Source organism: Muscardinus avellanarius (genome assembly GCF_963383645.1).
Source record: "Muscardinus avellanarius genome assembly, chromosome: 13".
Classification (NCBI taxonomy): Eukaryota; Metazoa; Chordata; class Mammalia; order Rodentia; family Gliridae; genus Muscardinus; species Muscardinus avellanarius.
In genome coordinates, this window is record NC_137799.1 from 1495644 (window position 1) to 1632089 (window position 136446).

General features: G+C 60.8%; 7 protein-coding genes across 16 annotated transcripts; 5 read left to right on the plus strand and 2 right to left on the minus strand.

The window, feature by feature from the left end:
- Positions 1-518: 518 nt before the first annotated feature.
- INPP5E (inositol polyphosphate-5-phosphatase E) lies at positions 519-8818 on the plus strand (the record flags this gene model as incomplete). The annotated part of the gene is made up of 10 exons (XM_080708675.1): positions 519-1339; positions 5043-5166; positions 5526-5623; positions 6064-6188; positions 6296-6415; positions 6606-6713; positions 7150-7311; positions 7374-7489; positions 8175-8311; positions 8686-8818. 10 exons carry the CDS (start codon positions 519-521, stop codon positions 8816-8818), a joined length of 1944 nt encoding a protein of 647 aa, XP_080564801.1.
- Positions 8819-11891: 3073 nt separating this feature from the next.
- Positions 11892-22555, minus strand: PMPCA (peptidase, mitochondrial processing subunit alpha; the record flags this gene model as incomplete). 2 transcript variants are annotated; one of them, XM_080709224.1, is made up of 13 exons in its annotated part: positions 11892-12061; positions 12885-13029; positions 15223-15285; positions 15387-15477; positions 15601-15719; positions 15787-15879; positions 16215-16478; positions 16921-17021; positions 17467-17561; positions 19603-19685; positions 19982-20061; positions 20837-21039; positions 22488-22555. In XM_080709224.1, the coding sequence occupies 13 exons, from the start codon at positions 22553-22555 to the stop codon at positions 11892-11894; spliced, it is 1575 nt and encodes a 524-aa protein (XP_080565350.1). The 2 variants fall into 2 exon arrangements, with proteins under 2 accessions (XP_080565350.1, XP_080565351.1); XM_080709225.1 differs by lacking the exons at positions 20837-21039; positions 22488-22555 and having other exon boundaries at positions 17467-17559; positions 19982-20010.
- Positions 22556-22716: 161 nt separating this feature from the next.
- ENTR1 (endosome associated trafficking regulator 1) lies at positions 22717-28900 on the plus strand (the record flags this gene model as incomplete). 4 transcript variants are annotated; one of them, XM_080709344.1, is made up of 10 exons in its annotated part: positions 22717-22786; positions 22864-23013; positions 23573-23641; positions 24391-24506; positions 24745-25164; positions 25744-25817; positions 26201-26312; positions 26639-26701; positions 27533-27672; positions 28801-28900. In XM_080709344.1, 10 exons carry the CDS (start codon positions 22717-22719, stop codon positions 28898-28900), a joined length of 1314 nt encoding a protein of 437 aa, XP_080565470.1. The 4 variants fall into 4 exon arrangements, with proteins under 4 accessions (XP_080565470.1, XP_080565471.1, XP_080565472.1 ...); XM_080709345.1 differs by lacking the exon at positions 23573-23641; XM_080709346.1 differs by lacking the exon at positions 22864-23013.
- A 5203-nt stretch (positions 28901-34103) lies between these two features.
- On the plus strand, positions 34104-53056 carry SNAPC4 (small nuclear RNA activating complex polypeptide 4; the record flags this gene model as incomplete). Its single annotated transcript, XM_080709478.1, has 20 exons — positions 34104-34233; positions 34615-34661; positions 35419-35586; positions 35669-35794; positions 36201-36279; positions 36745-36826; positions 37942-38046; positions 38118-38190; positions 38493-38657; positions 38943-39090; positions 39354-39460; positions 39852-39946; positions 45310-45404; positions 46352-46431; positions 46738-47202; positions 48487-48709; positions 48927-48997; positions 49594-49704; positions 50624-52261; positions 52943-53056. The coding sequence occupies 20 exons, from the start codon at positions 34104-34106 to the stop codon at positions 53054-53056; spliced, it is 4122 nt and encodes a 1373-aa protein (XP_080565604.1).
- A 3619-nt stretch (positions 53057-56675) lies between these two features.
- Positions 56676-66728, plus strand: CARD9 (caspase recruitment domain family member 9; the record flags this gene model as incomplete). Its single annotated transcript, XM_080709479.1, has 12 exons — positions 56676-56859; positions 57210-57347; positions 59273-59577; positions 59643-59822; positions 59908-60051; positions 60393-60518; positions 63187-63378; positions 63779-63820; positions 64134-64182; positions 66042-66118; positions 66490-66560; positions 66629-66728. The coding sequence occupies 12 exons, from the start codon at positions 56676-56678 to the stop codon at positions 66726-66728; spliced, it is 1608 nt and encodes a 535-aa protein (XP_080565605.1).
- Positions 66729-66891: 163 nt separating this feature from the next.
- On the plus strand, positions 66892-68977 carry DNLZ (DNL-type zinc finger; the record flags this gene model as incomplete). The annotated part of the gene is made up of 3 exons (XM_080709480.1): positions 66892-67128; positions 67909-68048; positions 68717-68977. 3 exons carry the CDS (start codon positions 66892-66894, stop codon positions 68883-68885), a joined length of 546 nt encoding a protein of 181 aa, XP_080565606.1. The 3' UTR covers positions 68886-68977.
- A 3197-nt stretch (positions 68978-72174) lies between these two features.
- On the minus strand, positions 72175-97500 carry GPSM1 (G protein signaling modulator 1; the record flags this gene model as incomplete). Of its 6 annotated transcripts, none has more annotated exons than XM_080708557.1 (14): positions 72175-72381; positions 73521-73729; positions 74039-74195; positions 77876-78052; positions 78748-78818; positions 84744-84867; positions 85593-85701; positions 87593-87748; positions 88247-88362; positions 88560-88683; positions 88988-89130; positions 89779-89914; positions 90762-90983; positions 97433-97500. In XM_080708557.1, 14 exons carry the CDS (start codon positions 97498-97500, stop codon positions 72175-72177), a joined length of 2019 nt encoding a protein of 672 aa, XP_080564683.1. The 6 variants fall into 6 exon arrangements, with proteins under 6 accessions (XP_080564683.1, XP_080564682.1, XP_080564681.1 ...); XM_080708556.1 differs by having other exon boundaries at positions 73521-73768; XM_080708555.1 differs by having other exon boundaries at positions 77750-78052.
- Positions 97501-136446: the final 38946 nt, after the last annotated feature.

Sequence of the window (136446 nt, forward strand, 5' to 3'; positions counted from 1 at the left end):
AGATCCAGGGCCGGGCGGGCCGGCGCCGACCGCGCGGCCGGTCGTTGCCGCGGCCGACGTGGCCCCTCCGGCCCGCGCCCTGCCCCTCCCTCCGGCCCGCGCGGCCCAGCGCCCGAGGCCGGCGGGGCTCGGGTCGGCCTCGGGCGCCGGCGAGGTCTGCGGAGCGGTGGGCGCAGGTGAGCGGGGGCGGGGGGCCGTCGCCGCAGCGCCCAGGGGCGGGGCGGGCTTCCCAGCCGGACGAAGCCCAGGCCAGCACCTCGACTCGCCGTCCACCTGCACCGCGGACGCCCCCAGGGTCGCAGGATGGCGGCCGGGAGGACACGGGGACCCTAACAATCGTCCTGGGCTCTCCTCCAGGCGTCCTGGGACTCCTGCCGTGCAGTGACCGCCCTGCGCCGAGGACACCCCGGGCCCCGGGGGCCTCCGGGTCACCTTTGCTGCAGTGGCCTCTGCCGTGGACCCCTGACACCGAGGCTCCCGGCGCCTGGCCGCTGGTGAGGGCCGGCCAGACCCGGACCATGCCGTCCAAGGCCGCGTGCCTGCGTCCTGCAGAGGCGCCCGGGCAGCTGGAGGGCAGGATGCTCAAGGGGCGGCCCCCAAACACAGACAGAGACCTGGTGCCCGGCGCGGGGTGCCTGCCTCCTGCCGGTTGTCAGGATCCTGAGAAGAGCCCCGGGCCTGCCAGCCATGCAGCAGGAATGAAGAGTGACGCCCCACAAACTGGGGCGCGGCCTGACACCCCACAGACCCCCACCAGGCCCAGGCTGGAGCGGGCCCTGTCGCTAGACGACAGGGGCTGGAGGAGGCGGCGCTTCCCACGGAGCAACGAGGACCTGGCAGCCCGGGACGGGGCCAGCCCCTGCAGGGGTTCTGCGCAGGACATGCACCCCCAGACCCCTACCCAAGACCACCCCCCACCCTGCCTAAGCACGTCCTTGCAGGAGATCCCCAAGCCCCGCAGGGCTGCAGGCAGCGAGGGGGGCAGCCCATCCTCGTGGGGTAACTGTCTGTCTGGAATGATCAGCACCTCCCTGGACCTCCTGCACAGGGAGAGCGCCCCGGCCGGCGGCTCCCCGAGGCTGGGCAGCCCGCACCACCCACACCCAGCACCTGCCACCGGTGCAAAGGCGGCCTCCGACTCCCCCAGGACAGCCAGCAAGGTGGACTCGGAGCGAGCTGACCACAAGCACCGCGTGCACGCGAGGCTGGTGCGGGCCCACAGCAGCCTGGGCCCCAGCCGGCCCCGGAGTCCCCTGGCCTGCGACGACTCCTCCCTTCACTCCGCCAAATCCTCCTTCAGCCTCCTGGCGCCCATCCGCACCAAGGACCTGCGCAGCAGGTAGGCCTCCGGGAGGGCGGGGCTCTGTGGGACCCCTGACGCCGCTTGTCGGCCACGTCTGACAGGCCTCCTTCAGCCTCCCAGCTCCTCCCGGATACCAGGCCTTGCCGCTTCTCTGTCCTAGAATTTTCCCTGTTGGCTCAGCACCAGCATGGCATGGTGCACTTGTGTGTGTGACAGGGAGTGTCGGGGCAGGGAACTGGGAATTGAGCCCATGGGGCCCTGAGCTGCAGCCCTGGCCCTGTTTACTTCTTAGTTTGAAGTTGCCTAGGCTGGCCTTGAACTTGCGATCTTCCTGTCTTAGCCTCCTGAGTAGCTGGAATTACAGGTGTGCCCCCATGTCAGCAAGGCCTCTTTTTTTTTTTTTTTTGGTGGAACTGGGGATTGAACCCAGGGCATTCAACCTACAAGCTATACCCCCAGCCCTGTTTTTTTTTTAATATATATATATATATATATATATATATGCATATATATGTTTTGTTTTTTTTTTGTGGTACTAGGGATGGAACCCAGGGATATTCTACTTCTGAGCTACACCCCCTAGCCCTGTTTTTTATTCTTTATTTTGAAACAGGGTCTCACTGAATTGCAAAGGGCCTCGCTAAGTAGCTGAGGCTGTCCTCGAACTGAGATTCTCCTGTCTCAGCCTCCTGAATGCTGGAATTACAAGCGTGCTATAACTACCCCTGGTGACATGGCCTTTTTTTTTTTTGGTGGTACTGGGGGTGGAACCCAGAGGCTTTCTACCTCCTGGCTATACTCCCAGACCTATTTTCTATTTTATTTGGAAACAGGGTCTCACTAGGTTGCTGAGAGCCTCACTAAGTAGCTGAGGCTGGCTTCGAACCCTGATCCTCCTGTCTCCGCCTCCCCAGCGCGGGGATTACAGGCGTGCGCCACCACGCCCGGCCATCTGCGTTATTTTTAAAATACTTCTGTTGGTGCACTGTAATCGCACATCATCAAAGGACTTAAAGGATTATTGGGGTGTGTGTGTGTGTGTGTGTGGTGTGTGTCTAGGGCTTGAACTCCGGCACTCTGTCTCTGAGCTATATCCCTCAGCCTCTTTATTTTTCATTTTGAGACAGGGTCTCACTGAGTTGCTGAGGGTCAGCACAACGCCTGTCTTCCGTCTTTTAACTTACATGCGTTTAACTTGGACTTCCCTTTCATAGAAAGTGAAAGTCAGGTCAAAGTGGACATGTGCCGTCCCTGTTTCCGACAGCCGCGAGCAGTGGGGGAGGGGACACGCCAGCCCGTCTGCGGCCTGAAGCACCCCATCGCCATCTCAGACCCGCTAGATCGGGGTCCACTGGCTCCTTCTGTGAAGGGCAGATGGAATTTTCAGCTGTGTGGGCCCGAAGCCTGCACCTCTGGAATGGCAGCCATGGCCAGCAGAGGACAAAGCCAGCTGTGTTGGTTGATAAAGTTTCACTCAGGAATGCAATTTTGATTTTATGTTATTTTCATGGATCGTGGAACACTGTTCTTTTTTCTTTTTCAACTGTTAAAAGTGTGAAATCAGGCCGGGCGTGGTGGCGCATGCTTGTAATCCCCACGCTTGGGAGGCGGAGACAGGAGGATCGCACAGGTTCTAAGCCAGCCACTCTGGTTTGAGACCCTGTTTCAAAAAATATATATATAAGCCGGGCATGGTGGCGCATGCTTGTAATCCCCGCGCTGGGGAGGCTGAGACAGGATGATCATGCAGGTTCGAAGCCAGCCTCAGCTACTGAGTGAGGCTCTCAGCAACTTATTGAGACCCTGTTTCTAATAAAAGATAAATGGGTCTGGGAGTATAGCCCAGAGGTAGAAGGCCCCTGGGTTCCACCCCCAGTACCACCAAAAAAAAAAAAAAAAAAAAAAAAAAAATATATATATATATATATATATATATATATATATATATATATATATATATATATGGATGGATGTCTGGGAGTGTAGCCCAGAGGTAGAAGGGCTTCCAAGAACTCCAGTACCACCAAAAACAACAACAACAACAACAAAAGACAGTGTGAAATCATGCCGGGTGTGGTGGTGCACGCTTGTAATCCCACGCTTGGGAGGTGGAGACAGGAGGATCACGCAGGTTCGAAGCCAGCCTCGCTGGCTTAAGAGACCCTGTTTCCAAATAAAACATAAAATAGGTCTGGGAGTGCAGCCCAGAGGTAGAGGGTTCCATCCACAGTACCACCAAAAAAAAAAAAAAAAAAAAAAAAATTAAAAGGAATACAGGCTTGTAATCCCAGTACTTGGGAGGCTTGAGACAGGAGGATCATAGGTTCAAAGCCAACCTCAGCAACTTGGGGAGACCCTGTTTTCAAATAAGATATTAAAAATAGGTCTGGAGTCGGGTGTGATGGCACACACTTGTAATCCCAGCATTTGGGAGGCTGAGACTGGAGGATCATGGTTCACAGACAGCTTCAGCTACTTAGTGAGGCCCTCTGCAACTCAGTGATGGGCTCAGAGGTAGAATGCCTCTGGGTTCAATCCCCAGTAGCAAAAATAAAAAAGGTCTAGGGGTTTGAAAAGCATCCAGGTTTCCATTCACTGAAGTTGGACTGACTTTACACATGCCTGTCCCTTCTTGAGACCTTGGTAAAGGTCAGCAACATAGCTGGGCCTCGTCATGCACACCTGTAATTCCAGTACTTGGAAGGCTGATACAGATAGATTGCAGGTTCAAGCCCAGCCGCGGCAACTTAGCAAGACCCTATTTCAAAATAAAATAGAAGCTGGCATGATGGCGCATGCTTATAATCCCCACGCTTGGGAGGCTGATACAGGAGGATCGCACAGGTTCGAAGTCAGCCTCAGCTACTTAGTGAGGCTCTCAGCAACTTAGTGAGACCCTGTTTCCAAATAAAATATAAAATAGGGCTGGGAGTATAGCCCGAAGGTAGAAAAGCCCCTGGGTTCCACCCCCAGTACCACACACAAAAAAGTAAAAATAAAATATAAAAAGGGCTGGGAGTATATCTTGGAGGTAGAGCGCGCCTAGGGACTAGGGTTAATCCCTAGTACCCAAAGGGAGGGGCAGTAACGTCACAAGAGTAAGCAGGCAGGGCAGGCCCAGGGAGTGGAGGCCGCCGGGAGGGGCTGCTCCAGCGCCACCTGTGGGGCGGGCGGTCTGAGGGCTGACCCGTACCCATCAGTCCATCCCCAGGGAGAGCCCGCCCCAGCTGCCCTCCGTCCCAGCAGCAGAGCGTCACTGCACCCGTGGCACGTTCTCCAGCAGGACCAAGATGATGGCCTTAGAGGAGACAGATGCCCTGTCCTCTTTAGGGCAGCAAAAGCCCTGCTGTGCCCATGAGACAAAAACCATGCTCTGAAGAGTGCTCATTTACAGTTCCTAGAGGCCAGCGGCTCCGTGAGCACCAGGGCGCTGAGGCTGCAGAGGCAGTGAGCATGGCGTGTCCTGGGTAGACCCGGCCGGCACCTCTGAACCTGTTGTGTGTCCTGGCTTCTCTGGTGCCCGCCCGGAGGCGGGAAGAAGTCTGTGTGATCAGCACGCAGGAGATGAGGCCATGATTGGGGCAGAGGGACTCCTGTGGAGGCAGCTCTGACCCCTACAGGGTCTGTGTGGGCTCTGGCGGCCCTGCTCCTGGCCCGAGGCCCAGGGACTGCAGCCCCAGAGCATCCTGGGACTACCCTCCTGGGACGAGGGGGCTCATCCAGCCTCTTCCCTTGGCAGGAGCTACCTGGAAGGGAGTCTCCTGGCCAGCGGAGCCCTGCTGGGGGCAGAGGAGCTGGCCCGGTACTTCCCAGACCGGAGCATGGCGCTCTTCGTGGCCACCTGGAACATGCAGGGCCAGAAGGTGAGTGTGCAGGACAGGAGCACCTGCTGCCCCTGTCCTGGGCCAGAGGCCGGCTGCCAGCACAGTAGGGCGCCGAGATGGGCAGGAGGGTGCTTTTAGGACCCCCAGCACCCCATCTGCACCTCTGGCCACGAGCAAGCCCAGGCAGGGTGCTGAGGGCCCACGGAGGGGAACTGAGGCCTCTGGAGCGTGGATGTTCCACAGGAGACAGCAGTGTCGGCCACACCAGGTCACTTCTCAGTCACAGCTCCACAATGCCCTGCAGCCATCTCTGTGCGAGGAGCGGGCATGCTGGCCCTCCCCGGGCTCGAGGGGACGGTTGGGGCCGGAGATGATCAGCTTGAGGCTCTTCTCCACAGGAGCTCCCGCCCAACCTGGACGAGTTCCTGCTGCCCGCGGAAGCCGACTACACCCAGGACCTGTACGTCATCGGGGTCCAGGAGGGCTGCTCTGACAGGTAGGGTGTGGGCTCTGCCCTCACATAGCTGGGATCACAGGTGTGCAGCCACACACAGCAGCTGAGAGACCACTGGACCCTGCGGACTCTGCACTGACCCTGGAGGTGGTCACTGTGGTGCCCGTGGGGCCCTAGGGCCTCCGCCTGCATGAGGACAGTGGCAGGGGACACCCAGGCGCTGTGGGGGAGGCTCTGTCCCGGGCCCCTATGTCGTGGGCCCCATACTCACTGGCCTGTGCGCCCTGGCAGGAGGAAGGCTGTGCCCGGGAGGAGCGGGGTCCTGCGGGGGATCTGGGACAGGGTCGAGCTTTCAGAGTGAGGGCTTGGGCCAAAATGGCCTCCTCTTGCTTGCCCACTGTTCTTGGAGCAGGATGGCTCTCGGGGGCTCTCAGCTGCGGCCTGGGGACACAGCTGCAAGGCCCCTTCACCTCCCCCCACAGGCGAGAGTGGGAGGCGCGGCTGCAGGAGACACTGGGCCCCGGCTACGTGCTGCTGTCCTCCGCGGCCCACGGCGTGCTCTACGTGTCCCTGTTCATCCGCAGGGACCTCATCTGGTTCTGCTCAGGTAGGCTGCTGTTCCTGCCGGCCGGGCGTGGGGCCGGGCGTGGCGACTTTAGCCACACACACCCCCCCCCCCCGCCCGCCCCTGACTGCCCTCTGTCCCCCTAGCAGAGGTGGAGAGCGCCACTGTGACCACGCGCATCGTGTCGCAGATCAAGACCAAGGGGGCCCTGGGTGTCGGCTTCACCTTCTTTGGCACCTCCTTCCTCTTCCTCACGTCCCACTTCACCTGTACGTGCTTGGAGCCCGCCCGCACTGCCTTCCACCGACGGGCTCGAGGCCCCTTGGGCTGCAGGTCACAGCCCCTGGGACCGAGCCCTCCTCGCCGAGCTGTCCAAGCTTAGCAGTGGATGCCGGGGGTGGTCGGGCACAGCTGGGGCAGGAAGAAGCCCAAGAGCCCACCCCACTTCTGTCCTCACAGCTGGCGACGGGAAGGTGGCAGAGCGGCTGCTGGATTATAGCAGGACCATCCAGACCCTGGCTCTGCCAAGGAACGTGCCGGACACCAACCCCTACCGCTCCAGCGCAGGTGAGGGCCCGCAGCGCCACGCGCCTCCCCCCTTGTCTGGCGGCCTAGCAGAACCCGTTTAGGGGCATGGAAGACAAGGTCAGAAAAGTGCAGAAAGTCACTAGCCACCTGAAGTAGCTGGCAGCTGGGCGCCCGCGATGCCCGGTGGCCGCCTTGGGGCCTTCCTCGCTCATGCACTAGCTTGGGCATGAGTCCTCTCTGTCAGTCGCCACCCTCGCTGGGTGGGGAGCCGAGACCACAGTCAGCGCACTGTGCTGGGTCACTATTCGGGTGCCCTCCAGATGGCCTGCAGTTCTCCCATGTTGGAAACCCAGGAAGCTGTGCTGACCGCACCCAAGGCCCCTCCCCCGGGAACCGCTGCCCAGCTGAAGGAGCCCATCGCTGAGGCCTCAGCAGGCAGGGTGGCTGCTGCCAATGGCCTTTCCCCTGTGCCCAGCGGACGTCACCACCCGGTTCGACCAGGTGTTCTGGTTTGGAGACTTCAACTTCCGCCTGAGTGGGGGGCGCGCGGCCGTGGAGGCCATCCTGCGGCGGGGCCTGGAGGTGGACGTGTCCGCGCTGCTGCAGCATGACCAGCTCAGCCGGGAGATGCAGAAAGGTGAGCACCGTGGGGGCAGCTGGCCCGGGGCCTGAGCCCTGCTGACCACCCGTGCGTTTCAGGCTCCATCTTCAAGGGCTTCCAGGAGCCGGACATCCACTTCCTGCCGTCGTACAAGTTTGACATCGGGAAGGACACTTACGACAGCACCTCCAAGCAGAGGACACCCTCCTACACGGTGAGCCACACAGACCTCTGCACCGCAGCCTGAGGCCAGCACGCCAGGCCAGCCGCTGGCCATCAGCTCTATGGCCTGGGAGCTGGACGTTGCTGAGGCCAGAGCCGCCTCCAGGACACCAGCCCCTCAGAGGTGCCCTGAGAGCTGGCACAGCAACTTCCCTGCGCTCGCCAGGTCCCAGGCTCCCAGGCCTGGCTCCCCGCCAGCCCCATGCTCCAGCTCCCAGACGTCCTGCCTCTGGTGGGCACTGGGCCGGCTGCGGAGGCAAGGCGCCCTCCACTGCTCCTGGAGGGCTGGTGCAGACAGGCACCACCCACACAGGTTGCAGACACCTGCAGAAAGAGCTGGAGGGGCCGGGCGTGGTGGCGCCCACTTGTAATCCCCACGCTTGGGAGGTGGAGACAGGAGGACTGCGCAGGTTCGAAGCCAGCCGCACTGGCTTAAGAGACCCTGTTTCCAAATTTAAAAAAATATATAAAATAGGTCTGGGAGTGTAGCCCAGAGGTAGAGGGGCTTCCAGGAACCCCAGTGCCACAAAAAAAGAAAGGAAGGAAGGAAGGAAGGGCGAGCTGGAGGGGTGGGCTGGGCTGGGCTCCTAGGGTGCAGGAGCACAGCTGCCCAGGCTGCAGGGCCGTGCCAAGCAGAGCCGCCGCCATGGCTCGTGCTTCTGCCGTCTCTTCTGAAGGACCGGGTCTTGTACAGAAGCCGCCACAAGGGTGACATCTGCCCTGTGAAGTACTCCTCCTGCCCTGGCATCAGGACATCCGACCACCGACCCGTGTACGGCCTGTTCCGGGTGAGAGTGAGACCCGGGCGAGACAAGTGAGTGGCCCGCCGTGGCCCCCTCGGATGGGTGGGCTCGTGTGTGGATGAGGGAAGCGTGCGTCCCCCTCGCACAGCTCCAACGCCCCCCCCCCAGACAGGTGGGCGCCACAGCCCTCGGGCTCGGCGTGGCATGGGTGTCACGGAGCAGCCTGAGCATCCTCGAGGTTGCCGTCACCTGGGCCTGTCCTGCATCCCTGGGGCTTGCTCCCTGCGCCTTGGCCTCCTGGGCAGGCCTGGAGGGAGAGAGGCCGTGGCCTCGGGCAGCCTGCCGTCCTCGCTGGGGCTCGGCCCGCGTGTCTGTAGGGCCCTGCCTGCCCAGGTGCTGCCTGTGCGAGGGGGTCGGCGCTTCGTAACCTCCCCGCCCTCCACAGCATCCCGCTCGCCGCTGGCAAGTTTGACCGGGAACTATACTTAATAGGAATTAAAAGGCGGATTTCGAAAGAAATTCAGAAACAGCAGGCGATAAAGACTCAGAACTCCAGTGCTATCTGTACTGTTTCTTGACGTTGCTGAGAGGACTTGTCACTGCAGCGGGAGGACACCTGACCCCAAGTCACAGGAGACTGGAGAGCACACCCATTGGCCTCTCGTTCTTTCGGGGTCTGGATGGCCGCTGCTGGGGCTGTCCCTTCTCCCCAGGAAACCCGAGGACGCCGGCTGCACCCACACCCAGGGAGGAAGCTGCTTCCCCGCCCCGGTGAGCCTGTCCTTACTGTGACGTGTGCCCTCGGGCACCGAAGGGCTCTGCTCTCAGGAGGGCACCTGTGGACCGCACACAGCGCCATCGTACCCTGGCCACTCGCGTGCGGTGCTTACCCTGAGCAGGCAGCCTCTCTCCTGGCTTCCTTCATTCCTGTTTCTGCACCAGAGCCCAGGTTTCTAGGTCTGCATCCTAGCAGTCCCCCAGACCCACCAATCAGGTCCTTCTTGTGAGCCTCACACAGGTATCTGGGGAGAGGCTGGGCTGGAGTGGAGCATTCTCTGGGAATCGGACCCATTGGCCCACCCTGGAACCTGCGAGGCCAAGTTGGCATCGGAGGCCAAAGCCAGGCCCTTGTAGGAGGAGGTCGCTCTGCCAGGCTCAAGCCCCTTCTCTCTGCTCATTCTGGTCTCATGCCCGCAGCTCCCCTCTTCCAAGGGCGAGCCTGGCCTGGTGGAAACTCGTGGCTCCCATGACTTCTGACCATTTGCAGTGGCTCAGTGAAAGGTCTTCCACCCTGGCCCGGGCCGGGCAGTGCCCGTGGGCGCCTCCTCGCTGCGCTTGAATCCCGTCCTGTCTCTTGAGAACGTGGTCTTGAATGTAGAGAAATCTAGGGACATCCACTCTAGTCTTTTAAATTATTTATTTTTCCATATTTGTATTTTTAAATAAATGGATATATTGAATCCTAAACTCTTTCCGGCCAAAGATTGAATGTTGGGAAGGAGCAGTCTGTATGCACACCTGCTTCTTAGCACGTGTGCATTTTAAAGGGCTGGCAGTATGACCCAGCTCCAGCTGCTGAGCTTGCCCTCTGCTGAGCATCCTGCTCGTGGCCAGAGGCGTGTTAAGGGAAAGGGGCAGCGGCTACTTGAGACCCGAGTGACCCAGCTGAAGGGGTGAGCCACGCAGTCACATGTGAAACCATAGTGTCAGCTTTAACACCCCCAACCTACAAAATCTGGAGAAATCCTAGAGGCGCAGCCATTCCTGTCTTCAATAAACTACTTGATGGTCATCTGAGTGGATGTTTTGCTCAAATGAATGCGCCGGGAGTTTCACATCAATGAAATGGCAATCCAGTTACAAAGGTTCTTGTGGAAATGAGGCTTGAAGTGAGTATGGCTTTATGGGTTCTGAGTGTTTTCTGACCCAAACCATGGAAAAGGACTTTAATGCGTAGACACCGGAGTCTCAGTTTGAACTGAGATGGAGTGCTGGAGCTTGGAAGGTCAGAGCACAGTGATGTTCTTGGTACTAGCCATGGCATTAATAGAATCTCACTTGGAGAACAGTGCAAATAAAGGTGGCCAATCTCCATGGAAGACACATTCCACAAGAAACAAAACACAACCAGGCTCCCAGCTTACCCTTCATCTAGCAAGTACTCACGACTCCAGCCACCGGCAGCACTTGCAGCCACCAAGGCTACTGGAGTAAACAACCAACTGGGCCGCCTGCCTCACGAGGTGCCCCTGCTGGGACCGACCAGCGATGACAGTCTAAGCAGGGTCGGCACACACCTATAATCCTAGTTCCCAGGAGGCTGAGGCAGGACGATCACAGATTCAAGGTGCCTTCAACAATTTAATGAGACTCAGCAACTTAGCAAGACCCTGAGTCAAAATTTAAGAAAAGGGCTGCTCAGAGGTAAAAGCCCCTGGGTTCAGTCCCCAGTATCAAGAACAAATGACTGAAATACATACTAGTGCCAAAGAGAAAAAAGCAGAGGAGTATCTGGGGAAGGCCTGGAGGGGAGCAGGAAGCCCCCAGACACCAGAGAGAAAAAGGCGAGAGGCGCTCCTGGCCACGGGAGAGCAGGGCTGAGATGGCGGCGGGTCTGGCGTGGGCGTGGGGAACGAGAGGAAGCTTGTACTGGCATCTTCTGATGTGTGCTTAGCAGGCTTCTAGGATGCTCTGGGATCACTCAGCATGGAGGACTGTGGGTCAGACCATGTGGCTCTGACGGGGGCCGCCGGGAGCCTGCAGCGCAGGGGCCCAGGCTCACCGTGGAAGTCTGCAGCCCTGCTGGACTGGGCTCACCCGCCTCCCAGCGGCCAGCAATTCTGGCGTCCAAATATGAGGACTGGGTGGCAAAATAATGGGAAAGTTCTACTTCCTGACCACGGCAGGCTCCATGCATCTGCAGTGGGGCTGGTGGGGTGATAGTGCCACCGCAGATGCCCGCAGGTCAGTGCCGCTTCCCAGGCCACGCCCCTCCTCTCTCCCCAAACGGGCCCATCTCCCAGCTTCAGCACCCACACGCTCTGCTGCTTGGCTGCTGTTGCCCCATCAGTCACGCCCACCCAAGGGAAGGGCCCCTGCCCCTGCATGCAGACGCCCCAGGACCAGAGCGCGCACTCATGACTCAGGACAGGAGGCTCCGAGGTACTGGGCCTCTGCTACTGAGCAGAGTGGCCGGGGAGATGGCCTTTTCAACCCTCCCTAACCAGGCTGAGGGAGACAGTGCAGCAAGGGGCAGGCACCATTTTATTAGCAGGAGAGCCGGTATGCACACACACGCACACTTGGGTGTCAGCCGTAAGCCTGGGAGCCGTCAGGAACACCGTGCGCTGGGAGGGCCGGCGCACACAGAGCCAGTGCCTCCCACCCGGACACTGGCGGCCCAAGTCAAGGCGAGCGCCGCCTGCCGTGGTGCCCAGCTGCTGCTGGCCTGGCTTGCTTCTGTCCAGCGAGTGGCAAGCTGTTCTGAAGGGTGAAAGCCACGTGGAGCAGAGGCAACACCGGCTTGGCTCGTTCAAGTTTTCACAGTCACCGTTCAGTCTACAGAGCCAGGCATCTCACACCAGGCAGTCATCAAGGTAATGTACAAGGAAATGCCGTCCACAACCTCAGGTCTCCGAGCGCCGTGGTCCTCTACCGGAAGAGGCGGTATACCCTGGGCAGGCGCCCGTCTCTGCTGGACAGCGCGGCCTGGATGTGCTCGTAAGTGGGCAGGTCGGTCAGGTCGCCCAGGGCGGCCACGGCAGGCTTCCCGCGGAGCATCTTAGAAGCAACCCTCTTGATGTCTTCCGGCTTCACGTTGCCTAGTGCAGACAGCAAGAGGATGTCAGGCCAACAGGCCCCCAGCGGGAGGCGGCAGAGGCCCACTGTCCTTGGGGCTGCAGCCGAAGCTCAAGTGCGTGGCGCACGCCCACTGCCGGACATGTACAGGGAGCGGGTGCCCCTCCAGCACGCTCACCTCATGCTGGTCTCAAGAGGAGACCTTGCCCCAGGGTGGACCTCTGCAGCAGCCCGGCACAGGCCTGCAGGCCGGCCCCTGAGGAGCAAGGCCCGAAGCCAGGCCACTGCCAGGGACACATCCAGGCAGGCTTACTGCCTGTGGCAGCCAAGAGCTTGTCGAGGCAGGGCACCTTCTCAAGAGAGGCAGGGCACCTCCTCAAGACAGGCAGGGCAGGCGTCTGCCCAGCGGACTCCAACCCCAGGAGCCCAGGGCCCCAGTGGATAGACTCCGGAGCCACTTGCTCAACAAGCAGCTCTGCGCCAGGCTGACACCTGACCCCAGGAGAGCCGACGAATGACGTGCCTGCAACGGCCTGCTGCGTCACGGAGGCGGCGCACAAATCCCTGGGCTGCCACCCCACCACAGGCACTCCCAGCACCTTCGACCACTAGCCCTTCAGATGGCCCGTGGGGGGAGCGCCCCTACGGGGGGATGAAAGCTGTTGGCATGCTGAGGTGCCAGCCAGCACAGGGTGAGGCCGGGAAGGGAGTCTGTGCCAGCCCTCCATGCTCCGGCTGGGCTCATGGGCAGGGCGGTCATCCCTCTGGCGCTCCAGACGGTCCACCTGCAGCCAGCCTCAGTCCCGAGCCCAGCCCGTGCCGTGGAGGCTGCGAGTGTGTACTTACGGATAAGCGTGCACAGCTCGTGGGGCAGCTTTCTGCACTGGGTGGCCAGCACCTGCCTCCCCACGTCCTCAAAGATCACAGGCCGGGACTCCAGGTTCATCATGAGCATCGACATCAGCTGCGTCTTGGCACGCTCCAGCTCCACCTGAGGGCGACACGCCGCCACAGGTCACCCTGCCGCTCAGAGCCGGCACAAGCTGGCAGAGCACTGCCGGGACTGGGACTGCGTTCCAGCAAGGTGGCCTCCCACAGGCTCCAGGCTGCGCACGGGAGGGGTGGTGCCCGGCCACGGCTCGGCTGGGGGCCCTGGGCACAGCTGCCCTTGAGAGGCCTTCGCCGCCTCGAGGGCCCGGGGTTCCCCTCTACTGCCTGTCCAACTTGAAGGAGAACTGTGAAATGCTCGACACCCAAGTAGGGCCCCAAAGCTGGCCACAGAGCAAAAGGAGGGAATGATAAAAGCCAATCCTGGCGCTGGCGGCCTCCCAAGCGGGGGCTGTTGAGCACAGTCTCTGGAGGATTCTGAGCAGCAGCCTAAACCCAGCAGCTCTGCGCTCCGAGCCAGGCCAAGTGTGGATCCAAAATTGTGGCTCTAGAGAATCAGGCTCAGGAAAGGAAGGCCAGAGCGGCACGGGAAGTAACGAGCCACCACACCGAAAACAAACCCTGGGAACGGATCGGCCAGGGTCTACGGTAATTCTTCAACAGATCTTTTTTACTTTTGTGACTTCAAGCAAATATTTATTTATTTTGGTGGTACTGGGGTTCCTGAAAACCCTTCTACCTCCGGGCTACACTCCCAGACCTATTTTATATTTTTATTTGTTAACAGGGTCTCTTAAGCCAGAGAGGCTGGCTTAGAACCTGCGTGATCCTCTTGTCTCTGCCTCCCAAGCGCGGGGATTACAAGCGTGCGCCATCACCCCCAGCTGTCTTTTAATTTTTGAAACAGGGTCTCACTGAGTTGCAAAGAGCCTCACTAAGCAGCTGAGGCTGTCCGAGAACCTGGATCCTCCTGTCTCAGCCTCCTGAATGCTGGTGTTAAAAGCATGCCCACCACGCCCGGCTTATGAAGAAAATTTTGAATCATATTTTTGTTTCTTAAATACTGCTCCTTTTTCTGATTAAAAAAGAGGAATATGTGAACATTGCAGAAAACATGGACCGCGGGCTGAGACTGAGTGTAGCGCTCTTGCCTCACATGCACAAAGCCCTGAGTGAGAGCCCCAACACTACTTAAAAAAAAGGCTGGGCGTGGTGGCGCACGCTTGTGATCCCAGCACTTATGAGGCTGAGACAGGAGGATCGCACAGGTTCGAAGCCAGCCTCAGCTACTAAGTGAGGCTCTCAACAACTTAGTGAGACCCTGTATCCAAATAAAATATAAAATAGGTCTGGGAGTGTAGCCAGAGGTGGAAAGCCCCTCGGTTCCATCCCCAGAACCACAAAAAAACAAAACAAAAAAACAAAGAGGTCATGGACTATGCAGAAAAGATAGTGAAAGGCAAAGTATGCACTCCAGGATACTTCCAGCACGTGCCCATGCTGGCACACACCCACAAGCACACGTGGCACCTGTGTACGCTGTGCACGTGTGTGTGTGCCTCCATGTGCGAGGACATAAAACTTACTGACTGGCCGGGTGTGGTGGCGCACGCTTGTAATCCCAGCACTTGGGAGGCTGAGACAGGAGGATGGCACAAGTTCGAAGCCAGCCTCAGCTACTTAGTGAGACCCTGTTTCCAAATAAATTACAAAGTAGGGCTGGGGGTATAGCTCAGAGGTAGAAAGCCTCTGGGTTCCACCCCTAGTACCACAAGAAAAGCAAAAACAAATAAACAACAAGAAAAAAAAACCATATTGACCTATACCAGTTTTGATTCAAAAAGCAACAAACTTTCAAACATAAAGGTGAGGTATCCAAAGCTCAGCTAAAAATGAACCAAAAAGCTGGCCACAGTGGCATGTGCTTGTAGCCCCAACCAAAGGGAGGCTGAGGTAAGAGGATCACAAGTTCAGAGCCAGCCTTGGCAACTCAGTGGTGCCAGAGCATCCTAGGTTTTCCCAGTCACCACACCCCAAAAAAGTCAACCAAAAATTAGGTTCAAGCCTAAAACGGAGCCAGGAAGAGGGTTCCTGCCTTGCACAATGCTGCCTTAATCCACGATCATCCTGAGGGGCCCAGAGCGAAGCAGCACAGCCCAAGCCTTGCTGCCCTTGGCTCCACCCTGCACAAGACCGAGGCGCCGGGGCAAGAGGCACAGCGCCGCCACTCTTCCACATGGCTCCACCCTGTCCGGCTGCACCTGCGAGTCTGGAACTGGCTCCTGGCCTTACTCACCGAGTCCACAGTTCCAGCCATCAGGATAAATTCTTTTGTGATGATTTCTACCATTTCTCGAACCTATGAAGGAGAGCAGCAGATGAGGTTGTGACCTGCATCTCAGCCTGCCGACCCTCCACGGGCAGGACCTGGTCGGAGGAGCCTGCGCTGCGGGCCCTCACCTGTCTAGGGTCGGCACTGGCGTGGATGCACAGGAGACCCGTGTCCTCGTAGCTATGGTGATAGGAGGTCGCGTTATACATCCAGTGGTGCCTGTAAGGGGACGGGGATGGCGGGCCAGCCTCAGGCCACGGGAATGACAGGACCCTGGAAGGTGGCATCCGGTCCACACACTCGGCCGCCCGAGGACAGCCACATCAAGAGCTCGCCACCAACCTGTTGAGCACGTTGAGATAGAGGCGCGAGAACATGCCCTTGCCAGGGCCGCCGGCCGAGAAGGAGCCGCCGCCTCCCATCATCATGTTGAGCACGGCAAAGGGGATGAAGTCTTCCTCCTGCGGGGACGGCAGGGGGGTCGGCCCAGGAGCAGGCTTGCCGCGGCCCACCCACGCCCGGACTCACCAAGAACGAGCAGCTCTCCAGTCCCACCATGATGTGCGTGAGCTCGGGGATCGGGGTGGGGCCCAGGCTGACGTTGGACATATCTCTCTCCAGCTGTGACCAAGAGCAGATGAGCGTTATGCACAGACCTGGTGTGAGCAGAGCAAACTCCCTCCCTGGAGGAAGGCCCATGCTCAAACCAACTCGGTCTGTTTTAATCATTTTGTCTTCAGAGACCGCGGCCGTGCTGCCATGGGGCCGTATTACACGTTATAGGAGGCCAGAAATACAAACACGAAAAGCCAGGCCTGCTGGAGCAAGTTTGGAATCCCAGAGACTCAGACTGTCTCAGAAAAGGTGCGAGGGACGCAGCTCAAGGGTAGTGGCCCAGCCCATCCCAGGGAAACAGACGCACACCAGAAGCGGAAGACCTCGAGGCCCAAGGTTACCTTGACTATCCCCCCGGTGTACTGCGCCACTGATCTGTCAACGTCCACAGCCCCGGCGCCCCCCCAGGCTGGCTGGGCTCCCAGGAGGTACTTCCTCGCACATTCTACCAGGTGCTCATGCTCAACGCCGACTCCGGCCAGCACCATGCGGTCGGGTGTGTAGTAGTTCCTCAGGTAGGAATGGAGCACTTCCCGGTCAATCTTCGCGATGTTTTCTGTTGGGCAGAAACGGTGGAGGCCTACTGTGTTCCCCCTGTAAGCAGCCTGAGGAAGGAGGAGGGGAGACGCAGTGATGGAGAGACCGCCTTAGGCCCCACAGGAGCCGCCACCCGCCTCCCGCCACAGCTCAGAGATCACGGCGAGGACCTCAGCTGGGGCCTGGCATCAACAGCTCTCGGTTAGCCACGCAAGCGTAAGATCTCCCTCCAGAACGAAAGCTCACAGCAAAGTAGAACGGTCACTTATAGAAACCGCAAAGGTCAGTCTTGCTGCAGGTGAAACACGCGGCCACGGGGCGAGCGGCAGACGGGGAGGCTAAGGCAGCCCTGTATGGCCGGGAGACGGCTGGGTGGCGGGGCGCTGCCAGCACGCACGAAGCCCGAGGCAGACCCCAGCACCCCAAGACTGTCCTATGAACACGCACACCTGCCGGGACAGCAGGCACCTCCCCCGTCCCTGTGCGCAGCCTCCAACAGGCTCTTCTTACTTCGTGAATCATCTCGGTCAGAAGAGGCTCGGGGTCGGGCCGCATGTTCAGGTCTTCCAGCTCGAACTGGACAGCCATCCGCGTCATCTCAATCTCTTCATCTGCAAGAGACCCAAAAGCCAAGGCTGTGTGCTCTGGCGGCCCTATCCCTGGTGTGGGGCGGGCTCAGTCTCACTCTGGAAAGGGAACGCCCAGTTCTACTGTTCGCAGGAGGGAGGAGTGTACAGAGACCATGTGATGGAAGCTTCTGGCAACCTGCCGGGCAGGGTGTTCAAAGACAGCCTGAGGAGCATTTCTAGAGTCCCCCTGAAAACCTCAAGGAATGCAGGGCAGTGCCAAAGCACCACGCCCTCTGGGAGGTGCCAGAGACTCTTTCCTTAGGGCCTGGCGCGTGGCGTACACACTCTCCCACGAGTCCCCAGGCCTGCTGAGGCCTTTCCTGTCCACCAGCATTACCCCAAGGAAGCTGTGCCCCCCTGGGTGAGCCCAAAGCAGCAGTGGGACAGCGCGCTTCCCCCTGGCACCTGATGCCTCCTGGGTGCGTACCTGTCAGGCGCGGGTGCAAAGCCACCTCAGCCAGCAGGCCGACCACGGTGTCCAAGCCCTTGCTGTCAGCAGACACAGCGTACATGGTGGTGTCTCTGCAAGGAACAAGTGAACAGCACTGGGGCTGGGTCACACGCGCCAGGCAGCGCGGGGCCTCGCCCAGGCTCTGCAGCAGCGGGGATGCCGCCGGGCCAGGCCAAGCACCAGCACGCCCCTTTCCTTCCTTTTTTATTTTCTTTTTTGGCAGTGCTGGGGATGGAACCCAGGGCCTTGACAGCGCAGACGCCCTACCACTGAACTCATCCTAAAACTCTTAACCAAAAGATACTGTCGAGTCAAATGGAGCCAACCCTACCAAGCTTTTTATTTCTTGGTGGTTTTTGCTTAAAGCACAGGCAGTCTAGAAAGGGAAAGCGATTCATCTGGTGCTTTTGTTTTTTTTTTTGGGGGGTACTGGGGGTTGAACCCAGGGGCTTTTAACCTCTGAGCTACACCCCCTGCCCTTTTGATGTTTAAGCAGGGTCTAAGTTACTGAGGCCAGTGTTGAACCTGGGGTCCTCCTGGCTCAGCCTCCCAAATCCTGGGATTTGAGGTGTGCGTCACCAGCCTGGCTCATCTGTGCTTTCCAAGCCTTGCTGAAGGACAGGTCAGTATGGAAATGGGCTGGGGACTCGCTGCCCTCCCTCGGAGGCTGCGGTTCCCTGCACTGTCCCCAGCAGGGAACAAGCAGGAGGAGCGGCAGGCTCTGAGGTCCAGGGCAGTCGAGGCGGCGTGGGCACATGTCACTGCTTCTGCAGAGGGCAGGGTGGGGTCTCTCTGGGGCAAGGGCCTGAGCAGAAGGCTTCACCTGGGAGGAGGACTAAGAGGCTGGAGGCCAGGAGGCAGAGGCCTGAACACTGGGCTCCCCCCATGGAGGAAATTCTTAGCCTCGTGTCTTCTATGTTGTTTTCAACATTCAGATTTAAACAATTGATCTTTTTTGGGTAGGAATATTGAGAATTGAGCCCAGGGGCATTCTACCTCCGAGCCACACCCTGAGTCCAATTTTTTTTTTTTCCAGGTCTGGGGATGGAACCCAGGGGCATTTGACCTCCAAGCTACACCCCCTGCCCTATTTTTTATTCTTTATTTTGAAACCAGGTCTCACTGAGTTGCAGAGGGCCTCACTAAGTAGCTGAGGCTGTCTGCGAGCCGTGATCCTCTGTCTCAGCCTCCCGAGTGCTGGGATCACAAGCGTGCGCCACCACGCTCGACTTTGTTTTACTAAGTTTCTGAGGCTGGCCACGAACCTGCCATTTTCTTGCCTCGGTCTCCCTAAACTGTGATGACAGGCATGTGCCACCAGTTTTTTTTTTTTTTTTTTTTTTTTTTTTTGCTGTAGTGGGGATGGAACCCAGGGGCATTCTACCTGAGTGACACCCCCAGCCTTATTTTTTATTCCCTATTTTGAAACAGGGTCTCATTGAATTGAGAAGGGCCTCACTGAATAGCTGAGGCTGGCTTCAAACCTACACAATCCTCCTGTCTCAACCTTCCAAATGCTGGGATTACAAGTATGTGCCACCAGGCCCGGCTTACCAGATCATTTTCAACAACCGGATGGTGATCTGTGTTCACCATCTCACACAGCCCAGAGCTTCCTGAGCACGCTCTAACCCTGGCAGGCAGAGAGCAATCCTCAAATCCCTCCAACCCACCTGGGCTGCTGTCAGGAGTGGCCTGGCCTCTGGCGCGCCCTTTGGGAGCAGCGCAATGCCACGTTTCCTGTGATTCCTTTCCCTACTCCAGAACAAGCTCGGCGCTCATCCCCAGGCTCACACCGCGCGCGGCACCTGTGCCCCTGCCTACCCGTGTGCACTAGGAGCAGGGCCTGTCCTGTCCCGGGCCAACGCTCGCTGTGGGGGAGTCCTTCCGAGGACTGTTTCTCCAAGTTGGTGCTGCCACCTACGTGTCTGAGCCACTCCCCACCCCACCCTCTGCCCTGGCCATCTGCACAGCCTCCCAGAGCGGGGCCCAGCAGGCCACGGCCAGCCTCAAGGAGGGCAGCCTGCCAGGTACATGCGCACGCAAAGGCGGCGTACCTCCAGGCACGAGGAGGGCGGCCTGCCGGCATGTGTGCGCGGAAAGCTGGCGTACCTCGAGGCCTGGCAGTCACAGATCCCGCCGTGCTTTTCCAGGGTAAGCAGAATTTCATCTTTGCTGTCAAATCGAGCTGTAGACTAGTGAAAACAAATGCGAAAACGTAAGCAATCCAAACAACCCTGGAAATATAAAGCACCCCAAAACAAGTAATCTTTTAACTTAAACTCTTTTATTAGCATTAACTTAGCAGCTATGTTGTTTAAGTTATCATTCTAAAAGGGAAAAGCCGAAATACCCCTTCCAGAACAGTCTCAAAAATCTTGAACTCAGAGGCTAGGGTGTGACTCAGTGGTAGAGTGCTTGCCTAGCATACATGAGGCCCTGGATTCAGTCCCCAGAACCCCCCAATAAACCCCACAAATTGGACACTGACCGAAAATGCCAATTTTTCCAAAAAGTGAGCAATTCCGCTAAGATACTTTGCTTCGTATCGTGATCCTGAATTAATAAGAACTGGTAACAAAAAGAAAATCAGTAAGTTAAGTCAGATATTCAAAATAAACTTAAGACAAACCCTTCAAAATTGTGACTCTAACTTAACCAATACATGATTAATGGAGGCAATGGACACGCTCAGTGCCTTTACTGTGACGTTCCACAGGTACACATCACTGGCTGTAAAATTCTACAGTGGTGTGGAAACTTTTTATTTTTTACGGGTCTGGGGATGGAACCCAGAGGCATTTGACCTCCAAGCTACATCCCCTGCCCTATTTTTATCCTTTATTTTGAAACAGGGCCTCACTAAGTAGCTGAGGCTGGCCGCAAACTGCGATCCTCCCGTCTTAGCCTCCCAAATGCTGGGATTACACACGTGCGCCACCACACCAGGCCGGAAACAGCCAGGCACGGTGGTGCATGCTTGTAATCCCAGTACTTGGGAGGCTGAGATAGGAGGTTTGCAGGTTCACAGCCTTAGCTACTTAGTGAGGTCCTCTGAAATTTAGTGAGACCCTATTTCAAAATAAAATTAAAAAAAGAAAACTTGAAAAACAGGGGAAGAGGCCCATCTAAATGCTACCACCCCAAATGGCCACTGTGTATGTTCTGGCTGCCATGTCTGGGTTTTTCCATACTAAAGGTATCTATTCCAGATACAGTTCATATCTGGAATAGATACAGTTCAACTATGATACAGTTCATAACTGACATGCTCATTGCAACTCAACTCAACTAAAAGGTGTCATGGTAAAGCGCAAGAGACCACACAACACGCCACAGTACTTACTCCCTACTGTACAAAACTGCCCAAACTTATTTTGAGATGCCACTCGAAGCCCATTATCCAGTGTGGTAATTTTGGTTTCAAACTTTTCCTGTCCGTCGACTGTAGCAAAAACAGGCTTGGGTACTCCAGGTAAGGGAGAAGAGAGGGGGATGTTGGGGTAGGCACCTCCACTACTAAATTGTCTGTGTGCAGGGGACCCAAACCTGCAACAGAGAAACCAGCTGAATTACAACACAAGACAAGCGCATTAGTGAGGACAGATTCTGACGAGCGAGTTGTTACTAGCCGGGAGTAGTGGTACACACCCAGAACGCAACTCCCTGTGACGCTGAGGTGGGAGGGCTGAATCCCTGGTACCACCCCAAAATGAAATAAGCCGACATCTATCTATCTATCTATCTTTCTTTCTTTCTTTCTTTCTCTTTTTTAGTGGCACTGGTGATGGAACTCGGGGGCACTGTACCTCTGAGCTATACCCCAGCCCTATTTTTTTAGTCCTTTTACCTTTTTTTTTTTTTTTTTGGTGGTATTGGAGGTGGAGCCCGGAGGCTTTCTACCCCCGGGGCTATATTGCCAGACCTAGTTTATATATTTTTTTGGAAACAGGGTCTCACTAAGTTGCTGAGAGCCTCGCTAAGTAGCTGAGGCTGGCTTCGAACCTGTGTGACCCTCCTGTCTCAGCCTCCCAAGCACGGGGATTACAAGTGTGGCCACCACGCCCGGTCCTAGTCCTTTTATTTTTGAAACAGGGTCTCACTGCGTTGCGAAGCGCCTTGCTAGGTAGCTGAGGCTGTCTGTGAACTGCGATCCTCTTGTCTCTGCCTCAGCATCTTGCTTTCTGAAGGTTTACTTCTACACAAGGGACAACGTAAAGGAGGGATCAAGATCCTGGCCCAGACACGCGGCCCGAAGCAAGGTAGTTCCGTTCTTTGGGTCTCCGTTGCCATCTCTCAAAATACACTGGTGTCAGGCATGGCGGTGCACGTCTGTAATCTTGGGACACCGAGACAGGAGGATGGCACGTTCAAGGACAGCAACTTAGCCAAGCCCCCAGCAACTTGGTGTTGCTGTTCCAAAGTAAAAATACAATAGGGCCGGGTGTAGGTCACAGGTAGCAGGCCCTTAGGGTCAATCTCCACCCCACCCCAAAAAAGAAACTACATGAAAAAGAAAATCAACCAGGAGCTCACACTGAGAGCAGTTTGTACATAAAACAGCACTAAGACAGCTCTGCCCTTCCCAGACTCACTCTAACAGGAGCCCCCGCCTTCGCCTGGTCTGGCAGGCGCCGTACCGTCAGCCTCCCCTTTCAACCAGGCTCGGTCACAATGACAGTGGCCATTCCTGGTGGCCCTCGGCTCGTCACGCCCGAAGCTCTGGTTCTGCCCGGCGCCCGTCCCGCTCGCACGCGTCCCCCTCTCCCTCCTCTCGCTGGAGCGTCAGCGCCACGGGGCTTCCCCTCATCTCAGTGGCGGTGTCACGGAGCGCGAGGAGCCTGCTTCGAAGCGTCCCCCGAGCGCGGCCCGGCCCGGCCGCGGCGAGCGCCCGCTCCGCGAGGCCCCGGCGAGGGTCGGCCCCGCGCCTGCAGGCCCGGGCGCGCGGGGGCCCGCCGCGGCCGACGCCTCCGCGGGCGCGCACCCCGAGCGCTCACCTGGCCCGCCGGCCCCAGGCGCCCGCGCCGCGCAGCAGCCGCGCCGCCGCCAGCACCGCCGCCGCCATCGCGCCGCCGCGCTTCTGCGGTCACTTCCGCTTCCGGCGCGCGCCCCGCCCCCCGCCGCGGCGCTCGCGCTTCCGGCGCACGGGGCGGAAGCGGCGGCCGGAGGCTGGGAGCGGCGGCGGCGGCGGGGCCCTGGGGCCGCTGCGCGGCTAGCGCCGCGGCGATGTCGGGCTTCGCGCGCCGCCCGGGCGCGCCCCCGCTGTCCCGGGCCCGGAGCCTCGTCGTTCCCGACGGTGAGCGGCCGCCGCGGCGGGGCCGGGCGGGGCGGGCGGGCGGCGCGCGGTGAAGCCGCTCTCGTTGTCGCCTACAGCTCCCGCGTTCTCTGGGCGCCGGTCTTGCCTCCCCCAGCTAGACTGTGAGCGCCCCCATGGCGGGGCCCTGCGCCCCCACCTCTTCGGCATTCGGCCGACGTTTATGTGCTATGTGCCCAGCCCGGTGCTGGCTTCCGTGGGAGACACAGGTGAGAGTCGGGGCGCCGGCGCCTGTAGCCGTGGACCCAGCAGTGAGCCCCGAGCGCGCACTGCGTGCCCGGCAGCGGGAGTGCGCCCACCGAGCTCACAGTCTGGTTCGGGGCGCGCCCGCCCCCCACACAGACAGCCCCAGCGCAGGAAGGTCAGTGCCCGGAGCAGCCTGGAGCCGCCTCATCCCTCCCGGTGGGGGCGAGGGCAGGGGAGTTGGACACCAGCTGCAGCTGTCTCTCTTCGGCAGGGCCAGGTGTAGTTCATCCTCATTCCACCCAGACAGCCCTGAGGGCGGGAGTGCTGGTGTATGCAGGTGGTTACATCAGGGCCGCCCTCGGCGCTCACCCCAGCTGGGCATCAGAACCCACTGGGGGCATCTTCCTGGTCCCAGACACCCAGCAAGTCGGTGGGAGCCAGGTCACCTGCAAGGGAGAGCCCTGGCTCCTTCCTTTTGTTCCCCTGTGTGGGAAGTGCTGTGGAGAGACTTCCACGGCCCGCAAAGCACTGCCGGCATACAGCTTCCCGCGGTCAAGCCGGAGTGATGCTGTCTCTTTGCAGATTTTGGCTATGGAAAGGGGAACTATACTAAGCAATGCCTATCAGGAGCCCACGAGACACATTATGGAGGTAGAGTAGCTCAGTGATCCTCTCTTTTTCTTTCCGTCCACCCCACGGTGCCAGGCATGTGTCTGGCCGTTGGACTGTTGGTTTGACAGAATGTGAGGGGTGTCCCTGGAGCCCAAAAGAGCAGTGGGTTAGAATCCCAAGGATTCTTTCTTAATCCTGGAGGAAAGAGGGTGGGGGGGATAAGACTCAACACCCGGGAGGTGGAAAGTCCCACTCAGGGGCCCCAGGAGGCAGCGGGCAGGCCTATAGGACTCTGCTTTACAGAGTTGGCACCTGGGCCAGGCTCAGTGACGGCAGGTAGGCGTGGGAGAGCGGGGAACGGTGGCTCGTTAGTTCACTGGGTGCCAGCCTGGGAGAGGGGTCCAGGCGGGGTAGTTCTCAGTCCTTGCATGGAGGCAGCCTCACCACCTTAACGCTCCCCTGGGGGAGCCTAGCAGCGTGGCTCGTCGTACCGTGCTTGCATGGCGTATGTAAAGCCCTGGCTTTAGTTCCCCAGCACCGTACGCGCGCACACACACACACACACACGTTCCCCAAAAAGTCCCGTAGGAATCAAGGGGTAAGGAGCGGAGAGAGGTGTGGATGCAGAAGTAGGTCTCTCCTACTGCCTGACTTTCTGGTAGCTCTCTGGTCTCCTGTGTCCTCAGAGTCGCAGCAGAGGCAGGCTCTCCTGAGAAATGTGTTGTCTCTGACAAGAGGGGTAGAGTGGAAGATTCCCTCTGATCCTCTTGGGATGTCTGTTATTTCAGATGACAAACTTGAAGACCTTGAAGAGGCGAATCCGTTCTCCTTCAAAGAGTTTCTGAAAGCCAAGAACCTCAGTCTGTCAAAAGAGGATGTGACCAACTGTAGAATTTACCCAGAGGTATGCCTGGGGGGGCTCGGGGTCACTCTAGAGCACGTCTCTTCTAACTTGCAGTGTTTAGGAGACACGGGCGACTGTCCTGCAAAGAAGCAGCTGGTCCCACTCCAGGAGCAGCTTTGGAGGGGCCTGAGCAGCCATTTGGCTCCTTCTAGTAGCGAGATGGCCTTTCCTATGTTCTAGACTGAACGTAGAGACGAAAGGGCTCCTGGGCTACAGCATTGGGCTTTTCTGCATCTAGGAAGCCTCGAGGCACTCGCTGGGACTGGACCACAGCCCCCCCACCTCCCAGACCCTGGAGTATGGCCTGGACTATCAGCAGCCGTTCTTTGAAGACCCAACAGGGGCTGGTGACCTCCTGGATGAGGAGGACGAGGATGAGGATGACAGGTGGAATGGGGCCTACCTGCCGTCCGCCGTGGAGCAGACTCACTCATCCAGGATCCCGGCCAGCACGTCGCCCTGCGGCACGTACCTCTCCTTTTACTCCGCCCCGTCGGAACTGGCAGGACCCGAGTCCCTGCCCCCCTGGACGCTGAGTGACACAGACTCGCGCGTCTCACTGACGTCTCCAGCAGGAAGTCCCAGTGCAGACTTTGGGAGCCATGGGGAGTCTCTGGGCGACAGGCACCTACGGACACTGCAGATAAGTTACGAAGCAGTAAGTAAGGGCCATACCCAGGTATGGAGCACGGGTCGTAGCAGCGTTCCTCAGGAGGAAAGCCGTTCTGCTTCCTGGCTGGCCTGGGCTCCTGCTCCATAGTTTCCCCGCGGACCTCTCCCCTCGGGTCCCGGTTGGCTATGTAGTGAGTACAGCCGACTAGAGTGGATTGTGACCTGGGAGGTACGGTCCATTGTACATGTGTACAGGAGTAAAGGGCTACCTGGTCAGTAAAGGCCCACTGGGGCCACGGGCTCAGGGACTCTTGCTAAGTATTACTTTAAGCAGACTTTTTAAGTAATCATTTAAAGCCATCGCGAGTTATGGGAAGATCCGAGTCTGTGACTGCAGCCATCTGTCCTCTTTAGATGTGCTGTAGGTCGACTACTGACCTGGCTGCTTCTGTTAATAAAGAAGTTCCAGGGCTGGGGTGTGGCTCGGTGCCTGGCATGGGCAGGGCCTGAGGTTTAATCCCCAGCGTATCCCTGAGAAAAGAAATAGTAGAACCTGTTGCCGGAGTACATGCCCCTGTCGAGTGAGACATACTGGGATTCTAATAAGGATTTTCTTTTTCTACAGCTGAAAGATGAAAATTGTAAGCTAAGAAGAAAGCTGAATGAGGTTCAGAGCTTCTCTGAAACTCAAACAGAAATGTATGTAAGCTTCTAGTTAGGAGTCAACTCAAAACACCTACCACTCGAGGAAGCTGACTTCCAAGGGATGACAAAGTGCCCAGAGCTGTGTGTAAACCTCCACACCAGACACATTTCCTGTGCTCTGCGTAAAGTATTTCTCAGCATTAGGCCCAAGGCAACCAAATGTTGCTGGATTGGCAGTGCCTGAGAGCGCTTCCTGTGCCGCCCGCCGGGGCAGCGTGCAGTTGTGCTAGGAGGCCGTCGCCTCGCCCCTGGGCCTGAAGTCACGCTCTGCACACAGGCTCTGAGTGGCTTTTATCCACCTGGTCAGATGAATGCGGTTCAAAGCGATCTCAAAAGTAGTCGCATGAGCCTAACAACTGGGGGTTTTTCTTTAACAGGGTGAGGACACTGGAGCGGAAGTTAGAAGCAAAGATGATCAAGGAGGAGAGCGATTTCCACGACCTGGAGTCGGTGGTCCAGCAGGTGGAGCAGAACCTCGAGCTGATGACTGTACGGAAGGGCTGTTTCTGGGCAGGGTAGGACGGGAAAAGGAGAAGGGCAGCTGCTGCCAGCGCCAGCCCCACAGCTGGTCCCTGAAGCCGGCCACGCCGCCCTCCTGCTGGCACGAGCGCCTCCCGCGGAGGCCAGCATCTGGAGCGGTGCTCACGTGCTCCCTGAGCCTGCAGTGAGCAAGCAGAGCGCACGCTCTGTGGGCCAGGTCACGCGCTGCAGCGGGGCAGGGCAGGGCGGCTGGCGCCTGCTGCTCCGGAGTCAGGACATGTGTCCTTGCTGGTCTGCTGTCAGTGATGCTTTTGTGTCTATCTTTCGTTCAACAGAAACGGGCTGTAAAGGCAGAAAATCATGTCATGAAGCTGAAACAGGAAATAAGCTTGCTCCAGGTAATTAAAGAAAAAGGCTTAAGTGTTTCCCCCTTTCATTTGGGGGGTCACATTATGTGAATTCAAGGAAAAAGATTGTCCTGGCATGGTGGCGCATGCTTGTGATCCCAGCTACTTGAAGGCAGGGCAGGAGGATCACAAGTCCCAGGGCAGCTTGGGCAACTTAGCAAGACCTTGTATCAAAATAAAATAAAAAGAGCCAGGCATGTTGGTACCTTCAGTATTTGGGAGGCTGAGACGGGAGGATCGCAGGTTCAGAGCCGGCCTTGGCAATTTAGCAAGGCTCTCAGCAATCTAGTGAGACCTTGTTTTCAATTAAGAAATAAAATCTGACTAGGGATATAGCTTGGAAGAAGAATGCCTGTAGGCTCAATCCTAGTACCCGTGAATAAGTAAATAAAATGGATTGTGGGTGTAGCTCAGTAGTAGAACACTTGTGTGGTATGTACAAGGCCCTGGGTTCCACCCCCGATACCACAAAAAAAGAAAAAAATAGGAAGGACGCCTTGCTGGGTTCATCCCACTTTCCCAGCAGATGATCTTAAAATCAGAATGGAACCAGCTTCTCATTAGGGCCTGAAATAAACAGGCTGTGCTGTGTTCCTGGCCCTGTTTGTGGGGTGGGGTGTGTCCACATAAGAACTCCCATTTCCTAGAGTTAGGGGGAAGCCTCCTCTCCCTTAGGAAGCCCCAGCCAGACAAGAATCTGTCCGTACAAGAAGGCCAGGCCCCATGAACCCTCCTCTCCACCAGAGTGGCGTTTCTTGTTAGATTGCCTTGTAGGACTGCTCAGCCGTAAGATCCCCCAGCACACCTCCCCGGTCTCCGCAGGCACAGGTCTCCAACTTCAAGCGTGAGAACGAAGCCCTGCGGTCCGGCCAGGGCGCCAGCCTGACGGTGGTGAAGCAGAACACCGACGTGGCCTTACAGAACCTGCGCGTCGTCATGAACAGCGCACACGCGTCCATAAAGTGAGTGTCTGGGGGCCGGGAGCTTTGCAGCAAGCAAGGGAGACATAGGGCCCGGGGTGGCTGCTGGCTGTCCTTGGAGACTGGACCGGGGAGCATGCTAAGTGGTCCTGGTAGCCCTCAGCTCACGGTATGGGCAGCAGAGCAGGCTTTTAACCTGCTGTGGAGAAACGGTTACTGCCTGGGAGGCATGGGTGGCATCACACAGACTTGAGTTGGCTCCTTCAACCTCAAGACACCAAGGTTCTGAATAAAGGGAATAATAATAGCTTCCCTCCTGTGGTGAGAACCAAGTCAGTCCTAGAAGGTGCCTACCGCAGTCTTTGGCGTGGCAAGCACTCCTGGCAGTGCCAGAGCCTTCATTATTAAGAAGGGTGATCGCGGATGCTCTCGACGTGCAGCGAGGCCACATCCCAGTAAGCTCATCTTAAGTTGTCCAGTGCTGCAAGCTGAAAACATTACACGGAGAGTCTGCTGACCCCGCAGCTCAGCACCCAGCCCGCTGTGGCTTGGCTGTGTCCCTGTGGCCGCGTGGCTCAGGTTGGCTGCTGCTACCCAGCTTCACGTGGGTGGGCGCACCACCCCTCAGAAGCCTGGAAAGATGAAAACTCAAACTGCAGTTTCTGCTGAATATGGATGGCTTCCACCCATCAGGAAGGCAAGCCGTCATTAAGTTGGGAACCAGATAGACCGGTCTCCCACGGGGCGCACGCCACTGGGCAACAGTGGTGGCCACACCAGGAGCCCTCGGGTGGTGAGACCATTCTCCCGTTGAGATGTCAGGCAGGAACGTTTCCTCGGTAGATCTCAGGGGTTTTACTATGGAACTCCTTTGCTTTGGCCCATTATCACTGTTGAACGTTTGTGGGTTTTTTTAGGTTTTTTTTTGCGGGTCTGGGGATGGAACACAGGGGCATTTGACCTCCCGGCTACACCTCCTGTCCTATTTTTTATTCTTTATTTTGAAACCGGGTCTCACTGAGTTGCAGAGGGCCTCACTAAGTAGCTGAGGCTGGCCGAGAACCGCGATCCTGCGGTCTCAGCCTCCCGAGTGCCGGGCTTACAAGCGTGTGCACCACGCCCGGCGAACGTTTGTACTAACAGCCCCTACTGTCTGTATTCCCCTTTTAGGCAGCTGGTGTCTGGAGCTGAAACATTGAACCTTGTTGCTGAAATCCTTAAATCTATAGACCGAATTTCTGAAATTAAAGACGAGGAGGAGAACTCTTGAGACCCGCGCTGCCTCTGGCTTTGTAACCGGTTGCCGCTGCCTCCGCCGAATGTGCAGCTGTGCCCTAACTATGCAGTACTGCTCACCGGAGTAAAGTATTTATCACGAGACACTAGCTTCATGGCCTGAAACGGCATTGCTGCCACCTGCAGGAGGAGCGGCTCCTGTCCAGATCATACCTGTGCTTTCTATGCAGTCTTTCTTGGGAAATTTTGTTTTGTAGATTCAATCATCTATTGGTAAGGAAATTTTTGGAAAATCCAGTGAGTTCTAAAAATTACTTAATATGGAAATACTAGTTTTGTAATAGGTGTTCTCCATCATCAGCCCAGAGCATTAATTTTAGGGTGTGTTCTGTTAATCATTTCTGATTCTTAACACCAGGTGAGCCGTGTGGAAAAGCTTAGACAAGGACGGTGCCTTCTCGCTGCCACTCTGCCCTGCTGGCCGGCGGCTCCCCTCGTGGCCCATGGCCAGTGGCCAAGCGTGCAGGCCCCTAGTGGATGCTGCTGTCCTCCCACAGGGACACAAGGTCGCTGACAGTCTGCGTTGGGAAGCTGTCTGTACTTAAAGTTTTGCGTTTTCAGTTTGACACGCTATTTGGGCGGGTTCTGATACATTTCAAGTGGCATTTTGTACAATGAAGTGCAGAATTCAGGAGTTTAAAGTGTGCACAGGACCTCCCTAGGTTGGACGGAGTCTTTAGGCCGTTTGTAACTGTTTTCCTACACCGGGAGGACACGACAAGCACCCTGTGCCTTCTTAGCTGTTCCCCTGGAGATGTTATATTTTCTAATAAACTTTTCACCCCCTCCTCTTCACATCTACAGCTTTCTTAAGTCCTGATGTTCACACGGGCTCCTTTTCTTTCCAACGTGGTCGGTTCTTGAGGGAGAGCCCTGCTGAGCGTGCTTCTTCCCTGTCTGGCGTGCTGGCTCACCCAGCCTTCCAGCCCTTGCCCTCTGGGTCAGAGGTAGCCTCCGCTCCCCACCTCTAGACCAACACATTATAGACAAAGCATGCGAGCCACTATCTGCACATTTTGGGGTTGGGCAGGCCAGATTCTAGCACTAGATCATTCTTGGAGAGCGTGTGGCTAGATTCCCAGAGAAGGCGTGTGTGTGTGCGCACACGCGTGTGCATGGTACTAGGTGTACCAGTAGTGGGAACGGCCTAGGAAGATTTGGGAAAGCTCTGATTATTAATATATTTCAAAAGAAAATAATTAGTATATTTCAAAATAGTTGTGTCAAAATGGCGGCAGACATGGGTAAAGAAAGGACTTGGTTTCTGCCTAAAACAGGCAGCTATTCCAATGTAAATCAACCTAGCTCAAAGTAATTAACCAGTCCATAGGAGAGAACTAGGCCTTTATCTAAAGACAGATCCTAAGAGAGGAGAACTAGGCTTTTATCTAAAGACAGATCTACTTGATCTAGGGAGGATGGAGCAGGGTTTGACCTCGCCCTTCATGAAAGGAGACACCTTGCCACACCTTGCTGGGGGAGGTACCTTACAGGGTTAAGAGGCGGTACCTTACAGGTCGTGGGTATAAAAGGCCGAGTCCACGTGTAATTCCTTTGGTGTACTCATTCAAGTCACCCCTCCATGCCAGTCTGGTATGGAGCTGTATTTCTAGCTCCTGTGTTTCTATCTTTTCCTCTTTTTCTGTTTTTTTGTTTCTTTGGGGAGTTTTGGGGAAATTATTCCCAGGGGTCTAACAAAGATCCCTGGGGACAGTTCCCCAAATCCATAACACTAGGGACTGAAGCCAGGGGCATTCTACCAAGGCACACCAAATCCATAACACTAGGGACTGACCCCAGGGCATTCTACCAAGGCACACCAAATCCATAACACTAGGGACTGAAGCCAGGGCATTCTACCAAGGCACACCTCAGACCCTGTTTATTTCTTGGTTGGAAATTGGATCTCACTAGGCTACTGAGTCTTGCTGAATTGCTGAGGTTGTCCTAAGCTTTTGGTCCTCTGTCTAAGCCTCCCAAGTTCTGGAATTACAGGCGTGCACCATCATGCCCAGTTCAGAGAAGGCGTGTAAGCTGCTAGACTGACTACAGGGAAAGTCGGGACTCCAGGAAGCCACCGAGGAGTGCCCTGCAGCCTTTCCTCAAACCCTTGCTGTTGATAGAAGTGGGTCAGCAGAACAGACAGGGCAACATGGCAGGGGAGTACTAGCCCTGAGAGCTCCTGGGTGTGCCGGGTGGGGCTTCACCGGGGTGGGTGCCTTGGCACAGACTCACCCCTTGGCCCTATAGGAGAGGCACCATTTTATGGAGGAGGGGACATCCAGGCCATATTGGCAGGCTGGTGTCCTCTTCACCCTGCCCAAAGCAGGGTGGACAACCAGAACAGGCCTCAGATGTTCTTACGGAGCCCTGCAGACTCCAGCAGGTGGGGTTGGGGTGGGGGGTGGGCATGCAAGGCGTTTTGTACTATTGTCCCATTGTCTGGGTGTGTCTGATGTGTTCCAAAGTAGAAACAGAAGCAGGAGCCAGGCGTGGTGGCGCACACTTGTAATCCCAGCGCTTGGGAGGCTGAGACAGGAGGATTGCACAGGTTCGAAGCCAGCCTCAGCTACTTATGCTCTCGGCAACTTAGTGAGACCCTGTTTCCAAATAAAGTATAAAATAGGTCTGGGAGTGTAGCCCGGGGGTAGAAAAGTCCCTGGGTTCCAACCCCAGTACCACCACACACACACAGAAACAGAAGCACGACCCGGGGTGACACTTTGGCTTCCGCCCTTGGACTTAGAGCTCCTGAGGCAATGCAGAGAATGAAAAGGCCGGTACTCGGGGGACTCAAAGCTGCTGCGGCTGCTGGCCCTCCTGATGTTTCTTGCCAGTGCGAGCTCCCGCCCGGGCTCAGCTGGCTGCAGCTTTTGGCACGGATGGCCCGCCTGCCAGTGCCCGAGCACCGGGCCTGGGGAGCCCCTCGGCCGGCCCCCGCAGCCTCCGTGGCCTCCGGAGAGGCTGGCCAGCTCCGCCCGGGGTCGCCCGCTGCGGGCAGCCCGGGGGCTCGCCAGGCCCTAGGCGCGCTCGGCCGGCGACCAAACCCAGGCCGCCACCGCGGAAGCCGCGCCCCGCCCGCCGTCCCGGCGTGCCCCGCGCCGCGGGGGCGGGACTTCCGGCGCGCGGCTCTCTAGTTCCGCCGTCCCGGAAGCGCGGAGCCTGCGGTCGCCCGGGCGACGGCGCGGGCCCTCGGCAGGTAGGGCTTGGGGCTGGGCCGGGCTGGCCGGCCGGGCGGGCGACGGCGAGGCCGGGAGGGGCGGGACACGGAGGCCGCGCTGTGCCGGCGCGGGCTGGCGTGGAGAGCGCCCGCGGCGCCCCTCGCTCCCCGAGCCCAGCCGAGCTGCGAGGCGCCGGCCGGCCGGGTGGTCTCCACGCCAGGCCGCCCCGCCCCTGAGGACGCCCGGCCTCGGGGAGCTGCCGACCCTGCGGCCGCTGCACCGGGTGGCGCTGCCCACCGCGCCCCGGCGAGTTTGTAAGCCGGCCCGACGGAGAGGGGGCCGGACAGCAGGGCCGCCCGTCTGTCGGGAAGGCGGCGTGTGGCTTCCGACCCGGGGACTGGGCTGAGACTTTGACCTTCCGACTTCACCCGCGCTGTTGGGGGCTGCAGAGATGAGACGCTGGCTTAAAAACAAGCCGCTAGCCGGGCGTGGTGGCGCACGCTCTGAATCCCAGTACTTGGGAGACTGAGTCAGGAAGATGGCAGGTCCGCAGCCAGCCTCAGCTACTTAGTGAGGCCCTCTGCAGCTTAGACTCTGTTAAAAAAAAAAAAAAAATAGGGCTGAAAAGCCCGGCGTGGTGGCGCACGCTGGTAATCCCAGCATTTGTGAGGCTGAGACGGGAGGATCGCGGTTCGAGGACAGCCTCAGCTACTACTTAGGCCCTTTGGAACTCAGACCCCGTTTCAAAATAAAGAATTAAAAAAAAAATAGGGCTGGGGGTGTAGCTCGGAGGTAGAATGCCGCTGGGTTCCATCCCCAGTACTACGTGTGCACGCACACGCCTCCTTCCCCCCTCAAGGCCAGGTTGCTGCCAGTCCTGCAGCTCTGGCTGGCTTCTAGCTGAGTTTGATTCACAAACATTCCCAGTACAGAGGAGAGGTACCTTTGCCTTCCACAGTGGAAGGTCTCTCCCTGGTGGATGCTGCGTCTGTTCAGTGGGGCAGGACCCCCATTAGTCTCAGCAGGGGTAAAGGATGCCAAGAGCAGGGGAGGATGTTTCTCTGCGTTGGCCGTTTTTGACCCTGGCTGTGTGTATTTTCTGGAATATTCTCTGCCAGTGTTTTATTTTCCCACCCTTGTCTCTTCCCAGTTTTCTTCCTCCTTCAGATTTTACCTACTAATATTTACAAGAGAAAAAATAGCAACTATAGGCTTCAAACAAATACTAGTTCAGTATCAGACATATCCCCGCCAGATGCTGCTCTGAGGCTGGAGATGGGTCCCTGAAGCCTCTGGGAGCTTGCCCCCAGGGCTCTCGGTCTCAATAACTCGGTCCCTCTGTGTTCCAATGAACGTTTGTCACGGCGCCCAGCGTTCACCTCTGAGGAGCAAGATGTACCTGCATCTCTGGCCACAGGTTCGGATCTCACAGGACCTGAGGGCCTCGTCTTTGTACACTGGGTGACCAGCTGCCATGTGGTGGGGCCTGAGAGCAGAGAGACCAGGCAGGCGGACCTGTTGCTCTCAGCTCTTTTCCACCTGTGCTACTTGTAGCCCCAGAGATGGCAGAAGACAATCATGGGATGTAGGCCCCTGGCAAAGCAAAGAGCAGATGTTTTGGGGTGTGGAGGGTGCCAGGTTGCAGCCCCAGGGCTCCCTCAGGTTGGGCATGGACCTCAGTCCCTTTGAGAGGCTCCTGCCGTCCCTGGTAGGCTTGTATCTGAACAAGGATGGATCTGGGCACTCTCCTGTTTTTGTTTTTGTTTTGCTGTACTGGGGGGTGGAACCCCAGGGACATTCTATCTCCGAGATCCACCTCTTGCCCTATTTTTTATTCTTTATTTTGAAACAGGGTCTCACTGAGTTGCAGAGGGCCTCACTAAGTAGCTGAGGCTGGCTTCGAACCGCGATCCTCCGGTCTCAGCCTCCCAAGTGCTGGGATCACACGTGTGTACCACCACGCTCGGCTTCTCTCCTGGTTTTTAACATCGTATGTTGTAGTGGCAGGAAGAAATCATGGACGTGGATGCTGAAAGAGAGAAAATAACAAAAGAGATCAAGGAGTTGGAGAGGGTCTTGGACCCCAGCTCCTCTAGCCTCCACGTGGGGGTCTGGGAATCCAGTCTCGATTCAGATTCCGAAGCAGGTGAGCCCTGTGCCTGGCCTTTTGAGGTGTGGCTGGAACACTGCGCGCCCTCAGGTTCTGTTCAGCCACCTTGAACACATGCTGCTGTGTAGCAAGGAGCCGTACCTGCCCAGACCACCCTTACCCCAGCCAGAGTGGGTCCTAGCCCACAGTGCTAGCTAGCCCGTTGGCTGTGTGCGCATCCTCCTCCCCAGGGCCTGCTGGTGAGCGTGCCAGCCTGGGCGGAGGGCCCAAAGCTCGGCCCCTCGGCCTGGGCAGTCCCACCTGCACTCAAGGGCCGCCTCGGGCTGGCCCTGCCTCCCTGTGTGTGGAGCTCGCCGCTCTGCTGCTCCTGTCCCACTCCGTTGTTGGTCTTTAGCACTGCGTACTTGTTTCCAACAGATTCATTGCCTTGTGAAGATGTGGATGCCGCCGACCCCCCGCTCTTGGTAAAGCTGCTGCTCCCAGCTCGGCTGCTGGGTCATGCCTCACCACCTCCACAGTGGCTTGGGGGCGGGGGTGATTTAAGCCCTACTGGTTTTTCTCTATTATAAAAGTAGTGCACAGACATCTTGGAGTATTATCAAAGTTAAAATTGTCCCCAGAAACAACCACTGCCAACTTGGTGACCGTTTGCTGGCCTGCTCCCAGCTTACCCTCTGCCCTCAGCTTCCCAGGCTGGACACTGAGGCTGGCTCCAGCCAGTCAGCGAGAGCGGATAAACCGGGGCAGCGCCCGGCAGTGCGTGGTCATGCCCGTCATTACTTCTATATTTTATTTTGGGAAACTTACAACCTGCTTGTTTTAGAGAGTCTCCTAGTAGGGGTAAGGGCTGTGTAGTCCCTCTAATGGACAGAGTTCCCTGGTCTGGGAGCATATTGCCCCCAGTGGACGTGTTGGTATTCCAAGCTCTTGGATGTGATATTTCCACAGGGAGTTAAGTCCAGGATTTGCAGGAACGTTTCTTATAGTAATTGGAAACTGTTTCCACACACTGACCGGATCCAGGACACACTCCCTGCAGTTGGATTGCCTCTGGGACATTAGGACACTTGCACACTTGGGGATGCCGGGCCCCCAAACATCAGTGTTCCCTTGCCACCCGCCAGTCACCTCTGGGCTCCATGGAGGGGATGTGCCAGGGCCGTGGGGAGGGGAATGGCCCCATGTCCCATCTCCACACCGCTGCCTCTGGCTCCTCACCAGGAAGAAGAACGGTGGGGTGAAGCCAGCAACGACGAGGAGGACCTCAAGGACAAAGCCCTCCCCGAAGACCCGGAGACCTGCCTGCAGCTCAACATGGTCTACCAGGAGGTTATCCAAGAGAAGCTGGCCGAAGTCAGCCTGCTGCTGGCCCAGAACCGGGAGCAGCAGGTAGGGCGGCCCCAGCCTCCCAGGACGGGCTGGGCTTGTCATGCCCAGCTGCTGGTCCACAGATACCCTTGCTTCTACCCAGGAGGAGATCACCTTGGGTCTGCCTGGGCCCAGAGGCCCCAAGGTGAAGGATGGCAAGAGCCTGCCCTCAAACATGTACATAGGCCACTTCCTGAAGCCATACTTCAAGGACAGGGTCACCGGAGTGGTGAGTGGCCCGGGCCCTGCGTGGTCTTGAGTTCCCTGGGTCTGTTGGGATCACAGTTTGCCTGCCTCCTTAAAACCCTGCCTCGTGTCAGGGCCTCCCTTCCTGGATGGGCAGGTGGACTGCTGCCCTGTGAGCAAGCCACCTGGGGCCTGCAACTGGGAAGTCCTCGGGCAGGTCACGGTGCCGCCGATGGCAGGCCCGTGCTCCAGTCGCCCCCTGTGGAGTCGCGAGCCCACCTTGTGCTGGGTGGGTCATGCCCAGAGCCATTCGTGTGGGGCATAGGTCCGGTGTCTGGCCGCATGTGGGTGATTATGCAAGGCTGCTGAGGGAAGGGGCTCTCAGGCCCAGCCTGCCCTGTGGCGGGCGTGGCTTGTTCTGCCGTAGTGTAACACATGCACTCTGACAGGGGCCTCCTGCCAACGAAGACACTCGGGAGAAGGCAGCCCAGGGCATCAAGGCTTTCAAGGAGCTCCTGGTGACCAAGTGTAAGTGCCTAGGCCAGGCCCTCAGGCAACACGGGGGCTGCGGAGACCTTGCCCGTGGCCCTGCCTTGCCAGGGCTGCGCCGTGCTTCCCAGGTCTGTCTCCTGTGGCCTTGTGGGTTCCTTAGGCCTGGGCATGACTGGCCAGGTGACCCCTTGCCCTTCCCTTGCTGAGTGGGCTCCGTCTGGAAGTGCCAGCCACGGGTAGACGGGGCCACACGCACCCCCACTCTGGCCTCTCCCGCCCAGTTTTGGCATGCCCCACCCTGCAGCGCGGGGGCTTTGCTGGACAGAGGGGCTGGCTTCTGGGTTCCTGGCTCGCCACCCAGCTGGCATCAAGGGGCTTTAGTGCAGCTGCTGCTCCCTGAGTGTGGAAGCCGAGGTGGTGCCCAGGGTCGCAGAGAGGTTTCAGGGAAGCAGTGTGCATCCTGGGCACTGGGCCCCACCATGCCATGTCACTCCTCCTCAGGGAAACACTGGGAGAAAGCCCTGCTCCGCAAGTCCGTGGTGAGTGACCGCCTGCAGCGCCTGCTCCAGCCCAAGTTACTGAAGTAAGTCAGCTGCGCAGGCCGTGTGGCTTTCGCCGCAGGGGAGCCAAGGCGAGCCCACCACAGCTGCCTCGCTCTGCAGCCGCCCTTCCAGCCCAGAGCGACCTCAGCGCCCACGCCACACCCAGGCATGCTGGGGCTCAGCACGAGCCACATGCAGCTGTGGGGCTCAGGCAGTCTCTCTTCTCTGGGCCCCTTCCCCATGCACAAGGACCGTCATCTGGCCATGAATGGTCAAAGGCACCGCTGCCTTGATGGTTGTGGGTGGAGACATGGGTGCCTCGGAGCTTGGGCGCCGGCCGACTCAAGCAGTACCTCAAGAAACACAGTCTGGCCGGGTGAGGCTGTGCGCGCTTGTCATTCTCCCACTTGGGAGGCTGAGACAGGAGGATTGTACAGGTTCAAAGCCAGCCTCAGCTACTTAGGCTCTCAGCAACTTAGTGAGACCCTGTTTCCAAAAAAAAAGTATAAAATAGGTCTGGGAGTGTAGCCTAGGAGGTAGAAAAGCCCCTGGGTTCTACCCCCAGTACAAGAAAGAAAGGAAGGAAGGGAGGGAGGGAAGAAAAACAAAAAACAAAAGGCAGGCAGAGTCTGGCCTGTCCTATCCTCACTGCCTGCTGGAGGGTCTGGCCGTACGGTGCCTGGTGGCTGGGAGCGGGGCAGTGTGTTCAGGGTGAAGGAGCCGGAGCAGATGGCGTCTCAGTACCGAGAGGCCTGGAGCCTCCAAACCCCACCAGCTGCCTCACGGCCATGACAGCAGCCTCTCCTGGAGCTGAGAGAGGGCCAGGTCTTCTCTGGCCAGTTCTGGGAAGCAGCTATTTGCTGTAGCAGCAACTGCAGGCTAAGAGTCAGGGGCCCTGTAGTCGCCCGTGTCTTGTGCAGGTAGGTTTGGCAGAGGGACCAGGCGCTGAGATACGGGGCAGCAGATAGCTACTGCCTGCGTCTGCAGATAGAGTGCAGCTGTTGCCCTGAAAAGCACTGAGCCTCAGGACACCCAGAGGCGCTTCCGTGCTTCCTCTGCTCTGAGGCACAAGCAGGATGGGCCTGAGCACACACCCCACCGCCAGGCTGTGCTCTGTAACTGGCCTCCAGAGTCCTGCAGCGCCAATCTCCTGCAGGCTCGAGTACTTGTGCCAGAAGCAGAGCCGGGCCTCCAGCGAGCCCGAGAAGCAGGCGCTGGAGAAGCAGGTCAGGGAGGCAGAGGAGGAGATCCAGAACATCAAGTAAGCTGGGCCTCTGGGGCCTCGGGGAGGGCGGCCGCGGCTGCCACCCCAACACCCGCGCTTCCCTCCAGCCAGCTTCCAGAGGAGGCCCTGCTGGGGAGCAGACTGGACAGCCACGACTGGGAGAAGATCTCCAACGTCCATGTGAGGGGGGCCGTGCTCCCTGTGGGTGGGCTTCTCCCCAGCTGGGACCCTGCATTCTAGTCTAGCAGCTGGGAAGGCACGTGGCTTCGAGGTGCCTCATGTGAGGTCCACACTCTCCAAGCACCCAGCTTTGCGTTTGGAGCCAAGTCTGAACCTTGACCTGGGCCAGACCTGGTGAGCTGGCCAGAGGTTGCACTCACTTCTGCTCCCAGAAGCCACCAGCCCACAGCGATAGCTCAGCCCAGTTGTGTCTGGGAGTTCTGGAGCTCGCGGCCTCACGCGGCTGTGTCTTGCTAGCGCAGTTTGAAGGGATCCGCAGCGCAGAGGAGATCCAGAAGTTTTGGCAGAGCTTTGAGCACCCGAGCATCAACAAGCAAGAGTGGAGTGAGGAGGAGGTGGAGCGGCTGAGGGCCATCGCGGCCACACATGGCCACCTCATGTGGCACCTGGTTGCAGAGGAGCTGGGGGTGAGCACCAGGCACCGCCGGGAGGACACGGGCTCACCGTGTGCCTGATCCCTTCCCTGGGAGCCCAAGGCGTCTGGGCTTGAGACGGAAGGGTATGAGTTTCACTAGTAAGGAAGCTGCGCCCTGGCTGCAGGTGGGTGGTGTGGTCTGCCATGCGCTGGACCAAGCGTGTCCATGCACACAGCAGACAGGATCCAGATCCCAGAGGCAGCAGGCAGGGTTGTGCTGCAGGGCTGTGTGCGGAGAAGCCCCTGACTCCGTGTGCTCTTGTTTGGCCTTGGGAAGACCAGCCGCAGTGCCTTCCAGTGCCTGCAGAAGTTCCAGCAGCACAACAAAGCCCTGAAGCGCAAGGAGTGGACGGAGGAGGAGGACCGCATGCTCACCCAGCTGGTCCAGGAGATGCGCGTGGGGAGCCACATCCCGTACCGCAGAAGTGAGCATCCGCCATGCGAGCCCCGGGCCCTCAGCTGTCCCACCTACATGGAGCAGAGAGCTCAGCACTCCCTGCTGCGCAGCTCTCCCTGCTGCGCTCATGTGAGGAGGCCGGGAGAGAGGATGTGTCACCGTGGGGTCCGGGTGGTCAGAGTGGCCCTCCCGCGGGGTCCACCTGGATGGCCAGTCCCTGAGCCCTCCGCCCCGGCTGTCTACTACATGGGATGCGGGCATCTGAGCCCCACCCTTCCCTTCTGTTCCCAGTTGTCTACTACATGGAGGGGAGAGACTCCATGCAGCTCATCTACCGGTGGACCAAGAGCTTGGATCCAAGCCTGAAAAGGGGGTCCTGGACCCCAGAGGAAGATGCCGTAAGCTTGTGGGGTCTGCGGGGACCTGGCCCCTGGAAAGGCCCTGGGTGTCCTCCATGGCTGCTGTGCCCTGGTTCCCTCCTAAAGCTGGCAGACTTCAGACCAGGGGGTACTGCCCAGCCCACAAGGTGTCAGCTGTTTTCTTTTCTTTTTTTTTTTTTTTTTTTTGGTGGTACTGGGGTTCCTGGAAGCCATTCTACCTCCGGGATACACTCCCACGGGCTACACTCCCAGACCTATTTTTTTACCTTTTTATGTGGAAACAGGGTCTCTTAAGCCAGCAAGGCAGGCTCCGAACCAGCGCGATCCTCCTGTCTCCGCTTCCCAAGCGTGGGGATTACAAGCGTGCGCCACCACGCCTGGCCAGCTGTTTTCTTGATCTTCCCTGCAGAAGCTACTTCGAGCTGTTGCCAAATACGGGGAGCAGGGTTGGTTTAAAATCCGAGAAGAGGTGCCAGGTAGAAGCGATGCCCAGTGCCGAGACCGGTGAGTTGCGTGGCGCTGGGCGAGGGAAGGGCTTGCTTGCATTGCTCTCCTGAGGCCACGGGGCGGGCTGGGTGACAGGCTCTCACAGCAGGAGCTAGCCAGGGCGGACCAGCTGGGAAGCAAGAAAAGCTATTCTTTTTTGTAACCCAGACTTTTTTTGGGGGGAGGGGGCTGGTACTGGGGATGGAATCCAGGAGCATTCAAGCTCCGAGATATACTCCCAGCCCTATTTTTTTTTTTTTATTATTATTTTTAAATTTTTAAATTTATTTATTTTGCGGGTTTGGAGATGGAACTCAGGGGCCTTCGACCTCCGAGCTACACCCCCTGCCCTATTTTTTATTCTTTATTTTGAAACAGAGTCTCACTAAGTTGCAGAGGGCCTCACTAAGTAGCTGAGACTGTCCGCGAACCGTGATCCTCCTGTCTCAGCCTCCTGAATGCTGGTATTACAAGCATGCACCACCACGCTCAGCTTTTTATTTTTATTTTGAAGTAGGGTCTCGCTAGGTTGATGAGTCTCACTACTTGCTGAGGCTGTCCTTGAACCTGCGTTCCTCCTGTCTCAGCTTCCCAAGTACTGGGATTACGCGTGTCTGTCCCATGCCCGTCTAACCCCGGCTTTCATACTTGGTTTGTGTTGCTCGTCCACCAGGAGGACACCGCAGGCTCCACCTGGCAGCTCCTGGCCAGCATCCCCCCGAGCCACTGGGCAGAAGGCTGCAGCTCCGGCCTTTACCTGCTTGGCTAGAGCAGCTCGTTGTGCTGTGGTTCACATGCCTTATGGCTAAATCTGAGTGCGCAGCTCAGCGGGTTTAGTGCAGGCATTGAGCTGTGCAGCCATCACGGCCATGTTAAAACATTTTGATTGGCCAGGCATGGTGGCGCACACTTGGAACCCCCGCGCTTGGGAGATTGAGACAGGAGGATCACGCAGGTTCGAAGCCAGCCTCAGCTACTTAGTGAGGCTCTCAGCAACTTAGTGAGACCCTGTTTCAAAATAAAATATAAGATAGGCTGGGAGTATAGCCCGGAGGTAGAAAGCCCCTGGGTTTCACCCCTAATACCACCAAAAAATTTTTTTGATTGCCCCAGAAAGGAACCCCACTCAGCTGCGCCAAGGACTCAGCCCCAAAGTGGGCAAAGGTCTTGAGCAGGCTCTGCAGAGAGGACGCACAAAGGGCAGATGGACACCTGCACAGGCTGATCCACAAGCCAAAACCATGGCAGGGCGGCTTTTTATGTGTGTGTGGTACTGGGGGCTAACTCCTGGGCTCCCTGTCACCGCGTTATACCCCCCAACCCACTGTATGTTTTGAGACGAGTCTCGCTAAGTTGGCCGAGCTAACCTAGAGTTTACAGTCCTCCTGCCTCGGCCTCCTGAGCAGCTGGGATCACAGGTGTGTGCCACCATTAAAGATAGCTCTAGAGCCAAGCATGGTGACGAACACCTACAATCGCAGAAACTGGGAGGCCGAGACAGGATTGCAGGTCGTAACCAGCCTCAGCAAGTAGGAAGACTCAGCAGCCTGGCAAGACCCTGTTTCAAAACAAAACAGAGAAGGTGGGCTGGGGTGCGTCTTGGAGGTAGGTCGTCCCTGGGTTTAGTGCCACAGAAATAAGTGAGTGAATAATTCTACAGCTGAGTGTGAGCTGCGCGCCTTCAGTCCTCTGTAAGGCTGAGACAGGAGGTCCCAGGTCAAACCAGCCTCAGCAACCCAGCGAAACCCTGCTTCAAAGCAGAAAGACTTTAAGAAAAGGCTTGGGGAGCCAGGCAGGGTGGCGCACACTTGTAATCCCAGTATTTGGGAGGCTGAGACAGGAGGATCGAGGTTTGAGGGCAGCCTCAGCTACTTAGGCCCTTTGCAACTCAGACCCTATTTCAAAATAAAGAATAAAAAATAGGGCTGAGGTAGCTCAAAGGTAGAATGCCCGAGTTCCATCCCCAGTACTGCAAAGAATAAGGGGGAGCTTGGGGCTGTAGCTCAGGTAGAGTGACTCTTGTGTCGAACACCTAGTACTACAGCCAATCAATCAATCAATAAATCTGAGCCCCAAACACGGTGGCATATGCCTGTTATCCCAGTACTTGAGAGGCTGAGACAGGAGGATCACAGGTTCAAGGCCAGCCTCAGCATCTTAGCAAGACACTGTCTGAAAATAAATATAAAAGGAGCCAAGCATGGTGTTACACTCCTGTAATCGCAGGGCTTAGGATGCTGAGACAGAAAAATCGCAGGTTCAAACCCATCATCAGCACCTTAGCGAGACTGTTTCCAAATAAAATAAGTCTCGAAGTATAGTTCAGAGACAGGAAGCCCCTGTACTCCGTCCCGCGCACCTCAGAATAGATGTGAACCGAGGTTACAGCTCGGAGGTAGAACGCTCTTGGATCCAACCCCCAGCACCAAAAAGAGCTGCTGGACACAGAGCCCGGCGTGGCGATGGGGGACGGTGATCCTAGCACTCGGGAGGCGAGGCTAACCTCAGCCACGTAGCGAGACCCTGTTGGAAAGGAAATAAAACAGGGCTGGCTGAGAGTGTAGCTCTAAGACACAATGCCTCTGGACTTAATCCCCAGTACCCCCCCCCTCCCGTCGTGTACTCGAAACAACTGGTAGGCGAACCCCAAGAGAATTTAGAGCAGGGGCTCAAAGCAGATACTTGTAGGACAGTGTTCATGGGAGCGTTGCTCACGATGTGCGCAAAGAAGATGGGTGCAGCCGGGCGTGGGCGCACTTGTCATCCCCGCCTCGGGAGGTGGAGACAGGAGGATCGCACAGGTTCAAAGCCAGCCTCAGCTACTGAGTGAGGCTCTCGGCAACTTAGTGAGACCCTCGGCAACTTAGTGAGACCCTGTTTCCAAATAAAATAGAAAATAGGTCTGGGAGTATAACCAGGAGGCAGAAGGCCCCTGAGTTCTCCACCCCCAGTACCACAAAAAAAAAGAAAGAAAGAAAATTGGTATATACATGCAGTGGAATACTACTTAGTCTTAAAAAATAGGGAAATTCTGACACACGGTATTTCTATACATTCTGACCGCATATTTGTGCACATATGCTTTTTAATTTTGTCTCATTTGGTTTGGGGTTTTGTACTGCTGGGGATCGAACCTGGGCCTTATACATACCGCACACTGGGCAAGTGCTCTACCACTGAGCCACCGCCCAGATGAGCATACATTTTATTTTTTTCAGTACAGGGTATGGAACCCAGGGCACTGTGCCTCCAAGCTACACTCAGCCCTAGTTTTTAGTCTTTATTTATTTATTTTATTTTATTTTATTTATTTATTTATTTTTTTGGTGGTACTGAGTTTCCTGGAAACCCTTCTATCTACCTCCGGGCTACACTCCCAGACACACACACACACACACATATATATATATATATGTATATGTATATGTATATATATATATTTTTTTTTTTAAACAGGGTCTCTTAAGCCAGTGAGGCTGGCTTCGAACCTGCATGATCCTCCTGTCTCCACTTCTCAAGTGCGGCGCCACCACGCCCAGCATATATATAATTTTTTTTTTTTTTTTTTGGTGGCACTGGGGTTCCTGGAAGCCCTTCTACCTCCGGGCTACTCTCCCAGACCTATTTTATATCTTTTTTATTGGAAACAGGGTCTCTTAAGCCAGCAAGGCTGGCTCTGAATCACTGCAATCTCCGTTTCCATCTCCCAAGCACATGGATTACAAACATGCGCCACCATGGCCGGATATATATATATATATATTTTTTTTTTGTGATACTGGGGATGGGCCTTCTACTTCCGGTCTACACTCACAGATCTATTTTATACTTTATTTGGAAACGGTTGCACTAAGTAGCTGAGGCTGGCTTTGAACCTGTGCGATCCTCCTGTCTCAGCCTCCCAAGCAGTGGGTTACAAGCGTGCGCCACCACGCCCGGCCTGTCTTTATTTTTGAAACGCTGTCACCAAGTTGCAGAGGGCCTCACTAAGTAGCTGAGGCGCTCTGCAAATCGCCATCCTCTAGTCTCCACCTCCCGAATGCTGCGATTACAAGCATGCGCCACCACAACCGGCAAATAGACATTTTTGTTTGCGGGTCTGGGGAATGGAACCCAGGGGCATTTGACCCCTGAGCTACACCCCCTGCCCAATTTTTTATTCTTTATTTTGAAACCGGGTCTCACTGAGTTGCGGAAGGCCTCACTAAGTAGCTGAGGCTGTCCGCGAACCGTGATCCTCCGGTCTCAGCCTCCCGAATGCTGGGATTACAGTTGTGCGCCACCACGCCCGGCTGAATATATGTTTTTATATGAACATAAATGTCCATCTCTTTTTTGGTTATGGGGATTGAACCCAGAGACATCTACTTATGGGATACACCCCCAGCCCTATTTAACTTTTTTTTTTTTGGTGGTACTGGGGATGGAACCCTTCTGCCTCCAGGCTACACTCCCAGACCTATTTTATATTTTATTCGCAAACAGGGTCTCTTAAGCCAGTGAGGCTGGCTTTGAGCCTGTGCGATCCTCCTGTCTCCACTTCCCCAGCGTGGGGATTGCAAGCGTGCACCACCACGCCCGGCATCTGTTTTTTTATTTTGACAGTCTTGCTAAGTTTCTGAGGCTGAGTGCAAACCCGCGATCCTCCTGTCTCAGCCTCCCGAGGACTGGGATTACAAGCTGCACCGCCACGCCCAGCTCTCCTGTGGATTTCCCTGGTGGCTAATTATGTTGAGTTTGCGTGTGCCTATTGGCTAAAAATATGGAATGTACGTGTGTAGGGAGCATACGTGTACACATACAGAGGTATGCTCGTGTATATCCACACGTACATTGACTTGTCTTCATGCTCAGGTCCTTTGCCTGCTTTTTAAAATACTCTGTCATTGGCCTGTAAGAGCTCTGTATATTTTCCAGGTACAAGTCCTTTATCAGATGTGTGATTTGCAAATATTCTCCCAACTTGTGGCTTGTTTTCCGTTTACATTGATTTATTGACTGCGGTATTGGGGATGGAACCCAGGGCCATTCGATCTCCGAGCTACACCCCCTGCCCTGTTTTTTATTCTTTATTTGGAAACTAGGTCTCACTAAGTTGCGAAGGGCCTCACTAAGCAGCTGAGGCTGGCCGCGAACCGCGATCCTCCTGTCTCAGCCTCCCGAGTGCTGGGATTACCAGCACTCGGGAGGCTGGTAATCCAGGCAGTGTGCGCCACCACGCCCGCCTCTTTCCATTTTCCTGGTGGTGTCCTTGGAAACAACATGAAATGTGATCGTGGCTGGAGTCTCTTCATGTGCATGTCCCTTGTGCTTTGGTGCCATGGACGGAAGGCAGACGGAGTGGAGCTTAGCCTGAGCCCTCTGTCCCCTGCCGCTTGCAGGTACCTCAGAAGGTTGCATTCCAGCTTGAAGAAGGGGCGATGGGATGTGGAGGAGGAGGAGCGGCTGCGGGAGCTCACAGAGAAGCACGGCGTGGGTGAGTGCCCGCCCGGCCTGCGCCGCTCCTCTGGCTGCACCGAAGCCAGCACCTCCCGCCTGCTGTCTCGCCGTCTTAAATGGCGGCCGGTCTTCCCGTTGCAGATTTGGGGTCCTGTTTTGTTTCATTTTGTCCTGGGGAAACCCAGGGCCTCCTGCAAGCTAGGCAAGCACTACACGGCTCCCGCACCCTGTGGCGCCCGTTGCCAATCAGCACATGTTCACTACAGCGTAGGAAGTAGCTAGCCACCTTGCTCGGCCCTGCCGGGGTCCCACGCGGCCTGCACTGCTAGAAGGGCCGCTTTCCCAGGTGCCCCTGTGGCTGCCACTTTACCTAATGCGTTAGATCGGGGACCCTGTGCCTCCGCCCTTCCTCGGGGCCCATGCCGTGGTTATTCAGCCGGGCTTCTCTTGACAGACACAAGTTACTTCCCATCGTTGCTGCAGCTCTGGAATGAGCTGAGCTGTTTGTTTTTTGGGGGTAGGCTCACTAAATATTTGTACTGTCAGAATAAATCCTAAGTTCTGGTACATGCATATTACAAAGGCTTCTGTCCCCCGCTGTCAACCTGCCCCAGGCAGCATTGTGCTGGTTTCCCTGCTGCCAGCGCGACCCGACAGAGCACACAGCCCTGAAATGGCTGGCTTGGAGCCCGGTTATTAACAGCAGATATGCGAGGACCCTGGTCAGGACGTACGGATGATTTCTCCCTCTTGGTCGTATGTTTGCCAGAACTTCCCTGAGGGGCTCATGCTTGCCTGAAGATTGGGTGCTGCCAAATAGGCTCACCAACATCAGTGACACCTCTTCTTGCTGAACACCCAAGGGTGCTGGAACCCTTTCTAAGGGGCCCCAGCTCAGCTCTTGGAGGCGCTGGGTCCTTTCCAAGCGGGAGGTGTGTGTCATCAGTCGACACGAGGCAGCTTATGTGTCATTTGCTCTTGTAGGGCACTGGGCCAGGATAGCTTTGGAACTTCCCCACCGGTCGGGCTCCCAGTGTCTGACCAAGTGGAGAGCCATGGCTGGGGTGAGGCGCCTGCGGGCCACGGGTGGGTGGGATGGAGGGAGCGCGGGCTGGGGAGGCGCCTGCGGGCCACGGGTGGGGTGGGATGGAGGGAGCGCGGGCTGGGGAGGCACGTCCCCTCTCTGGCCCAGCTGTGTTGTCTTCTGTCGGCAGAGGCGGAGGCAGAGGGAAACCCTGCCCTGCCCTGCTGGCAGCCGTCCTCTGTCCTGGAAGTCTTCCGCTTAAGCCTCTCTCTGAGGGCTGGCCCGCCTGCCTCTCCTTCATTTCTGGATAGCTAAAGCCTCCAAATGGCCCTTTTCCCCCCTGCAGAAGAGGCAGGGTCAGCAGAGGCGGCGGCACCGAACCTTTCGCAGTGTGCGCTGGAGCTCCAGCAGCAGTAGCAGTAATAGCAGCAGCAGCAGCAATGGCAGCAGCGGCAGCAGCAGCAGCAGCAGCAGCGAGGACTCAGACGGGGAGCTGGAGGAGCCCCAGGAGGGTCACAAAGTGCTGCCGCCCCCACAGTACGTGGTGCCGGACATAGACCTGTGGGTGCCTGCCCGAAAGAGCACCAGCCTGCCACAGAGAGAGGCAGGAGGCTGCCTGGGGCGCCCCGCCGCCGGCCCTCCCAGGGGGTCTGATAGCACCCAGGGCCGCAACAAGGAAGCTGCCGCCACAGCCACGGCTCCTGGAGAGGAGGGGAGCCAGAAGCAGGCCCCGCCCGGGCTCCGTGCCACCGTCCCACCAAGTGTCACAGCAGACACCCTCCCAGCGCGCTTGGAGGAGCTGGCCTGCGAGGTGGGTGCCAGCCCCCGAGGCTCCCTGACGTGTGAGGGAGAGCGGCTGCTCTGTGCTTCTGGTGGTCACTGAGGCTGGCCCTCGGGCAGTGTGGCATCCTGGCCTCCAGCCTTCCCAGTAGCCATTGCTCACTGGAGTGTTCTGCTTTGGGTAGATTTCAGAATTGCCCAAGTGCAGCAACCTCCATTTCCCAACATGTTTGCTTTAAAAGCCACAAGGGAGGAGCCCATTGTAGGGTGCACACCTGTAATCCCAGTACTTGGGAGGCTGAGACAGGAAGATTGCAAGTTCAAGTATAGCCTCAGCAACTTATTGAGACTCTCAGCAACCTAGCAAGACCATGCTTCAAAACAAAAATAAAAAAGGACTGAAGGGGCTGGGCGTGGTGCCGCACGCTTGTAATCCCCGCACTTGGGAGGTGGAGGCGGGAGGATTGCACAGGTTCAAAGCCAGTCTCACTGGCTTAAGAGACCCTGTTTCCAAATAAGAATATAAAATAGGTCTGGGAGTGTAGCCCAGAGGTAGAAGGGTTTCCAGGAACCCCAGCACCACCAAAAAAAAAAAAAAAAAAAAAGGACTGAAGGTGTAGCTCAGAGATCAAATGTGCCTGGATTCAATCCCTAGCACACCCCCCCCAAAAAAAAAGCCACAGGAAAAGCTGTTTCCATAGCTGGTGAGAGTCTGAACTTGGGGGCGCTTTTGAAACATTTCACTCCAGTCCTCACCTGTGCACCGTTCCTGAGGTCTCCCCATTTGGAGCCTTGTCCACCTGCCAGGTGTGACCTGTACTGGCCGGTTCCTGTCTTCAAGGAGCTGGGGCCCTGGGCTTGGATGCAGGTGTAGCTCTGCCCGGGTTGTGGGAGAGGTCGGCACAGCCAGCCAGAGCACATCCCATGGCCAGTGGTCACATGAGCAGGAAGCTCCTTGGGGAGAGGGACCTGCTGCAGCCCAGGGGTCCCTGAGTGTCCTGGCAGGACCCTGGGTGCGGCACCTACCCCCTTTGGGGAGGCCCTGTTGGGAACCCCACTCTTCCCTCAGTGGACTGTTCCCAAGTAGTGGCGGTGCCGTAGCATGCACCTCTGGTTAGGGTGGGAGGTGTCCACACCAGGGGTCTGTGACACGCAACCTGCGGACAGCACCCCGGAGGGTGCTCAGGACCAACACGGCTTCCCGGGGCCTGCTGGTGATGGCCTGAATTTACCACACAGGGCTGCCGCTGTGCTGGCTGTGGGGACACCAGGGTGCTTTCCACTGGCCGGGGTCTCAGGTGCCTTTTTCCTGCAGCCGCCTCCATCTGGCTCAGCCCCTGGGCCTGGCCCTGCTGGTATCCTGCCCAGGTCTTACCTGCGGCAGCTGAGGCCTCCAGCCTTCCGGAGTGGGCAGCGGCGCCGGAGGCAGTCTCTGCGCCGGAGGCTCCTTAAGCGCAGGCTCCTGCTGGCCGTGACGCCCTGGGTGGGCGACCTCACCCTGCTGCGCCCTCCCAAGCCCGCGGAGGTGCACACCACAGGTATTGCCTGGGAGCCTCCTGGGGCTGAGGGTGGAGTAGGCCGCACGTGGGGGTCTGGGGGAGGGCGTGGGCACCGTCCCTGGGCATTGGGGGTGCTGGCTTTCCCTCTGCCTGGCAGCCTCCTGCGCTGTGCTGGGGCAGCCATGGGTTCTGGGCTGGCCACCCCGCCCGAGGCTCCTCGGGCTCCCAGAGCCTCTCCCACCGTGTGCCTCCCCAGCCGGCAGCGTCCGAATGCAGCTAGAGAGCGCCCCCCTGACCAGCACCCCAGTGTTCACGCTGCTGACCCAGGTGAGCCGGCGAGCGCGTGGCCATGCGCTTTGTTCCTTTGGTGGACTTTGAAGTTTGCCGTAGGGCTACTTTTGAAAATCTGATTTGCTAATGGCCTCCATCCTCAAACCCAGCCCCACAGCCCACAGCTCAGGTGAATATGAAGTGCACCTGGCCATCCATCTTAACCCTTTAGCAGCACCCTGGGAAAGGCAGCACTAGGGCACCCGGCCATCCATCTTAACCCTTTAGCAGCACCCTGGGAAGGGCAGCACTAGGGCACCCGGCCATCCATCTTAACCCTTTAGCAGCACCCTGGAAGGGCAGGCACTAGGGTCCTGGGTCTCAGTAGAAGCTGTTGGGTGGGGAAGGTGGCAGACGGAAGGAGGATAGCCATGGCCTGAGGCGGCCTGAGGACCAAGTCTAGGCTGAGGGCGCTTGAACCATCGTGGCTCAGCACAGCTGGCCCAGGCTCTTGCCAGAGCCTCTGGACTTTGATTGCGCCTGAGAGCAGCCCCAGTCAGGACCACAGTCAAGGCCTCCCTCCCCCATCGAGCCCCTCTGGTGCCTGGGCCTGTGGTCGGCTGAGCCAGGAGGTTGTTTCTCCTGTCTCTTAGCTGCTGCAGATTGATACTGCTGGTTGCCTGGAGGTCATAGGAGAGAGGAAGGCCCAGCTGCCCACACTGCTGCAGCCTGGCATTCGGGGCCCACCGCCACGTTCTTCACAGGTACCAATGCTTGGGAACAAGAGCAGCAAGTGCTGGCCTCCCAGGGAGGGGGCACTCCCAGGCTTCCAAGGGAGGGGGCATCAGAGCAGCCCCTGGGTCCCTGCGAGGTAGGTGCAGGTGGCCAGAGCCCTGAGCATGCCCAGCTATAGACCTGTTTTGCCCCTGCCGCCACCTGACCAGGCAGAGTGGGGAGCTGTGGGGCTATATACCCCATAAACCAAACCCACAGACCCACGTGCCAGCGGGAGGCCTCACCCCAGAGCCCTGTCACCTGGGAGGACAGCAAAACCTCAGACACAACGTGTGCCCGAGGACTAACAGCTCCACACAGTCCCAACCACACACACGAACACCGGCCAGGGTGCCGGAGCCGTACTGGAGCCTGCAGGACCAGCCTCAGCCGTGCACGGCCGAGGGGGAGGCTGGGCCCCTGTCCCCACTGCAGAGAGTGGCGAGGGAGAATCTGTGACAAGTGGCTGACTCTCCTCCCCTCCTTTTGCAGGCCCCTGTGAATGCCCGGACGACTCCAGGTACCACCTCCTGCTTCTCTCTGTCTTGAGGGGAGAGGCAGCACCTACCCCGTTTTGAGCCACAGCCTGTGGCCCTGGGGACGGTCTCTGGATTCCTACCTGGGCCACAAGCCTGGCAGGGCTTGAGCAGGAGGCACCCGGAGGCCAGAGGCTGCCTTAAGCAAGGGCTACTTGTGCTGTGGCCACGGGCCCCCCCATACCTGCAGAACCCTGAGGAGGGAGGAGCATGGGCCCAGCAGCCCCTGGTTTTGAAGGTGTTTGAGATTTAGGGCTACCCTTGGCCTGTTCACCATGCAGCGGCCACAGCACTGGGCTTTGGGGTCCATGCGTAGGCTATCAGGCAGCTAGCGCCCCTCGGCTCAGGACCTGACTCTGCCCATGTCCAACAGCCACCCGCTGCAGGCACCTCCAGTGTCCTGGGCTCGAGCCCGCCACCCCCCATCAACCATAGTGTCTGTCCTCCCGCAGGCTGTCTCTCCCAAAACGTGCCAGCCCAGGGCCCTGCAAAGCGCACCAGCCACAGAGCGAGCGCGGGGCCAGCACCCTCATCCCGGGCGCCCATGGCTGCCCTGTGCGGCCCGCTGCCCAAGCCCAAGACTGTGTCAGAGCTGTTACGGGAGAAGCGTCTCCGTGAGGCCCGTGCCAAGAAGGCTGCCCAGGGCCCCGCGGCTCCCCAGCCCCAGCTGCTGGTCTCCTCGCCTGTGTTTCTTCAGCCCTCTCTGCTGCCAGCTCCCCAGGGCCCCGCGGCCGCAAGCCCTACAGTCTCTAGCTCCCCCATGGTGGCCGGTTGGTGCCCCTCCGCCTCCCAGCAGGAGGTCGGGTTTTCAGCCAAGGACAAGCAACTCCCCGTGCTGCAAGCCCTGCCGCTCGCCCTCACACCAGGCCTCGGCCCCGTGCCTGTGGGCTGCCTTCCGAGCTGCGTGGGACAGCCCCAGGTCCCTGCCACGTCCCGCAGGCAGGGACTGCCTGAGGTGCTACCCTTTCTCCCTGCAGCCCCCAGCCCCACGCATCTGCCCACGCAGCCTCTCAGTGTGACTCCGGCTCTGGGCGCACCCGGGGCTGGGTCCTCTCTAGCAGCCAGCATCTCACTGCCGGTCACCTGGGTACTCACAGCCCAGGGGCTGTTCCCTGTGCCAGTGCCAGCCATGATGGGCCTCCCGGGGCCAGCAGAGACCACCAACCCCTCAAGGCCACCAGCAACACTGCCACCTCCTCCCCACAAGAGTCCTCTTTGCCCTCAGCAGCCCCCAGCCAGTGTGAATGCAGAGCCCACCCCTTCCTCCAGGATGGACCCCTCCATCCCCCCAGCATGCCCCCCACCCCAAAGTATTGCAGAAGTGGGTGGTGATATTCCCTATACCCCTGGAGAGGCCCAGGTGGCCAGGGAGGCATCGCAGCCCAGGACGTCTTCCCAAGCAGAGCGCCCTGGGCCTAGCCCGCTGCCTGCCCAGGGTAGTAGTGGCCCCAGCGGTGATCAAGCAGGAGCACCAGCGTCCTGCCCCACACCTGCGGGTCTGGAGAAGGGTGCCTTGGACCTGGGTCTGCTCTCCCTGGAGAGTGACACGGCCACTCGGGAGTGGCTGAGAGGACAGCAAGGGGTGTGCCTGCCCCCTCTGGGCTGCAGGCTGCCCTACCAGCCCCCCGCCCTGTGCAGCCTGCGCACGTTGGCCAGCCTCCTGCTCCACAAAAAGGCCTTGGAGCACAGGGCCGCCTCACTGGCAGCCAGTGGGCCAGCCGGGGCCGAGCCTGAGCTTGGGGCCCTGCGGGCCTCACTGGAGCTGGTGCGAACACAGCTGCAGGACAACCCAGCCTACCTGCTGCTGAAGGCACGGTTCCTAGCAGCTTTCACCCTCCCGGCGTTCCTGGCCACCCTGCCCCCCCGTGGTGTCCCCACCACCCTGTCAGTGGCCATGAGGGTGGGCCCTGAGAGCGAGGACGAGGACCTGGAACTCGAGGACAGGAGCGGCTGGCCAGGCTGCACGGACAGCAAAGAGCAGACGGGGCCCGAGGTCACACACTCCCTCCAGGTGAGTGCCAGGCCAGCGGCGCCGGGCAGGGGCCCTAGCCCACCCCTGAAACTGAGCTTCCCGACCAGTGCTAGAAGGCGGCCTCCAGGGGGCAGCCAGCCCCGCACGCGGGCATGCACGGTCAGCAGAGGGCGGTCGCTCTGGGAGCTGGCTCCTCCAGGTGTCTGCTCATGAAGCCTTTTCTAGACTTACTTCATCTTATCCAGGAGAACCCTGAAGTAAAGTCCTTAGGACTGCCCTGCCCTCCCTGCCTGGCCCGAGGAGTGCCCCGCAGTCGCTTCCTGTTAAGGGCCTCGGGCATTTGTGTGAAACCAGGGGACTCCAGCCCATCCTGCCTGCTCCCTTCCTGGGCGCTGTGGCAGTGCCAGGGTACCCTGGAGCAACGAGGAAAGCCGTAGTGCTGGGATGGCCGCCAGGCCCCGTAGGCTAAGTCTGCAGCCGCCTGGTCTGTGCCTCGCCGCCCTGCACTGGGCCTCGTCTCAGGAGGCAGGGGCTGCTTAAAGGGAGACCCCTACGAGAGAGAGAGGGCAGCAGAAGGCCTGCCTGGCCCAGCCCTGCAGGCATGCCCTTCCTGGACAAACCAGGGGTTCTGCTAGGCGGGGCAGGTGCCGTCCCCTCCCTCGTCAAGTCTCTGTGTCAGGGGAGGTCACTTGTCTGCCCTTGCCGGGCCTCTTGCTTTAGGAAGCTATGGACCCTGGTGAGGGTACTGCCCCCTCATGCCTGGACAGCTCCTATGACCTTGACATGCTCAGGACCCGGCGCTCCCGGTACCCCCGAAAGAGGTGGCAGCTGTGAGAGCCAGGTGAGTCTCAAGGCCAGAGCCAGGACGGGGGCTGCCGGGCGCAAGCTCCCTCGGCTCTGCACGGTAGCACCCAGGCTGAGGCCTGGGACCTTTGGCCTGTCCTCTTGTCTACCCTGGCTCCACACCAGGAGCGAGATGGCACTGACAGGGCCCAGCACATGGTCACAGGTGTGGCCTGTCTGCCATTAGACAGGGCCAGGGCCCCTAACCTGGAGCAACTTTGCTTCCACCGCGGGGCCCCAGGCCTGGAGAGCAGGTGCCAGGAGAGGCAACTATCTAGATACACAGTGATCTCGGTGGGCCTGTGTCCTCGCGGCCCAGGTCATCTTGGCTCTAGCCCCTCGGTAGCACTGCCGCCTGCTGGGGTACATGGGGTCCGCATGCCCCGCCATCTAGGTGCTCCTCTGTTTCAGGACAAGGATTCCTGCTGGCAAGAGGCAGGGCCCATGCCTGCCCAGAAGCCCACCACTCACCCTGTAGGAAAGAGCAGCCCGAAGCAGGGGGCTGCTGGTCCGACCGACCTCCGCCTGCCCACAGGAGGGGACTCCGCAGGCCGCCTTTCCATCCCAGGCCGCCGGCTGGTCTCAGCACATGTCCAGATGTTTGAAGAGGAAATGTTCTATTTTCTAATTAAAATGCCAAATAGCATTTTGTGGTTTTGTCGTCTTGAGGTACCAGGCAGTGTACCCAGAGCCGCCAGCAGTTAGACGTGGGCCACCAGCCAGTGCTGGAGCGGCCCCGCCTCTTTCGGCCTGCGGGCGTGCGGTGCCCACTAGCTTAGACACAGGAGCTGTGGGCTGCCTTCCCGGCCTGCAAACCCACAGACCCCAGCAGAGGGCGGCACAGCTCTTTCCGTTTTGTGAAAACAGGCTGTGGTTCTGGCCCGCGCCCTCCCCGGAAGGCCCTTGGCCCGGTGGCCCCTCTGCCCTGTCACTGAGCTTGCCCCACCTCGTCACGCCGTGGGCTTCCCCCTCGGCCCCACGCCTGGGGCTCTCCTATGGTTCACTCCTGGGTGCTTCGTTTTCTACTATAGAGAGGCAGTAGTGTCCCCAGCCTGGTGCCTGTGCCAGCCTTAGTGGTCGCCATGTGACTACCGGCAGACCACCACGAGTGCCCGTGTGCCTGTTCCCTTTGTGACTTCCTTTGACCTGTGGGTTAATGGGAGAAGTCTCGCTTAACTCCCAAGTATTTGGGGGGGTTGCCCTTTTCATGTTGAGTCATTTTGAGTCAGGGTCTTGCTGAGTTGCTAAGAGAGGCCTTGAACTTGAAATACCCCAGCCTCAGCCTCCTGAGTCACTGGAATTGGAGGCATGCACACCGTTCCTGTGCATACACACCCTGAGGAACAGGCCTTTGTCCTTTTGCAAGCCGCGGAAGCACTGGGCTGGGAGACCTGGCACTGGCTCCCCCAGAGTGAGAGCAGAGGTGCAGGTGAGGAGGTCCAGCGGGCACCGTGCTTGGCAGTGCAGCCCACGGCGCGGGGACCCCACTGCCTGGTGCACGTGCAGGGCCCTCCGTGGGCTCCTTCAGGAAGGTCAAACCGACAGGCCACACAGGAAGGGAGTGCCAGCAGGTCCCTGCCCGTGCCAGCTTCCTGCCCGCCGCCCGCTTGTGCCTGTTGCCTCAGCCCCACCAGGCAGAGCGCGGCTCAACCGGCTCCACCGGCTGAGGCGGGCCGGGGTGCGTGCGAGGGCTGCCGGGGAGCCTGCTGCCTAGCTTTAGCAGCCTCGGCTGGCTGCAGGGCCCCCACTGTCCCAGAGGTGCCCGGGGACGAGGATGTGGAGGCCCGTGTGGGCAGTGAGGGTACGCCGGCTGCAGTGGGGGCTGCAGCCTGCTGGGTGCCCTGTGCTGGGCACAGAATTGGGGTTTGCGCTGCATGAGGGAGCCCCGGGTCGGAGCCAAGCTCTGCTCCCCAACACAGGCCTGATTACAACCAGCAGGTCCCACCCCTGCACTACTCCCCAGTCACTGGAGGCGTCAGGCACGTGGCGCCCTGCTGCAGAAGCCTCTAGAAGCCTGTGTCAACTGTGGACTGGCTTCGTCCAGCCCCGAGGGGCTGTGCCCTCCTGTCCACATTGTCAGCTGCCCAGGCTGGGGCTGCAGGTGGCCCCCAGACCTAGGACCTGGCCCCAGGCAGGCCGGCTCCCCTGCTCCTCGGAGGACTTCCACTTCCCCCGCCCCACCCCTGGTGAATCGGAAGGCAGCCGCCAACCAGGGACTATCCCTGTGCGGGAGGACCAGCTGGCCACGGTGGCGCCAACCAGAAGCCACCAGGAAGCGCACGGCCTCCCGCCTGGGCTCCACCCTCCCCCAGCCACCGGCTCCTGCAGCATCTCGATACTCCAGAGGGCCAGGGTGCTGCTGCCCACAGCCAGGGCGACAGGCAGTGGCAAGTAGCTCCCACAGGACCCGAGGTAGGTCGGGCGGGCGCCCTTCAGAAGAGGGTGGGAAGACAGACCAGTGTCTTCTGGGCAGCCTGGGAGCCTGGGGCCTGCTCCCAAGGGCTGGCCGGGCGCATCCCTGCTCTGTCCTGTCCTGTACACAGGTGTCCATGTCAGCGAACTCAGCGGTGGGGGTCCAGTGCGGGACCGTGTGGGTTTGGGGCTAGAAAGACAGGCAATAGGCTGGTGTCCGAGGACTCCCTGGGTTGCTGGACTGGCTGGTGACTCGGTGTGGCAGGAAGCTGAGAGGCCTCAGAGGAGGCCCGCTGCCGCTGCCACAACTCCAGCCAGTTACCCGGCTCCTCTGATCTGGGAACCAGCACCTCCTGGGGCCCCAGCCCTGTCTCTGGGGAGCATGGCTGCACTGCTGTGGCCCAGGCTGGAGGAAGCCACAGCAGGTGGTCCCCTCGCCTCCCCCAACCTGCCTGTCCCCTGGGACAGGAGAGCCCAGGGGTCACCAGTGCCCAGCACCTGAGAACCGGGAGGAGGCACTGCAGCAGCTTCCCCAGGCCACAGGCAACACTGCCAGCCCGCCCAATGTGCCAGGCCTGGTGGCGGTGGCGAGCATGCTTCTGTGGGCAGCGCTGCCCTCCCCGATCAGAGGGCTGTTGCATCAGCAGCCAGCGGAAGGACCAGTGGGCAGGGGGCCTGGCGGGGAATGAGGAAGTCCTTCCCAGCCTGGCTCCCTCACCCCGCAGAGGTGGGAGGGCCTCTCCCCTCAGCCAGACACCAGCCGCCCAGGGGCCACACCTCAGAGCCAGGCAGTGCCAGGCTGGGCGGCCCCGTGGATGAAGCCCCTCCCACAACTTAGCTCCTGCACTGAGGTGGCCGTCCTGGCAGCGCCGTGCACTTCGGGGTGTCTGGACAGAGGCTGAGAGAGGGCATTCTTAGGCCACCTGGGTGATCCAGAAGAGAGCTCCACGGGACAGGGCGAGGTGGGTTCCAGAGATGCGAGGGGGCAGCTGGGCCTCTGCTGGGCCTGGGCACCAGTCCTGGGGCTGGGGATACCCCTGGACTAAACCGCTCAGGTTCCCTTAGGCGAGCTCCCTGGCAGGGGCCTGTAGGCCTGGTGTGAGCTGGCCACCAGGAGGGGGCTCCGGCTCTGGCCAAGAGAGCGGGTGGGCGTCCACCTCGGCGGCTCTCCACAGCTCCAGCTGCAGGGGCCACGGCCATGTCCGACTACGAGAATGAGGATGAGTGCTGGAGCACCCTGGAGGGCTTCCGGGTGAAGCTCATCTCCGTCATCGACCCCTCGCGCATCACCCCCTACCTGCGGCAGTGCAAGGTGCTGAACCCGGACGATGAGGAGCAGGTGCTCAGCGACCCCAACCTGGTCATCCGCAAGCGGAAAGTGGGTCAGTGCCCCGCGCCCGCAGGCTCAGGCTGAGACCCCCGACAACCCAGCCCCGAAGCGAGCCCCACCTCCCCCCAGCACCTGAAGTGGCCAGGCAGCTGTGCTGGTGTTGCAAGGAGGGCAGGGGGTCCTGCCTCCCCTGCAGCCCCTGACAGCCACTGGGTGGGTAGGCAGCACCTAGTGCCTTCCCAGTTTACACCCGCCTTGTCCAGACCAGACCCGTCCTCGGTTGGGTGGGCAGAGGCCTGGCTGGGGCTTGGGAGCATCCGCAGCTTGGGTACCCACCCCCTGCCCAGATCGCAGGGCACCTGCGGTCCTCAGCACCCACTCAGCCCGCCTCTCCGCCTGCAGGAGTGCTCCTGGACATTCTGCAGAGGACAGGCCACAAGGGCTACGTGGCCTTCCTCGAGAGCCTGGAGCTCTACTACCCACAGCTGTACAAGAAGGTGACTGGCAAGGAGCCTGCGCGGGTCTTCTCCATGATCATCGGTGAGGCTGTGGGCGGGGCCAACTCAGGGGCGGGGCCACGGCCTGCGGGTGGGCGGGGTCTACATTGGGGCCGGGCCAGGGCTTGGTGGGGTCTCTGTGGCTCCTACCCCTGTCCCTGGGGTCTAATATCCATAAATTGGGATGAAAGAATCCGGGTGTGAACCTGCTCTGAGGGGCAATGGCGAGTGCGAGGGCGTGCGGCCCTGGGAGGTGTCCCTGGTCGTTGCTCTCACCTCCCTCAGAATCTGGACATCCCGCTGGCCCCCAGAAGGCCCCAAGAGGGGAAGGGGCCCTCCCAGCCTCGAAATACTCACCCTGAGGAGGGTGGAGTCCTAGAGCCTCTGTCTCCCAGGCACGGCAAGTCCTACAGTTAATTCCCTTGCATTTCATTGGGGTCACATGCGAAGCAAGGACGTCAAGTCCCAGGCCAGCCTTGGCAACAGCGTCTCAAAACCAAAAAATGGCCGGGCGTGGTGGCACACGCTTGTAATCCCAGCATTTGGGAGGCTGAGACAGGAGGATCGCAGTTCACAGACAGCCTCAGTAACTACTTAGTGAGGCCCTTTGCAACTCAGTGAGCCCTTGCTTCAAAATAAAGAATAAAAAATAGGGCTGAGGGTGTAGCTCAGAGGCAAAATGTCCCTGGGTTCCATCCCCAGTACCACAAAAAAATAAATAGATAAATAAATAAATAAATAAATAAATAAATAAATAATGGCTGGGCATGGTGGTGCACACTTGTAATCCCAGCATTTGGGAGGCTGAGACAGGAGAATTACAGTTTGTAGACAGCCTCAGCTACTTAGTGAGGCCCTCCACAACTTAGTGAGACCCTGTTTCAAAATAAAGAACAAAAAGCCAGGTGTGGTGGTGCACCCTTATAATCCATGCCCTTGGGAGGCTGAGACAGGAGGATGGCACAGGTTCAAAGCCAGCCTCAACTACTTAGGCTCTCAGCAACTGAGTGAGACCCTGTTTCCAAATAAAGTATAAAATAGGTCTGGGAGTGTAGCCCGGAGGTAGAAAAGCCCCTGGGTTCTGTCCTCAGTAACACACACACACACACACACACACACACACACACACACAGAATAAAAAATAGGGCAGGGGTAAAGCTTGGAGGTAGAATGCCCTGGATCCCATCCCCAGTACTGCAAAAAAAAAAAAAAAAAAAAAAAAAAAAAATTTTAATGAAGCACGCACTTGTAATCCCTGTTATTTGGGAGGCTGAGGCAGGAGGACCACAGATCTGAAGCCAGCCTCAGTAATTTAGGACCTCAGCAACTTAGTGAAGCCGTTTCAACATCAAATACAATATAATAGGATGGGGGCATAGCTCAGAGGTAGAATACCTCTGGGTTCAATCCCTAGTACCATTAAAAAAAAAAAAAAAAAGGAGAGAGAAAAAGAAAATGGCTAGGAGCGTGGCTCCCCTGGGCTCTATCCCTACGGTCACACACACAGAAAGAAGATTCTTTCTGCCGGGCGTGGTGGCGCACGCTTGTCATCCCCGCGCTTGGGAGGCGGAGACAGGAGGATCGCGCAGGTTCGAAGCCAGCCGCGCTGGGTTAAGAGACCCTGTTTCCAAATAAAATATAAAATAGGTCTGGGAGTGTAGCCCGGAGGTAGAAGGGCCCTGGGTTCCATCCCCAGAGCCACACACAAAAAAAAAGATCCTTATACACCTGGACGCAGAGGGGCTGCCCTGAGCCTGGTGGGAGCAGCCCAGGAGTTAGGCTCCTGGGTCCTGCCCTCCAGGAGCAGCAGCAGGAAGCAGGGAGGCCCCGTGGGTGCACTCAGCAGCAGGGCTGGGGCAGGGCCCTCACCGCCAGCTCTGGCCGCTGGTCCTCAAGCACCCAGGACGGGCGGCGGGAGGCCGCGGCTGCAGCACCTCGCTCCTGAGGCTGCCCTTGCCCTTTCTCCAGATGCTTCCGGGGAGTCCGGCCTGACACAGCTGCTGATGGCGGAGGTCACGAAGCTGCAGAAGAAGGTTCAGGACCTGACGGCATTGCTGAGCTCCAAGGAGGACTTCATCAGGGAGCTGCGCGTCAAGGACAGCCTGCTGCGCACGCACCAGGAGCGCGTGCAGCGGCTCAAGGAGCAGAGCGAGGCCAGCGGCCGCGAGCTCAAGCGCTGCCAGGACGAGAACTACGAGCTGGCCCTGCGGCTGGCGCGCCTGAGCGAGGAGAAGGGCGCCGCGCTCATGCGGAGCCGAGACCTGCAGCTGGAGGTGAGCGCGTGCGGCGGGGCCTGCAGGCCGCCGCGCCGGCTGCGGCTCACGGGCCTCTCCTGCAGGTGGACCGGCTCAGGCACAGCCTCATGCAGGCGGAGGACGACTGCAAGGTGGAGCGCAAGCACACGCTGAAGCTCAGGCACGCCATGGAGCAGCGGCCCAGCCAGGAGCTGCTGTGGGAGCTGCAGCAGGAGAAGGCCCTGCTGCAGGCCCGCGTGCAGGAGCTGGAGGCCTCTGCTCAGGTGCAGCAGTGCTGGCCGGGCCGCACGCCCAGGGGATCGCGGCACTGTGGGCTCCCTGGTCAGGCTGCTGCCCTCCCGCCTGCAGGAGAGGAAGCTGGGCGGGAGCAGCCCCTACATCCAGGTGCTGGAGGAGGACTGGCGCCAGGCGCTGCGGGACCACCAGGAGCAGGCCAGCACCATCTTCTCCCTGCGCAAGGACCTTCGCCAGAGCGAGGCCCTCCGCGCCAGGGTACGACAGAGGGAGGCAGGCACTGGGCCTGGGGCCAGGGCGGGGCCAGGAACTCCGCCAAACACTCCTGCACCTGCCCTGGAGGCACGGCACCCTCCTGCCTCTTTGCTGTCCACCCCGTCCCTCACCCCGGAGGGGTACGGCCACGCTCGGGCTCCCCGCGTCTGGCCCAGTGGCGGCCTGGCGCTGGTCTCTGACAGGTCTGGCTGCTGTGGTCGGGGCTCCTGTGGCCTCCCTGCATCCCGGCCAGCCTGACACACGCGCCCTCGAGCTCCTTCCCGGGCCCAGCCGCGGCCGGCTGGCCAGGGCCAGGGGTGACCGGCCGCCTCCGGGGCCCGCAGTGCATGGAGGAGAAGGAGATGTTCGAGCTGCAGTGCCAGGTCCTGCGCAAGGACTCCAAGATGTATAAGGACCGGATGGAGACTGTCCTGCAGCAGATGGAGGAGGTCGCCATCGAGCGCGATCAGGTAGGCACGTCCTGCACCTGCGGCCATGAGGGCGCCGGGAGGCGCCAGCCAGCCTTCCAGGACGGTGCTCAAAGCATGTGTGTGTGTGTTCGTGTGTGTGCGTAAGGTACTGGGGATAGAACCCAGGGGCATTCTACCTCCGAGCTACACCTCCAGCCCTATTTTTTATTCTTTATTTCAAAACAGGGTCTCACTGAGTTGTGGAGGGCCTCACTAAGTAGCTGAGGCTGGCCACGAACCCATGATCCTCCTTTCTCAGCCTCCCAAGTACTGGGATGACGAGCGTACGCCACCACGCCCAGCTTATTCTTTTTTTTTTTTTTTTTTAAACAGGGTCTCACTTAGTTACAGGGGGCTTCAGTAAGTAGTCGAGGCTGTCTTTGAACCTGTGATCCTCTCTCTCAGCCTCCCAAGTACTGGGATTACAAATCGTGCACCACCCCACTCAGCTCTGGGGATTGATTCTTGCACTAAGAACTCAGCCAGCCAAAATGCCTATTGTTTTCTTTTTTAATTTTTATATTTTTGGTACTGGGATTGAACCCAAAGGCATTCTACCTCTGAACTATGTGTCCAGCATGGTTCCTTTTATTCATTTATTTATTTAGTGGTGCCAAGGATTGAATCCAGGGGCATTAGACCTCCAACTTACACCTCCAGTCTATTTTATTTTATTTGGAAACAGGTTCTTAACAAATTGCTGAGAGCCTCACTAAGTTGATGAGGCTGTCCTTGAACCTGTGATCCTCCTGTCTCAGCCTCCTACGTATAGAGATTACAGGTGTGCTCCACCACACCTGCCCGGCTCAAAGCATGTTTTAAATAGCAAAAAAATGACATGCTTATTTTAAAAATGCAAACACAGTTGGGCGCGGTGCTGCACTCTTGTCATCCCAGCATTCAGAAGGCTGAGACCGGAGGATCATGGTTCGTGGACAGCCTCAGCTACTTAGTGAGTCCCTCTGCAATTCAGTGAGACCCTGTTTCAAAATAAAGAGAAAAAAAAAAATAGGGCTGGAGGGTGGAGCTCGGAGGTAGAATGCCCCTGGGTTCCATCCCCAGAAGAGCAAAAAATGAAATAAATACATAAAAGAATTGTTAGCCCAGTGAGGTGGCACACATGTTAGTCCCAGTACAGGAAAATCTCAGGTTCAACGCCAGTCAAGCAATTTATTGAGGCTCTCAGCAATCCAGGAGAAACCCGTTTTCAAATAAGAAATAAAATCAGGCTGGGAGCAGAGCTTGGAGGTAGAATGCCTCTGGGTTTAACCCCCAATACCAAAAGTATAAAATAAATTTTAAATGAAAGAACTGTGGGAACTGGGTGCAATGGTGAATACCTGTAATTCCGTACGTACTTGGGAGGCTAAAGCAGGAGGGTCACATGTTCGAGGCCAGCCTCAGCAACTTAGTGAGGTCCTGTTTCAAAATAAAATAAAATGGGCTGGGAGTGTAACTCCAAAGTAGATGCCCCTGGGCACAATCCCCAGTGCCAAAACCAACCAACCAAACAACAGCAGCAGCACTGCGGTCGCCTCAGCCGGCTGGATTCTTGTGGAGGGGGCCGAGAATCCCAGCACGAAGCTGCGTCTGCCTCCCTGTCTCCCGAGGCTGTCTCTAATCAGTTGATGCTTCAGTGCTGGAGGTAGCTGGGCAAGGTGTGCCAGAGTCTGAAATGTAGATTCCTGGGAGCCACCTTGGGAAAGGCCAGCCGGCCTCTATCCCTGGCGCTGGGCACAGACTCCGAGGCGGGCTGGCGGAGGAGCTTCCAGTGGGACCAAGGTACCAGGCACCATAGGACTGACAGGGAGCGTGTCTGGCTCTCTCCAGGAAGTCAGAGCCAGAAGCAGGGACAAAATTAGGGTCGCCGCCAGTTATCAAGTGGTGGCCGCGGGGGCTGCACTGTGTGGTCACTTGGGGTCAAGCTCTGTCTGTACATGTGGCCCAGCTTCCGTTTGCACACAGGTTTCTGCCTCAGGGTCCCCAGGTGAGAGGGCCATGAGGGGTTGCTGTTTATGTAAAGACTCTCACACAGCCCTGATGATCCCGTCCTTGATATCAAGCTGCACCCAGCTTATACATCATGTGTCTGTGGGCAGGACACCAGTGCTGGCCACCAGCAGGGAGGAGGACTTCAGAGCGGCTACAGGTTCACAGGGACTGTCCTCAGAGAGGAGTGCCTGGACGTTATTATATTCTTTATGTTTTATTCTACTTTATTTTATTATTTATTTTTGTGGTGCTGGGGATGGCACCCAGGAACATTCTACCTCTGAGCTATACCCTCAGCCCTATTCTAATTTTTATTCTTTATTTTGAAGCAGGGGCTCACTAAGTAGCTGCAAACCGCGATCCTCTGGTCTCAGCCTCCCGGATGCTGGGATTACGAGGTGCACCCCCACGCCCGGCTGTGTTCTGTTTTTTTAACTGTCCACTTTTTGGGGTGGTGGCTCTGGGGATCAGACCCAGGCACATCCTAGGCCAATGCTTTACTCTCTGGGCCACACCGCAGCCCTTAACCATCCACACCTCCATCATGAGAGCGTGCTTTCTTGCTTTTACTATCCCTGAGTGCCCGCTATGTCCAGGACGACAGAGGGGAGGCACGAGGGCTGTGCGCCGTGCCTGGGCTGGGGGCCCGGCTGAGGCTGTGCCCTGCGCCCCGCAGGCCTTGGCCACTCGTGAGCAGCTCCACGCACAGTGCTCCCGCAGCCTTCAGGAGAAGGACGAGCTCCGCAAGCGGGTCCGAGAGCTGTCCGAGAAGGCGGACGAGCTGCAGCTGCAGCTGTTCCAGTGTGAGAGCCGGCTGCTGGCCACGGAGGGCAGGCTCAAGCAGCAGCAGCTGGACCTGCTCGTCCTGGTGGGCCTGGGGGCAGCGGGGCCAGGGGCCGCAGAGGGGAGGGCTGCCCCAAAGTGAGTCCTGCAGCCCAGGGTCGCCCTGGCCCGGCATGGCCATCCCCTGCTGGTGGCTGGCATGCCCCTGGGCCTCCCCCCCCCTTCCTCTGCGAGGTCGCCTACCTCATCCAGCCTCCTCCTGTGGGGAGCAGAGGTGGGCCGCTGGGCACTGGCTGTGACCAAGGGTCCCCTTAGGCAGCCCGGCAGGGTAGGGTGGCGTGGAGGAGGAGGTCATTCTGGGCAGGGGTCCGGCAGCAGGGTAGCATGGCTGAGGTGTGGGAAGGGCCTGCGTGGGAGAGAGGCCACACAGGGGGCACTCACCCTGCCATGTCGGGGGGCTCGGTGCCCCCTTTTCTGTGACACAGAGTTCCGACCTGGAGGACACTTCGCCCAGGAACTCCCAGGAGGTGAGTGTGGCCTCAGGTGGGCCCAGGGCTGGCCTTGGGCTCCTGCCCTCTCTGGCTACAGCTGGGCCCTCCCCAGGCTGGGTGGAGGGAAGGGCGGCCGGCCACACCTGAGGCCTGGTGCTCAGATCGGAAATGAGGCTAGCCCCTCGTGGCAGGAGTTTCATGCCCAGGCTCCCTCCCGCCCAGCTGCTGGGCAGCCGCAGCCCCTGAGAAGCCGGGCGGCAGTAACACATGCCTGGCAGAGGGGCTGGAGCTGGGGGGCAGTGGCAGTTTGGAGGATGACCTCACAGGATGACCTGTCTCTTCTGGGAAGCTCTCATTGCCCAGGGACCTGGAGGAGGACATCCAGCTGTCTGACAAAGGTGAGGGGTGGGGTCGTGCGCAGCTGGGCAGGCCCCCGGCCTCTGCTCACCGAGCCCTGGCCAGGCCTCGGCGCACCAGCCATGACACTCACGCCGTCTCTTCAGTCTTCACACCCCATATAGATGGGGAAACTGAGGCTCAGGGGATGTGTTATCAGTTCAAAGACACCCAGAAGGCAGTGTGAGAACCGACTGGAGCCTGGAGCCCAGTTGGCAGGTGTGTGTCCACCCATGGGCTGTGGGAACGGAGCCCCCCTCTGAGCAGGCCCGAGGGATGCAAAGTCTAGCAGGCCCTCCTATCCTGCCCCGGCTCAGCTTCCTCTCACAGGTAGGGAGGACTGCTCCCCCAGGAAGCAGGCAAGGAGGCAGACAGCTGGCTATTAGGCTGGGCATGGTGGCACAGGCTTGTAATCCCAGTACCTGGGAGGCTGAGATAGGAGGACCGCAGGTTTGTGGCCAGCCTCAGCAACTTAGTGAGACCCTCTGTAACTTAGTGAGACCCTGTTTCAAAATAAAAAATAGGGCTGGGTGTGTAGCTCAGAGGTAGGATGCCCCTGAGTTCAGCCCCTGGGTTCAATCCTTAGGACCACATTAAAAAAAAAAAAAAAAGCCCATGTGGTGGTGCACACTCGTAATCCCAGTACCTGGGAGGCTGAGACAAAGAGGACCGCAGGTTTGTGGCCAACCTCAGCTACTCAGTGAGACCCTGTTTCAAATAAGAGTTAAAATTAGGTCTGGGAGAGCCAGCCGTGGTGGCGCACGCTTGTAATCCCAGCATTTGGGAGGCTGAGACCGGAGGACCGTGGTTCAAGGACAGCCTCAGCTACTTAGGCCCTCTGCAACTCAGCGAGACCCGGTTTCAAAATAAAGAATAAAAAATTGGGCAGGGGGTGTAGCCTGGAGGTCAAATGCCCCTGGGTTCCATCCCCAAAACTGCAAAAAAAAAAAAAAAAAAAAATTAGGTCTGGGGGTATAGCTCAGAGGTAGAATGCCCCTGGGTTCAATTCTTGAGACCACATTTAAAAAAGGGTTATTTGTCCTAGAAACAGGACTGAAGGGTGCTGGCTGGGACCGGATGGCACTCCCACGGGTGCCTGGAGGTGGACAGGCAGGGGCGGGGGCCCTTGAGGGCTGTGTGGGAAGGCAGACTTCCCAGCGTCGCCCGACCCAGCCTCTAAGCAAAGGCAAAAGGGGAAGAAGTAGGAGTAAATGGAGAAGTGGGAGACGGCGCCCGCCGCAGCCCAGAAGAAACGAGCCTGAGGCTGTACCCGCACGGCCCAGAGGCGCAGCACGCAGTGGCCCGGAGCCAGGGGACCAGGAGGGTACCCACCAGCGCAGCTCTGGGAAGGAGCTCCCGACGCAGCCGCTGCCTGGACAGGCAGGAGCCCACCCAGCGGCCGGCACCCACTGCCCACAGGGCCTCAGCCTGAGGGGCCCCGCAGCCTAGAAAGTTCTACCTCCAGCCGCTGGCGTGCCAGTCCTCACCTCAGGCGCCCAAAGGTCTCCTCCACTGCAGCTGCTGCTACCCCACTCCTGGGAACCCCAAATGCTGCCCCATGACCAGGAGCACGGCGTGGGCAGGGCGGGTCTGGGGCCTGAGGCCTGGGGCCTTCCTGCTCCTCTGACCTCAGGCACCTGGGGGCAGCCAGCTGCAGGAGGTCTGGGCTGCACACCCAGGCCTCTGCTCAGCCCTGGACAGCCTCCCCCTGGGAGCAAGGTCTTAGCCTGCCTCCCTCACCGGGTGCATGCGAGGACCCAGGAGAGCTGGGGGTGGTCTCAGTGGCTGGCTGCAGAGGGCAGCCATGCTGGGTGTGGCCCCACAGGTGGGCAGGAACCACAGGCCCAGCTCTCCTTCCCAGGTGGCCCGGCAGAGGGGGAGAGCCCAGAGCAGCCTGTGGTGGCTCTGCAGAAGGAGCAACTTTCGCTGATCCCCCACGTAAGGCTGCCCAGGGTCCCTGGGCCCCGTCGGCCCTGGTACCATCTGGGCCCCTGCCCCAGTGGCTGGGCAGCTGGGGAAAGCCTGTGGGCTTGGGGGGTGGGGTTGCGGGTTGTGTAGGAAACATGGAGTCGACATGGACAGACACGGGCTCAGGGGGCTTGGAGGGTGGGCAGCCGTGGAAGGACACTCCATTTCTGGCTTCGTGGGGACCTTGGCAGAGGATGCACCTGTCCCCCTCGGTGGGAGCTCGGCCCTCTCTCCCACTGCCCGCGAGCCCTAGTGGGAGGCCGGTGGGGCCGGGAGCGGTGGGCAGCAGGGCTCCGGGACGCTGGCCAGGGCGGAGGGCAGCGGCTACCTGGCTTCCGCAGGGCGCGGGCAGCGGCGAGCCCCCCGGGAAGGAGCGGAGGCGCCTCAAGGAGAGCTTCGAGAACTACCGCAGGTGGCCGGGGGCCCGGGCGGGCGGGGGGCGGGCGGCCCGCGGCACCTGCCGACCCCCGGCGTCCACAGGAAGCGCGCGCTCAGGAAGATGCGGGACGGCCGGCGGCAGGGCGCGGCCGAGCGCGGGCACACCACGGGCAGCGACAACACCGACACCGAGGGCCCGTAGCCGCGGAGCTCCGGAGGCGCGCGTCGTCACCGCCCGCGGCGCTCGCGCGGTGTCTGGAAAACGCCCGATAAATAAAGAGCAGGAGCGCAAGTCGGCCCGCAGTGCGGCGCGCGGGCGCCAGGGGGCGCCGGGGGGCGGCTTCCGCTCCGTGCCCGCCTCCAAGATGGCGGGCGCGGCCTCGCGGCGGGCGGGCGGGCTGCTGCTGGCGGCGCTGGGCCGCGCGCCGGGGCTGCGGGGCGCCGTGCGGCGGCTGTGGGGCCGCGGGGCCCGGCCGGAGGCCGCGGGGAGGCCGCGGGCCTGGGCGCGCTGGCGGTGTTGGAGTTCCGGGCCGGGGCCGGGGCCCGCGGCGGCACTGGGGCGTGCGGAAGCCGCGCACTACCAGCTGGTCTACACCTGCAAGGTGACCGCAGGCGGCGGCGGGGCCGAGGAAGCTGCTGGGGCGGCGGCCGAGCGGGGCCTTCTCGGAGGGGCGGGCCGCCCCAGGCCTCGGGGCGGCGCCCTAGGGGCGAGCGGGCCTTAGCGTGGGGCGGGACTAGCACTCTGCGAGGGCCGTTCCTGGGGCGGGGCCTTGCGGGAAGGCGGGTCTGGCGGCAGGGGCGGGGCCTCGTGGAAGGGGCGGGGCCAGTCCTCTGGGGGAGCCTCGCCTCGGGGCGGGGCCTTACGGGAAGGCGGGTCTGGCGGCAGGGGCGGGGCCTCGTGGTAGGGGCGGGGCCAGTCCTCTGGGGGAGCCTCGCCTCGGGGCGGGGCCTTACGGGAAGGCGGGTCTGGCGGCAGGGGCGGGGCCTCGTGGAAGGGGCGGGGCCAGTCCTCTGGGGGAGCCTCGCCTCGGGGCGGGGCCTTACGGGAAGGCGGGTCTGGCGGCAGGGGCGGGGCCTCGTGGTAGGGGCGGGGCCAGTCCTCTGGGGGAGCCTTGCCTCGGGGCGGGGCCTTACGGGAAGGCGGGTCTTGCGGTAGGGGCGGGGCCAGTCCTCTGAAGGAGCCTTGCCTCGGGGCGTGGCCTTAGGGAAGGCGGGCCTTATCGTAGGGGCGGGGCTAGCTCTCTGGAGGGGCCTTCCCTCGGGACGGGGCTGTCTCGGGCGGGGTTTTCTAGCGGGGCGGGGCTGGCCCCTCAGGTGAGGCTAGTCCTTCCTAAGGGTCTTCTCTGTTGACACCTGGCCTGATGGGGCTGTGCCCCAGCCAGGTCTGTGGGACTCGGTCCTCCAAGCGCATCTCGAAGTTGGCCTATCACCAGGGTGTGGTCATTGTGACCTGCCCAGGCTGCCAGAACCACCACATCATCGCAGACAACCTGGGCTGGTTCTCGGACCTGAATGGGAATCGGTGAGCCACCTGGGTGGGTGGATGGAGGGTTGTGCTCCTGGATGGGCCCCGGCTTCTGGGAGCCGCCAGCCACACATCCCTGGGCAGTATCTCCCTCCATAGCCTCTTGGTGCCAGTGAGCCCGCTGCCTGTGCATGGCCCTCACTCCCAGCTGTGGAGCCTTGTTGTCCTCCGACTTGGGCTGAGGGATCTGCAGCAGATGGGAGAGTGCGAGGCGGTGGGCTGGGGCCTGGCCTCAGAATCCCCTCGCAGCCCGACTGGGGGCCTGGGCCCGGCACTCTGGCCTCTGAGCTCCATGTTCTTGGTCTGAGGATGGAGGCACAGCTCTTGGCAGTGTGGCAGAGGTCCTGCGGGGCCAGCTTGCCAGACAGTCAGGCTCAGGCTCCATCAGAGCTCGCTGCATAGACTCCCTCCTGTCCTGAAGTGTGGGGAAGGGGACAGGACTTCCAGGGACTTCAAGATGCCTGGTCCTCGGCAGCCTGCGGCAGGGGCCAGGGGAGGCCTGTCTTCATTTCTTGGTTACTGAGGTGACACTTGCCAACAGACAAGGGGGTGGTGAGGGTGTGCAAGGTGCCCTGTGCCTCCAGGTGCTGGGCTCAGTGCTCCTGGGGTCCTGGGGTGCCCAGAGGGAGCCAGGTGCAGGAGTGACATGCCTCCCTGTCCCACAGGAACATTGAAGAGATCCTGGCGTCCAGAGGGGAGAAGGTGTGCAGAGTGGCCAGCCAGGATGCCCTGGAGCTGATTCTGGAAGCTGCGGGGGCCCCTGAGCCCCCTGCTGGCCCGCAAGGGGGTGAGGACCAAGAGCCCAGCCCCACTGGCAAGACGGAGAAGAGTTGACTCCGATGCTCTCCACTGCCACAGGACTCCTGCTGGGAGAGGAAGCTGCCTCACGGCGGCTTCCCGGGCTTGGCCTGCTTCTCATCAGTAAACAGACGTCACCTCAGCCCTAGGTGCTGGCCTGCGGCTCTCCTGTCTTTCTTTCTGGCCCTCCCTCACAGTGCTATGAGTCGGTCTCTGGCCACGGGACCCCAGCCTCAGCACGTCTTGCCCACAGCAGGGCTGCTTCCAGGTGGGCAGGGGCTGAAGCTGGAGTCAAAGCCTGCGTGCACTCGGCAGCTGGCTCTGTTCCTGAGCACCCCGCGGGGCGGGGGCCTCTCGCCTTAGCCCTGAGCCTTGGCCGGGCCAACCAGGCGCTAGCGGTGGCTCCAGAGCAAATGGCCGCTGTGCCTGGGAGCCAGGCTGAGGGCCTGGTGATGCTTGCTGCCTGACAGATCGGGCCTCAGCAGCAGAGGGCAGCGAGAGCCGCGCCCCCTCACGCATGCTGTTCGTCTTCTGGTTTTGTTTGACTTGCTCTCAGGATATGCCTGTGTTTAGGGAAGCGTGCGGTGAGCCAGCGCAGGAGTGTCTGTTTGAGAGGCATTCTGGGCCGGTGGCCTTCAGCATAAACAGCAGCCTCGTCTGGGAGGTCAGGAGAGCGCAGGGTTGTGCACGGCCCAGGCTGGTGATTAACGGCTCACACCCAGCCGTGGGAGGCTGGGCACATTTGCCCGATTGGGTTACCCCGTCCTTCCCTCTGCAAGCAGCCTGCTATTATTCCCACCCGGAGCCTCCTGTGCCATTTGTGGGAGCTGTCGTCCTTGGGGCTGAGCCGCCCCGCTGCTCTGTGGAGGGCACCAAGGTCACAGGGACCAGCCGAGTCTCCTGTGGTGTGAAGCGCACGCAGGTGGCGGTGGGTCAGCTGGATGCCCCCGCCTCCGAGGACCTAGACCAGCATTTGGCTCAAGTGTCCACTGCACCTGAAATCGCAGAGCCGTTTCTAGCCCGTAGGTTGGATGTGTGTGTCGGCCATGTTATCTGCGTTCTTATGCTGACTTCTGGGCCTCGCTGCCCCTACAAGGCCTGCCCCGACCCCAGGTCAGGCAGCTCCTGGCCCAAAGGCCACAGCTCCGTCTTCCACAGGCATCCCCCCCCCCAGACCTATGCCACGCCCTCCTCCAGGACCTCGCGGTCGGTGGCCCAGGCTGGCTGGGTGGCAGAGCCGTGTCCTCAAGGTGCCAGCCCTCTCAGAGACCTCTGCACTCATGCCACCTCCCCTCTGTGACTGCATCCTCACCCCTCACCTTCCCTTCCGCTTCCACGAGGAATGGCGGCCACGCCTGTGTGCTGAGCCCACGCCCGCCTGCTTCTGCCTGCAGATCCCGGGTGGGCTCCCCTTAGCCCTTCCCGTCTGTGCCCCTTGTGGCCGGGTTCCTGGAGCGCTGCCCCTGGCCCGCCCTGCTATCCCTCGGGACATCTGGACCCCATGGTCAGGGTGGGCCCAGGGGAGCAGGGCCCCAGTATTCGGCCATCCTTGGGTCACTGGTCTGGGATGACTCCACCCTTCAGTGCCATGGTGGGTGACACTTCTCCCTCTCATCTTTGGGGCATTTTTTCTCCACTGAAGCCCCTTCTCCAGAGTTAGCCACCCCGTGTAAACACCAGGGGCCCGATCTGTCTTGGCTGGCCTGTCTCCTGGGTGAGGCCTTGTGCAGACCAAGGTGGGCAGCTTGGCCTGGCAGGGCCCTGCCTGGGTGCTGAGGGCTCCCAGAGTGCCCGGTCTTCGGGATCCAGTTGGCAGGGGTGTGTGAGCCTCCTCCTGCAAGTCGGGCCAGGGTCTGGAAGCAGGCTGTGTGGGTGCAGGAGTGGCAGCCCTGCTGGCACACCCCCAGGGCTGCTCTGCTGGTCTGTCCCCAGGGTGAGAGCCCCGTGGGGGTGCTGCCACACGCCTGCACCCGGGACGCCACGGCACCTCTGCCGAGTCTGACAGTGAACAGCAGCAGGCCAGGCTCCACCCGGGCTCGGGACATATCGGGTCAGCCCCGGAGTCCCCAGAAGGGAGAACCCAGCACTGATCCCAACAAGCACACACTTACTTGGCAGACTTTATTTTTTGGGAAAAACAAAAACGTACCTCTTGGGTTGGAAAGGACCCCTTGACAACATGGCAAACACACGTGTAGCAATAAATACGCATGTACATTCAAGTATGAGGGTGGCCCCAGAGACCCTGTGCTCTAGCGCCCGCCCCACCCTTAGGGCATTGCTGCCTATCGGAAGTAGGGTCCCCACGCCGAGCCCAGGGCCAGCTCTGCAGCTTCCCTGGCTCCCAGGCTGTCACCCGGGGAAGGCTCAGTGCCTCCTGCAGCGGCGTGCTGGGGGCTGGCCTAGAGGGGCGCGGTGGGTCCTGCAGGTGGGCTCAGGCAGATGGCCTTGGCGCCCAGGGTCTGTCTCATGAAGGCTCCGGTGAGTCCTGCCCAAGTCTCAGGGCTTGGAGCTGGGAACCCATGGGCCAGCTCTGACGTGGGAGGGCTGGGCTCTCTGGGGAGGAGGCTGTGACGTCATCTCCCCAGATAGGTGGAGGATGTTCACGGGGGGCTTGGAGGGGCAGGCTGAGCCAAGTCCCATTCCGGTGCCATGCCAGCCAGGCAGCTAGGGCCAGACCTCGCTGTTCTGGCCCAGGGGTGTGCCAGGAACAGGCATGGGGGTTCCTGTGCTCCCCTGCCCTCTGCTGTGGGGTTGGGCCGAGTCCAGCAACTGGGTGGGCACCTGCCTGCCCACTGCCTACCAGGCTGCCAGCCTCTCCTGCAGCAGGGCTAGGAGGGGTGGGGAGGCAGGCTGGGAGGGGCCCTGCCCTGGGGATGGGAGGCTGGGGGGCACTAAGCTTGTCTCCTGTGTGGCTGTCCCAGGACCAGCTGGGGGACAACATGCCGTGTTGCCCTCTGGGGGCCTGGGAGACTGCAGGTTTCACATTTGGCAGGGCTGGAGGAGCCCAGAAGGGGGTTGGGGCAGCACCGGGGTTTGGGGCCAACATGCTGAAGGCCTGGCCTGGGGCAGGGCAGGGGCAGACCGCGTGGGGACACGGGTGTGGCCCCTGCAGGTGCTCTGGTCTGAGCCTGCCTCTCTGGGGAGGGGATGCCGTGGGGCCGTGTGCCCAGTGTCCAGCTCAGTGGGAAGGGCCAGGAGGCTCAGGGCCGGACCTCAGCGCAGCCTCAGGAGGGCCTGGCTTCTGGGGCTGCGGCCACTGAGGGAGGCTGTGGGCCCCCAGCATACAGGAGCTGGCTGGGCAGGCTTGGCTGTGGCCTGGGGCTTAGCTGGCACCCGGCTGGCACTGCTGCCGGGGCTCAGGCAGCCCACTGGCCTCCTGCTCGGGGCTCCCCGCGAGGTCCACGCGCTGCTCGTCCATCCGCTTGGCCTGCACCCTCTGGATGAGGCTGAAGAAGTCCTCGTCTGGCATGGTGGGGCCCCGGGGCAGCACATCGGGCGGCGGGCAGCGCTGGTCGTCAATCCTGGAGGACTGCACAGACACACAAGCGGGTTGGTGGCCCTGCCCTCCCCCGTCCCAGGGGGCCTGGGCCAGCCACTTCAGGCCTCTGATTTCTTCAGGGAAATCAGCTTCAGGGGCCGCTGCGCTGGGGTCAATCCCCAAACCTACCAAGTCTCCTGGGGCCTGTGTACCCCCAGGGCCTGGGCTTGGCCCACCCAGCAAAAACAGGCTAAGCAGCGCCCGATGGGGCAGCCCAAGGCCTGCTAACCCCTGGGGACTGACCGGGGCATGGCCTTCCTGCAGCCCTGGGCTGAGCCTGGCAGGCCTGGGGGCTGCGGCTCCAGTGGTGTGGACCCCCTGAGGGCCAGGTGGCTGGCCCTGCCTGCCCCAGCGTGGTGGCTGCGCGGCCTGAGGGGTGTCTGGGCTTCTCTGCAGGGCCTGGAGCAGAAGGGACGGGAGCCGGTGTAGCCGCTGGCGCATGCGTGCGAGTGGGCGGGGGGCTCTGGGCTTCTCGGGAGGGGCTGGCTTAGAAGCGGCTCGTTGGGCGCCTGGCCTGTGGCTGGGGTTCCGTCTCCTCTGTGGGAATGAATGATTTCTGTAGTCCAGCTGGCCTCGGGCAGGGGCAGTACAGCTGCCGCCCAGCCCGCTGCCTGCCTGGCCCAGCTGGAGGGCAGCCGGTGGCCCAGAGGGCAAGCCTGCCACACGTTAATCTGGAGTGCAGCTCAGCAGCACTCCACGGCCCTGCCGTCCAGGCCGGGGCTCCACCCTTGCAGGCTTCGCCCCGCAACCCTGCTGTTCACTGTCTTGGTACCACCAGCTGGCTGGCAGCCCCAGGGTCTGCTTCCCCCTCAAAGTACAGTGTGCCTAGATACAGCGAGGGAAGGACCCCAAGGCCGCGGCCTCTGCCCTGGATGACCCCCTCTGAGCTCCTTCCCCATAAGGGGTGGCCGAGCCTTAGGGTATCTGCAGCTGTGTCCCCAGGGGTCGGTCTTCCTGGCCTTTCAGGCTTCCTAGGGGAAGGCTCCAGGCCTGAGTGCCATGGTGCCCAGCCAGGCTGGCTGTCGGCCCTGCCCAGCAGCCACTCCCCCACCCCTTGGACCCGGCCTGGAATGGGCCAGCGAGCACGGTGCGCCAGGCCAGGCGGCCCCTCCCCGGCGCCCCCAGCCCACCTGGTATTTGATGAGCATGTTGAAGAACTCGTCCCCAGGCTCCTGGGGGTCCCCGTCCCTGCGGAGGTGGCCCACGTTGTTGTGGGTGATGCGCAGCCCGGGCAGGCTGCCCACGCTGGCCCGCTGGTCATCCAGCCGGCGGCTCTGAGAGCTGGCGATGAGGTCGAAGAGCTCCTCGGTCTGGGGGGAGGCGGTGGTGGAAGCCTTGGCTGCAAAGGGCGAGGGTGAGGCAGGCGGGGTCGGCCCAACTCCTGCCGCCTCCGGGGCTTCAGGCGGTGACAGGGCCTCCGCCTCCCGCTCCTGGAGGCGCTGATGCGCCCTGACAGCCCGTTCCGGAGGGCGGGGATAATTGCACGCTTTCCAGAGTGCAGCTCTGGGGAGTGTGTGGGAGCCCCGGGGGAAAGGGCTCTCTGCAGCTGGCCTGTCCTGCCCCCCACCCCTGGCCCACCGGGGTCAGCCTGGGCGGCGAGGAGGCCACCCACCGGAAGAGCGTGGAGAGCCCTCGGCCCCGCACTCACCGACCCTCTCCTCCAAGCTGGTGGCGGCCGTGGCCTCGGCTGCCCCCGCCTGCCCCTCCTCTAGGGGACAGCGCTGGTCGTCCATGCGGCTACTCTGGAACTTGCTGAGCAGGTCAAAGAAGCACTCCTCGTCTGACGACGGCGCCCGCGGGATGCTCTGGGGAGGGAGGCGGTGGTCACGGCCCCGCAGGCTCCCTACCTAGACCCAGCGTTCCTAAGACTGGGTCGAGGCCAGGACCTCACCTGCCAACCTTCCTCCCTTAGCTGTGCCTCCGCCCCAGCACCCACCTGCCCCGCCTCTGCCCCGGGCCATGCCCATCACCCCTGAGCGCCACTGCTCACGTGCTGCCGCCCAACCTGCCCTGTGCCAGCGGCAGCCTGGAACGCTCCTTAGCCGCCCCAGCTCAGCTGCCACCACCGCCGGGAAGCCTCCCCCGCCCTGCACCAGCTCCACCTGCCCCGGCCTCCAGCATGGGTGACCGAGGGAGGGATGGCGTGTGATCAGGCCCTGTGGGCAGGAGGCGGTGCGGTCACTAGGTATGTACTGCGCCGGCCAGCCCGGCAGCAGCGATGGTGGACTGCAAGGTGCCACCAGCAAGGGGAGGCCACGTCCCCGAAGGGGGGAGGTGAGGCCATGCTCGCCCAGGCCAGCGGGGCTGGGACCCGCTGAGAAGGCGCCAGCACCCCAGCCCCCTCTGCATGTTGTCAGAGGTGGGAGGACAGGGCTTGGACCCCTGTGTGGGGGCCCAGGAACATAGATGGGGTAGATGGCAAGCTGCCCTGGAACGGCAGCTTCCTGAGGTTCCACTGCCTCTGGGCTCCCCGCTAGTCCTTCCCGGCACCCCTGCAGATGGCGACTTCTACAGCCAGCAAGGGCCGGGCCGGAGCTGGCTTGGACGTGAGTGGCCAGGGCAGGTGCTTTCAGTCTGGGTCCTGGCTGGGGGTGGCCCAGGCCACACTGGTGGGATCAGCACGGGTGAAGAGGGGTGACTTTGGAGCCTAGCTGGAGGGCAGGGGTGGGTGCAGAGCTTGAACCCCTGATGACTGGAACCGTGAGCCCCAGGTGTCAGGTGACCCCACTCCAGCCTCGGTTTCCATGCCCGTGCGGGGTGGGGGTGGGAGGCCATGGACTGCAGGGCTTTTCAGAGGACACGGCCACTCTGCCTCCCTAGCCACATGAGGCCTGGCCGGGTCCCCGGGCTGATGGTGGGCAGATAGGTTCCAGAGCCTGTCCACTTCCCAGGAGGAGCTGGCCACACCCCTGCCCAGCCCTCCGGCCCCGGCGGGCTCTTCCTGGGCTGCAGAGCCAGGCCAGGTCTGCAAGGTCGTGGTCTGGGAGTCCTGCTCCCAAAGAGGAGATAAAGGTGCAGAGAAGTGGTGTGACCTGCCCAAGGTCACAGAGGGCAAGAACAGAGCTGGGACCTGGAGTCAGGCAGGCCCGTGGTGACTCCGTTTGGGGGTGGGAGTGGGGCTCTGAAGGCTAAGGGACCCCACTGAGGGAGCCGCATGCAAGGGGCAGCCATGCAGGCTGGACGGAGAGACCCCACCCTGGTGCCACCTGGGCTTTGTGCACCTGTGGCTGAAGCAAGCCTGGGTCTCCGCCCCGCCGGGCTGGGAAGGAGAGCTGCACTCACCTGGGAGGGCCAGAGTCTCCCCGAGGGCGGGGACCGCGTGATGCCCCCTCTAAGAGCATGGGCTCCTGACCCAGAGGGAGCAGCCCCCACCCCCTGCGCCCGGCCCAAGCTGGACTCCAGCAGGGCAGGGCTCCCCGGGGTATCTGAGCTGGACCTCATCAGACTGCCAGCCTCCCCTGGGTGCACTTGAAGGACAGCTGGGCTAGCCTGAGGCCCCTCAGCCCCCTAGGGGGCCACAGCAGAGCTGTCTCCAGGGGTGGACTCCTGATGCCTGGCAGCCAGCTTCCTCCCCCGCCAGGGTCTAATGCTGCCCTGTGTGTGGGTGCCAGGTAGCCAGCCCCACACCCCTTACTCTGAAGCACAACCACACGGGGCCCTCTGTGCGTCTCGGCACAACAGATCGGGGACCCAAGCTCTCCTTTGCCCCAAACCCTAGATCCTCCCCTCCCAAAGCTCCTGGAGTCTGACTGCAACTTCTCCTGTATCAGTCTATGCCCTGTGGGGGAAGAGAATGGACCTGGTGGGGTCCAGCCCGCCCTGGCTAACTGAGGCTCCTGCGCGCCCCCCTCCTGTGTCAGGGACCCCACTCACGCTGGCAACCAGGAGCTCTGCAGGGTGCCTGGCCGCGTGCAGACCAGGCAGGACGCCAAGGTGCCCAGTGCTGCCGCCGCCACCTGCCCAAAGCACCCAGTGCTGCTGCGGTGGGGACCCAGTGTCACCAGGCTTAAATAGCACCCGGGAGGGCTCAGCCCTCCCAGAGCCCGCCTTCTCTCGCTCACGAGCTGGAGAGCAGGCGTGCACACACACACACACGCACACGCCTGCTCTGCTCAGTAAACACTCTGGGATGGATTCCCCAGCGCAGCAGAGTGCACCCTCCCAGCCTGTGGGCGGCCAGGCTGCGGGGCTGGCGGGTGGATGGTTTATTTGAAAGCATTTTCCCACCCTCAACCGGCCCCCGGGCTTCCTTCCACCCAGTCCCGAGGCCGAGGCAGGCCTGGGCGCCCAGGCCCCTCAGCCGCTGTCTGCCGCGGCCCTCCTGAGCACATAGAGGAGCCCTCCCAGTTAGTGTCCCTGAGACAGGAGCGCCACTGGGGTGCAAGGGGACCTCCCCACGCCCGCAGGAAGGCCGGCTCCAGGCAGCCACAGGGCGCAGAGCACCTGCCCACCCACACCCTTGCTGGCTGAGGAGGTGCTCATTAAGCCCTGGAGGGAATATTTTTAGGCTGACTTCTGGGGCTCAAGGTGGCCTCTGAAGCTGGCCTCAGCCTATCTGTGCCCTGGTTCCTCCAGCAGCTCCCACGTGCCTGCGAGGCTGGCAGGACCCTCGACCAGGCGGACACCAGATAGCAGGGCCTGGGCCTCCAGCCTCCACCAACCCCACCAGCAGTCTGTGGTCCCGGCTCCAGCCACACACCTGGCCCTCTGCCTCTGTAAGCACACCGAGAGCAAACTGCGCCCCAGGAGGAGCTGTGGGCACACGTGGGTGTGTGCCCCACCACCCTAAGAGGCCTCCAAAAGGAGCCCTGGTGGCAGCAGCTTCCTGCAGTGCCCCCGGCAGGGCTCTGCAACCTGGCACTGGCCACCCACACCCCAGGACCAGGGGGGAGCGTGCCCGGGTCCTGTCCTCAGCCCCTCCCCCCACGGCCCGCAGGAGCTGCAGCCCTGGTGCCTGCCCAAGGGGCTGCCTGTGCAGAGGCTTGGGGGCTGCATACGTGTCCCCAGTCACTGCTGTGAAGCTCAAGAGACCCCCAGGACACCCCAAGCGGTGTGCCCCCTGACAGGAATCCTGCTGGAGGCAACATCACCACCCGCTAACTGGAGCCCCTGCCGGCAAATCCCCCCACCCCCGGGGGAGGCGTCCCTGCAGCTGCGCCCTCCTGACAGGACGCACCCCAAAGACTGGCAGAGAGGTCTGCAGCATCCTGGGGAGACAGGGCAGGGGCCAGGACAGAGAGTAAGGCCACCCAGAGACTAAAGGCTTTGGTCCTGAGATATGGGGGACCTGCCACACAGGAAGAGCTGCCAGGTACATCCCTGGGGCACAGCCAAGGACCGTGAACCTGTGCCCCTACACTGAGCACCCGGCCCAGGGCACCGCACAGCCAGGCAGCCCGCCGGGACCTCTGCCCGCTGTGCCCCGAGCTGAGGCTGGAGGGCCGGGGGCTGGCCCTGGCTCCTTCCCCGGCCTGCGGGCACCTACCGTGCGAGGCACCTGCACCTGGACGTCCGCACTGTCCAGTGGGGAGCGGCTGCCCTCCCAGGGCCTCCTGTCGGCGTCCGGCCCCTCCTGGTACTTCCTGCTCCTCATGGGGAGGGGGAGCGAGTCCCTGCCCGGCCCCCGCCAGTCCCCTGCATGGTGGGTGTCTCCATTCTGTTCCTGGGGAGGGGAGGCAGGCTGGACGTGGGCGGGGAGGCTCTGAACCCATGCCCCCATCTCAGGACCCTCAGGGGAAGGCTGGCCAGGCGCAGCCACCCCCACTTTATGGATGCACGTGGTAGGCACTCGGGTTTCCCAAGGAGGAAGCGCGTGTGAGGGGCCATATGTGCCCTTGGTCAGGGACAGAGTGGGTGCCCTTCCTGCTAGTGACCACAGGTGACCCCGGGCCTTGAGCCCATGCCAGGCCCCGAAGGCCACCCACAAATAAGCCTGTGCCACACTGGAGGAGCAGAGGCCCAGCAAGGTCAAGCCCTGCCCAGGCCCACACACGCTCTCTTGCCCAGTCTGCCGGCCCGGGGTCTGCCGAGCCCCAGCAGCGGTGCCGTGAGCTGTAGATCTGCTTGCCCTTTAGGTGGGAGCCAGTGACCCAGGGGCAGGCGGGGTGCTGGGCTCACGAGGACAGGGGCCCAGGGGCAGGCGGGGGTGCAGGCGGGGCAAGGGGAACAAATGGGCACTGCCTCTGTGGGGCCTCCAGGGGCCGGAGACAGATGGGCCTCAGGCCGTCAGGGCACATTTATCTCCCAGTGGACAGGCTGAGTCGGGCCACGGCCGCTCGGCAAACACTGCGCCCAGGCTCGCGGCCGTGCTGGCCACAGCCTGCTGACGCCCACCGCCCCCTGCCGAGCCCAGCTCACCCGCTCCAGGGGGAGCCGCAGCAGGTCCCACGTCTCTGCGCTCAGTCTCTGCGGCCTCTTGGGTCTGGCCCCTGGAACACAACAGGGGCTGGTCAGCCTGGTGCCAACCCGGGGCCGACGGTCAGCACTGCACTGGGGGCCAGTCCTGAGCTCTGGCCACAGAGCCCCGTGTGGCTGCAAAGTGTCCACTGCGTCATGCTGACTGCAATGTCAGCTCAACACAACCGCTGGGCAGGGGGTGTTGGGTATGTCTAGACCTGGTGCTCCCGTCGCCCCAGAACTGGACTGGGCTCTCCAGCCATGCCCAGTGCCTCGCCTGCCCGGAAGGTCCTTCCCACCCACACGGGGTCCACTCCTATGCCGCCCACTGTGAAGCCACTGACCCTCGGCCCCTCTAGGCCACTGTGCCAGCCAGGCTGGGGTAGGGGGACAAGACAAAGGCCTTGGTGAGCCCCAGGTGGGCCCTGCAGCAGGGCCTACTCCTGTATCCCTGCACCATGGCGGGCACGCCAGGCACCCAGCAGCTGGTAATGGGTAGGCAGGGGGCTGAGCTGGGGCCCTGGGCTCTCCAGCCACAGGACCCCAGCCCCCCAGCCACAGCTGGGAGCCACCTGGCCCAAGACTGGCCAGCTGCAAACTCCAGGGGTCTTGGCCCTGCTGAAGGTCCTTAGGTCACCCCCAGCCCTCCATCCCAACATGTCCCTGAGGCAGGGTGTGCCTTAGCCCGGGGCCTCAGGCCCTGCCCTGCAGATCCTGCAGAGAAGGTTCTAGAAACTGACTCGAGCCTCGGGCCAGCTGCTTCCAGACCACTTGAAGCACCAGGGTCTGGGGAGACCTGGCCTAGTGGGGCCGGCCACTTGGGGATGTCAGGGCAGAGGCCCAGGCCAAGCCCGGTGAGAGGGCTGAGCCTCTAAGGTGGAGCGTGGCCAGGCCCAGAAAGGACTGCAGAACTCTAGGGCCAGGGACAAGAGTGAGGAAGGCCTGGCAGTCAGGGGCCCACCCCAGCCTCTGCCTCACCCCTGAGGTGCCCAGGCACACCTCCAGGGAGCCAGTGCCCAGCCAGAATGCCATCATTTCAATGTGCAATTAAGAAATTATTATTGAAGCCGGGCGTGGTGGGCACCCTTGTAATCCCAGCATTCAGGACGCTGAGACAGGAGGATGGCAGTTTGCAGCCAGCCTCACCTTCTTAGTGAGGCCCCTGCAACTCAGTGAGACCCTGTTTCAAAATAAAGAGTAAAGAAAGGGCTGGGGGTGTAGCTCAGAAGTAGAATGCCCCTGGGTTCCATCTCCAGTACCTCAAAAAAAAAAAAAAAAAAAGTTGGCGAGAGACAGGTCCAGCCCGGCCCGGGCTCACAGCTACGCCAGGGCGCGGGGCTCCCAGAGGCCGGCCACTCGCCCCTCAGCACCGGGGTCGGGCTGGAGCAGAGCTAGTGCTGGCTTTCTCCCAGCCCTGCCCGTGTGGCCCCCCAAGCCCAGGGCCCTGGTTTAATTATGGGCCAGGCGCCACCTGGGAAGGCCGGGGCCGCGAGGCGGCACAGCGGCCGAGCATTCGCTGGGACGGTGGGGTGGGGGGATTGGTTGGCCGCCACCCGCAGAGGCCAGGCCTCCACCCACAAGGGCAGTTCTGGGGACAAGGGGGACAACATCCTGGACTGCAGGCGTGCGGTGGAAGGCCCTGGCGGCACAGGGACCCCAGCTGGGCCTGGCCGCCGGCGCCCCAGCGCCTGCTCACGTTGGGTGTTTGCATTTTTGTACGGTTATTTTTTTGGGGGGTGATACTGGGAATTGAACCACAGGCATTCAACCTCTCAGCAATACCCCCCAGCCCTATTTTATTTCTCTTTTTATTATTTTTTATGGTACTGTGGATTAAGCCCAGGGGACTTCTACCTCCAAGCTATACCTCCAGCCTATTTTTTATTTTGAAACAAGGTCTCACTAAGTTGCAGAGGGCCTCACTAAGTAGCCAAGGCTGGCCATGAACCTGCGATCCTCCTGCCTCAGCATCCGGAGTACTGGGATGACAAGCGTGCGCTTCCACAACCCACTTTTATCTCTCATTTTGAAATAGGGGTTCTCTTCCACTGCAGGCTACTTCCAACTTGTGACCCGTTTGTCTCAGCTTCCCAGGCACTGGGGCTAAAGGCACGCACCACTGCGCCCGGCTTATGTTACTGTTTAAGTGCTGGGTGCCCTAAAAAATACTTGTGGTGGACAGGAACTGAGCAAGCCATGGCTTTGGAGGCCCAGATTGGCCTCTGGCCTCCAGCTGGCTGGCCCGAGCCCAGCCGGGTGTGAGCGTCCAGGCTGTGAGACCAGGTGGTGACTGGGAAAGGCTGCAGCCACTGGAATGGAGGGGCCATACCTGTATCCTCCTCTATCTGGCCTGGATAAGAAAGCACTGATCCAGAGGGCTGCCTGGAGGTGGAGGAGTCTGGCCGGCGTGTGCCAACGTGGCCCTGAGCGTCCAGGCCGTGGCCATCGCGGCCTCTCCTGCCCAAGCACAAGAGCCCGAGCACGGGGCTCCCTCCCGATGCTCCCCAAACAGCCTAGCTGGTGGTGTCTCCCAGCCTGCCCCAGCACTTTGAGGCCCAGGATAGCTATGGCAGCCTGGGCCTGAGGGGACAGGAGAGAGGGGGCCACGGGCGCTATCTTCTGGAGGGCCTCACAATGGCCACCCCAGGATTAGAAAGGCAGGTCTGAGGGAGAAACAACAGCCATTCCAGACCCACGCAGAGCCTGGTGCGGATGCAGGGCTGAAGTCACGGCTGAGCGTGTCCGAGCGCGGGGGACGGGGTAGGTTACTCACTGTACCCAGTGAAAACCTGGCTCCATCTCAAGCCGGGCACTGGCCAAGGGCCTGTTGTTCAGGAGCCCCCAAAGCCCTGCAGAAAAGGCTCAGTCCCCCACCTTGTCGGCTGGGCCTTGGGCCCTGCCCAGCTGCTTCGGCCCTCCTGGCTCTCCACTGTGACGCCCGCCGTGCGTGGCGGAGGCTGGGCTGTCCTTGGAAGGATGCCTCCTCCTGGTGGGCGCGGGAGGAGCCCTCTGGGCCCAGCTGAATGCACCCTCTGTCTGAGTTCGCAAGGTCCTGAGTCTGGCCAGTCCCAACAGCCAACACGCCCTTGGCTGAGTGGCCCAACCGGGGGCCCCAGGACCCCGCTCCCTCCCTGGACTTCCTGCCCCTCCTGCACACGAGGGCACAGTCTGGAAATTTCCCCAGCACTGCCCACCTCCACCAGGTCTGACCCGCAGGCTGCTGTCGCCATCCCGTCCTTGGTGCCACGTCCACGGCAGTCCAGCCTCCTCCAGAAAGACCCCACCCACCCCACTAGCTGACCCAAACCTGACCCTCTGGCCCCGCGGGCCCGTGTCCCCATCACTCACCGGCACAGGACGCAGCCTGCCCCCTTGGCCCCTTCTCCACTGGCTAGGCCTCCCTGCTCTGTAGCCAGGGCGCATCGGGTCTGAGTGAAACAGGCTTGCTGCCCCCTTTCCCTGGCCAGGCGCCGTCCCCAGCACCGCTGAGTGGGCCTGCTCCCAGAGGCACAGAGGCAAGGATGGGTCAGCAGAGCCCACCACCCAGGACCACCTCCTGGATATCACGCCCCACGCACCCCTAACCTTAACAGTGCGATGGGGGCCGAGGGCACGTTTCCCAGGAAACAACTGATGCTCGGTAGCCCGAGGCCGTGGGCAGGCACACGGGGCCAGGCAGTGGGCACGGGTGTCTACGTGGGATGAGGCCCAGGCTCTCCTCTCCTCACATGGCAGGGGTGTGGCAGAGCCATCAAATTGGGAGGGGTGGGCTCAGCAGTCTGGGGGCCACTACCCAGACGGGCGGGGCGGGGTGGGTGCGACCCCTCCCACGGGGACACACATCCAGGGCCTGCTGTGGGCTGCGGAGGGGTGGTGACAGAGAGGTGGGGCTCTTTCCTCCCTGGGACAAAGGTCCCCTTATTTCTACCAAGTCAGGAAAGGAAACCCGAATCCTGGACACTGTCTCCCACCCAGCCTCAGACCCACCCACCAGGCTCACAGGTAGCCACGCCCACCACACGGCCACGCCCACCGCGAGACCACACCCGCAAACCAGGCCACGCCCAGCCCCTCCCTGGCTGCAAGACCCAGCCCCGCCATGCCCGCCCCTGGTTCCCCCACTCTGCTCCCATCTTCTTCCCTTGCTGAATTAGGGAGGAGTTCAGCAAGGGTTAGATGCCATCTGCCATCATTCTGGATCTGTGCCCTCCTGGGTGCCCACCCCACACCTAACCACACTGACTGCCCCAGGATATCCATCTGCCCAGCCCCAGCCCCATCCGGCAGTTTCCAGAAGGCAGGGAAACCCCCCCCCACCACCACTCAGTACTGCCAAGACAAAGACTGCCGGCGGGGGATGGGGGCTTCACCCTGCCAAACCCCAGTGACTCCGCAGGTCCAGACCCATGTGGCCTCCAGCGCCCTCCCCTGCAGGCTCACCTGAGTGGGGGGCTCCCCCAGGGCTGCTCAGACTCTCAGGGCGCAGGCCCACCTTCAGCAGCTGCATCCCGGGGCTGCAGCCCTCCAGGCCCACGGCAGCCCTGCCGGGGCCCAGACTCTCCTGAGCTCCGTGCTCCCAGGACAGTGGGCAGTCTGGCACGGGCGGCCCGGCTGGGAAGGGTCCGGCAGGCAGGGCAGAGCTGCCAGCGTGGGGAGGACAGAGCTGCCTTGTCCCTGGCCACTCACCCATGACGTGCCCCCTCCTTGGCTTGGCGGGGAGGGACGTCAGGAGGACGCGGAGTTGGCTGCCTCTGTGGGAGCGCTTCCAGGAGTGCCCAGCTCTGCCCCTCTGCTCCTGGGGCTCCCAGAGGGTGGCTGCACTTCCAGGGCTGTAAGGAGGGGCCAGGAGCTCCGGGCAGAGCTGGACACCCCTGGGAAATCCCAGTGATGAGGGCACGCTGTGGGTGCGGGGTGGGAGGGCATAGTGTGCGCCCACTGTGCCTGCGGCTGGAGGAGGGTCCCAGGAGCCCTGGGGTCCCCTCCATCCTCAGTCCTACCTCCCAGACAGGCCAGGCTGAGAAACCCAGGACCCCAGACCCCTCACCACACCCTGCTCCAGCCTGCCCTGTGAACTGGCACCCACACATCCCTTTGGGGAAGCCTGGAGGCTGGGCGGTGGTGCCTCTAGGGAACAGAGGCACGCTGGGGCTGGCTGTGCGGGAGGGCCTGTGAGGGGGCCACTGGCTCCCTTCCCTGGCCCTGGCCCGCCCCAGGCCTCCCCCAGACGGCTGCAAGCCCCCCCCACCCCGCCCGCCATTTCCTCCTGTTCATTAATCTATTTGCTTTGTGGAACACTCTGTCCTTGCGTGTGCAGAACTGCTGACCCGTGCGGACGGCCAATGGTCCAGGAATGAGGTCACTATGGCGCCGCGGCCTACAGGACTAGCTTGAGAAGCATCCCCAGCTTAGTTCCTCCGCCGGCCTATGATGGAGCGCCCTGTGCCAGCCTGCCTTGGGAGGGTGGCTGGCTAGGAAGCCTGGGTGCTGGGCGTGAGCAGCAGGCCATGGATGGGAGGGCCTCAGGATGACCGCAGCCCCTCCGTCCCGGGGACAGTGGGAGCTGGCCGCCAGCGCGAGCCGTCTGTGCTACCTCGTCTCACTGTCTGACCCGTGATGACAGTGGCCCTGCCTGTGCCCAGCGCCTCAGGCACCCTGCCTGACAGCTGCCAGTCTGCTTGCCCCCCCTCAGCTCCTGAGAGTGGGGCAGAGGTCTCCTGGGTGCCCGGATGCCAACACACCCCCGGCACAGCGCCCCCTGCCTCCCATGAGCAGCTGTTAGCCCTGTGTTTGGGGCGGGATCTACCTTCTCCTACCCTGCACCCAAGGGAGTCAACAAGAACCACACCACTCCAGGGCCCTCCTGACCCACCCCCATGCAATCTGACTGCCCCCCAGGCAGAAGTGTGAGCCTGCGAGGAACAGGACAGGACCCCCCTCCTCCACAGCCCAGGACTCACCTTGGGCCTCGTATCCGGCCAGGTCGGGCTTCTCGGCGGCCGCGGGGCTGGTCAGCCGGCCCAAGGCTAGCTGCAGCCGTGCGACGTTCATGCGGGCTGTGAGCTCTCCGTTGCGGTCCCCAATCTGCAGTGAGCAGGGGCGGGTGAGGCTGGGGCTCTGCCCCCCACCCCTGGGTCTCCCACGACCAGCCGTCACTATGGTCCTGGCGGTAGAGTCTGGGATCTGTCTCTGGGTGCCCCAGCAGCCCCTGATCACACGCTAGAAGTGCCGGTGTTCCAAGCAGCCCAGGGGTGACCTTCCGTCTCAGGGGCTCTCTGGCCCCGTCCCCAGCATGTGTCTTAGCCCAGGGCCCACCAGCCTCAGATCCTCAGCACAGGTCTCACACTGGGCTCCATGGCGGGGGCATTGCCCAGGGAGAGTGGGGAGTGGCGGAGTTCTTCTCAAAGCTCAGAGGGTTCCTGGGGATGGGGGGCTGGCCCTGCAGCCAGTGGAGGCTCTCAGCCTCCTGTCCTTCCTGCCGACACCTGGTGCCCTCTGTGACTCCCACTTGGGCTATGGCGAAGGGCTGGGCACTGGGTCCAGAGTTCTCCCGGGATGCCCTGCAGAGGGTTCCAGGGGAGCCTCTGGGCGGGGCCTCCCACCTCCCCTGGATGCTGGCACAGGCATCCTGGTGGCCCATCTCCACCAGGGCGGGGTAGAGGAAGCAGCAGGGTCTCCCCCATGAGGGACATGGACCCTGGAGGTGGAAGACAGCTCCCCAACATGCTGCCCGCCACAGGCAAGCAGCAGCCTGACCCCCAGGGACGCAGCTGTCATAGTTCTGTGAGGATGGAGGGGCAGGCACACACCTCCTGGGAGATCTGTAGGTGCTTCTTGGCGAAGGTCAGGGCTTGCGCCGGGCTCCCCATGGACACGTAGGTGTTGCCCAGACTCCAGCACGCCCGGCCCTCGCCCACTCTGCGGAGAGGGAGACGTCCATACCTGCCCTCGCTGGGCCTGCCGCCATCCCAAGCCCCAAGCCTCCTGGTGGCCAGGACCCCAGCCCACCTGTGACCCAGATGGCCACGTGGCTGGCCCCGAGGGTCACCACAAGGTCCAGGCCCAGGAGGCACCGATGGGTCAGAACTGCCAGCGGGCCAGGACCGCCAGCAAACCCAGACATCCAGATGTGCTCCCCCCCAACCCCCCCGTCTCAAGAATGAACTCAAAACAGGAGCGCCTGCGGCAGCCCGCCCTGGCACCAGCTCTGCCTTCAGGGGGGCTTTCCTGGCCCCTCCAGCCAGGCCTGGCAGCGGTGTGGTGGGGGTCAGGATGTGGCCAGGGCTTCAAGAATGGGGCCGGGGTGGGCGGGGCGGGCTGGCCTGGGAGCCTGGCTCGGTCCGCTCGCCCCCTCGTGGCTGGTAAGGCAATCTCCCCAGGCTGCCTCAGGCCGGGTATTTATCATTTCCTTCCTTCCTTTCCTTCCTCCTTCCTTCCTGTGTGAGTGTGTCTGTGTGTGTTACTGGGGATTGACCTAAAGGGCATTCTACCTCTAAACTACAACCCCAGCCCTTTTAATTTTTAATTTAATTTTACTCTATTTTATTATTTTGAGCTACTGGGGATGGAACCCAGGGGCATTCTACTTCTGAGCTACACCCCCAGCCAGATTTTTTATTTTTTATGTTACTTATTTATTTATTTTGGTGGTACAGGGGGTGGAACCCAGGGGTTTTCTACCTCTGGGCTATACTCCCAGACCTACTTTATTTTATGATTTTATTTTATTTTTGCAGGTCTGGGGGTGGAACCCGGGGCATCCGACCTCCGAGCTACACCTCCTGCCCTATTTTTTATTCTTTACTTTGAAACAGAGTCTCACTGAGTTGCAGAGGGCCTCACTAAGTAGCTGAGGCTGGCCACGAACCGCGATCCTCCCGTCTCAGACTCCCACCCGGATGCTGGGATGACAAGCATGCCCACCTCGGCTGGCCTAGCTTTTTATTTTTATTTTTTTATTTTATTTTTTTGTTTTTTTGGGTTTTTTTGGTGGTACTGGGGTTCCTGGAAGCCGTTCTTCCTCCGGGCTACACTCCCAGACCTATTTTATATTTTTGAAACAGGGTCTCTTACGCTTCTTCTCTTACGCTTCGAACCTGCGCGATCCTCCTGTCTCCGCCTCCCAAGCGCAGGGATTACAAGCGTGTGCCACCACGCCCGGCTAGCTTTTTATTTTGAAACAGGCTCCCCACAAGTTACTACAGGCTGGCGTGGACCCTGCAATGGTCCTGCCTTCGCCTCTCGAGTGCTGACTGGGCTTACGAGCGTGCGCCACCGCACTGGGCTCAGGGCCATTTATTTTCACACTGAGGTAAAAATGGATGTAACTTAAGCTTAACCATCGCAGAGCAAATGGCTTGTTGGCATTTAGCCCAGTCACACTGTGTGTGACCATCACCACCACGCCTGGCTCCAAAACATTACCGTGACCCCCCCCCCGGCCCCCCGGCCCCCGCTCACACATACGCTCAGAGAAACGCGCTGGCAAGCGTCCTGCAGCCGGCTCTGAGGAGAACCTGCTTTGCACTCCTGGAGGCCCAGGCTCGTGGCCCTGGGCCCGGGCCCGCCACCCCGGCCTGTGCTGCGGTCTGGACCGGTGGTGGCCTCTCTGTGTCTCCAAGGGGGACATTTACATGGACACACGGTGGCTGGGGAAGGGAGAAGCCCGCACCCGCTGAGACCAAGGCTCCCTTCGGCAGCTGGCTCAGCCCCCGTGGCCGCGGAGCCCGCCGTGGGGAGGCAGCAGGCGGGCACTCCTGCCTCGCAGGCAGTGAGGCGCGGGGTCGCCCTGCCGCGGGCTCGCACAAACCTGTCAGCCAGTTCCTGCGCGATGAGCAGGTGCCGCAGGTGGTACTCGGCCGCACGCTCAAAGTCCTGCAGCAGAGTGTAGGTGTTGCCCAGGCTGTAGCAGGCCTGCGCCTCCACTGCCTGGTCTCGGAGCTGCCGGGACAGCTGCAGCGTCTTCCTGTGCAGAGAGCTCAGCCCTCAGTGGGGAGGGCTCCGGGAGCCGCGCCCCCACCCCGGCAAGGCGACCTAGCGGGATAGCTCTGGGGCCTGGTGGCACCCATCCCCAGATGGCCCCAGCGCCGGGCCCGTGGGCACAGATGCATGTGGGTGCCTGCTGGGCCCTGTAGACCCGCAGGCTGCCTGCCTCCGAAGCCTCTGTTCCTCTGTGGGGACCCACCACTCAGGGCCCAGGAGTGGAGCCTTTAAGCCTCACTAAGGGCCTGGTCCTGAAAACCCTGTGCCTCCCCAGGGTCACCGCCCCGGCCAGAGGCAGATGGCCCAGAGCCTGGCACCCATCAGGAATCCTCGTGAGTTTCTTCTCTCTGCCTTTTCCCCAGGCAGCCGAGAGCCCCCACCTGGTTCCTGGGGGGCTAGGTGCTCGGATCCCCACCTTGGGTGTCACCTCCTGGCCTGCGTCAGCTCCCCCAGGGTCCTCCCCTCCCTGGACGCTGCCTACTTGTAGTACTCGGCGGCCACGTCGAAACGCCCCAGGAAGATGTGGGTGTTGCCCAGGTTGCTGTAGGCCCTCCTCTCGGCCGCCTTGTCTCCAAACTCCTTAGCGATGGCCAGACGCTAGAGACAGACCCAAGGCTCCGGGTCAGAGCAGCCCCGGGGCCCGAGGTGGACAGGCAGGTGCCACCTTGCTGCCCATGTGCCTGTGAGGTGAAGCACTGCCTGCCGGGATGTCGGGGCCCCCACCCCCACCCCCACCCCTACCCGGGCAAGCGGCACCACAGCCGAGTCGCTGGCCCCAGGCCTCATAAGCTCACCTCCCGGTGGAAGGTCGTGGCCTCCGTGAAGTTCCCCAGGAGGTAGTGGGTGTTCCCCAGGTTGCCGTAGGCCCGGCCCTGGGCTGCCCGGTCGCCCAGCTCCTTCACCAGGGACAGGTTCCTCCTAGGAGCCGAGTGGGTCTGAGCAGTGCCCCTCCCAGCACCAGGAAGCGGCTACGCCCCATCTACCCAGGACAGCGGGTGCTCAGCTGGGCTCCAGTGCTATCTAGCCCTGGGACTGGGGCCTTGGTTCCTGATAGGTGCGGGTGGGGGTCTGCGGGCAGGAGGAGGTGGGGGAGCTGAGGGCTGGGTGGGGTGTTGTGTGTCCAGGGCTGCTGCCCAGTCCTGGTGCCCAGCTCGGGAATTGTCTATGGGACATCCAGCATAGGGAGCAGCCTGTCCCTCGGCCATCTCTTGCCCCCACTCACTCGTAGAACTCCGAGGCCTTGCGCAGAGTCTCACGGACATCGGGGGGCAAGTGTCCGGGGTCCTGCGTGGAGTTCCAGGACAGCTGCTTGCCCTTGGCGTGGTACACGTTTCCCATGTTGTACAGGGCTCTCGCCTCCCCGACCTGTGAAGACATGGAGCTGCGGGCTTGGCGTGCCGAGGTGCTGTGCTGGCCCCAGGCCTGCTGTCTTTGCTGTGAGGGCCTCGAGGAGGGGACGTGGGGAGTGCAGGCCCTCAGCCCTGTCCCTTTCTAATCCCCAAGGGAAGAGCTCGGGGTGCACAGCGGGGCTCTGAGTGCGCGTGGCCAGGCCTGCCTAGGACCAGCCACCTCGCCCGCCCCTGTCTGTGCATGGGGACTGGGCTGCCCTTCTAACAGGGTCATGGCGGGAGGTTGGCCAAGGACTGACGGCATCCAGTCCAGTGGCGGGGGTTACAGCCAGCAATGCCTCTCTCCTCCCAGAGCCTCGGCTCCCTGCCTCCCCGGTTCCTGCAAGGACTGAGTGGGTGCTGGCAGACGAGGGGGAAGCAGAGCTGAGTGTGGAGGGCGGGTCAGGGCCACCGCTCAGGAGCCAGGTCTCGGTCACTAGCAGTCTGCTCCCTCACGGGGGACAGTGGGGTGCAGCTGAATGGGCCTGCCTATGTCCAGATCTGGATGGCCACAGGGTAGGACTAGGAAGAGCAGGCGACAGGGACCGGCCCCTCCCAGGTCTCCCACTCCTGGGCCAACCCCACCCTCATCCCCTGCTCCTGAGTGGACACTCCTCGGCCCTACCTTATCCCCCTGCTCCTGGGCAATGTCCAGGTGCCGCTGGCAGCAGACGACAGCCTCATCGAATCGGCCCAGGACCTTCAGTGTGTTCCCCAGGTTTCCGCTGGCCTTGGCCTCCCCCATGCGGTCACCAATGGTCCTGGAGGGCAGGAGGGAATGAGGGCTGGGCTGGGGACTGGCCAGGCCTGAGCCCGGCAGGCCCAGGCATGCGGCGAGGGCGGCACCTGTGTTGACCAAGAGCCTGGGCCCACCGGCGGATCCTGGGCAGGCCTGTCCCCAAGGGCAGCGCCGGGTGGTGCCCAACTCAGGGTCACTCCCTCTGCTGGGCAGGCAGGGGGACAGTCATGGGCTCCACAGGGGCCCGAGCCCTGGGCCAGGCTCCTCCGCTCAGCCACAGGGCTGGCTACAGGGCTAACTTGGCAACAACCCCTTCAGGGGTGTCCACTGCAGGCTGCAGCAACACACACTCGCTGGGCACTGACAGGCTGGGGCGCCTGACTAGTGGAGCCTCTGCCGGAGCGGTCAGGGTGGCCTTGGGAAGGAGGAGGAGGAGGAGGACCCGGGCAGGGTATGAGGCAAAAGAGCGAGTTCTGCCCGCCCGGCTCAGACCAAGGCCCGGAGGCGAGCCAGGCCTGGAGGCCCTCGGGAACCTGAGGGGCCGGGGCTGGCACGGAGGGAGGCAGCCAGCCTGCTGGCTTGGTGGGGTCCCAGGAGTGAGCCGGGAGCCCCAGGACCCTGAGCTGTGCTCAGTCGCACAGGCACACCCTCACGGATGGGCACAGGCACACGGGACAGCAAACACGCGCTCACACGTGGCCCGCCACACCCCATGCAAACACACAGACGTGGGCACACTGCATCAGCTTGAACACTGCCCTGGGAGACTCCCTGGGTCCCCAGCCCCTCCCTCAGGTTATGGGTGTCCCCAAGGCCCCCGGGGGGCGGAGAGCAGGGCCCCACACCCTGGGCGGCGCGGTGTGGCTCACCGGGCCAGAAGCAGGTCATGTCTGTGGAACTGCAGCGCGCGGGCGTGCTCTTTCAGGTAGAAGTAGGCGTTGCCCAGCTGGCTGTAGATGGCGCTCAGCGTCTTCAGGTCCTCGGTGCCCACCTGCACAGCAGCCTCGAAGAAGGCCACGCCCGCCTTGAAGTCGCCCGCCTTGCACAGACGCTCGCCCTCCAGCGCCAGCTCCAGGCACGAGGCCTCCATCCTGGGCAGAGGGAGGAGTCACGGCCACCTGTGCGGCCGTCCCTCAAGAACCGAGCCCCTCCGTGGCCACACCGTGGACGAGGAGCCTTGGGGGCAGCAGCCCCTCCCCACTGTGCTCACAGATGCCCAGAAGCAGGTGCCAGGCCCAAAGTCATGCAGACGGGCACACCTGTGTGGCTCACCGCTGCCGCCCCTCGCTGCCTGGCCCTCGACACCAGGGTCCAGCAGCCCTGGGTGAAGGCAGGACTCAGTGGCCGTGGGAGACTCTCGGGCCACGGGGTTAGGCTGGCCCAGCTACAGGAAGCAGTAGCAGCTCCCAGACCCCACCTCTCCCCAGTTCCCAGCAGCATGGGCTGAGGGTGCTGGGAGCCCCATGCTCTAAGAGGCCCTGAGCTAGAACCCCCGATGTCCACCGAGAACAGAGGCTCCTCAGGACTGGCCAGCTGGCCAAGGCCACACGGCTAGGCTCTGATCCCAGCCCCTCCCCACCCTATACTCCAGTTGGAGAGCGCCACCCTCCAAGCTGGGCGGGTGCTGAGGCCCCCAGGGTCTGGGCTCAGCCAGAGGGAGCTCAGCTGGGCAGTCCGCTGTGTGCGGGCTGGGGCTTTCTCACCCCATGGAGCTAAGACATGCCCACAGCTACTGGCCAGGCTTGGCCTGAGACGGGACAAGGGAGGAAGAGGTGGGTGCTGTGTCCCGGGATCAAGCTGGCCTCCAATTTCCTGCTCCTGAGTCCTGCCCAGGGCTCACGGTGAAAGCCAACAGCCCCTACCTCTGCGCAGACCCCAAGGTGGGGTCCCTGTCTCCAGCCACCTCCTCCTGCTCAGAGTCCCCAGGCCTTGGTGAGCCGGCCTCTGGGTGCAGCTGTCAGGAGAAGGGGACGCCTGCGGGGCCACTCAGGCAGGCCGCCCGGTCCTGGCCTCCCTGTGCAGCGCCTGGGGCTGGCTGCTTTGCCCCGGGACCCTCGTCTCCTCCTCTGTCCTGCTTCAGCTGGTCACAGGGGCCCCAAGCAAGTGCCCTGCCTGGGACTATGGGATTGTGGGGGAGGCGCCATGGGACAGGGTGGGCTCCCCGCCATGGGGTACACCGAGGTGCCTGCCGGGACCCGGACGGAGGCGCAGCACAGCTCTGGTGGCAGGCGGGCCGGCCCTGTTCCTGTGTTTTCTCTACTGCTTTCTGATCTGCTCATTTGGGGAAAGTCTACAGAGCACATTTAGTCCACACCGAACGCCCTGCCGGCCCCGGTGCCCGCCCTCCCCGTGAGAGAGGAGGGACTGCGGGCTTGGCGTGCCGAGGTGCTGTGCTGGCCCCAGGCCTGCTGTCTTTACTGTGAGGGCCTCAAGGAGGGGACGTGGGGAGTGCAGGCCCTCAGTCCTGTCCCTTCCCACCAAACGCCTCTGACACCAGCCACAAGGCCAGCCCCTTTGCCCCACGTCAAGAGAGCAGCGCTTGGATCTCCCGGGTGTGGGAGCCATGAGAACAGGTGGCGGAGTCAGCGGGGCCCCTCTGAGCAGCTGGCCCAATGCCCTGCGCCCAGGGGCTCAGAGCGTTCTGCTGGGAAACCCCCATTCTGTGGGCCTTTGGGAGGGACCTGGCTTCCCGATCCCCTGGCGTCGCCCCAGTACCCAGTGAGTGCTTTCCTGATATTGCTATGCCTACTTTTTTGTGTGTGGTACTGGGGGTGGAACCCAGGGGCTTCCTACCTCTGGGCTATACTCCCAGACCTATTTTATATTTTGTTTGGAAACAGGGTCTCACTAAGTTGCTGAGAGCCTCACTAAGGAGCTGAGACTGGCTTCAAACCTGCGTGATCCTCCTGTCTCAGCCTCCCAAGCGCGGGGATTACAAGGTGTGCCACCACACCTGGCTTGCTATGCCTACTCTTAGGAGCCCTCAGTTTTCCCCAGAAATCAACAGTCAGGTCCCGCCCTCTCCCAGGCTCCCGAGGGGAGGGGTGGCATCAAAGTTCTCAGGACAGGCAGGCAGGCAAGAGACAGAGCCTGGGCTGGGGTGCCCAAGAGCTCACCCCCATGCCACTCTGCTTCCCAGACCCACTGGCCTGCCCAGGGACCCAGGCCATTGTCCAGGTGGCCAGTGCCAGAGATCCCTGGGCATACAGTCCAGGCACCAACACTGGACACAGGAGTCACTCTGTGGGGGAACAAGCTCTGCTTCCAAGATGGACGCTGAGTAGGAGAAGCCCAGATCCTCCCACTTTCTCCAGGGGCCAGCAGAGCCCATGTGGCCCCTCAAGGGCCAGGGACATGGTGTTGTGACCAGGAGACAACCTCAGCTGTTCCCCTCACTCCAGAACACTGGGCCTGACTCCCGTACCTGCCTGGCTCCTGGGCAGCCAGCTTGCCCTGCCCTCTAGAAAGGCCGGCCCAGTGCTACACTGGTCACAGGAATCCTCGGTCGCCATGACAACCCACCACAAGCCAGCTCCACTCCTGCGGCCGGCCACGCAGGGGCTTCATAATGAAAGCCTGTTTGCACAGCTCAGCTGTCTGCTGAGCCTTCCAGATGACTGTAGAGGAGAGGAACCTGGGGTCGGTGACGTGGGTGTTTGCCGCTGGGCAGGGCAGCTGCCTCTCCACCCTGCTGTCTGCCTGGCTGAAGAGGCGGCATGGCTCTGAGCCAACCAGGCTCCTGCCTGGGGGAGGACCTGGACCAGAAGCCGAGAGGAGCGTGCGCAGAGGAGGCGGGCAAGTGTGCCATCCTGGACCTCAGCGGGGTCTAACTCGGAGTCACCGGGCGGGGCGTCCCCTCTGCCTGTCCCAAGGACACCAGCAGATCACGCCCCTCCAGCCAGGCTCCGTCCCAGCCCCGCCCTGCCCACCGCACCTCTTCCTTCTCAGGTTCCGCATCTTCTGAACGTACAGCCACAGCTCCAGGCCCACGGGCAGCAGCAGCGGGCGGGGGCGCGGGGCGCCATACACCACCTTGCACACTGCCCTCTCTGCCAGGCTCAGGGCCAGAGGCTGACCCTCCATGGCGGGGGCCGCCTGCCCGCCACAGGCCTCAGTGTCCCTTAGCCCCACGCCTCGGGGTGGTAGGCCTTGGCTCGGCCTTGGCTCCCAGAGACCCCCAGCAAGTAGACTGGGGCGGCCCTCCTGGACCTGAGGTGGATCAAGGGATCAGGAAGGGCTCAGTGGCTGGGGGTGGGGATCCCGGGATAATCCTCCTGACCTCCCCTGGGGCCAGAGCGGGAGCCCAGGCCAGCTGCATTGGGGCCGCAGCAAGAGCAGCCCCTGCCAACTCCCCAGCGAGACTTATGCAGGCCTGACCCTGCGGCCAGCTTGCCCAGAGCCCTCGGGGAGTGGTGGCCATGGGTGCTGGCCAACGCTGGCCGATGACAGTAAGGGCATGCATGCGGCGTGCCCTGCTCCCACACCTGGTGCGACACAGGCCGGCAGATGCACGGAGCTCGCCCACCTGGATCTGCCTGGTTGTCCAGAGGGCCGGAGCCGGAGCTGGGCCCAGCTGGGATTGGGGCACCTTCGGCTTTCTCCAGGATCTGGCATCTGTTCTGCTCCACGCCTGAGCCCAGCCTGGCCTGGCTGTGGCCTCGCTGGCACTGGGCATGGGGCCCTGGCACAGGGCAGGCTCGACGGACATGGAACACGGAGTCCTCAGCATCCTGCTGGGCCCGCTGCTCCCGAGGGCTGTGCTTACACCTGCCCAACGTCCAGGTGAGCGCCAGGTCTAGTCAAGGTGTGGGGCCCCCGGGATAGGCTGGTGGGGGCTCTCCCAGCATCCCATGACCCCTACCTTCTCATCTCCAGCCAGCCAGCCAGCCCCTGAGGAGGCAGGCGTGGCCCTCCCCGGGCAAAGAGAGGGGCTGCCACCCAGCTATGGACACAGGTGATCTGAGAATGCCAGGCCTTCTGCGAGGCCTCCCTGGCCGGCCCACTCTGCACGCTGACCCTTGAGGCGGGATCTCTTGCAGCTCAACTCCAGAGGGACCCAAGGACAGAGGGAGCGGGGCACAGCTGGGGTGGGAAGGAAGTGGATCAAGGCCCGGTGTGGGGAGGGGTGGGCTCCCTGAGCAGGGGCAGGGGCCCCAGGATGGGAGGAAAGGGCTTCAGGTCCTGGGCCCATCCGGAGGCTCACAGGTCCCGAGGTTCCCACTCAGGCCCAGCCATCTATCTGTCTATCTCCAGGATGCTCGGGCAGGGGGCAGGGCAGGGCCTGGGCCACCCCCTCCTCACCAACCCCTGTTGACATGTAGAACCCCCACCCACCTCAGTCCCTGCTTGGACCCCCAGGTTCCACTGTGCACCCAAGGTCTACCCGAATACCTGGGGCTGGGGGCTTAGTACTTCCACTGTCCACACCAACCAAATCCTGAGAGTGGCAGCCTCCTGCCTGGGGTTAGGCATCCAGTTAATAGATGCCTGCTGAGCTGATAAGGGTGGCCTCTTCCTCCCAGGAGGAGGGAGACCCCGCCCACCCCTGGGGGCCAGCCCAGCCTGCCCCTCCTCCACACTGAGGTCCTGGCCCACCTGCACAGCCATCCTCTCTAGAGTTCAGAATGGCTGCCCTCCCCACCCGACTTCTCTACTTAAAGGGGTCCACCAGGGCCAGACCGCAGTGATCAAGAGTCCGGGCACCGCCTGCCCAGGTCCCACCACCGCCCACTGCATTCCCAGTCAGCGAAGTGCTGACCAGCTCCCTGGTGGTGGCTGTGGCCACCACATCCTGCTCTTGGCCCTCCAGGCCAGCCTCAGGGCCCAGTGCAGTGTCCTGGGAGAGCCACCAGCCCGTGGCCCTGCCGGGACCACGCCATCCTGCCCTTCAGTCCCAGTCCCAATAGCCTCCTGGCCCTGCCAGGCTCCGGGCATCCTCTTACACCCCCTTGCCAGGCTGGCTCCTTTACCAGTGCTGTGGCCATGGGGTCCAGGGCCCTAGGCCCTGTGCAGCCAAGCATGGGCCTCCTGCCACCCGCCGCCCTGGTCACTTGGCCCTGCTCCACCTGAATCTGCACCCGCCTGCCCTCTCCTGGGCTGTTGCTTACAACTGGCCTCCACTCCCCCACCGCCTGTCCAGCCATCCCGAGGAAGCCGCACCGCCTCCCTACAGTGCCCAAAGGCAGGGGCAGCGGGCAAGGGGCCAGGCAGGCTGGGGATGGCGGGAGTGGAGACTGCCAGGGGTGGGAGCACCCCGGCTGTGGGAAGAGCTGAGGAGCAGACTTGCAGAGATTCCAGGGCCAGGCACAGAAGGCTCACTTCGGATGGTCATTCCCTAGTGCCTGGGGAGGCTGGGCAGAGTGAGGAACGGGGTGGCCTGGCCACGTGGCCAGGGAGCCCTGCCCACATCTGAGGGTGCCCCAACTGGTGTCAGCGGCTGCTGCCTGGGAGGTACCTAACAGGCCACTCTGAGGGGGACGGTCTCTCTGCTGCCTCTCCTGCTCCCAGCCCTGGGGAACTGCTGGCCTGGAGGGGGCAGGAGGCCAGGAGAGGAACACCCGGGTCCCCTGCCTGCCCATCCCCCAGGCCCATGCTTGGCTGCACAGGGCCTAGGGCCCTGGACCCCATGGCCACAGCCCTACAGCCCCGGTCATCTCTCTTACGGGCAGGGGACTGGGGCCAATGGGACCCTGCGCCGCCTGGGCAGGTCTCCCTCAGCTGCCCACAGACCTGCCCTAGTGCGGGCCCAGGAGCTGGGCAAGGGGCTCAGACGCAGACCCCCGAGACCACACAATGGGGGCTGTGTCTCTGAGCAGCAGCGCAGAGCAGAACAGGCAGGGGGCGGGCACCAGAGCCTCACTTGCTCTGGGAGCTGTAGGGGGGAGGGGACCGAGATAGTGGTCCCTCAGTCAGCCTCTGGGCCTGCCTCTGGGGGCTGCGGCCAATGCCCAGTGCCTGCCCCGCTCTCAGGCCCCCCCCCTGCCTGAAGCCCCGTGCCTGCAGCCAGGCTCAGGGTACCATCTTAGGGAACACCCTCCCCAAGCCGGAGTCACCAGGCCAGCACGCAGCCGGGGGATGACCAGGCCACCCAGTCATCATCCGTGGGCACAGACACGGAGCCCAGACCACTGGATCACCTGTGAGCCTGCCCCAAGACAGGTGCCTTTCCAGGCAGGCTCACGCCCACCTGGCTGGCTCCGGCCTCAGCTTCCAGCGGTGTGGGGCTGGGAGATGGCGGGTGGGGCGGGCCCCATCCACCGCAGCCCGGTCTCTTTGGCCACACTGCCCTGCGCTGGGTCACGAGGCGCCAAGCTTGGGAGGGGAGCTCCTGGCAGTGCCCCTGCCAGGACAGGCGGTCCAGCCGCCAGAGAGCCCGGGGGAGGGGCTGCGTCCCCACCCAGCCCCCGGGGCGGCAGCTGCGGGCGGCGGCCGGCCGCGGCTGGCCACCGCGCCGAGGCCAGGGCGCGCGTCCCGGCCACGCTGCGCGCCGCCGCGCCTTTGTTCCGGCCGGCCGCCCCGCGCGCTCCTCGCCGCGTCCTACCTGGAGTAGAGGCGCCGGGCGGCGGGGCCCGGGAGCTCGTCGGCCGCCGGCGGGGCCGGGCTCGCCATGGGTCGGGGCGCGAGAGCCCGGAGCGCCGCCCGCCCGCCCGTCCGCGCGTCCGCGCCCGCGGGAGGCGCCGAGGAAGTGATGTGCGCGGGGCCGCCGCCCTCCCCCTCCCCGCCCTCGCCGCCCGCCGTGATGTCAGCGCCGCCGCCAGGGGAGGGGGCGCGCCGGAGGGGGGAGCCGGGGAGCCGCGGCGGGGGAGGGGCGCTGCGAGGCCCCGACCCTCCAGGGGGTCCCCAGCCCACCGCAGGGAGCCTGGGTCGAGAGCGGGGGAGGGGGCTTGGGCCGGCAGTGCCCTGGCCCTGCGGGGCCCCGTTGGCGGGCAGGCTTGCGGACCTCCTTGAGCCCCTAAGTCTGGGCCTGAGGCCCTTGCCTAACCAGCAGGGCCCCTCCCTGGAGTCTCCTGGTGCTGGCTGTGGGGTCAGGCCCTGGGGATGTGGTTCTGCCTGTTTTAGTGGAGCTTGGGGGCTGAGGAGGCCCCTGGGGCCCTGTGCAAGCCCGGTCCTCGAATTTCTCACCCAGATCTCCGGCTACCCCTTCCAGCCTCGCCTGTGAAATGGGGGTGCCTGGAGAAGATGCAGGTAGAGCTGTGGAGTGCCCCTCCCAGGCTCCCAGTGCCTGGAGTTCTGGAGCCGCCTCCGTCCCCTGCAGAGTCCTGGGAGCCTTTGACTGCCTGGACAGCGTGATATGCGTCCTCTCCACCCACCCTCAGCTCCGGGTCGCCCTAGGGCCTGCCTTCTCCCCAGCCAGCTGTGGGCACTCGCTGGGCACCGTGGAGGCGTGTGGGCAGTCCTTCTCTGGGTCTCCTAGCTCTGTCCGTCCCCACTGGTCCTCTGGAGACTTCCAAACCCGCAAGGCTACATCCTTGGGAGCTCCTCCAGCGCTGGCCCCTCCCGAGGGCTCAGGAAATGCCAAGGCCAGCTAGCCAGACCCGCAGGCCAGCCCAGCACAGTGGGTTCAGACACAGGCAATTGCAACAAACACAGACGGAGATAAAAAGAGCAGGCTTGTTTTTCTAGGGAGGGGAGGCAGCAGGCAATGAGAACCAGCTGTGCCGGGCGGCGGGAGGCCCAGGCGGCTGCCCTGCTGCCCTGCAGGCCCCCCAGGGCCGCAGGCAGCATGGGTGGGTGGCTCGGCTGGCCCAGGCGCCACCCTCATTTGCCACAACCCCAGGCCTGGCCCAGCCACGAAGATCCAAGCTGGATGCCAGGCGGCCTCCGGGTTCCCCACGGGGCATCACAGGGCCCAGGGCTGCGGTTCCCCTGTCTCCAGAACTGCTGACTCAGGTCCCACAGAGGCCCACCCGGCCCTGCCAGCCCGAGGGTGCCCTGTGTCGGTGGGCACGGTGTTGCCAAGGGGAGGAGAGGGGCATGGCCTGCAACCTTGGAGGAGCGTGGGGGCCTGTGCCCAGGCTGGGAGAGTCCCAGGCTCCTGCAGAGCTCCTGGCCTGTGTGGGGAGTCCCCGCCCCCACCCTGAGCCCCACACGGTGTCTAGCCTCAGACCTGCCCTGGTGGGGGTGCTACCTGTCTGGCAGGAGGGGCCTGGGAGGCTCTGGCTTTACAGCGCTTGTCACAGGGTCCTGCACGAAGCCATAGCTAGAGGTGTCACGGCGCTTTCACACGCGCCGTGGTCCTGGCTGGACGGGTGCGCCCCATCACACTGCAGATGGGCGTCTGCTCCCATCGCAGGACCCGACTCCTGTCAAGACAGTCCAGGGGGGGTGCCACTAGTGGACACACGCTGCCCGTGGAGCAGGGGCTCCTGCCTGCCTCCCGCTGGCGCTGGCCGCCCTCCTACCCCCGTGCTCTGCTTGCACCCCGTTACGCCCACTTGTTCATTGCCCCATGGCCTTGGTGCCCAGCCGGGCAGAGCATTCCCATTCCATCCCCGGTGAGCCTGAAGGGGCGTTAGAGGGAAGAGAAATACATTCCTTTTCTGGGCACAGCTTTCTGGCCCCAGGGGAAAAAAAAGAAGACAGGGAGACAGCAGAGATTTGCAGGGGCCTCCTGGCACCTCCTCCTGTGTGCCTGCGGGTTGGGTCAGCTCCGGGCACGCCCAGGCCCTGCTCCTTGGCAGTCATCCTCAGCCCGCTCCGCCGTGGTCACCTGCCACGTGCCTGCCTGAAATCACTCCATGGCACGTGATTCTTCATTCAAGATGGTAGTGACTCCTCGCAGCCAAGCTCTGGCTTCCGGACCCTTGGCCCATCCTGGGTCTGTCACCCCGGGCAAGCCTCATGGGGGCAGTGGGGGCGTTGGAGGTGGCCACGGAGGGTCCTTGGTTGAGCCCCTGCGAGTGAGGCAGCCTGGCCCCGGAGAGGGGCCAGTTCAGGCTGCTGTGGGCCCCTGGCTGAGGGCCAGGCCAGGGAGTGACACGTGGCCTCAGGTCCCAGAGGCGTGCCAGGACGGAGGGGAACAGAATGTCCCCGTGGCGAGCATGGAGATCCTGCCTTCGTTCCACCCCCGGGCCCCACTCCAGCGAGGCTGGGTCGTGGGAGCCAGGATCGTCCCCAGCGAGGTCCCCGGCCCAACCCAGGGCCCAGAGGATCCAAGCCCCTCTCTGCCACAGACCCCAAACTGGGGAAGGTTGAGAAGGGCCAGGTGTGTGTGTGAGCGACAGAAAGGAAGCATGCTAAACACATGTACCTAAAAGGAACGCCCAGCTTTACCAGTTTCTGAATAATTTTGAATAAAATGGACACTTGGCTTTATTACCATTTCCAAGTGATACAGGCCGGGGTCTCTCCCTGTAGCCCTGAGCCCCTGGCATGACGTCACCCGCTGCTGCTCCTCTCCCTGGGGCCTTGGGGCCCTGGGGAGCAGGGGGCTGCAGATGGGGCCAACGCACGTCCCCAGGGAGCCTGGAAGGACACTGTCCCGCCCACGAGGGCCAAGTGCCTCACTGGGAGATGACACACGGGCCCAGGAAATGGCTCACGGGCCACATGATGCTGGACGCCACATCACAGGAGACACCTGTTCCCCCCGGCATTCCTGGGGTGCTGGCTGGCTCCCTGCGGGAGTGGGCGGTGCATGCAGGGAGCAGGCCAGGCTGGCTCACCTGCGCGCCCCTGGGCTGGTCCTCGGCCTGCCTCCTGCCTGCCTGGGCCCCGCAGGGCCTGGCACCAGCGGCCCAAGAGGCAGGGGACACACTGGAGTCTCTGTAGCTCCAGGTGCTCCTGGCCTGGCCTCCGCCCTTCCCCACCAGAAAACCCGTAGATTTTCCCTCTGGGGAGTGTTCAGGGCTGGAATTCAGGTGAATTTACTGTATTGTAACCGGGCAGGTGGGTGTGGTTGAGGAAGCGTCTCTGGGGGACGGGCTTTTCTTTGAATCCCTTGTCTGCTCGCTCGGGCTTCTGTCCTCCATGATGTGAGAGCAGAGCCTTTGTTCTCCCCTTCTGCTTCCTGTCATCATGCTGTGAGCTCAGCAGACCCCAGCCTCCCATGGACTAAACGCCCGACTGTGCGCCGCCCTGACAGGTGCCCATCGCTCCTTCTTACCTCCCGGGATTGCGGGGAGGCCAGGCACGCCAGGACAGCGACAAGATGCCTACTAAGTACTCATTAAAAGCAACTGTGAGCCAGGCGCACGCTTGCAACCCAGCACTGGGAGGCCGAGACAGGATGAGCTCAGGTTCGCAGCCAGCCTCAGCTACTTAGGCCCTCCCTTTGCAACTCAGTGAGACCCTGTTTCAAAATAGAGAATAAAACAACAGGTCTAGGGGTGTAGCTCAGAGGTAGAATGCTCTTGGGTTCAATTCCCAGTACTGCAAAAAAAAAAAAAAAAAAAAAATCTGCAGGTGATCCCAGGACTCATTCCCTGTTCTCAGCTTCCCAGGGTGGTCTGTCAGCTGCTCAGCCTGATGGCAAACCTTGGGGCCACCCATGTGATGTTAATTCCACAGGAATGCGGGGTGCTGGAGTCGAGGGGTTGTGGAGCCTTCCCTCCAGAGCCAGCGAAACTAAGAGGGGCAATTTGCAGCCTTCCCCGGATGTCCCGGTTCCTGGCATCTCTCAGCTCCTGGAGTCTCCCTGGCAACTTTGGTTCACTCCCAGTGTCACAGGTTTCCCTTCGGCCGCCCACAGAGGCCCTGCCCCTGCATCACGGTGCCTGGCCTCCCAGGTCCAGAGCTGGGATGTGGCTGGAGGAGGGTCACTGGAGGATGGCCTTGGGCGCGAGGACTCTCTGTCCCTGACCCCCTCTTCTTTCCGGCTTCCTGGCTGTCGTGAGGTAGGAGTGGCTTTTCCTCCCCCACCATTCCCTGAAGTCCTCCTTAGAGGACTGACCTGTGCCGCGTGAGCCCTGTGTGAACCTTTCTTTCTCTAAGTCGTGCGTGCTCCTCAGGTACTTTGGTCACAGTGATGCGAAAGCCCCTCCCAGCTACAGCGCCTGCCTGTGGGGCTCAGCGCACTGCCTGCCTGCCTATCTGACAGGAGATCAGGGCCCTCTCCCCAGCCACTCAGGTCTCTCCCCTGAGCCTCCGTCTAGGGGTTCCCACCATGACTCCATGAACAGCTGCTGGTTGCCATGGGAATCCTATGTTCTTTATTTCTTTTTTCTTTTTCTTTTTTGCAGTACTGGGGATTGAACGCAAGTACATTCTACCTCTGAGCCACACCCCAAGGCCTATTTTTTTTATTTTTTATTTTTATTTTATTTTATTTTTTGGTGGTACTGGGAGTGGAACCCAGAGGCTTTCTACTTCTGGGCTATACTCCCAGACCCATTTTAAACTTTATTTGGAAACAGGGTGTCACTAAGTTGCTGAGAGCCTCACTAAGTAGCTGAGGTTGGCTTCGAACCTGTGCGATCCTCCTGTCTCAGCCTCCCAAGTGCGGAGATTTCAAGCGTGCGCCACCATGCCAGGCTTATTTTTTATTTTTGAAACAGGTTCTCACTAAGTTACTGCACGCTGGCCTTGAACCTGTGATCCTCCTGTTTCAGCCTCCCAAGTGCTGGGATCACAGGCACACGCCACAATGCCTGGTGTGCTGTCTTTTCTCCTCAGGATGCTGGCCCTATTAGACCAAGGCTCTACTCTTAGGTCCTCTTTTAGTCTGAATAACTTTCTTACTCTAAATATAGCCATGGGTGTGTGGGTGGGGGTAGGACTTCAAGCACTCTGGGACACGTGCATTTGGTCCATAATGGCTGTGATTCTCTACAGCAGATATCATCTTGCTTGGAACCTCAGGGAACTGGGCTGTGATTTTCCAGCTGGGGTTTGCATAACTCCAGCCAGCCACCCTTTCCCGACCCCACTGCATGCAGTATCAGTGGATCTGCGGGTCGTACAGCCCCCAGCAGGGCTGCTCCTACCACAGACTGGCCCTGTGCCGAGCCTGCTCAGAGCTGGCGGCCTCGCCGCCACCCGAGTCCCTGGGTGAGGCCCGTGTTGCTCTCAGAGCCCGAGCAGGCGTGTCCGGATGCCAGCCTCTCCGTCATGGCAGCAGGCACGATGGCCTGGCTTTGACCTTGGAAGGGAAGCCCCGCCGCACCCTGACCACTAGACCTCTAGGAATTTTGTAGATGAGGCAGTCTCTCGGCATCTCTGAGTTTCCAGATGCCAGTGCTAGGTGAGAGCAGCAGACACGCAGCTGCTCCCTGAGGCCACCACCCCCTGGGGAGCGCGGAGGCCTCCCGTTCAACTGGCCCTGCAACGTCATGCCTCTGAGGAAATGATCGATGGAATCTTTGAAGAATGTCCAGGTGGCCGCGGTCAGCAGGAGGAGGAGGCAGGGTGTCAGCGGGGCGCACAGCGGGCTGGGACCATCCCCGAGGCAGCGTCGTCAGCCGGCACCAGCCGAGGCTCTCATCTGCTGCAGCCTGTGGCCCGGCTGCTGCCTGGTGCGGTCTCTGGCATACTCCAGGTCTGTTCCGATTTAGTTGGCACAGTACTGGTGCCTAGGTGGTGATGAGAAGGGGCAACCCCCCTGAGCCCCTCAGATCCTCCAGGAGATACCATACCCCCCCACCCCGTGCCAGACGATTTTGCCTTATGGTCCCGGCTGTGAGATGTTTCCTAGGTGCCTTGCTACCTCCTCGCTGTGACCACGCAGTCACTTCTACCACAGACCAAGGAGCCGCTGTGCTCTACGGGCCGAGGGCCCAGCACACATTCCGAGGCCAGTGAGCGGCCACCGCGGCTGGAACCTTGGCAGAACCCAGGAGTTGCTGGCGAGGACTCAGGTGCACAGCGTTTGCCTCGTGCCGGCCTTACGGTCCCTAAGCCTCTGGGCCCCCTTCCCGGAGCCGTGCTGCAGCTCTGGGGGAGGGGCTTCATCTTCATTAGCCAGAGCACTGCGCCCCGGCTCCTTATTGGTCCACATCCATGACCCCAGTCGCCATCTTTCATTTATTCCACAGGAACAAGCTGGGCCGCCGTGGCAACGGCCATCTCTTTTGCCCGTGGAGGGACGCCATGCTCTAGTAGCGTCTTCTCGGCTGTCTCTGTCCCGCACCGCGACACCCACAGCCTCTCGGTTCTGGGCGGTGGAGCACGGCCCTCTGACCTATGATGGAAGCATCCTTTTCTGTTCATCGCCATCGGCGACAGCCCCGCGGATGTGCTAGAGAAGCTGGTGTCCCGACCGTGCTGTCCCTGCGGCCTGGGTAACTAAATGGGCCTTCCTAGACTCCTGTGTACAGTCTCTCCAGTCTGGCGTGCTGTGGACTTCTCAAAACACAACACAGGAGCTCGAGGGCCACGTAGAAATGGCTTTACATTTCTGAAGGGAACACTTTCCCAGCCTAAAGTTCTATACCCGGCCAGGCTAACCATCTGATTATTGCTCCGGTGGAACGTCGAGTACCCGGTGGTCGCTTTTCTCACTCGTCACTGGAAGGACGTACTCCACCAAAACAAGAGGGGAACCAGGAAAGAGACGCCATAAAGGAAGCAGGATGCTCTCTCACAGGAAAAGTCGGCACCCCCAGGATGAGTACAACGGGGAAGATCATAGGGCGTCAACCCTGCACGCCTCGCGGCCCGATGTGGAGTGGACCAGAAGCTTCTGAAGCATTACAAACCCTGTGAGTCGAGCATCCCAGAGGCCTGCGGGCCATTCCCTCTGGGTCCAGAGCAGGTGGGTGCGGGGAAGGAAAAGCCCCTGTGGAGCCAGGCATGGTGGCACATGCTTGTAATCCCGGTCCTCGAGAGGCTGAGACAGGAGGATCACAGGTTCGAGGCCAGCCTCAGCAACTTAAGCCCCTGTGGGTCCTGGGGAGACACTGATGTAAAGTGCTCTGAGCATCCCCAAGTGGAAGTGCACCTTTGAGACTCTGCACCAACCAGGGATGACCTGGGGCAGCTGGACTCTTGCTTGGAAGGAGTTTCTTGACCTTTGCTGCTGGGAGGATGAGGTCCGGGCTCACTGCTGCCACTGAGGCGTCCTGTGCCTCCTACGAGGCCGGACGTGGCCTTGCATGCAGGCCAGAAAAGACGTAGCAGAGGAAGCAGGTGAGGCCAAGGGCCAGGACAGGGAGGGAGTCATAGAGTCCAGAGCAGGACAGCGTCTGGCTGGCACTGGGTTTGGGTGGAGAGTTCTTTTAAAGCTGAGAGACTTGTTTGTATAGGTGCATTTCCTGTTGATGAAGAAAAATAATTTGAATTTTTGATTTGGGGGGTTGGGGGACCCGAGTCCTCCTGGCCTTTGCACAGGCTGTGGCCCTCCAAACCAAGCAACTACGAAGGGAAAAACAACTACGAAGGGCAAGATGCTGAGCACACCGGTGGGGGCGGGGCTGAGTCTGGGCAGATAGGCAGGTGTCTGTAAGTGCTGAAGTCTTGTTTTGCCTGGGGGACATTACCCAGGGTCAGGGGACACTGACAAGGGGTGGTTCAGAAGCTCACAGGACCTTCCGCTCCTCCTGGCAGGTGACTGCGCAACCCGGGGGCCAGGCGGACTTCTACTTGTGTCTCTGACGTTGAAGAACAAAGCCAACCCAGGACCGCCGCCCAGCCCGCACGCAGGAATGCACCTTGGGGCCCCAGACGTTTGGGGCTCAAGCCTTGGCCCTTGCCTAGGATAGCTGGGCCCTTCTGGCCTGGTGGGGAGATGGCTCTGGGCAGGTCTGCGAAGCTCTAGCTCCCTGTCTGCTGACCAAAGGGACCGCCCATCCTGGACTCTCTGCCCACAGATGGGAGCACTGTGGAGACCAGCTCTGGGCTGAGGGGGCCTTGACTGGGACAGTATTGAGCAGCCAGGGCCCAGGGCCCAAGGCCGCTGCACCACCCTGCCTCGGGGGCAGGGCCACTCCTGAGCATTCAGAGACCAGGACAGCTCTCCTGAACACTTAGGGCAGTCTCTTGGTAAAAGGCTAATTTTCCCCCAGTGTTTTGGGGTTGGAGGCACACATCTTGTTGGTGATGGGTGGCAGAGAGCCTCTGTATCCTGGCCCCCAGCATCTCCCTGCAGGGAGACTCCCTGCCATGTCGGGAGAGGGCGCCACCTGCTGGCATCACTGTGAATTGCAGCCGGGGACGACCCTGGCGCCTGCCTTTGAATCTGGAGTTTCAAAGTAGAGTGGGGCAGCAGCCATGTCCTCCACGTGAATCAGCCCCCAAAGTGGGAGAACTCAAGTCTCCCGGCCGTGGAAAAGCTCTAGATTCTCAGCTCAGGGACTCCCTCCTACAAGGGCAGAGACGGAGCCTGGCAGTGCCCCAGGGTGCCTCCACCGCCCACAGGTGCCCACAGGCCCAGGGGGGCTGCGGGGGTGGCGGAGCGGGTTTGATTTAGGTGTCTTTGGGTGCGGGGAGCTGGTCCTCTTGTCTCTGTCCGCCCTCTGCTGAGCCGGGACAGGCCCCAGCTGTCCTGGGCGTCCCCACCCAGCCCTTCACCTCCCACACTGTTTTAGGGGCACCTCTGAGCTGGGATCCCACACTTGGGGCCTGATGGCTCCCAGCTGTCAGGCTGTGCTGCTAGAAGTGGGGCTGTGTGGAGACCCCAGGGGGGCAGTGATGTGGGAGGGGAGGTGGGGGGCCCTGGGCCAAGCCAGAGACCCTTCCCCAGCACCCTAGGAGCCCAGTGGGGGTGAGGCGCCCTGAGTACCGTGCAGGGGGGCCCTTCCCCAGCTGGGGCGGGGCTACTGTTCATGCCTCCAGGGCTGTGCGGGGGGGGGGGGTGAGGAGGAAGAGGAGGAGCCTAGAAGGACGCTGCCAGGTTTCTCTGGCAACCCCTGGGCGGGGCGGCGTCCCTCCTGGCCTCCTGCACACCTGGCCACCAGCTCCTGGTTGTTCCTTCTGACTCCACGGCTCCACTGTAGCTGCCGCCCGGCGCCTTCCCACAGCCACAGAGACCCGGAGCCTCCAGCAGGTGTGTGCCTGAGTGGGGACTGACCCGAGCCCTGCTCGGCTGCCTGCCCCAGGTGCCCAGGGAAGCGGGGCCCTGGGCAGGAGAAGCCGCAGGCAGGGATGCGGTTGGAGGGGCATAGACTTTCTTTCCTGGACTTGGCCATGCAGACTGGCCACCCCTCCTCTGCCCAGCTCCCGTAGGGGCTCCCCTCCTCCAGCCTCAGGTCCCACTGTGGGGCCTGGGCACTAGCGGGTCATCAGACAAACTGGATCTCAGTTTCCTGGTCTGCAAAATGGAAATAAAGATTGCCCAGCCCCAGATGGGGCTGATGGAGGGTCCGAACTTGGCCCCACCTGCAGCCCATTGTCTTGGCCCTGGGGGAGGGGCTGCACTGGCCAGGAGGCCTGGCCAGCACCACACCCTCTGGCTAAAGTGCTCATGGTTTGGCTCCCTGGCTGACCTGTACTGCTGGGAGAGCCCCCTGGTCCTTCAACTCCGGACTGTGAGTCGGAGGGCCAGCGCTGTGCCCCCCAAGGCCATGGCCCCCAGGTTCCGAGCCCTTGAGGGTGGTTTCGGTCTGAGAAAGGAGGGTCTGAGGAAGGAGCATCCATGTTCACGGGCTCCTTGCATGGGACTCCGTTCCCTTGCCCCCCAGTGGCAGGGCTGCTCTGAGGGCTCTGGTCTGAGGAGGTGTGCCAAGGCCCTGCTCTGCATTGTGTGGCCCTGGCCAGTGCTTCCTCATGGGCTGTGGTGAGAGGTCCAAGGTCACCTGGGTGGCCTGCTGTGCATGGGGCCAGGACGCCCCCCGGGTGGGGGGCGGCTCAGGCCTGCGTTCCATGCTGCTGGGGTGGGGTACCTAGCGGTCTGCATCAGCAGGGGCTGGCGCTGGTGCTGACGCCCCTGTGGAGAGCAGGGCTGGCGGGCTGGGTGTGGGGCGGGGCCTGCAGGTGGCAGGGCTGGACGCCCTGCTTGAGCGGGTCTGGAGTGCTAGGGCTCCCTGTTGAGCTTCACCTGCTGGTGTAGCCCCACGTTGGCGGGAGTGGACGTAGCTCTTCCCCACGGTCCCTGGTCTCTCAGTTCAGGAGCGGGCGCGAGGGAGGGGTGCTGGCGCAGTGTGGGTTTTGAGCGCTCCTCTTTGAGGATGCAGCCATTTGTCCACCCACGTGATTTATCTCTGCCTCGCCTCTCCCCTCTCGGTGGCCAGCGCGTCCCCATCTGGCTTCCCCAACGACACCTCCACTAAAGAGTCTCCCTGCATCTCTGCCCCCTGTCACCCGGTTCCCGCCCCTGCATCTGCTGCCTCTGTGTGGCCCTGGCCCCTGGGGCCCAAGGCCAGACGCAGGCGTCAGTCGGGCTCCCGGGGCCGGAGGGACACGTGTCTGGGCCGAGACACCCACGCAAAGCCCCTGAGCCCTGGGCCCTGTGCCCGCTCTGGTGGTGTGTGTTGGCGGTTGTGTGTTGTGGGGGAGGCCTGCGCTCTCCCTTGGGGTGCCCAGCAGCTCTTGCCAGCTGCACACCGTTTCCTGGTGTGACCTGCTCCAGCCCTGGAGAGCTGGTTCTGTTTCTGGCGCCGCAGCCTGGTGGGCTGGGAGTGCAGCTGCGGCAGCCGGAGGTGCTGGTTGGGCTGGGCAGTTGGGTGCCAGCTGAGTGGCGGGCCTGCGCCCTCTGTGGCCGTGGAGGGCGCTGCTGCGGTCTCCAGGGTGGGGTGTGGTGCCTCCTCCCTTCACGGCCTGACTGCCCCACGCCTGCCGGGGCCCTGGTGGGAAGTAAACAGCGTGCTAATGAGCGCGGGTGCTGCCAGCTTCCAGAAGGAAGGGCCTCCCCGCCCGCGGCCCACCCACCTGCCCGCCAGCCCAGACTGCAGCTGATTCCAGGCATATGCTGCGCTTTGCACAGTTGCAGGGAGCTGGGGTGCTCTGGTCCCACGGCCGAGGGAGCCGCCACTCATGAGGGGGACTGGGCGGTGGCTGCGGGTCGGCGCTTGCGGGCGAGGACAGGTGCAGCGCGTCCTCCCTGGGTCCTCTCATGCTCGGAGCTCAGAGGAGAGCTCCCAGAGCCCCGTGCCTTCTGACTCTCCAGGATACTGCCCCAGGAGGTTGAGGTGCTGCTGCTTTACTGAGGGGCTGGACAGATTGCCCGAGGTCTCAGCCACCACGCTCCTCCTCCACCGCTGGGCAGGGAAGGTGAGGGGCTGTGCCTCGAGCCCCTCTCTCCTAAGAAGCCAGCCCAGTGGGTCTTGGGGCTCAGCCCACGCTCCCACAAAATGGGGGTCACTGGATTCCCTCGAGGGCACCGCAGGAGGAGCCAGTGCCCGTGTGCCCCGTTAGTGTGGCCAGTGTTCGCTTGTGAGTGCCGCTAACAGCAAGGCTGCCCCCAGGGCCCCCCCAATAGGAGAGGAAGGCATGGGGGTCTGGCTACCACGCAGGGGTGGGGTGCGAGGCAGACCATTTTCCCAGAGAGCTCGGGGAGGCATGTGTACTGTGAGCTGGGCTGGAGCTCCACGTGGGGCAAATGCCGGGAGTCCAGGAGCAGGGTCTGGCCTGCACAGGGAAGCTCCTGGACTCCGTCTCTGGCCTCTGCCCAGTGGCCTTCTCAGGGCCTTGCTGCTCCTGGCTGCCCTGCCTGCAGGTGTGGCAGTCCAGGGGGCTGCAGACTGGGGGTTGTGGGCCATGCAGTGGGCTGGACGTCAGCAGAGGGCGCCTTGCTTCTTGGATCCTGCACGAGTGCCCCCTGGGTGGGGGTGCGCCAGCCCGTCAGGGCCTCGCTGAGCTGCCCAGCGCAGCCGGGGGAGGAGAGGGGCGAAGGTGGCGGTGGAGGCCTGCTCGCTGGCTGCGTTCCCACACCCAGGCGTTTGTGTTCAGTTTGGATCTCCTTGACGGTACGATGTTCACTCTGCCCCGGCCTGCAATGATGCCGCTTCATCCAGAGGAGCCAGGGCTCCAGCTGTCGGGGGACACAGCGCAGCACGGGGCCACCGGAGGGCCACGCCCAGCCTCGCTCCTCTCCCGCGTGGAGCGACCCTGTCCTCCCTCTGCGGGGTACGCCTGGGCTCCAGGATCTCTGCTGCCCTGGGGGCCAGCAGGCCTGGCGGGGGCAGGGGAGCAGTGGCCGTCATAAAGGGGCAGGCCTCTGGTGTGGGACGCTCTGGGCCACATCTGCAGAGCAGGCGGGTGTTGTCAGTGGCAGGCGTGGGGAGGCTCCTGGGAATGGGGTGGGGAGAGGTGGAGCCTTCCTTGATGGTTGCCTCAGTGGTCCGGCCTCCCAGGGTGCTGTGGTGGACAGGTGGTCACTCTCTTGTGCTCAAACTTCCGGTAACATCTGGAGCCCACTCACGGGAGTGGGCCCATTCCCAGCAGCACTTACTAGAAGGTTCCAGAAGGTGTTGAGCTACCTAGGGCTGCGGGGTTCCGAGACTCCCTGCTGTGGCCCTAGCTCTGCTCTCTGAAACTTTGATCTCTTTCAAATATCAAAAGCCAGGTGTGGTGGCGCAGGCTTGCAATCCCAGGATTTGGGAGACTGAAGCAGGAGGATCCCAGGTTTGAGGACAGCCTCAGCAACATACTGAGGCTCTCAGCAACTTAGCGAGACCCTGCTGTGAGATTTAAAAATAACAAAGGTGGGGGTGTCGCTTGGAGATAGAATGCCCCGGGTTTGACCCCCAGTAACACACACACACACACACACACACACACACACGCACACACACACGCACATGCACGTTATCACGGAACATGCACAGGAGTGGGGTCCAGGGGTCATGTCCCCAGGGGAACACGTAGTAGGCCTGGCAGGGATGGACTCCAGGCTGGGCAGATCAGGCCACCAAGCGCGGTCTAGGGCCTTGGGGCTGGCTTCAGGAACTCTCTGGCTCTGTCCTGCAGAGGAGGGAGGTGGGAGGGCATGGGAGCCACCTTGAATTCCAGGCAGGGCCTCTGCTCCAGCTGTCTCCCAGAATTTACGCCCCTGGTCTAGGTCAGGTGCTTAGAAAAAGCCTCTGCTGGGGCTGAGGGGGCTCCGTAGTGAAGCAGTCGCCTGGTGTGCATGCGGTCCTGGGTGCCATCCCCAGAACCTCAGAAGAAAAAAATATCCTTGGTTATTCCTGCCTAGAACCAGGGCCTTTGCCGTAGACCCCTTTTCTCTACGGATACTCAGAAAGGGCCCCGTTCGGGTGGTTCCTGGGTCTGGCACGGGTCGCTGGGCGTCTCTGCACCTTTGCCGCCTACTTGCTGCGGGGGCGCTGGGATTTCAGTCCCCACTCACCTCGAGGACTATGCCGAGCCCGGGACCAGTTACCCACAGAGTCCACGTCCTTCCCACCACACTGGCCAGCCAGGGCCATCACAAAGGGGACCAGAAGCACCCGGAGTGAGCTCCTTGAGCTGTGGGGTGAAGGAGACAAGCCCGGGGCTCCTGAGCTCAGCAGCATCTGGGGCGCTGGCAGGAGCCCAGGAGGATTGAAGGGCTCAGGCCTGTCGCTGAGTGACCAGGGTTATTATGCTGTCACGGGCCACCTGGAATTCTCTCCCGCCCCACAGAAAGGCAGCTCACTAGGAAGCCCCCAGCCACTGCCAGCCCCAGGCCTGCACCCCTACCCTGCCCGGCTTCAATGACTGCCCCGGCGCCTTCCACTGTAGGCTGGGGCCAGCACAGGCCAGTGTCCAGAGCCAGGCAGCAGCCAGCCCGTCCTGAGCAGTGTAGGTGCCAGGCCGTAGACCCCCAGGCCGCCATGTGAGAGGACCTTCAGATCAGGCTGGGCAGAGACTGGGCTCACCCTGCACTCAGCCACCTTGGCCCAGCAGCCATGCCCACCCGGGTCCTGGGCACACTGCCCAGCTGCCTGGGGGGAGCGTTCCAGCCGTGCCCCGAGGCAAGCCAGCAGCAGGGCCTCTTCTTCCTCAGCACCCTGGGCAGAGCGTCTGCCAGGAGGGCCAGCCCCAAGCCCAGGTAGTGTTCGTGTGGCTTTGTGCCCCGGGGTCATAGCTGCAGGCTGCTGAAGTCACCCCGCCCTGGGCATCAGCCCCGGTAGAAGGCACCAAGCTGTAGTGGGTGCCTGTGCGAACCCCAGGCCTAACCCTGCTGTGCATCCTGGGCTGACTTGGCCTCACCGTGCCTCAGTTTCCCCATCTGTAAACCGGGGTAATCGCGGTACCTGCCTCAGGGGGCTGTGGTCGGGATCCAAGGAGGAGTCTGGGCTCGCCCCGGAGGTCAGCATTCCCTTGGTGCCCCTGTCCTTCTCGGGATGTGGACAGAGCGGGAAGCAGGAGCTGGGTGCTCAGTGCTGGCCTTCAGCTTGACCCACCACACCTGTCCCTCTCTCCAAGGGAAGATGAGCTCCGTCCGCTTGTGGCTGAGGACGACCTCATGTCTGCCCTGAGGTGGCCCGGGCTGTCTCAGAAGCCAGGCACACCTGGAGCCGCCCCCCTCACCGCCTGGTCTGACGACACCCAGGAGGCGTCCCCCAGGGAGAAGGCCTGCAGCCTGCCTTGGTGGTCGGCAGGCCAGGAGGCCAGGGACGGGGACAGTTCGGTGTCATCAGGCCGACTTTCGGGCTCCTCGGGGGGCCACCAGTTGTGTGCCCCTCCCCACGGGCCCTGGAAGGAGAAGCGGCCCCAGATGTCGGGGACCCAGCGGCAGCCCCCAAAGAAGGACCCGCGGCTGGAGCAGTTGAGGGACAAGATCCGGGCCCAGGCGCAGCGGCAGGCGAGCTGCGCCTCCCTGGGCACCTCGGCCCCGTCCAGTGCCTCGCACCTCTACAAAGCCTCTTCACCCCCACTCCGGAGGAAAACCCGCAAGGCGATGAGCGCCCTCCCAGGCCCCGCACGCCCAGGTCAGTGGCGGCTTCCCTGGCACCCGTGGGACATGGCGGGAGAGCAGGCAGATGGGGATGGTCGCTGCAGCAGGTGAGCCGATGGCCAACCAGGGGCACTATGCCTCAGGGCCCTGAGAGGGGCTCGTGGCCTGGGAGTGGAGTGGAGATTGGGAAGGGCTTCTGGCCAGGCTTGGGGTGCGGATGACTCAGTACTGAAGGAGAGGCCAAGCTGGGGAGCGAGCGGGGTCGTGTGTTAGAAGACGGGGCATGGAGGGCTTGGGGCAGGTGTGGGCGGACCTGCGTCCTGGGCCGGGCACCTGTGCATTTGACCCTGGAGTTGCCGGGGCAGCATCCCAAGAAGCTGGCTAGGGACCAGTGTACCTGCTTCCCTCTGGGGCGATGCAGGCCCGATCTAGGTGCCTCTTTCCAAGCAGAAAAGGAGATGGCTCACTTTTTTTATTTTTGCAGTACTGGGGATGGAAGCCAGGGATATTCTACCTCTGAGCTACACCCCAGCCTGATTTTTTTTTTTTATTCTTTACTTTGAAACAGGGTCTCACTGAGTTGCAAGGGGCCTCACTAAGTAGCTAAGGCTGGCCGCCAACCGTCATCCTCCTGTTTCAGCCTCCCAAATGCTGGGATTACAAGCGTGCACCATCATACCCGGCTACCTTTATTTACTGAAGATAACAATTTATTTTTTCAAATTATTGTAAAATACCTATAACATAAAATTTACCGTGTGTGTGTGTGTGTGTGTGTGTGTGTGTGTGTGTGTACGTGGTACTAGGGATTAAATCGGGGCATTCTACTTTTGAGCTACACCCCCAACCCTATTTTATTTTTATTTTAAAATGGGGGTCTCACTAGGTTGACAAGAGTCTTACTATTTGCTGAGGCTGTCTTGAACCTGTGATCCTCCTGTCTCAGCCTCCCAATACTGGAATCACAGGCATGTGCTACCACACCCAGCTAAAATTTACCATTTTAACCATCTTTGAGTTTTCTTTTCAATCACATTAAATATATTCGTTATTGGTTGGGCAAAGTGGCACAGACCTACAATCCCAGTACATGAGAGGCTGAAGCAGAATGGAAAGTTTGAGGCTAGTCTGGGCAACCTGGCCAGACACTCTCTCAAAATAAAAGGGCTCAGTGGTAGAATGCCTCTGGGTTCAGTCCCAGTACCACATACACATACCATGCACACACACACACTATATATAATTGCCACCTGTCATATTCAGAACTTTTCCATTATTCCAAATTAAGCCCCTGTCGCCATTAAACAGCCCCAGGCCCCACACCCGCCCGCGCTTTCCTTCCTGTCTCCATGGTTCTAAGGAATCCTAGGGGTTTCGTTTTTTTTGTAGCTTTTTTTTCCCTTTGCGGTACTGGGATGGAACCCAGGGCCATTCTACCTCCGAGCTACACCCCCAGCTCTATATTTGGAGACAGGGGCTCACTGAGTTCCAGAGGGCCTCACTAAGTAGCTGAGGCTTCTGTGAACCCGCGATCCTTCTGTCTCAGCCTCCTGAATGCTGGGATGACAAGCGTGCGCCCCCATGCCCGGCTTTGTAACTTTTTTTTAAGCTGGTTCATTGTTTTGGAAAGGAAGGACAAGATAAAAGCTGTCACCGTCCCCTCTGTGCCTTCCTCCCAGTTTCCCAGCTGGGCGCACCCCTCTAAGCCATCGCTTCTCTGCCACGAGGGGACTTAATGCTGGTGCCGTGCCCGTTCCTGAGGCCCAGCAGGAGGTGTGCCGAACGCGGCTCCCTGCAGCTCCAGGGAGCCGCTGAGCAGAGCTCCAGCTTTAGGTCAGGAGGAGATGCGTCCAGTGTGCCCAGATGCCCGTAGGCTGCGTCCTCAGAGCTGGGGCGCTGGCCAGAGGTGCAGCTTCACGGCTTTGGAGCAGCTGCGTCTGGCCCCTTCCCTGGGAATTAATTCTTCATGGAATTCGGATCCCCACGCTCACATCTGTTTGCTCCAGGTTCCAGCATCCCGTGTGCGACTGAGCACAGAGCCAAGGATGAGGTGCCCCCTGGCCTGGGGCGAGAGTTCTCCAGGGTCACCCAGCACCAGGCTTTGGGTGAGTGGCTCTGGGCTGGAAGCTCAGGCGGCCATGGGGTGGACACTTGCTGGGCCCCGCTCACAGACAAAGGCAGAGGGTCACAGAGGACCTGGGCTGAGAGGAGGCCACGCGGGGACTTGGGGCCAGCCTGCCGTTCCCTGGAGCCCCATTTATAACCCGCTGCCTCTCAACGGAGGGAATTCAGAAAAGCCCCGCAGGCAGGGGAACCGGGCTTGGGGTCTGCCCCCTTCCTGCCTCCTCGCAGCCGGCCACACAGGCTAGGGCACTCCAGGTCCCGGCCAGCCCCGGCTTGCCAGTGCCATCTTGCAGATGGGAGGTCCTGCCCGCCGTGGATGGCCCTGCCTATCCCTGGGGATGCTGGGGGTGGGGCCCAGGGCAGATAGTGGGGCGGAGCCTGGGGACCAGGGGCGGGTGGGTTTTTGCTCACTCGTTTACTGGACAGAGCTGGGGAGTTGGGAACAGGGGCAGGTACACCCTGGCAGCGGGGATTGGCTGAAGATATTGGTCTGGGGCAGTTGCCGCCCAGCACTTGGGCGGGCTCCCTGTTTGAGGGCAGGCTTGCTTGGGGTGGAGTCATCTCCATAGCCAGAGAGAGGATTTGGGGACCCCAGAGTGGGAGAGGGGAGCGGAGGCACTTGGGGTCCCTGGCTCCGGTGGCCTCCAAACGCCCCAGGCTTCTGAGTTCCCCAGCCCAGAGGGCAGCAGGGCTTTCTGTGGAGCTGTGCAGAAGGTGGAGGCAAGGGGTAGGCTGTGTTGGCAGCCAGGTGGAGCCGTACTCCACTGGCACCACCGGGCAGCGGCCACGGCAGGTGCAGGGTGCCCAGCCCCTGGGAGGCATGGGTAAGGCGACATGCAGGCCGGGTTCCAGGGGCAGGCCTCCCAAGCCCAGCTCTGCCTGCCCTGCCTCCCTCCCCCGGGGCCAGTGCCCATTCTCCCCACTCCTGCCCCGGGGAGGGTCGGGGCCCCTTGTCCTCAGGACCCAGCCCTTTGGGCAGTGGGGGATGTTGCACCCTTTGGAAGGAAGCAGGGCGTGGAGGAGAGCCTATGTTTCAACTGTGGTACAATCCCCAGAACATAAATGTCCCGCCCTCACTGTTTCTCGGTGCACAGCTCAGCGTCGTAAGGACATCACGCTGTGGTGACGCCGTGGCCACCATCTGTCCGCAAAACTCTCCCTTTCCCAAACTGACGGCCTGACTCCCCCCAGCCCCAGCCCCAGCACCCACTCCTACCTTCCGTCTCTGCATCTGAAGGCTCCGGGGACCGCTCCTGAGTGCAACCCTAGGGCGCTTCTTGAGTGTCTCTGGTCTGAGGCCGCAGGGTCGGGGCGTGGAGAGCCAAGGGAGAAGTCAAGGGTGGACCGGCAGTGTGGGGTCCCCTCTGTGAGCCTGGCTCCCAGGGTCACCTTACATGGCTCACCGGCCAGCCGGGTTTTGGGTGTTCCCTAGACACAGCCCCAGTACCAGTGTACACAGAGATCAGACGAGGTCCTGTGGCGGCGGAAAATGGGCAGGTGCAGTGCGGGACAGGCCCCACGCCCTGGGTGCCTTTGGGGCTGGGCCCTGCGCTCACTCACTCACCCAGCACCCAGGAATGGGGACGCAGGTGGTCCTGCGTTGCCGTGCGTCTTCCTGCTCACCTCTGCTCCTCCCTCCCTCTCTCCTCTCTCCTCTTGCTCAAGTTCCCAGGGAAAAACCCAAACGGATCAAAAGCAGTCCTTGCAGAAGAGAGAAGGCGCCTGGGTCACCCTCCGCCAGCAGAGCTGCCAGAGGCAAAGGTGAGGTCAGCGGTTCGGGGCCCTGGACTCTGGTCTCGGCTGGCGGCCAGCCCCTGATTCTGCACGGGGGTGTCGGGCTGGCAGGGTTCGCTGCATGTGCAGGGCTTGGGGTCCCCTTGAGCATCAGTGTGTCATCTCAGGAGCCTCGGGGCGGCCTGCCTGTGCAGGGGCGTGAGCCTGAGGATGAAGGGGAAGTCCACAGCCCTGCGCCGGCAGCCGTCCTTAGACCCCGAGTCTGAGGACACAGGGCTGTGAGCCACTGCTCTTCGGGGCAGTAGTGTGTTCTTGAGGGTGCTGGTGGAGGCGGGCAGCGCCGCGCCTGGGTGACCAGAGGCATCTTTACCTCTCTTTAACCCACCTAACCAGCCGCTACACTTTGGGCACCTCCCAACGCAGGAAGTGTGTCAGGGCACAGGCTTCCCACCAGCCTCGCTGGGGATCTGGGGACTCCAGGAAATGAGCTCAGAGTGCGCACTTTCACACAAGCCCTGGCTGGGGAGCGAGGCCTCGGCCATCCCACCTTCTCGAAGGCTGGGTAACTCAGAGGGTCCGGCAGGGAGGGGTGCCAGCCGGCCAGAGGGCGCTGTAGAGACTCTGGGGATAGTGGGGCCTGGGGGCATTAACTCAGGCATCTCCCTCTCTGTGACCAGGGCCTGGGGAGCTCTTCAGAGCTTGCAGACGGTACCTGAGAAGGGTCCCTGTCTTCTGGCTGGATCCCTCAGCCCCAGGGGTGGGCTGGCGTTTGTCTGTGGGGCTCTGTGGGAAGGTGACTTCCCCAGGAACACCGAGGCCAGGTGTTCCCTGCTCACAGCTCTCCTTGGAGGGAAGGCAGATTAGCTCCCAGCTTGTCAAAGAGGACCCCGAGGTTCAGGGAGGCTCAGCAGCCTGCCGGGGCCACGGGGAAGAGACCCGCCCAGCCTGAGGCCCGTGCTCCTAACCCAAGAGCCAAATACACCTGGGCCGCACTGGGCACCTTGCCGAGGCCCACCCTCCAGGCCTGGGCTCCGGGACGCCACCGAGACCCCCCAGGGGCACCGGGGCTGAGGTTGGCTTTGCGGAACCCTTACCTAAGTGTAAGTGGCACCGGTGTAGGTGCAGCTCCTGAGCTGCCCCTGTGCATCTCTGTGCCTCAGTTCCCCCACCAGGTGAGCTCCTGTCCTGGGTCCACCGAGGTGGACAGCAGGAGGCGTGCGCCCCGTTCCCATCCAGGCACCTGTGTTTCTGTCCCGGGTGTCAGACACGCACGTCCTTTGCTCCCAAGGGAATAAACACTCCTGCTGTGCTCAGCAGAGGGACCTTGGGTGAGGGGGACACACAGCTGGCCAGCATGGCCTCGGGCAGACCTGTCTACTCAGCTGGCTAGGAAGGAAATTACCTACTGGAACCCAAGAGTGAGGGTCACCGCCAAGCTCTAAGAAGGTTCCAGAAGGCACCCTGAAAATACCCACAATATGACCATTTTCTGAGTCTTCTCCCCTCCCCTCAGCTTTTTGGGTTGTTTTGTCTTAATGGCTGGCTTGAAAAACGACCTGCCTTGTGTCTGACACGGGGTCAGAAGGCAGCATCCATCACTGCCGGAGCCGTGTCACCCCGGCGGCGCTGACCATTAGTTTCTGTCTGTGCTGGAGTCACAGCTGGGCTAAGGAGAGATGAGTCCGGGTTCAGAGGTCAGAGCCACAGGACTGGGGAATTGGATGAATTAGAAATTTGCTGTAGTTAACAAAAAATTAAATCACAATAGTTATAAAATATTCATCCATCTGGGCCAAAGGAAAGTGAAGCCCGATATTTAATTTCAGCAGGCCGCGCCTCGCTTTGCATTTTTTATCATAGATTAGGTCTGCCACAGCGTTGACAGAGCACTTGGGGGCGTCGTTTACATCCACAGATTAAAAATCCGCTCGTAAAAAAATTAATTGCCATTAAAGTGCTCAGCGGAAGAAAAAATGTGCCCGTCAGGACCCATTTATCGACCGGGACCCCTCTGGTGGGCTAATGGGGAAGTCAAGCGGCTGTGATGAAGGGGCCCAAGGGGCCGCGGCCAGGCCCTCCCCATGGCCGGGTCTCTGGCCCAGCTCCCGCCCCTCGGAGGGAGAATGGCAGGTTCTGTGCGGCGGAACTGGGAAGCCCAGATACCACTATCCAGACGGGGGGCGTGGACTGGGGGGTCCTGCCTGCAGAGGGTGTGGCCAGTCTCTACCACTCCCATGCCGGGATTAAAAGCTTGTGCCTCCACACCGGCTCCCGGGCTAGCATTTGCTGAGTGCGATCTGAATTATGATCGAGCCTTGACAGAGAGCGTCTATTACGTGACATTTATTAAAGAAAGCCCTCTTGCGAGGGGCGCCCTTCGCTGACCCACCCCTGCGCCGCGGTGGCCTCTGCTCCCCGGCTGTCCCTGTCCAAAGCGCGCTCTGTGCGCAGGCCGTGGGGTGCTTCGGGGACAGAGCTCGTGGGAGTAATTACCCACCTTTTACTGAGGGTCAGCGTCCAGACGGTCGTTGGAGGTCTTGCTGCCGGGAGCCTCGCCCACACTGGCTAGCGGCTGGGGGCTGACTGCCCCGGGGCCGGGCCCTGAGGGCTTCCACGTGAGCCTTCTGGGGCGCGCCAAGTGGTCTCTGGGGGCTGCACGGAGACACCGACGTCCCTACCTGGGCAGGGCTCAGAGGGCCGCGGGTACACAAGCTGCGTGTGTTTTGTTTAAGATGCCGAGCTGGTTGGTGTCCGCGACTGGAGGAAGGGTCGCGCTCTGGCGAGGGCGCTGCTCGGGCCCCCGCCCGCCCGCCCCCGGCTGCAGAGCAAGGCTCCCTCGAGAGACCCGTCCCAGGCCACCAAAATAGGTACATCCGCCTCTGCCGGCCTGCCGGTTTGCTGTCACGGGGTTTGGGGGCCTGGAGGGGGAGGAGGCAGCTGGAGTACCTCTCCCAGACAGGCCTGTCACTCACCCTCCACACCCACCCTCAGAAGCCGGGCGTGGTGGCGCACTCTTGTCATCCCAGCATTCGGGAGGCTGAGACAGGAGGATCAGGGTTCGAGGACAACCTCAGCTACTTAGTGAGGCCCTCTGCAACTCAGTGAGACCCTGTTTCTAAATAAAGGATAAAAAATAGGGCTGGGGGTATAGCTCAGAGGTAGAATACCTCTGGGTTCAATCCCAAGTACCAGAAAAAAATAAAAATAGTAACAAGAGAGGGTATTTGGGAAATAATTATCTTTTTTTTATTTAAAAAAAATTTTTTTGGTGGTACTGGGGGTAGGACTCAAGGGCTTTTTCTACCTCCGGGCTATACTCCCAGACCTATTTTATACTTTGTTTGAAAACAGAGTCTCATTAAGTAGCTGAGTCCGGCTTTGAACTTGTGGGATCCTCTGTTTCAGCCTCCCAAGTGCTGGGATTACAAGCGTACGCCACCGTGCCAGGCACGGTAGCACGTGCTTATAATCCCAGCACTTGGGAGGCCAAGATAGGACGATCGCGGGTTCGCGGCCAGCCTCAGCTACTTAGTGAGACCCTATTTCCAAATAAAAAATAGGGCAGGGGGTGTGGCTCAGAGGTGAATGCCCCTGGGTTCAGCCCCAGTACTGCAACCAAACAAAATAAACAAAACCTAAGCAAGATGAAGGAGAAGCGGTCCACGCCTGTGATCCCAGTACTTGGGAGGCTGGGACAGGAGGATCACTGTTTCAAGGCCAGCCTCAGCAACCTAGCAAGACCTTCCGCAAATTTGGGAGACCGCTTCAAAATAAAAAATAAAGTAAAATAAAATAAAGTAGGGTTGGGGATGTGGCTTAGAGGGTTTAGTCACCAATACTAAATAATGATAACAAAGATGATGATGATAAATCTTAAAAAAGGATTTCTGTCCCCTAGAGGCTTCCCCATCCGTTCCTGGTCTGGTAGTCTGTAGCAGGTCTGCCTCTGGGGCTTTTTTTTTTTTTTTTTTTTTTTTTCAGTACTATGGATGGAACCCAGGGGCATTCGTCCTCTGAGCTACACCCCTGGCCCTATTTTAATTCTTTTGATTATTTATTTATTTATTTTTGCGGTACTCCATGCATGCTCTGTTAGCCCAACATCCAGAGTGTAGCTGAGTTGGTGGAAGCCAGGCCAGAGGCTTTGCCCATCCCTTGGCCTGCCGTGCCTGACCTCGGTCACTGCCTGTCATTGCAGGAGACAAGAAAGCCACAACCACCAAGGACCCGCCCAGCCACGCCTGGTCACTCAGACCCTTCTCTGCCCGCGGCGACCAGCAGCTGTCTGGGAACACACCCAGCCTGGCCTCCTGTGATCAGCCTGAGACCATTCAGACCGCCATGGCCATCTTGAAGGACCTCCGCCGGCAAATCCAGGCTGGGCTGGAGTTGGCCCAGGGCCCCAGAGCCGAGCGGAAGCTCCGGCCCAGGAAAGCAAAACTGCAGAACCTGGCAGAGGAGAGGAGGCAGCAGGCTCCCCGGAGCTCCTTGTCCAAGGGTCCCCGGGCCCTGGCGGAGGAAAGGCGCCCCTCCTTAGACAGAGCCGGGAGCTTCTGCACCCGGCAGCCCTGGAGTGTGTTGGCTGAGCCGGAGTCTTGGCCGCAGAGGGCCGGGGTGGCCAGAGGACTGGACTCCCCCTTCCAGAGGCCTGGGAGCCCCCCTGAGAGGCTGAAACCCTTCTCGCCACAGCCCTGGAACATCTCGGCTGCACAGGCCTGTCCGCGGAGGGCCTGGGAGGCTTGTGAGGACTGGGAGGTCCCAGTCCCCAGGCCCTGGAGTGCACTGGAAAGGCCACGTCCTGCCTTGTGGCGGCCCTGGACCAGTTCCCTCACTGAGTGGGCAGAACCCTCCAGTCCGACATCCACCCAGGGCTTCCCTCAGAACCCACCTGAGAAGCGGCAGGATGCAAGGCCACCCCCACCCTGTCCCAAGCCTCTGGGGCCCCTGGGCCAGCTGCACAGCTCGGAGTCCTTGCGGGAGTTCATGCGCCAGAAGGCGCAGGCTCGGCGGCGCCAGGCCCTAGAGCAGAAGGCCCGGGCGGCGCACACGCTGGAGCTGCAGAACCAGAGGCTGCAGGACCTGTACCAGAAGCAGAGGGAGGCCATCCTGGACAAGGCAGTCCCCAGGGTCTCCCAGACCAGCCCCAGCATCGTCACCTTTGTGCCCCGCTGTGCACAGTCTGGGGTAAGCGCCGGGCAGGGCGGGTGCTCAGCTCTGCCACCGGCCAGCGGGGCAGGGAGCTGGGGCAGCCGGGGCGCGGGGATGGCCCCTCAGGGCAGCTTTACCAACGACCATTAGAACCAGCATCTGAGCCAGGCGCAGTGGGCACGCTTGTGATCCCAGCATTGGGGGGGCTGAGACAGGACGATCGCGGTTCACAGACAGCCTCAGCTACTTAGTGAGGCTCTCTGCAACTCAGTGAGACCCTGTTCCAAAATAAAGAATAGAGCCGGGCGTGGTGGCGCACGCTTGTAATCCTCGCGCTTGGGAGGCAGAGACAGGAGGATCGTGCAGGTTCGAAGCCAGCCGCGCGCGCTGGCTTAGGAGACCCTGTTTCCAAATAAAAATGTAAAAATAGGTCTGGGAGTGTAGCCCGGAAGTAGAAGGGCTTCCAGGAACCCCAGTACCACCAAAAAAAAAAAAAAAAAAAAAAAACAAACACCAAAATAAAGAATAGAAAATAGGGCTGGGGCGTGTAGCTTGGAGGTAGACGGCCCTTGGATTTTACCTCCAGTACCACAAAAGAAAAAAGAAAAAAGAAAAGAAATGCAGCATCTGTCAGGGTTTCTGGGCCCAACTCCATGGAGGAGGCAAAGACAGGGCACCTTTGTCACTAGGTGGGTGGGGCAGAATTCCAGCTGAACTCAGTGTCCCCTGGTTTGCTGAGGGCGCTCTGGGAGAGCCCTGTTGCCCCTGGCCTGGCCAGTGAAGTGGGACCCTGATTCCTTGTAAAGCTCCCAGCTCGAGAGCTCTGGTGGAGGCTGAGTGCAGCGCTAACCCATCCCTCTCTGCTTCAGGGCCTGGCGTCTTCTGTGCCAGAGTGGAGCAAGGTGACGTCCGGCACGGTGCTGGGGGACCAGGAGGCTCCAGGCAGGTGGGTATGGGCGTGCCGTAGAGGAGCCCGGCAGAGGATAATTCTGGGGGTTGCCTGACATTGCCCACAACAGGGAGGCTCCTGGGGGCCTCCCCTCCACTGTCCACCGCTCCCCAGGTCGCAGGAAGTAGGTGGCTGTCTTCACCCAGGGAATTGTGCTGAACCCAAGCCAGCCGCGTCTCCGTGCGTGGCCCAGGGCCCTCAGTTCACTCACATAGGCTCCACCTTGGTCCGGCCCCAGGACGGCCCTTACCCTGGAGGAAAGCACACTCTCTGGGCATCACCCCGCCCTCTCTGCAGCTCCTGGGAAGCAGCTTCCAGCCGCCAGCGCACTGGCCTCGCGCTGGCGTTTCCTATATAGGCAGCTGAAGACAACGGGTCAAGCCAGTGCAGGAGTGCGTGCCTGTCAGCCCAGCTCTTGGAGGCTAAGATGGGAGGATCGTAGGTTCAAGACCAGCCTCAGGAACTCAGTGAGACCCTGTTTCAAAGTAAAAAGTAAAAAGGGCTGGGGAATATAGCTCAGAGATAGAATGCCCCAGGATCCATCCCCAGTATCCTCCCTCCAAAAAGAAGATGATGGGTCTGCCTGGCTTTTCTCAGAGCACCCTGTCCTTGAGGTGCCTCCATGTTGCATGTAAAGCAGGATCTTATTCCTCTTATGGCTGTTCTGCCGAATGGGTGTGAAAACAAAGCCATTCTCACATGATCAAAAGTACAAAACAGCCGGGCGTGGTGGACACCTTATAATCCCCGCGCTTGGGAGGCGGAGACAGGAGGATCATGGTTGGAGGACGGCCTTAGCTACTTAGTGAGGCCCTTTGCAACTCAGTGAGATACTATTTCAAAATAAAAAGAATTTAAAAATAGGGCTGGGGGTGTAGCTTGGAGGTAGAATGCCCCTGGGTTCCATCCCCAGTACCGAAATAAATAAATAAATAAATAAATAAATAAATAAAAGGGGTTGGGGCGGGGGTGAGCCACAGAGATAGAATGCCCCTGGGTTCAATTCCCAATACCAAAAACGACAACAAAGAGAGTCATAAATTTATATTTAAAGGGGAATTTATTTGGTAAAGAAAAGCATGACAGAGCATCTCCTGGGCCACTTGGCTCATGCAATCAAACAGGCCAGAACATTTGTATTTTCCAAGCATAAACACTCAGGTATACTGATGCCAGTCACAAGGACGTATCAGTTATGAGCAGATAAACCGTATCCATAAAGAAATAGGCCAAGAGTGAGATGCATAAACGGCGCTGTGAGTGGCGATCATGTTTGCCCAGGCTTATAACAGAGGTCACCTGGGAGCAGGCCTGGGCGCCCACACCTACAGTCCAGCTCCTTTGGAGGCCGCGGCAGGAGGATCACCAGTCTGAGGCCAGGCTGGACAGCTCGGTGAAAGCCTCTCCTTCAGTACAGAGGGGCTGCAGGTCTGGCTCGGCGCGGGGTGCGTGCCTGGCACGCTCAGGGCCTGGGTTCCACCCCCAGAACCACAGCAACCCCCACCCGTGCTCATCTGAAGCCCCGTGACGGAGAGGTGTCTGAACGGCAGGTCACTACCACACGTGCAGCCCAAAGCGCCGAGCTCGGGAATCGCATCTCTCACGGCGGCAGACGTGCACAAAGGACACTCTCTTCGCGAAGCGAGGAGGCGCGCACACCTCCGCCTGCGTGCACGGTGCTCGCACACAGTCAGCCCGCGCGGCGCATGCTCCCGAGCCAAGACCATAGGAAGAGCAAGAAGCAGGTGGAGCTGTCCGTCTGCAGAACTGGACACGACGCCGGCAAGTACAGAACGCGGCGTGGCGGACGCGAAAACCAGTGCCGACGATTTAAACTCGTGGGGAAGAGCTTTAAGAACAAGAAAAATACCCCAAAATGAAAGGAAAAGGGGAATCTGACATATGTCAAGATGGATTCCGGGGCCACAGTCTGGGCAGTGGCGGGAGGTGGCCTGGAGGAGCCAACGGCCACATGCTGCAGTCCAGCACCAGCGAGGCGCGGCTGGCCGGCCCTCAGGGCGACAGCGACCTTCAGAGCCACTTTCTGTCTTGGCCTCCAGGTCCTGGGGTTACAGGCGAGCACCACCACACCAGGTATCTGTGGACTTTTTCTTTCCTGCAGTACCGGAGTTGCAAAGGGCCTCACTAAGTAGCTGAGGCTGTCTGCAAACTGTGATCCTCTTGTCTCAGCCTCCCCAATGCTGGGATTACAAGCGTGCACCACCATACTTGGTTATCTGTAGACCTTTCTTTCTCTTTCTTTCTTTTTTTTTTTTTTTTTTTGGTACTGGGGATGGAACCCAGAGGCTTTCTTTCTACCCCTGGGCTATATCACCAGACTTATTTTATATTTTATTTATTTTATATTTCACCAAACTGCTGAGAGCCTCACTAAGTAGCTTTGAACCCGTGTGATCCTCCTGTCTCAGCTTCCCAAGTATGGGGATTACAATCTGTAGACTTTTAAAACTAACGTCTGGCCTCGCATTCCAGTGTCACACACCTGAAATCCTAGGACTTGGGAGGCTGAGGCAGGATGATTGCAGGTTGAGGCCAGCCTCAGCCACTTAAGTGAGGCTCTCAGTGACTTAGTGAAGACCCTGTTTCCAAATAAAAAATAAAATAGGGCTGGGGTTGTAGCTCGGAGGTTAAAGGCCTCTGGGTTCCATCTCCAGAGACAAGGGCTAGCCCCCCAGGCCCCGGCCCGGGCAGCCGCTCCTCTAGTGCCTGGTGCGGTGAGGCCGGCGTCCGCGGGAGGCTGTGTCCTCCTTCCTGTATGCCTCCTTCCTCTTTTTACTTCCACTTTAAAAATTGTGCTAACATACGCGTAACAGAAAATCCACCATCTTAACCATGGTTTTCGATCCTCAATCCATCTGGGTTTTATTTTTAACTAAGACAGAAAAACATAAAGATTTTTTATTCATGTGAAGGAGGACCCGTGAGCTGTTTCGACATATGTATACACATTGCATAATGTTTAAGTCAGGTTAAACTTATCTCCTCAAACATTTACCACTTCTTTATAGTGAAAACTTCAATATATTTTCTCCTAGCCTTTTGAAATGTACAGTTTCGTTGTCATTATCTGTAGTCATCCTACAACACAGTAGCACACCAGTTTTTTTTGTTTTGTTTTGAGTTTTTTTGGTACTGAGGATGGAACCCAGGGGCATGTACCTCTGAGCTACATCCTAAGCTTTTAAATATTTATTTATTTATTTATTTATTTATTTATTTATTTATTGCTGTACCGGGGATGGAACCCAGGGTCATTCTACCCCCAACGACACCCCCAGCCCTATTTTTTAATTCTTTATTTTGAAACAGGGTCTCACTGACTTGCAAAGGGCCTCACTAAGTAGCTGAGGCTGTCTGCGAGCCGTGATCTTTCTGTTTTAGCCTCCCGAATGCTGGGATTACAAGCGTGCACCTCCATGCCTGGCACTTTAAAATTTTTTAATTTTTGTGGTACTGGGGATTGAGCCCAGGAGCATTCTACTTCTGAGCTACACCCAAGCCCTGTTTGATATTCTTACTTGGAAACAGAGTCTCGCTAAGTTGCGGAGGCCGGCCTGGAGCCTGTGATCCTCCTGTCTCAGCCTCTCAAGTACTGAGATTACAAGCTTGTGCCACCACGCCTGGCTCAGAACTTCCTTTTTAGGGACAAGTAACATTCCATCACCACTCCTGTTTATCCTTTCTCCTCTGTGGGCACGTGGGCTGCTTCTGCCTTCAGTGATTGTGACTCCTGCTGCTGTGAATGTGGTGTGCAAATATCTGCACATGGCCCTGCTTTTCATACTTTTACCCAGCAGCGGACTTGCTGGGTCACGTGGTCATTTGTTTAACATTTGAGGAAGAACCAGACTGGTGGGCGCAGCAGCCGCGCCATCTCCCGCTCCGGGCCAGCCACACGGTGCGGTGGGCTCCTCCCGTGCCCCCCGCTTGGTGGGTCCCTCGGTTGGTTCTATTTACAGCGCTTGGGGTCTGCTGTGCGGATGCCCCGCCGCCCCCGGCTTCATCGCAGGCGTCTCCGGTGCCGCTCTGCTTCACACACAGGCGTTTGCACACACAGGTGCGTGTCTTGCGCACACCAGCCATCGCGGCCCAGCAGGGCTGAGTGTTTCCTCTTCTCTTTTCTATAGCTTCTGTCTGTGTTTGAACACAGCCTGGAACCACGCTGAGGCCCTGGAGACCGGGGGCCCCCGGGACGGCAGGAGAACCCCTCCGCTGCTGACCGCCGCGTCCCCGCTGGGTCCCCTGAAGCTCGGGGACCTGTGCGTCTACCTGGACCCCCAGGAGGCTGAGCGCCTGGGCTGCTCGGGCTCGCTGCACTTCCAGCACAAGCAGGCCCGGCTGCAGGCGCTGGAGACCATGGCGGACGTGCTGAAGCAGCGCATTGACATTCTGACTGCCAAGCTGCAGGGCGCAGAGGCGATGGATGCCACCCGGGGCCTGGCGCCGGGCCTGCCACGTGTGGGCCCCAGCTCCCCGCCCACGGACCTTGGCTTCACCGCCCCGGCCTCCCCCGGGGCCCTGGTGCCCAATGGAGACACAAGAGCGCCCCAGGACTGGGTGGGCATGCAGGCCCGGCCCCTCCTCCCCCCTGCCTGCTTCCTGGATGGCGGTGCACCACTCTGGAGCCCTCGCTGGGCACCGCGGAGCCTAAGCCTGAGAGCCGACTGTGACAGGCATCCCCAAGGTGTGGCTGGGCCTTGGGCCCGAAGACCGTTGGGCGGCCAGCAGGTCCCATGGGTGGAGCTTCAGGACCCCGTTCTCCCGCTGCCCCGTGGTTCCCTCTCTGGAAAGGGCGCTAGGACCACCATAGCCAGGAGATTTCTGGGAGTCGGGAGGGCCGACAGTGGCCTGCACACAAGCCACAGCGTCACTAGGCCCAACCCGTAGCCCACGCGCCTGCATTTCCCACCCTGCCTCCCATAGGGGACAAGAAGGCTGGGCAGGCCCCCGTGGCTCTTGGGGGCCCGCATCAGAGGTGCCCGGGCATTCCCGCCGTGGCGTCTCGGGTCCCCACCGCCCTGACTCATCAGGAGGTCTCTGTGCTTCCCACAGGTGTCATGGAGGAGGGACGCTGGGAGCTGGAGAAGAGGCTGCAGAGAGATTCCCCTTCCTTCCAGGCCCTCGGCGCCTTTGCAGGGAGGTAAGCCGGGCGAGCCCACGGGGCGGCTGTGCCACGCACCTGGGGTGCCCCACGCTGGGCCAGGAGTCTGGGTTCCTGGCTCAGGACAGGGTCCCGTGGCTGTGATGCTGGCCCACGACACCTCTTGAACCAGGGCACCCAGGACGCACCCCACGTGCTCTGAGCCCTCGGGAAGCCAGCATCTGGCTCTACTTATGGCTGTGGGCAGACCGCCTGTACCTGGGACCACGGCGCGGGTCTTTCTCCTATCCCAGGCCCAGTCCTCATGACGTCCTCAGGGCCGTCGGTCCACAGACCCGTGCGCCTTCTTCCATCTCTGGCTGGAGATACCGGCTGGGCCACAAGGCAGAGCATGGCAAACACCTCAGCTCCAGCCTGGCCTCGAGCCCTTCTCCAGACCCATCAACATGCTTGGGTCTCCTTTCCTGAAACTCCCCCTCCCAAGAATGTTCCTCCAGCCGTAGGGTGACAAACGTCTATAATCCCAGTACTTGGGAGGCTGAGACAAAAGGATCGCAGGTTGCAGGGTGTGTGTGTGTGTGTGTGTGTGTGTGTGGTACTTGGATGGAACCCAGGAGCATTCTACCTCTGAGCTACACCCCCAGCCCTATTTTTTATTCTTTATTTTGAAACATTCTCACTGACTTAGTTGCAAAGGGCCTCACTAAGTAGCTGAGGCTGTCTGCGAACCCAGATCCTCCTGTCTCAGCCACCATGCCTGGCTCTTATTCTTTATTTTGAAACAGAGTCTCACTAAGTTGTGGAGGCCTCACTAAGTAGCTGAGGCTGGCCGTGAACCTGCGATCCTCCCGTCTCAGCCTCTCAAGTACTGGGATCACAAGCGTGCACCACAGCGTATGGCGGGATTGCAGGTTTGAGGCCGTCCTCAGCAACTTATTGAGGCCCTCTGCAACTTAGCAAGACCCTATTTCAAAATTTAAAAAATAGAGTCAGGGGTGTAGCTCAGACGTAAAATGTTTCTGGATTCTTATTCCTAGCGCGCGCGCACACACACACACACACACACACACACACACACACTTTTCTACCCCATCACCTGCCTGCCCCCTCCTCCCTCGCCCAGGCAGGATCCTTGTCCAAGGCCCCTGTGGGTCAGCAGCACCTGCCCCATCTCACCAGCACCCGCCTGCCGCTTGTGGAGGTTCTCGGACCCCCCTGGCTCTGCTCCCCCCTTTATCTTCATACTGAAGCACCCTGGGTATGAGACCCTGAGTAGCCCCTCCTCAGGCAGCAGAGTCCTGACTAGAGAGAGACAGAGCCCAGGGTAGGCGGTGGCCAACAGACCCCAAGCTACAGGAACGCCCCATTGACCTCAGCCTGGGCGTGGCAGCCAGGTCAGCAGGCCTGGGGCTGCCCCCATCACTCAAGGAGGGGCCCTGCGAGGCTGAGGCGTGGTTGCCCGTGTCTGAGCCTCGCCCTGGCAGTGAGGGAGGCATGGATCAGGCGGCTGTCACGTGGAATCCAAAGATGGCGTTGCTTTATGGCCTTTCCCAGGCCCCAGGGATGAGCCTGACTCACCCCTCTACGCAGGGCTGCCTCAGAACATGGGAGGCGGGTTCAAATCCCAGCTGTCAGCTGACCTTGGGCAAGGTCACAGCCAAGCCTCGGTGCACCCTGGGAAGTGGGTGTGCTGAGCAAACCCCTTGCAGGATGGCAACAATGAGCTTGGCCCCACCCTTTCCTGCTAGGACAACCCCCGGCCTCCCCTCCCACCTCTCCTGACCTTCTCCCCCCACCCCCGTAGTCCTGGGGATGGAACCCAAGGGCATTCCACCTCTGAGCTACACACCCAGCCCTATTTTTTATTCCTTATTTTGAAACAGGATCTCACTGAGTTGCAAAGGGCCTCACTAAGTAGCGGAGGCTGTCCGCGAACCCAGGTCCTCCGGTCTTAGCCTCCTGAGTGCTGGGATTACCTCTTGACCCCTGACGTCTCTGGGAGGCCGGCTGGTGTTTGCTTCAGAGCCAGGGTTGCAATGTCACAGAATCGCTGAGACCAGCAGGGGGCGACATTAGGCCGGGCACCTCCTTTGCTATGGCTCCCCAGGTGGCAGAACTGGGTGTGTAGAAATTGGGAGCCATTGCTTCTGGTGCCCCAGGCTCGGGGGTGGACAAGCTAGGTCTGTCCCCAGGAGCCCTGGCCCAGAAAGTCCTGGTGCTCTTGGGCCAGAGGGTGCAGGCATGGCCTGGGTCTCCCTAGGTGATCCCACCCAGGGCAGGGCACTGGTGGTGCACCCCCACCCCAACTGGTAAAGGGCAGATGAGAGGAGGCGGGAATCATGTTTAGGAGCCCCAGAAGGAGGGTACTCTCGGGGCCCCTGGGGCCACCTGTCCCTTCTGAAGTGGTGTTGCCCCTCCGCACGTGGCCTGTGTCTGCCCAGTGGGCCCCATACCTCCCCCAGGACCAAGGCCAGTGCTCCCTTCTCTGGGCTTGCAGTTCCCTGAGGCTCCCTGGGCACACCGTGCCCAGGTCTTGCCCGCTGCCTGTCAGGATGTTTCCCAGTGGGGTAGGGCTCCTCCCACAGTAACCAGGCCCTCAGTCTTGCATGGGGGCTGAGCCCATGGCTAGCATCATTTTTGTGTGTGTGTGTGTGTGGTACTAGGGATGGAACCCAGGGGCTTTCTACCTCCAGGCTACACTCTCAGACCTATTTTTTATATCTTATTTGGAAACAGAGTCTCACTAAATTGCTGAGAGCCTGACTGCCTAGTTGAGGTGACTTTGAACCTACATGATCCCACGTCTCAGCCTCCTAAGTACTGGGCTTACAAGCGTGTGCCACCACACCTGGCCCGCCGGCATCTTAAGGTTCCAGCTGGGCTTGGCCCTTGGGCCCGGCTTGCCCCATGTCTGTGAACATCTTTTTAAACCTGTGCTCCCACACAGCCCTCTGGTGGCCTCAAATACATCCATCTGCCCCCAGGGACCCTAAGCTCAGGGCAGGGGCTGGGCGGTGGGCTCACCACCAGATCTCGGCATACACAGCACCAGCCCCCAGAGACAAACACCTGTTGACCCCCCTGGAGAAGGACAGGTACCGTCCCCCATCTCCATGGCCTCAGATGCGGGCGGCACACAGGTCACTGCCTGCCAGGAACAGATGGTGCCCGATCAGAGGGCGGGGTGGGAGGGGCTGCGCTGCCCGCATGCACGCACACCATACCAGCTGCCCTGCCTGGCTGCACGCCCATCCATCATGGACGCTGCCCCTGGGCAAGGCCCAGCGCCTGCCTCCTGGCCCTGTTTATTGGTAGAGCTGGCTGGCAGCCTGGGGAGGGCCCCTGGCCAGTCCAGCTGGGCCTGCCTCCTAGGACATGCTGGGGACCTCAGCAGGAGCAGCGGCCACCAGAGAAAGGGGCTGACTTAGCCACGGGGCCGGTGGTGCTCATTGTGGCACTCACCCACCCTGGCCTGGTGGGCAATGCCCCTAGTGGTTGGCAAAGGTGACTGGGATAGCTGGCCAGCAGAGGGGCTTGACAGGGGCCCTAGCCTCAGGCGGCGGTGAAGGCCCACCCCACGCTGCTGCTGCTCCCAGGCCAGAGCCTTGGCCTTGCCCGTCCTGACACAGGGGTGGCAGTGTGCCCAGGGGGCTGCCCTTCACTGCGGGCCCTCGGGTCCCAGCCCGGGCGCTCCATTTGTGGGTTAGCGCTGCTGCGGGCCACGGGAGCCCCGATTCCTGCTGACGAAGGCTCTGGCCCCTGGCCCGGGCCCTCTCCCTCTCCAGGACTGCAACCTTCTCAAACGTGTGCTTGTGTGTCCCCAGCTCGCGCAGGGTGCCAGCTGCACCAGACCCCACCTGCGGCTCCCTTTGGCTGGAGGAGATGCCATTGGCCAGAGGGGCAGGCCTGGTAATGCCCTGGAGCACGCAGAGCTGCGGTAAGGGCGAGCTTGCAGACAGGCCCTGGGCTGGCTGATCGGGTGGCCAGGGTGTCCCCGAGGGACGCCCCCCGCGGCCTGGCATGGTCCTGCAGGGGGGAAGACCCTCATCTATGTGGACGGCGTCCGCGTGCCGGAATTAAAGTGTTTTGGAGGCCGCAGGCCCCGCTGGCTGCTCTGTGCTCCCATCAGGCCTGCTGGGCTTGGGTGGTCGGGCGAGTCGGCAGGCCTGCTTTGTGAACAGCGCTGGCCTCGGCGTCCTGGCTGGGAGCTTCCTCACATCCAGCAAGGATTCAGCCTTGTCTTTGACTACCAGAGAACTTCTGCTCCTGGGTTATAGGGGGAGAAACGCTGGTTCCTGGCAGGGGCCACAGGTCCCCGCCTGTCTCCCCAAAGCTACCAAGGCTCTGGGGAGGCCTGCTCCATGCTTGAGCTGGTCCTGGCAGCAGCCTGTGGGTACACGGTGGGGCCCCTGCCCTGCGTGGGCCGGGGCTGGGGAGGGCAGCAGCGCTGGTCGGAGCACCAACTCCAAGCTGCAGGGACACCCTTTGCTGACTCAATGTTATTTGATTTTCCTCAAAAGAACAGGCTTTGAATATGAGGCTGAGACAGGAGGATCGCAGGTTCAAGGCCAGCCTCAGCAACTTAGTGAGACCCTGTCGCAAAATAAAAAGAACTAGGGCTGGGTGAGGTGACACACGCCTGTAATCCCAGTACTTGGGAGGCCGAGGCAGGAGGATCGCAGTTGGAAGCAAGCCTCAGCAACTTAGCCAGACCCCGTTTCAAATAAAAAATAAAAAGGCACGGGGGAGGGGTGTAGCTCAGAGGTAGAATGCTCCTGGGTTCAATCTCCAGTATCAGTAAATAAATAAATAAATAAATAAATAAATAAATAAAATATAGGAGTATGGCATGATCGTGGCTGGCTGTGAGAGACAGGCAGATAGAGAGTTCAGAGAGAACATGGGTCCCCAGCCCTGCCCAGAGTTCAACCGTAGGCAGGAAACGTGCCTCGCCCTTCTCGGCCGTGGGCAGGTGGCCGAGAAAGGCCTGCATAGCAGAGTCCAGGCTGGCCCTCTGGGTGGGTGCCTGGGCCAGAGTGGGCAGGGGTCTCAGACCTGGGCTGAGGCCCCCAGTGGATGCGCTCGGCAGCGCCCTCTCTGGGCCTTGCAGCCGGGCTGGCTCTTCCGTGGGCTGGCGGAAGGGGCCGCGTGCGCGCGTGTCCAGCCTGGGCGGGAGCTGGGGGCCTCAGGCCGGTGCTGCTGACCCTCAGACTCCAAGGTGCACAGGCTGCTGTCCCTCCCACACGGCCGGCCTGGCCTGCGTCCGGCTCCAGCCCGAGTCCTGCCCTCGCGCTGCCCGTTTCTGGGGCACTGGCAGTAAGAAGGTGAGCAGCCGAGACACCATGCGCTGGGGTCTCAGACTCTGCCCGAGGGTGGAAAGAGGGTATCCTGGGGGCCGCAGTGGGGAGGCCGAGCGTTCCCAGCCTGATTTGGCCCACTGGCCTTCTGTGCTAGAAAGCCCGAGACTTGGTAATTCATCATGAACTGGAACTTGTTGGCTCAGGGGCCTGGAAACTGGAAGCTTCCGAGCAAGGCCAGCTCTGGGAGGGCCGGCTCGCTGCGGGGCCAGCTGGTGGGGAGAGGGCAGAGCTAGCCCCGTTGGGAAGCCTCCTTAACCCACGGGGTGGAGGCCTCGTGGCCTTCAAGGTCCCACTCTTAACAATTAAATGCCAATGATTTGGAGGGTCCATTTAAACCGGAGCACAGCCCCTTCTCTCCCCAGGGTCTGCGGCTCCCGGGGGCAGTGCGCTATCCAGGGCACCCAGGCAGGAGCACAGCCCCTTCTCTCCCCAGGGTCTGCGGCTCCCAGGGGCAGTGCGCTGTCCAGGGCACCCAGGCAGAGTTGGGGCTGGGCCCCCCCAACCTGCGGATCTGTATGCCGTCCTTCCTGAGATGGGCTGAGCAGGGCTGGCCTTCGTGCCGGTCCAGGGCGATGCCTGACCACAGCAGGTGGCCACCTTCTGGTCAGGATCCTCAACAGGATGAGGTCAGCGCCAGGCCGGGCCCTCCCCACAGGACAGTGCTCAGCCTTCCCCTCAACTTGTCGCCAATCTCTCCATAGACAGTGTCCCTCGGGGACAGCTTTACCATTGGACAGCACCGTCCAAGAGAACCTTCTAGACTCCATCACTCCGACCAGAGCCACCCAGGGAACCTTCTAGACTCCATCACCCCGACCAGAGCCATCCAGGGAACCTTCTAAACTCCAACACCCAGAGCAGAGCCATCCAGGGAACCTTCTAGACTCCAACACCCAGACCAGAGCCATCCAGGGAACCTTCTAGATTCCATTACCCAGACAAGAGCCATCCAGGGAACCTTCTAGATTCCATTACCCAGACAAGAGCCATTCAGGGAACCTTCTAGACTCCAACACCCAGATAAGAGCCATCCAGGGAACCTTCTAGACTCTAACAACCAGACCAGAGCCATCCAGGGAATCTTCTAGACTCCAACACCCAGTCCAGAGCCATCCAGGGAACCTCCTCCTCCTCCTCCTCCTTCTCCTCCTCCTCCTCCTCCTCCTCCTCCTCCTCCTTCTCCTTCTCCTTCTTCTTCTTGGTGGTACTGGGGTTCCTGGAAGCCCTTCTACCTCCGGGCTACACTTCCAGACCCATTTTTACATTTTTATTTGGAAACAGGGTCTCCTAAGCCAGCGTGCGCAGCTGGCTTCGAACCAGCGCGATCCTCCTGTCTCTGCCTCCCAAGCGCGGGGATTACAAGTATGCGCCACCACGCCCGGCCATCCAGGGAACTTTCTAGATTCCCAACACCCAGTCCAGAGCCATCCAGGGAACCTTCTAGACTCCAACACCCTGACCAGAGCCATCCAGGGAACCTTCTAGACTCCAACACCCTGACCAGAGCCATCCAGGGAACCTTCTAGACTCCAACACCCTGACCAGAGCCATCCAGGGCAACTTTTAGACTCCAAAACTTAGAACAGAGCCATCCAGGAGAACTTTCTAGGCTCAACACCCAGACCAGAGCTACTATGGGAATATTCTAGATTTATCTATTTATTTATTTATTTATTTATTTATTTATTTATTTAGTGGTACTAGAGATGGAACCCAGGGGCATTCTACCTCTGAGCTACACCTCTAGGCCTATTTTTATTTTTTTATTTTGAAACAGGGTCTCGCTAGGTTGATGAGAGTCTCACTACTTGCTGAGGCTGTCCTCAAACTTACAATTTTCCTGTCTCAGCCTCCCAAGTACTGGGATTACAAGTGGACACTACCACAATCCATGACTTCTAGAGTTGCAGTTTTACCCTCAACCTGTCACCATTAGACCAGAGCCATCCAAGGGAAACTTTTAGACTCCAAACACCTAGACCAGAGCCATCTAGGAGAAGCTTCTAGATTCCAGCACCCAGACCAGACCTATCCAGGGGAACCTTCTAGACTCCAATACTCAGACCAGAGCTGTTCAGCAGAACCTTCTAGATTCTAACACCAAGACCAGAGCCATCCAAGGGAACCTTCTAGATTCTAACAAACACCTAGACTAGAGCCATCCAAGGGACCCTTCTAGACTCCAATACCTAGAACCAGAGCTGTCCAGCAGAACGTCTGGTCTCAACTCCTAGACCAGGGCTGTCCACGAAACCTTCTGGGCTCTAACACTTAGAAGCCACCCAGGAACCTTCTGGACTTCAACACCTAGCTCACACTGCTCCAGAGGACTGTCTGTGCTGAGCGAGAACGTGGTGGCTGCTGTTCGCAGCTCCTCAACTGCTCTGGCCTGAGGAGCTGAGTCTGTCAGGAGGAGAGCCGTCTGCCTGGGAGGATGGTGTCCTCTTGGCAGCTGGGCAGGGGTCAGGCCATCGGTGACCGAGGAGCTTATCTGTGGGCCAGCAGCGGCCCCATCGCCCAGGCCAGAGAACATGGAGCCCAGGGCTCGCTGACTGTCTGAGTCCTCCTCACCAGGACCCGGGCTGACCATTGGGGTCCTGCTCATGAGGACCCAGGCTGACAGCAGGCAGAGGGTGGACTACAGAGGAGACCCCAGCCCCTTCTCCCCTGCAGCACCTGATGGCAGCAGCCTGTGCGGGCCAGGAGCACCAATGGCCAGCAGTCAGGGCCAGGGCCTTGGGGACCACCAGCAAGAGAGAGACGTCCCTCTGCTGCCCCGGGCACTTCATAGTCCGTGGAGGAGGCCCGCACTGGAATAATCCCAGAAGTCCCGAGAGCCCCTGGACTCGCCCCTCTGTGTTAAGACCCCCCAGCGTCACCGCCATTGGCGATGGCAGCGGTTACTGCCCGCTGGGCCTTTGCTGCGCACCTTGGGTCCTCATACAGGGAAGTAGAAAGCTTGTCCCCACGAGGCTCTGGCTGACCAGTGATTGTCCAGGTCCCCAGCAAGTGTGAGGCTTGGATCCAGGTCTGTCGGGTGGCTCCTTTCATCTCTGCATACTCAGAGATTACGGTGAGGTCAAGAAGAGCGGCCTGGGCTAGGGGCTCCTGGTGGCTCTGAAGCCCCCGTGTCTTCCCGTGGGGCCATGGGGAAGGGGCTCTTGACGTGGCCCGTGCCAGCCTGGCCCCAGGAGTTGGTGCTGGCCCTCCTGGCCTCCGGGCCTCAGTTTCCCTGCAGGTCAAGAGGCTGCATTAACTTGCCGTGGCCGCGGTGAGGAGAGAGAGAGGCCCCAAAAGGTCCCCTGGCTGCTCAGCCGCCCCTCCTCCGTGGTCTGCAGGTCGGCGAGAGCCCGGGGGGCCACCTTCTGGAGACCCACGCGCCGGGCACCTGGCCAGCTTCCGGCAGAAGTCCTCCAGCTTCCTCAGG